At 36.0% G+C, this 144,179-nt stretch overlaps 2 protein-coding genes across 4 annotated transcripts in view; both read right to left on the bottom strand.

The window, feature by feature from the left end:
* Window positions 1–10,106: 10,106 nt before the first annotated feature.
* On the bottom strand, window positions 10,107–76,208 carry LOC124083066 (ankyrin repeat domain-containing protein 26-like). 3 transcript variants are annotated; one of them, XM_046429654.2, is made up of 19 exons: window positions 75,130–76,208; window positions 60,685–60,718; window positions 58,046–58,118; window positions 53,272–53,353; window positions 51,125–51,223; window positions 50,499–50,530; window positions 50,330–50,402; window positions 47,938–48,011; window positions 46,420–46,513; window positions 43,413–43,441; window positions 43,249–43,327; window positions 41,391–41,500; window positions 39,890–39,983; window positions 39,078–39,279; window positions 37,018–37,201; window positions 22,820–23,752; window positions 16,885–17,157; window positions 16,006–16,176; window positions 10,107–11,647 (listed from the first exon to the last, which is right to left on the bottom strand). In XM_046429654.2, the coding sequence occupies exons 1-18, from the start codon at window positions 75,167–75,169 to the stop codon at window positions 16,039–16,041; spliced, it is 2,643 nt and encodes an 880-aa protein (XP_046285610.1). In that variant the 5' UTR covers window positions 75,170–76,208; the 3' UTR covers window positions 10,107–11,647; window positions 16,006–16,038. The 3 variants fall into 3 exon arrangements, with proteins under 3 accessions (XP_046285610.1, XP_046285806.1, XP_046285677.1); XM_046429850.2 differs by having other exon boundaries at window positions 41,391–41,461; window positions 75,130–76,207; XM_046429721.2 differs by having other exon boundaries at window positions 41,391–41,464; window positions 75,130–76,207.
* A 22,983-nt stretch (window positions 76,209–99,191) lies between these two features.
* Window positions 99,192–144,179, bottom strand: part of LOC124093499 (phospholipid-transporting ATPase ABCA3-like) — a 167,521-nt gene continuing 122,533 nt past the window's right edge. Inside the window, exons 21-30 of the mRNA XM_046445959.2 lie at window positions 132,691–132,906; window positions 131,160–131,321; window positions 121,228–121,415; window positions 111,614–111,739; window positions 111,174–111,368; window positions 107,034–107,221; window positions 105,816–105,986; window positions 105,207–105,397; window positions 99,723–99,796; window positions 99,192–99,332 (exon numbers count right to left, since the gene is read on the bottom strand). Coding sequence (XP_046301915.1) covers window positions 99,192–99,332; window positions 99,723–99,796; window positions 105,207–105,397; window positions 105,816–105,986; window positions 107,034–107,221; window positions 111,174–111,368; window positions 111,614–111,739; window positions 121,228–121,415; window positions 131,160–131,321; window positions 132,691–132,906 — 1,652 coding nt within the window. The remainder of the gene's footprint in view (window positions 99,333–99,722; window positions 99,797–105,206; window positions 105,398–105,815; window positions 105,987–107,033; window positions 107,222–111,173; window positions 111,369–111,613; window positions 111,740–121,227; window positions 121,416–131,159; window positions 131,322–132,690; window positions 132,907–144,179) is intronic.

Here is a 144,179-nt window from a genome sequence, read left to right on the forward strand (position 1 = left end):
AATTCCAACTTGCATCATTCTGTGTTTATTAAAAGTGGGACTCTGTCCTCAAGTCACCTCCTGGGAAAGATGTGGGCAGAAAAACAAAAGATGGAGTTCTCACTGTTCCATTATAAGCTCAGGATTTAGATCTTCAATGGCTATTTTTGCTGAAAAAATAATGTGACTTTCCAGTGTTGTGTAGCCTGTGAGTGATGCTTGCAGGCTTTCAGAAACTGTGAGAACATGGGTCGGTTTTCCAGTCCAGCCACATACACACCCCACTGCCTTGGCTAATTGTTCCAGCAACCCCCCTGCTCATTCCACATCTGCAAAGTGGGACTTATGCAGTTTGGGATCCTATAGTGGTATTGGGGATCAAAGAACAGGCTGTGGGGATGAGTGGGAGACCCCCACATAACTGGAAGCCTTGTAAAACCAAGGTATGCCCAGGAGCCATGGGGCTGCACTTTGGGACTGAGAGACATTAGTTTGCAATGTGTGGCCCAATTGGCTTCTGGGGGAATTTCGCAGGAAACCTACTCTGCATTTAGCATGCTTGTTTTGGTGCCAATAAACTCATAGAGAGACAAAGGGGCAAGAAAAATGATAAGGCCGTGGTACACACCCAGACCACATGTGCTTAGCAAGGTTAACTTCTTTACCTGATTCCTTATTAATAAATGGGAAGAATAGGACCCACCTCATGGAATTTTCAGGAAGACTGAGAGATAGGGGTGGACAAAGCATCAAGCCCCGTGTCTGGCACACAGTAAGCTCTGTAAATTTTATCTGTGTTATAGAAGACAATTTAAAATTTTTCTTCCTCCATAGACAGTAACATCCTGATATCTTCTCTTTCTGCTTTTAGAAGAGTAGACTCACCCTGATCATCCCCAACCCAGCTGTAACTGGAGCCACAGAGGTTTCTGAACAAGAATGACTGCAAGATGAACCTGGGAAAGGAAGACAAGGAGAGGAGGCCATGGCTAGGAGGCTCAGGAAAGGCAGTATTTTAATCATCCCCAAGGGCAGGCATGTAAAGGGCCATGAGAGATCACAGTGATGGAGTGCAGGCTCAGGCAAGGCCAGAAGGACCAGGACCAAGAACACAGGACTTGTTGTTATATAATCCACGGCCCACTCTGCTCAGTGCTTTACCCTGGGCCAAGGAGGGCAGCATGACCAAGTTATTGAAGTCTTTTCCACTGAGCGAGCACTGTAAGAGTCACTGCCTTTAACTGACACTTGGCACCACCCATGTGCTCTCTCAGGAAGAGATAGGTTCCAGAAGGAAAGACCATGGCTTTTCCAGGAGTGGGAGATAAAAAAGAGAAAGAGAGGGATGGAGTGAGAAATCTCAAGATGGAAAGACCAGATACTCTCAATTCCCTGTTCAGAAAAGAAACCTGGCCTCTGACCTAAGCACACAGGATAGAATGAAGCAATATTTAATCACAAGACACATTTGAGTGAGGAAATTAGGCAAATAAGAAAAAATCTCCTGACTTTTCTCCCAGAGCCCCCTCCCACCTCCCACCCCCTCTTTTATTTAGCAAGACAATGAGGATACATGAAAAGGTTCCCAGAGGCAGGACACATGTCAAGGCAAATGTGGAGATGAGGACAGTGCAGATTCCCAAATTCAAACAGCCCCTTAGGGCCCGCCCACCCTATTTTTTGCATTACTCATTGGCTGGGAAATGGGAGGGAGGGTTGCTGGGGTCCTAACAGGCAACTCCTGTCAGCTCCTGGCCCTGCAGCTGGCATGCTGGGAGGGGGACGCCCCCTGTGCTGGGGGTGGTGTTCATTCCAGGGCACGGTCAGGCTGGAGTCAGGTCCCTGAACCCCATGACTAGGACTCAGGAAGGAGGACGGGGTGTCCTCAGCTGGGATGTCTGGGGACTCACCTTCCCACAGTCTGTCATGTGTCAGGATGGCAGGGCACCTGATCAATAGGGAATGAATGACCCCCCAAGGAGAAGCCCCCATCTCAAGTCCTCAGAGGGCCCTGTCCTAGTCCCTGAAGAGTTAATAGCCCTAGTGCCAGGATAAATTAGAGAATGGCAGAGTGAAGACAAGTCACCCATCAGGCTGCCCGGGACCCCATGTATGCGTGACCTCAAAAGCATGTTCCTTCCTCTTCCTGTGCCTCAGTTGCCTCACATTCTGAATAGGAAAGTGTGCTCATGGCATTTCCATGGGACCATGAGGTCATCAATGTACAGCAGTTAGCCGAGTCCCTGGAACACAGTGAGGCTTGGTAAACATCAGTGATCTGCGCCATTCCCTAAATGCACAGATGAGGCCCAGAGAGGGCTGGTGGAGCTCCCCAATCACACAGATTAACAGCAGACACAGGACTTGACTGGAGCTTCGGGCTGTCCAGCAGAGATTTAGGGGAAGGATGGGTGGAGGCCAGGACCTGGCCCTGCCCCCCCTCCCCTCTGGGAATGGTGCTTGGCAAGAAGGTAGGAGGAACCTCTGAAGCCACTGCTCCCTAGGGCTGGTGGAAACTGGAGCCAGGGCCTGGCAGGGCCTCCGCAGGGCCTGGGCAGGGGCAGCTGTCCAGAACTGTCTGTCTGTGGAGGGGACAGGGAGGCTGCCACTAGGAGCATGCAGTGTGCCAGTCCCTGGGGCCAGGCCGCCTCAGCCTGCTGGCTCCATCCAGAGCCCGCCCCAAGGGATGCTGGGGGAGGCAGCCAGGATCAGAGCCGAAGGCTGTGCGCCCCCCTCCCTGAGCAACAGGGGACTAAAGGAGGAAGGAGGGGGCCCAGGACGGCTGGGGGAGGGGCCCAAAGAGCTCAAGAAGGCATCCAGTGGGAGGGGACCAGGGGAGAATGCCTGGAAAGGCAAACCCATGTGTGGGGTGGGCCTGGGGGGCGGGGAGAGCAGCGAGGTGCTGTGGCTTGGGGTCCTCAAAACCGCCTCAGAATTAAGTTCAGAGAGGCCTTGGTCCTGGCTCCTGCCCCAGAAGGCCAGTGCTTGCCTCTCCTCATCCCCAACCCTTCAGCCTCTTCCGGAGGCATGACTGGCCCCAGCCCAGGTGTCTCTGAGGAGCATCTCAGACCGTGGCTCTCTGGCTCAGACCTGGAGGGGGGCCCAGCTGGGACCCCGCTGCCCAGCCAGAAGGTGGGTGCAGAGAAATGTAGGGAGACGAGGTCCAGCCAAACCCCAGGCTCAGTGGGACCACAGCCATGCCAGGCCAAGTCAGGTCCTGTCACCAGGGAGAAAGGTTAGAGTAGGCTCTTGTCCCCCCCAGAGGAACCCCTGGGGAGCCTGGGTGCAAAATGAAAGGGAGGCAGACAGGAAATGCCAAAGAGGGCTGCTCCCCAGCTGATGGGGAAGCCAGGCCCCAGACCCCCAGAGGAAGGGACTGGGGATCACAGTTTGATCCAGGGAGACATGGGCTGGTGGTCAGCCTCCACCCCTGGCTGGCCCTGACCCAGTCATCAGCCTGTCTCCCAGCTCCCAGCTCCTCCACCCAGCATGCCCCCCCCAAAAAAAGAAACAACACCCAGGCAACTCGATATGGTCCAGAAACCTCCAGGGTCCCTGGGTTCCAGGAAGCCAGGAGCGGGTGGAGGGCAGAGAATACAGAGGCTCGGTTCAGTGGCCAAGGAGGGAGAAGGGCTGGAGCTCAGAGCCCCTCAACCAGCACAGGTGCCCCACGAAGGGCAGCCTGAGAAAGCAGGCTCGTGAGGGGGCACATACTCACCCGGTTCTTCAGAGATGTCACAGTGAAGATGATGCAGACTTACAGGCCAGGCCCGGGGCCAGAGGGCAGTTTGGGTGGAGGCAGAAAGAGGCCCAGAGGGCAGGGCCCCGATTTGAGTCCCTCAGCAAGGGCACACACCCCCAACAAGCACATCCAAGTTTCCAAGTTGAGCCAGTGGAGCTCCTGAGGCCTGGGGGATGGGATGGGAGGGGACAGAATAAAAGAGAGGACTGTCCACTCCAGGTCCCTAAAAGAGGTAAGCACCTCCCACATGGCAGGACAGAGATGCTGGCCCAGCTGGGCCCAGCGATAGACACTGCTATGTTGCAGCAGCCAAGAAACCAAGAAGCAGGTAAAGCCCAGCCCAGCACCCACTCAAATGTCCCAGGACCTGGCCTCGTCCTTTCAGGTCCTTACAGGCAGGGGCCACAGCCTCCTCTTCTCCTTCCTCCTTTGCAACTCTGGGGAAGGCACTCAGAGCCAGAGGGGACTACACACCTTCCTCAGCAGCCACCTCTCTTCATCCTGCACCAGCTGACATGTCACCTCCTCTGCAATGTCCTCTCCGAGGACCCTGTCTAAGTCAGATAAGCAGAGCAGTCTATCAGCAAGAAATTGCCTCTTGGTGGAACTGTTTACTCTTTACTGGGTTCTCACTGCCAAATACCCCATCCCACCAACTCTCTGCTCCCCCAAGGTAGAGAGACCCCACAACAGCAAAAGGCCTGGGCCGGACTCAGAATATCCCTCAGAGGAAGGAGCCTGTGCATGAATTTGAAATGGCAAACACAGAATGATGACTACCATCTGCCTGCTAACCTATCTTTAATTTCTTGGACATGTGCAAATGCACTCAGAAGGCCCCCATGCCCTGATGCCCAGCCCATCCATGCACGCCTGGACACCCTACAGGAACAACACGGTTCTGGAGTCAGAGAGGCCTATATTCGGATCCTATCTGGTCCTAGCTGTGCCTCAGTTTCCTCATCTGTAAAACGGGGATAATCATGGCCTTACTCATAGATACTGTGAACGCATGTTAATGAATGAATGAAGTGAGTGCCCAGAACTGTCCCTAGGACCTGGAAATTGCATTTATTTGTATTGCCATACATTCCGATGGTCCAGGCTGCAGTCCCTGCCTCCTTTAACCCCGCCCCAAATCTGAGGGCCAATCAGTGCTCATGGACCCCAGAGCTCCCCCAAGGCGCACATCTGGCCAGCGGGGGCATCAGCCCACCCATGACTGGCGCCCAGCTGAGGGTGAGAGGCTATGGCCGCCCCCGCTCAGCGCGGGGCCTGGGACTCCACAGTCCCGGGGGCGCCAGACTCTGAGGAGCGGGCAGCCAGCGGGGTGCGGAAAAATCCGGCCCCACCAGGGCAGCGCAAGCGAGTAGCGGCAGCCTGCGCCTTCCCAGCCAGAGCCCTGCCAGGGCAGCTTTGTGCCCAAATCTGGCCCTGAGTAATTGCGCAGCAGCCTTGGAGCCCTCCGCGCGGGGGCGGCCCGACGCTTTCCCAGGACAGCGGCTTCAAAGAGGACCTGGCTGCCCCCACAAGCCGGGCAGACACATCCCCAGCCCTTGAATATTTCTTAGTAATATATTTTAAAAGCTAATTTTAAAATTTTGTTCATATGTGCACATAAAAGCTCCATGAAGAATAAATATTTCAAAGACAATATTTCTTTGTAGACACAAATTAGCTTATTCCAGGATATTTTGTACTATTCAAATACACAAATTGGTCATATGGATTAATTGATTTCAAAAACAGAAATAAAAGAGGAGAAAATTTTTAAGTAATGTCATTTAGAAATCTGAATTTTTGAAAATTTTACATAGTCACTTGAAAAATGTTGTGTGACACAAGTTGAGATATGCTTACAAAGGAGCAAGAGAGGTACATAAAGTACCTTTAAAGTGATTTGCTACATTAGCAGAAAATTGGATATTGCATGAAGATCATCAAATTAATGACTGTAGACCAATCCACAGCATGGTCATATGTGTAAATAAAGGCACCTTTTTGACTCTTTTATTTTATAGCTGTTAGGCATCAACCTCAGGAACTTTCATGCACACTCATACTAGGCAATCACCCTGCCACTATTCTAGTAATAAACAGATTTGGAATGAGTCCACTCCCATTCATTTACTGTCTATTACAGATTTCAGACATAGCAACAGAAATTTATTGCGTCCCAATTCCTAACATAAATAAAATTATTATTTTCCAAATTTATCTCTTATTCATATCTCATTGTGATTTTAAGATACTGAAGATTTTTTTTACAATATATCAGGTTTTCTAAGTTAAAAAATTATAAGATTAATAATAAATAACTTTTAATCTTTCTTGTGTATATGTCATTTATCTCCTTTCTTTGCTTAAATGTTTCTATTTTCTATTTAAGTATATAAACAGCATTAGCTGGCATGCCTCAGGTTCAAGATTTTAATTGAAAAAATTAAGTGTTTTGCCATCTAAAAATGGTGCTGTCTCCTGATTTGCAGAAGTGGTGCTCATTTCTTTTTCACTTTCAGTGTTGTTTCAATTAGAAGTACTCACCAAGATGCACCTTTATCTGTACTCCTCATTAAAGTGTTGATTAGACATGAGAATAATCTCTTTAACTTATGGATTACTATATCTAGAATGTATTTTTCTTGTTTTATAGATTCTCTTTACAGATGTTCTAATTAGATTTTTCCACTTCCATTCATTTGTACAACTTTTATGCCATTGAGTTTATATTCATGTTTTTTAATATTAATAAAATAAAACACCAAGACTTCCATGATAAAATTCTGCAGTACAAAACATATTGAAGCACCTTAGAATCTAATGATCTGATCCTTAAATTTACCTAGAACTCAGTTATTAACCTATACTGTCTGCTTGCCCACCTAATGGTAGCTTATAGTCCACTTTCTGATATAATTTATCCATTCATATTTGTTACTTACTGAGTTATTTTTATTTGTTTGAAATTTATTTTAAAAATTGTCCTCCTTCTTGATTCTCAAGTGAATTGCTATTAATTACCTGCCATATTCTTTTGTGATTTTGATTAATTTATTCATTGGTATAGGAGATTGAACTTAGTGGTAGTCTTTCACCAAGCTCCATCCCAAACTTTTTCATATAATAATCTGACACAGAGTCTCATTGTTGCTTAGGGCCTTGCTAAATTGTTGCAACTGGCCCTGAATTTGTGCTCTGATTCAGTCTCCCAAGTAAAATCATTTGGAAAAATGTACATGTCAATCTCCTGAACTTTTTGTTTGTTAAATTCTCTTTACTGGACTGTGGTTATTATTCTTTCTCAATACTAGTATTAAAGTTTCGCTTGCCCTATTTTTTCCCTTTATTTAAGGTTGAGAAGCTTGGCACAGTGCCTCATGCCCTTAATCCCAGCATGGTAGAGGTGGGAGGAAGCAGAGCATCCTAAGTTGGAAGCCAGCCTGGGCACTTAGTGTCTCAAAATTAAAAGTGGTCATTTAAAAAGGATGGTGTGTACAGCTCAGTGGTGGAGTACCCCTGGGTTCCATCCCCAGTACTGGGGGTCAGGGAGATTGAGAACCACAAATTTAATGATCATTTGTATTTTCAATTATATATTTGATATTTATCCCTAATATTTAATTTATTGTCATTTATTTTTCATTGTTTAGTATTTCTTAATACTTTTAAAACTGTAGTTTTTGGCATTCTTGTTTCTTAACAGAAACACTAAGAAACCTCATTTTCTAGGCCCCACAGATTTTACAGGATAGCATGGCTCTGTGTTATGGCTTTTCTTGGGGTGCTCCTTGAACTAGTTTGCCTTTGGTTGAGAATTTTAGTTTCAAACTTCTCTCTCCTGGTGGCTGCACATAGGGGAAGATCTTCACCAGCAAGCCCAGTTAAGTATTTAAGGGCTTTGTCACCCTTGCTGTGCATACACTCTCTCCAGACACTTAGCTTTCTAGGAAGAAAGCTGTGGAATTCTATCAAAAGTACATAAACTTTTCTTCCACCTGGTTTCTGCACTGTAGGTTCTTTGATGTTCAATGGTTTTTCCTCTTTCTCAATGTGACTAATTATCAAAATATGCCACCAGTTCTGTGTCACAGTAGACAGAAAACAGTTCTCTAAAAATCCAGAATATTGGAGCTACGTTCTCCTTTCTCTGACACCAAAAGGGGAAAACTGAGAATTGGGCAGTTTCTCCTGATCACACTGGTGTGTCAACTTGGGGGAAAAGCTGATCTGTGAGAAAGGCAAAAGTTTTCCTTTACCATTTAGTGAGGCTGTTCTTGGTTTTGCCCTCTATCTCCAGTTCTTATTAGTTTTACTACAACTATTTGGCTGGGTATTGAGGCTGTTTATATACATTTATGTGTGGTTGTGGGAAAGAGAAATCATTTGTATAGCTGTTTTTGTGGAGTCTAAACTCCCTTCATCCACTTGGGAGTTCTTGTTATTAGAAGTGGAAATGTTCCATTGATGAATGAGTAATTGTAAAATTAAGTGCATGAAATTAAGTGTAGATGTGTTAAAAGTAAAATTCAATGGTAACTTTGGAAAAATTAGTTCTTGGAGTTATGCAGGAAGAGAAAACCACAAGAGTGAGATTCACAAATGAATGGAAGACTTGGGATATGGCTTAGGGTAGAGCATATTCTGGATTAGATCGGAATATCATCAATCAATAAAATAAAAAAATTAAAAACTGATTTTAATTTAGTGTTTGCAGACCCTCCTTTTGAAAGACATTGTATCTAAGTGGAATAATGGAGAATAATCTTTGTTCTTCTTTAACTGTATTTTTCAATTTTTACATAATGATCATATGTAAAACTTTGAACATTTTAAAAATTACATATGTAACACCAAAAATGCTAAAAAAGTATTAAGTAATAAATTCATAAAAATTTAATCTACAGTCATCATGAAAATTTCTTCCTGATTTATTAGATAAACTGAGTATTAATTTTCTCATTCTTAATGATAACACAGGTCTGGGGTTGTTTTTCAGTGCTAGAGAATTTTTCTAGCATGGATGAGGCACTGTTTGTGATACTCAGCACCACATATAAATAAATAAATAAAATAAAGGTCTATCAACAATTAATAATAATACTTTTTAAAAGATAACAGAATAAGTTTCAAGGGCAGATATGCAAAGTACTTATTAATATTGAAATGGTGAATTCAATAACAAAACCTGAGGGCAAATTCAGAAAATATTCTTATTTCATAAACTGAATTGTACAGAAAGTCTGTAGAAGAATGATGTGGTGCATATGAAGTGTGTTGTGCATACAAAAGAAAAAACATACATGCAACTCAAGTTTCACAGCATTAGAGGAACATTGGATCAACAAATCAAGACTAAATCCAGAATGTAGCTTGTTTTGGCAAATAAAGTGTTTCTGTTGTTGTTTATTTGCCACGCTGAGATTTGTCCTCAGGCTTCATATGTGCTATACACGTAATCTATCACTGAGCCTCACCCCCTTTCCCTGAAAATATAGTTTTATTGGAATGCTATTAGGCATTCAATTATTATATATTGCAGATTTTAGGCTATGACCACAGAGAACTTCTGATCCACAAAGCCTGAAGTCTTCATGATGTGCTCCTCTAAAGAAATATTTGCAAATTCCATTGGTATTAATTTTAATATCACCAAATATATTGACATATTGGTGGAACAGCGATCTCTATGTGCAATCTACCAGCAGCATTCAGGTTAATTTGAGAGTCAAATATTTGAGCATTTATCCACTGGTTATGAAAATTAAAATCTAATTATAAACTGAAGAAAAATCTATAGAACTACTACTGAAATACACCATTCAAAAATCAAAATCAAAGATATCATGAATAGCCCAGAAATGCTCAGGAACCATCCCAGATTAAAAAAAAAAAAAAAAAAAAAAAAACAGAAGAAACAAGACCACTGGACACATGAATAATTGATATTAAAATTTCCCAAAATTGGATTTATTTTGGTTCAAAGACAATTGTTAAAATAACTGTCAAATTTTGAATAAGATTTGTAGAGTAGATATTCACAATATAGTTTACTTATTTTGATCATTGCACCATAGTTACAGAGATAATTTCTCATTTTTAGAAAATGTGAGATTTTTTTATTTACAAATAAAAAGACATTGTGTGCATCTTGCAAATGGTTCAGAGATAAAAACTGTTATATATGTAGACTTATCTAGAAATGAAGAATAACATTTGGGGATGTTTCTTATGAATTCCTTTCACTGCTGTCTTAAATCTTCTATAAATCTGAGATTATCAAAATAGAACATTTCTGAAAGAAAAATAAATTTTTAAAATATTAACAAGTAACAGCAAACACAATAAAATAAACCATGAATCTGTATAGGTATAATAAATGAACAAATTTAGTGGTGAATGATACACATTTATATTTATATTAATATTTATAGTCTCAAACTATCTTCACACAAATAATAATTACAAAGTAAAATCCTGCAAATACCACATTAATGACCAATATTAACATCAGCAGTAATGAGGATATTATAGGTCACATGATGTGATTCAAACTGAAAATCATAGAATTGATTTCTGTGGTACTCTTGCCAAAAACATGTAATCTAGCTCCAATCATAAGGAAACCAGAGAATCCATTTTAAGCACATTCTACAAGCTTTCCCCCTGAAAAATTCAAGGTCATGAAGGTTAAGAAAAGACCAAGGAATATTTAATTCAGAAGGCATCTATAAAATAAAACAATTAAGTTCATTTCATGTCTCTGAAGGAAATATTTTTTTTATAAAGAACAATATTAGGCTACTAGAAAAACATGAAAATAATCTGAGGATTAAGTGGTCCAAGGCATTATGATAGAATGTATAAATGCTGATTTGAGAAACAGCATTTGCTTAATGTGTGTGTTTTTTTGTTGTTGTTGTTGTTGTTGTTTTTCTTTATACAATCTTGGAAAATACTAGTGAATTTGCAGGTTCTAATGCAAAGTACTTTTTCCCACTGAAGCATTTTAAAATGAATTGTTAACATATGCCATCTTTCATGATAGGTTTAGTATTTCCTACAAGTCAGAACATGCTAGATAACAATATAACCTTCATAATGAAACTGATACAATTAACAACTATGCTGTTACCTGTTAATATTTGAAAAATATACTCATAATAAATGAATGTTGAATTGTAGTTATCTAGCATGTTCTGACATGTACGAAATACTAAAAATATCATAAATGATAGCATATGTAAGCAATTCAATTTAAAATGCTTCAGCAGACAAAAGTACTTTATATTAGAACCTGTAAATTTACTATTATTTCCCAAGATTGTATAAACAAAGAGAAAAGGAAAAAAAATAAAGATAAAACACTAAGCAAATATTCTTATTAGAAAAATTATTAAGTCAGTGCCTGAAATATAAATTTAAAGATGGCAGTATAATAATTGCAATACATTAATCCATTAGTCAATATAGTAACCAGCATGTAAAAATAATGTTGCCTAATTCTCTGGACCCATATTCAGTGATATAATATAAATAATCCATCATTAATGTGATATTTAGATCTACCAAATTAGTGTTGACTTGGTTGCTGAATTGAGCTTAAATGCTAACATTTAGATAGTCTGAAAACACATCTAATAAAAACTGGTTTGCACTTGCACTTCAAATTTTCTTACAGATATAAATAATTTTCATATTTTGATAATTTCATTATATATATGTTACATCCATTTCAATAAAGTATTTACATCATACATTTCATAAGTAATTTAAATATTATATTAACAGTCTGAAAAACACAATATTAGCTTTCATATTTTTTTTCTTAAAATCTCTGTATATCCTTATGATGTTTCCAAAAGTAAATCTTGTCTTGTCTTATTAGTAATTCTTAAGGCAGAAGCTCCCATGGTCAGGATTCAAATTCTGCAGCAAGTGAAGAGAAAAAGAATTATATTTTTTCTCAAACATTTTATAAGTATAAATCAGTGAAGAATTTTAGAACTTTTCATTGTTTATAAGAAGAAAAAAAGATATGTCCACAATACAAAATCACTATAGAATGCAGTATGCCCATATTTTCATACACAGTTGTCATTATGACTGAGTATCAGAGCTTTGGGTTTTCCACCCCTTATGCATAAATTCGACAACCATATGCTAGGGTATTCTGGCAAGAAGTGGGATGACAACATGGAGATGATAATGGACACCTCTCAACAGTCATATACAATAGCTTCAAAAGCAGACAATCAGGCAATTTCCATACAGAGTCATTGGCATTAGGACAAGGATAAAACAGGATACTACTGGAACACTTAGAAGGGACTTCTGTCCCAAATTTGTGTCAGTGTTTGAGGTCCTTCAATGGAAGTGATACATGAGTTAATACCTGAAGTAAAAGCAGAAATTGAGAGAGAAAGGGAAGAGGTGCATGCAGACACCAAGATGAGAAAGAACACTTGTGGAAACACAGTGGTCCAGTGTCACTAGAATTTAGAGCAAAGTGCCAGTAAAGCAAGTGAGATGAGATAGCCTGAGTAACCTGACAAAAATCCAGTTGTTTAGATATTTTAATTTTTGGCTAAGAAATTTCATACTTTTCTTGAGGCAAATGTAAACTAATGACAGAGTCATGACAGGGTATTTTAAATGTGTGACTGTTACTAAGTCAGTCTGGGCTTTTGGCCATAAACCACAGAAAATGGGTGATGCCATTTTTCCCACAAAAGAATGTCAGTGTATAGACTGACAGTTTCATAGTGGGGCAGAAGTGGGAAAAAAGCAGTTTCACACTTAAGGTCTTTAATTTGTTGATATTCAGAATTGGAAAAAATACATAGCTCTTTAATTGTAATTGATTTCAGAAGTTATGACCAGCAGTTTTTAAACATTTGGCTCATTATAGATGTGCACTTGATGAGTTATGTGGTAAATACTTCCAACTCTTATATAAATATCACCATGTAAAGTGTTCTTTGTATAAAACTCTTCTCTTGCTAATTCCCCAAATAGGGTCTAAAATATATTACTGAACATAGTAAGTATGTTGTAGTGATAACAATAAGGTGGTGTCTAATGCCTTTACACATTTGATGTGAAAACAAATGATTTTGACTGACACAATTCCCATTCCTGTCTTTATGTTCTATTTTTAAAGAAAATTATTTTAAACAAAAATTTTTACTGGTGCATTTGACTATATATAATAGAGGAATTGATTATGACATATTCACAGATGCACATAAAATAATTTGATCACTCTTCCTCTCTAGTAATTTTTTCCTCTCCTTCTCCCTTCACCTTTGAAGGCATTCTGCAGTGATTACGGAGACATATCTTTGAAACGTGATGAAAGAGTTTAAAAAACACTCTTCTATTCAGGCTAGCATGATATGGCAAACTAATGTTCCACAAGGAAATGTAGAACTATTACATTAAGTTTTAAATAAACTAGCTTATGCATAAGTAAAAAAGAAACGTCACTTTCTCCCAGAAATACATTGGAAAAAGAGTTGCCTCCCAAATCCCCTTTGCATTGTGTCTACATTCATACACAATTTATCATTGTTTTGTAAACGGTAAATTATCTCATTTTTTTCTGGTAAGAACTAATAAGAACAACTTATACTTGCATCCTGCATAACAACTAACTTTCATTCTCTTTTTGTAAATAGTCATCCAATTTCATGACTCTGAAGCACTTCAAACCCGATTCTCTCATTTTTTTTCAGAAAGATATTCATGTAAGCTAAGAAACTGAAAAAAACTTATATCAGCTATTAAATTAAATTGTAATTTACATGTTAAAATTATTTCTTTCTGTCATAACTATTTAACTTCAGTATTGTTTTATAAAGCTTAGATTTGTTCTCCTGTGATTTTTTAGGTCAAAATGCCAAATAAAAGAATAAGGTTGAGGCCACATTTAACATAGGTATGCATGGCTTTACTATGTGTTAAGAAGTTCATCAAAACACCATTGAAGCAGGGTGTGATGGCACATGCCTGTAATCACAGTGGCTTAAGAGGCTGAGACAGGACAGTCTTGAGTTCAAAGCGAGCCTCAGCAACCATGAGGCCTAAGCAACTCACTGAGACCCTGTCTCTAAATAAAATATGAATAGGTTTGGGGATATGGCTCAGTGGTCAAGTGTCCCTTAGTACAATCCCTGGTACAAAGAAACAAACAACCAAAAAAATAAATAAATAAAACCATGGAAGCTCTAAACCAAGGTGCAATGAAAGCAAGATGGTATCTTTTATTTGATCATTTTCAAGCAGATATTTCATTATTGTAATAATACCCCTGATAAAAAAATTGTCAAATATTATAGAAATATCTTCAAATTGGTTCAAAAATACCTGGACATTGTTTTTCTTATTAGCTCTTAAAAATATAGCTCATCATTTTTGGACTAATATTTGACTTGCTCAAATGAACTCTTAGTATGAAGGAAATCACCTGGTTGTACTGAAGGGCTCCTGTTATACAATGCAACTCTAACCCTAACCTAACCCTAACCCTAACCCAACCCAAGCCAGGGAGTTGGGGACAGCACTCAGTGTGGAACAGTGAAATGAATCTGATCAAATTTTTTTGTGAATCCATATGAAAATATCACAGTGAATTTCACCTTCATGTATATTCATAATGCATAATTCAAAAAGAAACTTAAAAACTACAAATAAGTATAAGATCAGCAGAGTAGAAGAAAGAGAACACAGGGAGGAAGAAGGGGAGATAAAGTGGAAGTACTGGTCACTGAATTAGAGCACATTATATTTCATGCTTGTTTAATTATTTCAAAATTAACCTCAATATTATTTATGTCTAAATGCACTTTCAAAATTTTCATAAAATAAAAGAATAATTTAAATTTTCCATAAGAGTAAGTGGAGGGATTGTTGCTCAGTGGTAGAGTACTTGCCTACACATGTGAGGCACTGGGTTCAATCCTCAGCACCACATAAAATAAAGAAAATAAAAGTATTGTTCATCTATAACTAAAAAAAAATATTTTAAAAAGAGAGTAGGTAGAAATTCTCCATATGTGGGCACAACACTAAAAGAATCAGAACAGAGACAGTGTATGCAATTATGGGTTTGTAATTTCTCTAAAGAAGTGTACATATTTCTAGGGGGCTTCAAACTTCCAATTAAAGCAATGTTGGTGGAAGAGAGAAATCAGCGATGTATGACTTTGCAAGTAACAATGCTGCCTTCTTGAAAGACTCTCCTTGGAAGATTCTTGAGGATGCCATTAGAAATATTGATATTTTAAAGATAAATATAGCAGATGATATATACCTTAGTTTATTTGACTACCAAAGCCATTTTACTATGTTGAAGTATATTAAATCATCATGGTTTCCTTAAACACATGCAACTAGAAAATTTTAGTAAAGCTAGAAAGATTCATATTTAGTGAACCAGTTCAAGGACTTAAAGAATGTTCCTTGAAGATATTGTCAAGCATTTATTACCATCATATGTATATTCTACCTATTACCTAGATAAATTAAGCATTTGACACTGAGACAATTCAGAGCAACAGCCACTGGTTCAGAACAAGATAGGTGAGTGGGTGATCAAGACAGATTAAAGCTGCTGCCTAGAAAGTTGGCCCATGAATTTGTTACCAGGGCTTCAGGAGACTGCCCATTCATTCTGTCATTCACAGGCCCCAACACTGATCATCAGAATATTTTTAACCACTTTGCAGGTTATACTTCCTATCATCACAAGTATGACAATGTAGAGAGGAAAAACTATATAGAACATTTTGTCTCTAGATATCATGTAAGGATAATATTTAAAAATTAAAATAAAAATCAGTTAATCTGTCAGGTGTCAGAATGTGCCCAGAGTGTATTTATAGCAACACTGGACACTTGAGGTTTCAGTTATAATCTTTCAAAAATTGTGAAACTTGTTCATGTTTCCATGTAGAAGCAGTTTTGTCACAATATAACTATATGAATCACAAAACTTCAAAAAATACTTAACTAAAAGTCTAATAGACCAGATTACATACAGGAGAACACTAAGGGAAGAAAGCTTAATAGTTTACCTTCAGATGTAAAATGCAAAGGTGAGTGAAAGATAAACTTCCTAGACTAATATTTCAAGAGTACATTCATTTCCTAACATTACTTCCACAAATTATAGGGTCTAGTTCGCTTTTGCATGCTACCAATCTCATCAACCTGTCTCAAAGTTATGCAGTAGACACAAATTAAGGAGACTAAGTTGCTCTCTTTCAGTCTAGGTTTTGACATACTTGTGGAATCTGGATTGTTCTATATGGAAGTGCCTATATTCTCTCAGTTGCATTTCTTAGAATTTTCAGTTCAGATTCCAGGTGGCTAATTCTGAGTTCCATCTGAATTTTTATTGAAGTAAAATTAGTCTTTCTGAACGGCTCTGTAATTTCTGGAGATGCTTCTTGTGTCTAAAGAAAATAAAAAGAATATATTTTAAAACTAATTAGAACCCAAATAATTATTATGTAGTTATTTTATTTAGTTCTGAGTCAAAAATTCAGACAGCAATATTAAATGTGAAGAAAAAAATATTAGACTGTAAACTTCTGTCATCAGTATCAATTACATTAAATCTGAACCAATAATAATAACTGAGTTCTTCCTTTCCCCCTTTCCCTCCTCATTCCCTGCCCTCCTCCTCCTCCTTTCTACTGCTGAATGGAACCCAGGGCGTTGCACAGGCTAGGCTATCTACCACTGATCTGTGCTCAAAGTAATGAATCATTCACATGTTAGCACTCAGATCATCCAACAATTTAAAGAATAATAGAATCAATTCAAAATATGAAAGTTGAAAATTTTAATTTAACAATTCAAAAGTATATTTCTGCATCACATTTTTTTCTCCTCATAGTCTTACTTATGCCCACTATTATCAAATATCCAACAGTTATCTGATGAAAATTATTACTCAGATCAAATTAGCTGAAAGGATGATGTAAATTGTGGTATTTGAAGGGGCATCAAATGTCTTCCTTCTCTTAGAAATCTACACAACATCTTTCCTCAAGAGATATAGAATACAACTATAATACGTATATCCAAAATACAGTTTACAATGAAATGAATTAAAGCAAATTGCAGATAAGTAAGATAGCCTGTAAAATCAGAAATACTTGTTTTTGCTTCTCCTCTAAATCCCATCTTGCTCGATGTTCAATGTCACATTCCCACCATACTCCTTGGCCTCGTTCTATTCGAGTGCTCCGTGTGTGCCTTGGAAAGTTTACTACATTTTCTTCCAACTTCTTTTGATTCCTTTCTATTTTTTCAAATGTATCTTGTATACTTTTTATAAAAAACAAGTTCTGCATAAAACAGTCATAGTTTGTTCTCAAATGTAAATGCTTTGAAGATGCATTTTTCATCTTTGTAGTAAGATCATCCATCTGGATGAATAAAAGAAGTATGAAAAAAACAATATGAAAATAAGATACTGAAAATATTCGACACAAACTCAAACAACAAATTTTACATAAATTCAATCGCCAACATAATCTATACCAGCATTATGAAGAGTAGATTAAGTTTCTATAATAAGGTATATTAGCTTTTCAGTTGGTAAGGATTACATATCTATAAATCCCAATTCTGGCTACATAATAAATGTTGAGGAAATCTATATAGAAGATGATTTTTCCCATACTGAATTTACTATTGGATTAAGTGAATTTAATTTTATATTTTGTCACTGAAATATAGTTAGAATAAAAGTCTTAACAGGCCAATCTACTAACAAAAAATATTGATTGATATCAAATAGTAATTTTGTTAAAACAACTATTCTATTCTAGAATAGGTGTGGATATCAGATATTACTCTCACCTTGGGAAAATTTATATCTCAACAAGATAATCACCATGCAAACACTGTTGGTGACAGAAAAGTCAAAGAAAGTGCATGAAAAATAAAAATTCATTTTATGTGATCTCTGAATAAACATGATCAAGTGAATAAAAGCAGACAAGTCAGAAAGTACAGCATGAATAAGACAGAGATATGGTACAATCGGCACAATTCATGAAGACCACAAAGAGGCAGGGTAATAAAAGCATGTCCAAATATTAACTTGTAAATAGATGCCCCCAGTCATGTAGTACTGGAGTTGTCAAGAGGTGGAAGAATTTTATGGTTTAGCAACTGATAACTGGCTAAGTGACATGGTCATAAAACAAAACTCCACTAGACAACAGAAAGAAATAAAATAGTGATGCTTGCTACAACACAGAGGATCCCTGGAAAAAGTATTCTAAGTCAATGAAACTGGTAAAAAACAAAATACCTACTGTTGTATAAATTCACTTGTATGAAATATCCATTACAGAGTAATTTTAGAGTTAGAACTATAAGCCAACTTCCAAACAAGATTTCCAAAAAGCAAAAGTTAATATCAAGAATCAGCAAATGGTGACTGGTAGTTCAGTGGTAGAGTGCTTGCTTAGCATGTGTGCAGCTCTTGGTTTGATCCTCAGCACCACACATGAATAAATAAAGATAATGTGTCCATCTACAAATAAAAATATTTTTTAAAAGCATCAATATGGGGCTGGGGCTGGGGCTGTAGCTCAGTGGTAGAGTGCTTGCCTTCCATGTGTGAGGCATTGTGTTTGATCCTCACCACCACATAAAAATAAAGATATTGTGGTCTATATACAACTATTTTTTTTTAAAAAAAAGATCAATAAATGGGTTGGTATCAAACTAAAAAACTTTTTCACAGCAAAGGAAACCATCACGAATTATGAACAGAGAGCCTTCAAAATGTGAGAAAATCTTTGCCATGTGCACCTCAGACAGAACATTAATCACCAGGATGTACAAATAATTCAAATTTTTTAACACCAAAAGAACACCAACCAATAATCCAATCAATAAATGGGCAAAGGAACTGAAAAGGCACTTCCCAGAACATATGCAAATGGTCAGAAAATATATGAAAAAAAATTCAATTAGAGAAATGCAAATGCCACACTGAGATTCCATCTCACTTGGGTCAGAATGGCAACTGAAAAGAATAAAATAATGATAGATGTTGGTGGCAGTGTGGGGAAAATGTTCACTTACACATTGTTGATGGGACTGCAAATTGGTGCAATCACTCTGGAAAGCAGTATGGAGAGTCCTCAGAAATCTTGGAATGTAACCGCCATTTGACCCACTTATCCCACTCCTTGATTTACACACAAAATCCTTAAAATCATCATACTACAGTGACACAGCCACAACAATGTCTAAAGTGGCTCAAATCACAATATTGAAGCTATGAAACCTTCAATAGATGATCAGATTTTAAAAATGTGTCATGTACACAGGATGGAATATTAATAAGCTGTGAGAAAGAATGAAATTATGGCATTTGCCAGTAAATGGATGGAACTGGAGATTATCATCCTAAGTGAAATAAGCCAATCCTCCAAATCCAAAGGCTGGAAGTTCTCTTTCATAAGTGAATGCTAACACACAGTAAGGAATGTGGTAAAAAAGAATAGAAGTTCATTGAATTAAGACAAAAGGAATGGGAATGAAAATGGAAACAGAAAAGACAGTAGAATAAATCTGAAACAACTTTCCTATATTCACATGTGAATACATGACCAGTGTAACTCCACATTATGTACAAATATAAAAATGTGAAGTTATAATCTATGATGTAAATATTCAAATACAGTCTACTGTCATATATATCTAAAAAGAACAATAAAGAAACAAGGTACTACAGGGACATAGCCACATCAATGTTTATCGCAGCACAATTCACAATAGCTAGCCTGTGGAGCCAACCTAGATGCCCTTCAATGGATGAATGGATAAAAACATGTGGCATATATACTCAATAGAATATTACTCAGCACTAAAAATAATGAGACCATGGCATTTGCAGGGAAATGAATGGCATTAGAGCAGATTATGCTAAGTGAAGTTAACCAATCCCAAGAAAAACAAATGCCGAGTGTCTTCTCTGATATAAGGGGGGTGACTCAAAATGGGGAAGAGAGGAAGAGCATGGGAAGAAGATTACCTCTACATAGGGAAGAGGGGTGGGAGGGAAAAGGAGGGAGAAAGGGAATTGCATGGATGGTGGAAGGAGACCTTCATTGTTATACAAAATACATGTATGAAGATGTGAGAAAAAAAATAATAGTGTTACCTTAGATTAGGTAGAGAGAAGTGATGGGAAGGGAGGGGAAGGCTGGGGAGATAGGAAGGATAGTAGAATAAAACGGACATTATTATTACCATGTGTATATATGTGAATGCATGACCAATGTGATTCTGCAACCTGTATACTCAGAAAAATGAGATATTTTATCCCATGTGATTCAAATGTATGATATGTCAAGGTCATTGTATTGTCATGGGTAACTAATTAAAACAAATTTAAAAATCACATAAAAATAGAGTCTTGCCTAAAGTTAATAAATAAATAAATAAATAAAAGTACTATTGTTCACATTTGTAAATTACTAAAATAATATATTGGTAGTTTTCTAGGACTTTGGATGTGTAGGGATTAGAAAACTGACAGCTAAAAGGTTCCAGGTTTCTTTTCAAGAACATGAAAATGTTCTAAAATTGACTGTGTAAATGGTTACATAACTCTGTTAATGTACTAAGAGACACTGTATTTTACATGTTATATGGGTGAATTCGATGTCAAGTGCATTACATATATCATAAAAATGCCTTTTAAGAGATGTACTGAAAAAAAACTTAGCTAACATTTTTCATTGTCTAGTTTGGATATCAGTCCAGACATAATACAAATATTTATATGTTTCATAATGTATCTAAATAAATAAAAAAATAAAGAAATAGCCTAAGTTTTTCAATAATTAAACTAAAACCTAAAACATATCTGTATTTTGAGAAAAGCATAAAAAATTTGTACACATTTTTAAAGTCAATTTAGTAATTACTTGCAGATTTTGAATAGATGCACAAAAATGAAGTAAAAATAACAATTTTTCCTGAAACATTCTATTAAATAGTACCTCTAATTTAGTTTTCCTTGTTGTACCATGGAAGTAGAGACAGCATGAAAAGCTGCTGGGTTATAGAAAAAAGTCTCAGCTTTCCTCAGACTAGATATTTTAATGAAAGATGCTGATTTTGTAAGAGAAAAATTAAAAAGAAAATTTTGAGTGTAAGAAATAAGTGCAGTATAAAGATCCCCAAATATAATAAAATCAATTATAATGAAAATATAAAGAAAGCTGTTCATTGACATTAGTATCCCAGAATAACTTTTATTACTTAAGCAGGTGTTGATTTACAGATGACATGTTCAATTTTCTACATACTTGACTTGTCATTTGTCTTAGTTTCTTCATTAAATCCTGTCTTTATATTTTAAATTTATGTGAAAATGTGCTAAATCTTCTAGAGAAGCCTCTGATACACGTTGTAGTTTCAGGGTACCAGCTGGCTGTTTTTCAAGATGTCTCGAAACTACCTGATATTTCTGTTAATGATTTTGTTACTCAGCTCACTTTAAAAATTTATTATTATTATTATTATTACTATTATTATTATTACTATTATTATTATTATATAATGATGTTTACTCTGAAAAAATATCACTACATACAACAGTAAGCTGAATTCCCTTAAGAAAATAGAAGATTGTGTACTCCTGCTTAGTCACTATCACATTCCTTACACAACAGGGTGAGCCCTGTATCTCTACATACTGCCCTTGATAAAGTTGCAATGTTTAACAAACTACTGAAATCTCAATCAAAAATGGTTACACAGGTCTCATTGGTAGTGGTGAATTCTACAGAGGTTATTTTCCCTCTCTTATTAGAGACTCAAGTTAATACTCCACATCCTCACATCTTTAAAGCTTTGCTAAAATAATTCCAATATACTTTCACAAAGAATAAAGGAGATGCTAGGTAACCTGGTCTCCACCTCACTGCCTGTCCACATCTCCTAGATTTCTCACTGGTCCTCACACCACTCCTTCTTTACATAAACCCTGCCACCCTCATTAGTCTGGACATGGGGGTTCAGTGCCAAATTAATGAATTTTAGATGGCTACAATTATCTTTGTCACTATATAATAGGAATTAGGCCATGAAATGAAGAAAACTATTAGCAAGTTATCATGAATATGTGCATCAAATTACAGATGAAATCAAGTGTGGTTTTGCTGCAATTCATCACATTAGTCCCAATTTATCATAATGACAAATAGATGCTTTTAAAGAGGTGGACAAGACATGAATGAAAACAAAAAAAATATCAGGACAGTTATTTTCAGATTTATGTTAAACTTAAATGACTAAAAATAAATTTACCAACTAGAAATATACAAAAATATACTGAAGAAAGTCTATTACAAAATACAGCACCTACATTTCAGTTCAACTGTAAAATCTGGAATGAACTGTAAAAGTAACTAATTTATTTGAAACTAGGTATGAGCATTTCCATTATGTGTTTCATTGTGATCTTCAAGTATAGCAACAAGAAGACATTAAAATTGTTATTCAGTAATGGGATGTAGCTCATTGGTAGAACATGTGTTTAGCATGTGCAAACTTTGGGATGAATTAATAGCACCCAAATTAGATATTGTTTCAGCATTATTGAGAACATATTACTAATGTCAGCATATAAACCTACAAAAAAATCTTAACTCAACCTCTTAAATCTTTATAAGAAAAAATTTCTTAAATTGAAGGGTCAGGCCCAAGTTTTAAAAATTTCCTCCTTTTTAAATATTAAAATATATTTTAACTAAGTCTTTTGTGTTTAGTTGACACATGAGTACCTATAGTTATTTTAAAATATGTACACAGTGTGTAAGAATCAGAGCAGGGAAATTGGAATACTCAGCACTTCAAACATAGATTGGTTGTGCTGCAAATGAGGTCTAAGTTATTTTTGATGGACAACAGGTTGTAGTTCTGTGTTGATACAGAAACACATTCATAATATCTACATTTTTATATTCATCAAGATTCAACATTTTGCCATAAGCAGATATCACTTTGAGTATTCCTTTGAAGACTCTTTATAAAGATATCTTGCTTGATACTTACTTCTTCTGCTTTCTCCTTTCCATATTGATCCAGTTGTTCTTTTAAATGATTAGTTTCATTGATTAATTCCAAATATTTGTTTCCCAGCATGAGACCATATCTGTCATTCCGAGCTTGAAGTTTTTTTATAACATCATAAAATTGGGTTTGGACATTAATGATTCCATCCATTTTATTTTCACCTTTGTTCTGATAGTAATGCAACTGGTCTTCATGCAATGTAGTTTCTCTTTGTAGTTTAGATACCTTCTCTTTAGAAGCTTCCTGCTTTCTGAGGTGTTCATTCCTTTTTCTTTCTTCATTTTGATACCTGTGTTCCATCTCCTTCAGTTGGCACTGTCTTTGTTTTAGTTGTCTGTTTACTTGATCTGTAGCCAAAGTCATTACTCTTGTCTGATGCAGCTCGTTTTCTAGGTCACTTGTTTTTACTTCAGACTTTGGAACCTGTTGGGAAGGAATCTCACTACTACCGTTTAGGTTAGATACATCAATATTCTTTTTTTCCTGTGAACTAAAGTCTTTATCTCTGCCTCTCTGGAAAGCAAGTTCTAGATTTCTTTTTGGTGTTGGACTTTCACCTTGATGGGGTGGAGCAGGACCAGATCTGGCAGGGTGAGATTTGACATCTGTTTCTGGTCTTTCTGTGCTTTGTTTTTCACTCTCAGGTGTGAAATTTTGCAATGTATTCTCAACTTTCCAAATACCCAACTGTTCATTGTCCTGAAATATTTCCATAAGTGTTTCCTCATTCAATTTTTGTGTCCATGGAAGACTGGTATTCTTTTCTCTTAAAATTTCAGTATTCTCAAAGCACTTCTTTTCCTGGTTCTGATATTTTACTGTGTCCATTCCCAGTCTCTTCATAGAGACCTCGTCCTTCTTCTTGTGATATTTATGCAATAGCTTGTTCTCTGTCCCATCACTAGGAGAAACCTAAATAAAACCAAGGATACATTTAGCTAGCACTCAATAAAATGATGTTTCATAATTTTCACTGAAATTAAAGAAAAACCTGTTTATTTATATGGTGAAAGGGTTTCAATAAATAGATACCCACAGAAGAAAAATTAGATGTAAACTTCTGAGCTTATAAAAATATAATTTCCCAAGAGTTCAAAAGTTAATTCAAGAAGATGGATCTATGAGAGTAAAAGAAAATTACAACTTAAAGAATGTAAGAACTGCCAGGTTCAGGGGCTCATGCTTGTAATACCAGTGTCTCAGGACACTGAGGCAGGAGGATCACAGGTTCAAAGCCAGTCTTCAGCAATTCAGTGAGACCCTGACTCATTCATAAACAAATAAATAAATAAATGGCTGGGATGCATCTCAGTGGTTGAGCACCCTGGTTCAATTCCTGGTTATAAAAAAAGAAAAAAATTAAAGATTGAAAAAATCTGCATTATACCAGAATGAAAGAATAGATTAAGTGATTAGTTAGTTTGCCAATGTAAAAAATAAATAAATAACTTTGCAGAAGAGAAGCGACAGAGAAAACCCCACACATATAGTTATCTAATACTAGACAAACACACTATAAAACATGCATTGGGGAAAGGATAGGTTCCTCAACCAATTGTGCTGGGAAAACTGAAAACCCATATGTTGTAGGAGAAATTTAACCCCTATTTCTCAAAAACAAACTGGATCAAGGACCTAGATAATAGATAAAAGACCCTAGACCTATTACAAGACTAGACAGGCCCAGCGCTCCATCTTGTCAGTGTAGGAACTGAATTCCTCAAAAAGACACTTAAAGCACAAGAAGTAAAATAAAGAATCAATAAATGGGGTGGTATCTTTACAGCAAAGGAAACCATAAAGAATGTGAGTAGACAGCATATAGAATGGGAGAAAATCTTTGTCACTGACATGTCAGATAGAGCATTAATCTCCAGAATATATAAACAACTCGAAAAATAACTCACAAAAAATAACACAATCAATAAATGAATAAAAAACTGAGCAAGCACTTCAAAGAAAAATATGTACAGTTAACAAGTATATGAAAAACAATGTTCAACATCTTTAGCGATTAGAAAAATGAAAATTAAAACTACACTGAGATATAAAGAATGCAAGTAACAATAAATGTTGGTGAGAATGTGGGGAAAATCTGAAATGGAAATGAGGACAACCACTCCATTCACAATATCCTCAAAAAAAAAAATTCTTGGGAATCAACCTAACAAAAGAGGTGAAAGACTTATACAATGAAAACTACAGAACCCTAAAGAGAGAAATAGAAGAAGATCTTAGAAGATGGAAAAATATACCCTGTTCATGGATAGGCAGAACTAACATCATCAAAATGGCGATATTACCAAAAGTTCTCTATAGGTTTAATGCAATGCCAATCAAAATCCCAATGGCATTTCTTGTAGAAATAGAGAAAGCAATCATGAAACTCATATGGAAAAATAAAAGACCCAGAATCGCAAAAACAATGCTAAGCAGGAAGTGTGAAACAGGCAGTATAGCGATACCAGACTTCAAACTATACTACAGAGCAATAGTAACAAAAACAGCATGGTACTGGTACCAAAACAGGCGGGTGGACCAATGGTACAGAATAGAGGACACAGAAACCAATCCACAAAACTACAACTATCTTATATTTGATAAAGGGGCTAAAAGCATGCAATGGAGGAAGGATAGCATCTTCAACAAATGGTGCTGGGAAAACTGGAAATCCATATGCAACAAAATGAAACTGAATCCCCTTCTCTCGCCATGCACAAAAGTTAATTCAAAATGGATCAAGGAGCTTGATATCAAATCAGAGACACGCCGTCTGATAGAAGAAAAAGTTGGCTACGATCTACATACTGTGGGGTCGGGCTCCAAATTCCTCAATAGGACACCCATAGCACAAAAGTTAATAACTAGAATCAACAAATGGGACTTACTCAAACTAAAAAGTTTTTTCTCAGCAAAAGAAACAATAAGAGAGGTAAATAGGGAGCCTACATCCTGGGAACAAATCTTTACTCCTCACACTTCAGATAGAGCCCTAATATCCAGAGTATACAAAGAACTCAAAAAATTAGACAATAAGAGAACAAATAACCCAATCAACAAATGGGCCAAGGACCTGAACAGACACTTCTCAGAGGAGGACATACAATCAATCAACAAGTACATGAAAAAATGCTCACCATCTCTAGCAGTCAGAGAAATGCAAATCAAAACCACCCTAAGATACCATCTCACTCCAGTAAGATTGGCAGCCATTATGAAGTCAAACAACAACAAGTGCTGGCGAGGATGTGGGGAAAAGGGTACACTTGTACATTGCTGGTGGGACTGCAAATTGGTGCAGCCAATTTGGAAAGCAGTATGGAGATTTCTTGGAAAGCTGGGAATGGAACCACCATTTGACCCAGCTATTCCCCTTCTCGGTCTATTCCCTAAAGACCTAAAAAGAACATGCTACAGGGACACTGCTACATCGATGTTCATAGCAGCACAATTCACAATAGCAAGACTGTGGAACCAACCTAGATGCCCTTCAATAGACAAATGGATAAAAAAAAATGTGGCATTTATACACAATGGAGTATTACTCTGCATTAAAAAATGACAAAACCATAGAATTTGCAGGGAAATGGATGGCATTAGAGCAGATTATGCTAAGTGAAGCTAGCCAATCCCTAAAAAACAAATGCCAAATGTCTTCTTTGATATAAGGAGAGTAACTAAGAACAGAGTAGGGACGAAGAGCATGAGAAGAAGATTAACATTAAACAGGGATGAGAGGTGGGAGGGAAAGGGAGAGAGAAGGGAAATTGCATGGAAATGGAAAGAGACCCTCAGGGTTATACAAAATTACGTACAAGAGGAAGTGAGGGGAAAGGGAAAAATAATGCAAGGGGAAGAAATGAATGACAGTAGAGGGGGTAGAGAGAGAAGAGGGGAGGGGAGGGGAGGGGAGGGGGGATAGTAGAGGATAGGAAAGGCAGCAGAATACAACAGACACTAGTATGGCAATATGTCAATCAATGGATGTGTAACTGATGTGATTATGCAATCTGTATACAGGGTAAAAATGGGAGTTCATAACCCACTTGAATCAAAGTGTGAAAATATGATATATCAAGAACTATGTAATGTTTTGAACAACCAACAATAAAAATTAAAAAAAAAGAATGTGGGGAAAAGATTCACTCATACATTGCACCAAGCAATTTTTCAGGAAAGCAGTATATAGATTTCTCACAAAACCTGGAATGGAACGACCATTTGACCCAGTTATTCTGCTCCTCAGTGTATACTCCAATGATACTATAGTGACACAGCCACATAAATATTTATAGCAGCTCTTCACAAAAGTTAAGCTGTGGAACCAACCTAGATGCCTTTCAACACATGGAAGGATAAAGACAATGTGTCATATATACACAATGGATTCAGCCATGAAGAATGAAATTATGGCATTTGCTGGCAAATGAATGGAACTGGACACTGCCATGCAAAGTGAAATAATCCAGTCCTCCAAATCCAAAGTCTGAATATTCTCCTTAACATGTAGTTGCTAACACACATAAGGGTGGAGGATAAAAGAATAGAAGTTTGTTGGTTAGACAAAAGTGAATAAAGGGCTGAGAGAGGAGGGGAATATAGGAGAATGAATCTGACATTACATTCCTATGTTCACATATGAGTACATGACCAGAAAAACTCTACATAGAAGAAGTTATATGCTATGTATGTGTAATACACCAAAAGAACTCTATTGTAATGTATACCTAAAAACAATAAATAAAAATTAGAATTCACTATTTCTCTGTTGATCCACTTTTAGGATCATATGATCTACCCTTTAAACAGTTAAAAATTCCAAATATTTTATTATGTACCTATCTGTTGGGATGGCTTCAGTGGCAAATAAAAGAACACTTAACTTTAAGAAGAATAAGTTTGCAATCTGACACCTCATGTATTCAACCAGACCATAGTAAGAGCCTTAGCTCTACATCTACTGAGACATACAAAAGTTCTCCAAGGTCTTTTCCTAAAAATATTCCTAGCATATTCTGTTTTCTAACATTTTGTAGCTGGGAATGAGAATTGCATCTATTGATAAATTATAAAGGTAGAAACAGCATTAAACACATGATCTATATCAATGAACAATGTATCACAATTCTGAAAAGGAGCACAAGGCTAAAAACATAGGCAAATTGCATGATTTTTCTCCAAGTATTTTGCCTCTGCTTCTAGTGCTCATCCACAAAGCCAGTTACTTCTGTCCTATGAATGGATAAACACCAAAGAAGGTCTGTGTTTCAAAATACAAATGACAAATAAGGCAAAATGTGTAAGGCTCTACTCAGAAAATCCTGAGATTTCTACTCAGTAGCACTTGTTTCATCTTAGTGAACATTGAAACATGAGTCAATATAAAATAAAGGAAATAAACAGATCTTATGTATTAGGAACAAATACTTACCAGTAATTTATTTCTAAGAACATATTATGGTATGCCATTTTTTCCAAAGGTGTTTTGTACTGAAGATTACTTGAAGCAAAGTGTTTGTTTCTCTTCTTAAAAGTGATAAAATGATTTACAAAACCAGAGTATTTGCTGGCCCCACTTTTCCTCCTTACTTAACAGTGGGAGTAGTAATGCACATTAATACAACAAGAGAGCAAAGTCACTTCTCCAAACTAGAAGATCTACTATTAGAAGCAAGGGTTTTGAGATCATAGAAAAATCAACTATTCCTCTGGAAAATATTAAAAGTCTTTTCTCTTTATAAGGCTACACTGAAAGTCATCATGGGACTGCTGTGGAGAAATACAGTTGAATTAAGAACATTACTTAATTCAATGGGACAAAAATTGCACCCCTCACCTCCAAAATATGCACATTATGGTTATAAATATATGGATTTAAAACCCTCTATACTTTCCCATAATTAATAGATTTACTGTTTAACTATGTTACACACACACACACACACACACACTCAATCATTTGAAAACAGAAGAAAATAATTCAGGAAACATTTCCTTTCTGCACATGTCTATCTCTTTTTGTTTGCAAAGATGTGTTACTGAAATTTCATATTGTAAATTCTGGCATTATGGTCTCATGGAAATCATCTGTAGGTTTCATTTTGTTCTGCTAAAATCTACAAATTTATTTCAGCAAGGTTTTGGCTGTATATCAGCAGGTGACAGAAGTCTAAAAACTTAATTTAAGAGTGGTACCTTCAAGATTAAAAAATAATTCCAAAAGGTAGATTTATTCTTTATGAGTAAATGTCTTACATTTCACTTGCACAAATGACAGATAAATTTGGGTGAGTGAAAACATTTCTTGGGGTGGGGATGTGGCTCAAGTGGTAGCGCGCTCGCCTGGCATGTGTGAGGCCCGGGTTCGATCCTCAGCACCACATACAAACAAAGATGTTGTGTCCGCTGAAAAACTAAAAAATAAATATTAAAATTGTCTCTATCTCTCTATCTTTAAAAAAACTAAAAAATTAGAAAAAAACACATTTCTTAAATGCAGACAGAAATGTAATTGTGAAACACTTTTTTAAAAAATGATTTAAATAGGTGCATAGATATTTAGTTTGTATTTTAACATAAAACACCTAAGTTTGTATTTATGTCCGTGATTAAACTAAACGTCTTCATTCAGAAAACAAATGCTGAAGAGCCGCCCCCTCCCCCTGCACCGGCAAGGTAGAGGGAACTGTAACCACGCACAGAGCAGGCCCAGCGGTCTGCTGAGGGGCAGAGCCACCCCCCATCCCCCGCGCCGGCCAGGTGACCACCGACAGAAAAGGCCCAGTGGCCCGCGGTGGGACAGAGCTTCCAATCACTCCTGCAAGGTAGGCAGGCCTGCGACCCACCGGCAGAAGAGGAGCAGAGGCCTGCTGAGAGGCAGAGCCGCCCCCTCCCCCTGCACCGGCAAGGTAGAGGGAACTGTGACCACGCACAGAGCAGGCCCAGCGGCCTGCTGAGGGGCAGAGCCGCCCCCCACCCCCCGCGCCTGCCAGGTAGGTGGAACTGTGACCACGGACAGAAAAGGCCCAGTGGCCCGCGGCGGGACAGAGCTTCCAATCACTCCTGCAAGGTAGGCGGGCCTGCGACCCACCGGCAGAAGAGGAGCAGCGGCCTGCTGAGAGGCAGAGCCGCCCCCTCCCCCTGCACCGGCAAGGTAGAGGGAACTGTGACCACGCACAGAGCAGGCCCAGCGGCCTGCTGAGGGGCAGAGCCGCCCCCCACCCCCCGCGCCTCCCAGGTAGGTGGAACGGTGACCACCGACAGAAAAGGCCCAGTGGCCCGCGGCGGGACAGAGCTTCCAATCACTCCTGCAAGGTAGGCGGGCCTGCGACCCACCGGCAGAAGAGGAGCAGCGGCCTGCTGAGAGGCTGAGCCGCCCCCTCCCCCTGTGCCGGCAAAGTAGAGGGAACTGTGACCATGCACAGAGCAGGCCCAGCGGCCTGCTGAGGGGCAGAGCCGCCCCACACCCCCCGCGCCTGCCAGGTAGGGGAACTGTGACCACCGACAGAAAAGGCCCAGTGGCCCGCGGCGGGACAGAGCTTCCAATCACTCCTGCAAGGTAGGCGGGCCTGCGACCCACCTGCAGAAGAGGAGCAGCGGCCTGCTGAGAGGCAGAGCCGCCCCCTCCCCCTGCGCCGGCAAGGTAGAGGGAACTGTGACCACCCACAGAACAGGCCCAGCGGCCTGCTGAGGGGCAGAGCCGCCCCCCACCCCCCACGCCTGTCAGGTAGGCGGAACTGTGACCACTGACAGAAAAGGCCCAGTGGCCCGCGGAGTGGCAGAGCTTCCAATCACTCCTGCAAGGTAGGCGGGCCTGTGACCCACCGGCAGAAGAGGAGCAGCGGCCTGCTGAGAGGCAGAGCCGCCCCCTCGCCCCCGCGCCTGCAAGGTAGACGGAACTGTGACCACCATCAGAACAGGCCAGACCTGCAACCGAGAGACAGAACAGGCCCAGTGGCCTGAGGAAGGGTAGAGCCGCCCCCCCCCCCCGCGCCTGCAAGGTAGGCGGACCTGCGACCCACTGGCAGTACAGCCCCAGAGGCCTGCAGAGGGGCAGTGCCGCTGCCTGCGCCTGCAAAGTAGACAGAACTGTGACCACCGACAGAACAAGCCTAGCGGCCCGCAGAGGGACAGAGCCGCCGCCCGCGCCTGCGAGGGAGACTTTGCAACTATACAAGACCAATATAAATATATAGGGGGAAAATTCAATAGCACAACAGTTTCACCAAGTAGAAAGGAACGCGAACAGTATGAAGAGACAAGGAAAGAAAGGACCACAAGCATTGCAGGTCAGCTCAACGTTAGAAGAGGTAATAGCTGCAGCAGATGGAATGTCAGATAAAGAATTCAGGATATACATGCTTCAGATGATCTGGAGTCTCAAGGAAGACATCAGACAGCAAAATCACACAATGAAAGATCACTTCAACAATGAATTACATAAACAAATCCAAGAAGCAAAAGATCAACTATACAGGGAAATAGAGGTTATAAAAAACAAACAAACAGAAATCCTAGAAATGCAGGAAGCAATAAGCCAACTTAAAAACTCAATTGAGAATACTACCAGCAGAGTAGAACACTTAGAAGACAGCACATCAGACAATGAAGATAAAGTATTTCAACTTGAAAAGAACATAGACAGCTCAGCAAGACTGTTAAGAAACCATGAGCAGAACATCCAACAAATATGGGATAACATCAAGAGACCAAATTTAAGAGTCATTGGGATACAGGAAGGGACAGAGTTTCAAACCAAAGGAATGAGCAATCTATTCAATGAAATAATACGAGAAAACTTCCCAGACTTGAAGAATGAGACAGAACCCCAAATCCTAGAAGCCTACAGGACGCCGAATGTGCAAAATCATAAGAGACCCACACCTAGACACATTATAATGAAGATGCCCAACATACAGAATAAGGAGAGAATTTTAAAAGCTACAAGAGAAAGGAAGCAGATCACATTTAGGGGTAAGCCAATCAGGATAACAGCTGATCTTTCAACACAGACTCTGAAAGCTAGAAGATCCTGGAATAACATATTTCAAACACTGAAAGAAAATGGGTTCCAACTAAGAATTGTGTTTCCAGCAAAATTAAGCTTCAGGATGGAAGATGAAATTAAAACCTTCCACGATAAACAAAAGTTAAAAGAAGTTGCAGCTAGAAAACCATCTCTTCAAAACATCCTTGGCAAAACATTACAGGAAGAGGAAATGGAAAATAACAATGAAAACCAACAGTGGGAGGTAGGACACTAAAGGGGGGAAATAATCAAAGAGGAAAACAAACCATGTTTAGTAACATAAATAAACAAATATGGCTGGAAGAACAACTCATATCTCAATAATAACCCTAAATGTTAATGGCTTAAACTCACCAATCAAGAGACACAGGCTAGTAGAATGGATCACAAAACAAGACCCAACAATATGCTGCCTACAGGAGACGCATTTGATAGGAAAAGACATACATAGGCTGAAGGTGAAAGGTTGGGAAAAATCATATCACTCATATGGACTTCGGAAACAAGCAGGAGTATCCATACTCATATCAAATAAAATAGATTTCAAGCCAAAGTTAATCAAAAGGGATAAAGAGGGACACTACATACTGCTCAAGGGAACCATACACCAACAAGACATAACAATCATAAATATATATGCCCCAAACAATGGTGCAGCTATGTTCATCAAACAAACTCTTCTCAAGTTCAAGAGTCTAATAGACCACCATACAATAATCATGGGAGACTTCAACACACCTCTCTCATCACTGGACAGATCTTCCAAACAAAAGTTGAATAAGGAAACTATAGAACTCAATAACACAATTAATAACCTAGACTTAATTGACATATATAGAATATACCACCCAACATCAAGCAGTTACACTTTTTTCTCAGCAGCACATGGATCCTTCTCAAAAATAGATCATATATTATGTCACAGGGAAACTCTTAGACAATATAAAGGAGTAGAGATAATACCATGCATCCTATCTGATCATAATGGAATGGAACTGAAAATCAACGATAAAAGAAGGAAGGGAAAAGAATACATCACTTGGAGAATGAACAATAGGTTACTGAATGATCAATGGGTTATAGAAGACATCAAGGAAGAAATTAAAAAATTCTTAGAGATTAATGAAAACACAGACACAACATATCGGAATCTATGGGACACATTGAAAGCAGTTCTAAGAGGAAAATTCATTGCTTGGAGTTCATTCCTTAAAAAAAGAAAAAACCAACAAATAAATGATCTCATACTTCATCTCAAAATCCTAGAAAAAGAAGAGCAAAACAACAGCAAAAGAAGTAGAAGGCAAGAAATAATTAAAATCAGAGCTGAAATTAATGAAATCGAAACAAAAGAAACAATTGAAAAAATTGACAAAACTAAAAGTTGGTTCTTTGAAAAAATAAACAAAATCGACAGACCCTTAGCCATGCTAGTGAAGAGAAGAAGAGAGAGAACTCAAATTACTAACATACGGGATGAAAGAGGCAATATCACAACAGACACTTCAGAAATACAGAAGATAATCAAAAATGACTTTGAATCCTTATACTCCAATACATTAGAAGATAGTGAAGGCATAGATAAATTTCTTAAGTCATATGATCTGCCCAGATTGAGTCAGGAGGATATAGACAACCTAAACAGACCAATATCAATTGAGGAAATAGAAGAAACCATCAAAAGACTACCAACTAAGAAAAGCCCAGGACCGGATGGGTATACAGCAGAGTTTTACAAAACCTTTAAAGAGGAACTAATACCAATACTTTTCAAGCTACTTCGGGAAATAGAAAAAGAGGGAGAACTTCCAAATTCATTCTACGAGGCCAACATCACCCTGATACCTAAACCAGACAAAGACACTTCAAAGAAAGAAAACTACAGACCAATATCTCTAATGAACCTAGATGCAAAAATCCTCAATAAAATTCTGGCCACTCGGATACAAAAACTTATCAAAAAAATTGTGCACCATGATCAAGTAGGATTCATCCCTGGGATGCAAGGCTGGTTCAATATACGGAAATCAATAAATGTTATTCACCACATCAATAGACTTAAAAATAAGAATCATATGATCATCTCGATAGATGCGGGAAAAAGCATTTGACAAAGTACAGCATCCCTTTATGTACAAAACTCTAGAAAAACTAGGGATAACAGGAACATACCTCAATATTGTAAAAGCAATCTATGCTAAGCCTCAGGCTAGCATCATTCTGAATGGAGAAAAATTGAAGGCATTCCCTCTAAAATCTGGAACAAGACAGGGATGCCCTCTCTCACCACTTCTGTTCAACATAGTTCTCGAAACACTGGCCAGAGCAATTAGACAGACGAAAGAAATTAAAGGCATCAAAATAGGAAAAGAAGAACTTAAATTATCACTATTTGCAGATGACATGATTCTATACCTAGCAGACCCAAAAGGGTCTACAAAGAAACTATTAGAGCTAATAAATGAATTCAGCAAAGTGGCAGGATATAAAATCAACACGCATAAATCAAAGGCATTCGTGTATATCAGCGACAAAGCCTCTGAAATGGAAATGAGGACAACCACTCCATTCACAATATCTTCAAAAAAAATAAAATACTTGGGAATCAACCTAACAAAAGAGGTGAAAGACTTATACAATGAAAACTACAGAACCCTAAAGAGAGAAATAGAAGAAGATCTTAGAAGATGGAAAAATATACCCTGTTCATGGATAGGCAGAACTAACATCATCAAAATGGCGATATTACCAAAAGTTCTCTATAGGTTTAATGCAATGCCAATCAAAATCCCAACGGCATTTCTTGTAGAAATAGAGAAAGCAATCATGAAATTCATATGGAAAAATAAAAGACCCAGAATAGCAAAAACAATGCTAAGCAGGAAGTGTGAATCAGGCGGTATAGCGATACCAGACTTCAAACTATACTACAGAGAAATAGTAACAAAAACAGCATGGTACTGGTACCAAAACAGGCGGGTGGACCAATGGTACAGAATAGAGGACACAGAAACCAATCCACAAAACTACAACTATCTTATATTTGATAAAGGGGCTAAAAGCATGCAATGGAGGAAGGATAGCATCTTCAACAAATGGTGCTGGGAAAACTGGAAATCCATATGCAACAAAATGAAACTGAATCCCTTTCTCTCGCCATGCACAAAAGTGAATTCAAAATGGATCAAGGAGCTTGATATCAAATCAGAGACACGCCGTCTGATAGAAGAAAAAGTTGGCTACGATCTACATACTGTGGGGTCGGGCTCCAAATTCCTCAATAGGACATCCATAGCACAAAAGTTAATAACTAGAATCAACAAATGGGACTTACTCAAACTAAAAAGTTTTTTTCTCAGCAAAAGATACAATAAGAGAGGTAAATAGAGAGCCTACATCCTGGGAACAAATCTTTACTCCTCACACTTCAGATAGAGCCCTAATATCCAGAGTATACAAAGAACTCAAAAAATTAGACAATAAGAGAACAAACAACCCAATCAACAAATGGGCCAAGGACCTGAACAGACACTTCTCAGAGGAGGACATACAATCAATCAACAAGTACATGAAAAAATGCTCACCATCTCTAGCAGTCAGAGAAATGCAAATCAAAACCACCCTAAGATACCATCTCACTCCAGTTAGATTGGCAGCCATTATGAAGTCAAACAACAACAAGTGCTGGCGAGGATGTGGGGAAAAGGGTACACTTGTACATTGCTGGTGGGACTGCAAATTGGTGCAGCCAATTTGGAAAGCAGTATGGAGATTTCTTGGAAAGCTGGGAATGGAGCCACCATTTGACCCAGCTATTCCCCTTCTCGGTCTATTCCCTAAAGACCTAAAAAGAGCATGCTACAGGGACACTGCTACATCGATGTTCATAGCAGCACAATTCACAATAGCTAGACTGTGGAACCAACCTAGATGCCCTTCAATGGATGAATGGATAAAAAAAATGTGGCATTTATACACAATGGAGTATTACTCTGCATTAAAAAATGACAAAATCATAGAATTTACAGGGAAATGGATGACATTAGAGCAGATTATGCTAAGTGAAGCTAGCCAATCCCTAAAAAACAAATGCCAAATGTCTTCTTTGATATAAGGAGAGTAACTAAGAACAGAGTAGGGTCGAAGAGCATAAGAAGAAGATTAACATTAAACAGGGATGAGAGGTGGGAGGGAAAGGGGGAGAGAAGGGAAAATGCATGGAAATGGAAGGAGACCCTCAGAGTTATACAAAAGTACATACAAGAGGAAGTGAGGGGAAGGGGAAAAATAATATAAGGGGGACAAACGAATGTCAGTAGAGGGAGCAGAGAGAGAAGAGGGGAGGGGAGGGGAGGGGAGGGGGGATAGTAGAGGATAGGAAAGGCAGCAGAATACAACAGACATTAGTATGGCAATATGTAAATCAATGGATGTGTAACTGATGTGATTCTGCAATCTGTATATGGGGTAAAAATGGGAGCTCATAACCCACTTGAATCAAATTGTGAAATATGATATATCAAGAACTATGTAATGTTTTGAACAGCCAACAATAAAAAATTAAAAAAAAAATAAAATAAAATTGAACTTATAGTTACTGTAGACCTAAAGCTTCCCATTGGATTGTACAAATATAATCACAGAATATTAAAAATAGGTCTTTCTGTTTCACATTAAAAAAAAAAAAAAGGAAAACAAATGCTGAACAACTACCAGATGCTAAGTTTTGCTGTAACTAGTTTTGTCATAAATATCATCATTTAATTTTAGAGTCAGATAACATTGTGGGTTTTTTTTCTGGTTTGTCAGATCTTTTTTAATTTTTTTTTATTGCCAAATAATTAACATTGTGTTTTAAATCAAAATAGCAGTTCACACCCCACATACCCATGCTTTGGGAAACAGCAGACTGCATATAAATGGAGGTCCTATAAGTCTGTGTTTCCTGGCATTGTGGGAGATGTCTGAAGTGTGTGGAAGTACACACACATGATGACTGCATGTTGGTGAAATTGCCAAACAGCACATTCCTCAGACCACATTGCCATCATTAAGTGAAACATGCCACATACAATAAGTTAAAGGGATTTTATAAATAATTCAAATGAAATACAGTAAAAATTTGAAACTTTACTGAACGTTCATTTACCTGATTAAAATGATTTCTTGCAGTCTCCAATTCTGTATCTACTGTACAAACAGAGATTTCAGCTTGCTTTCTCGCTTGATCCTCTTTTTTAAATTCTGTTTCTTTTTCTTTTAATGAGTTCTTATTTTTTTCATGTAACATATCATCATTTTTTCTCTTCACCTCATCTTCTTTTAAGGTATATCTGAAGTTAATATGGGTGCCTTTTAATTGATTTTTGCCAAAAACCAAAAATATCTTTTTATGTTCTGGCTCTTTGTATGCTGATTTAGTATCTTAATAAAAATTCTATGTTCTCTGAAGCTTTTATAGTTTAACATTTTAAATTTCTCCTTTAATCTTGTGTAAAACATACATAATTGAAAGTCAATAATAAAAAATTGTTTTGTTATTTGATAAGTTTCTATTACTAGCTAATCTTTTAGATACCACAGAAAAGGAATTTAGAAATGATTTGGTAAATTGACAAGTTTAAGGTAATTTTTTTTGCACAATCATAGGTCCTCCCCAGTTAAAAAGATAATTTCATGTCAAATAAGTTTTAAAGACATTGTTTATATACAAACTTATGAATTCAGTAGTAATATCATTTATCTTCATAAAATATGTCAAGTATACCTATAATTGGCTTACAGTGTAACAGCATATTGAGACATTCTTTTTTTCAATATGTGTCTTTTGGGGCTGGGGCTGTAGCACAGTGGTAGAGTGTTTGCCTAGCATGGGTAAGGTGCTGGGTTTGATCCTTAGCACCACATATAAATAAAATAAAGATATAAAAAATATGTATCTTTTGTATTACTATGACCCCGAACTGGGATAAATAATCTCTTACCTGTTATTATACTTTTTATGTTTCTTTTATGGTAACACTCTCAACTTACCTTTTTGATCATTATGTATTTTACAAAAAACTCAAAATCCATTTTTGAACAAGATGGGACCTAATATTTAATCCAATAATGAAGAGTAATGTTCTTCAACAGATGAATGGATAAAAAAAATATGTGTGTGTGTGCACACACACAATGGAATATAAGACATAACAAAAATAAATTTATGTCAACATATAGTCTACTGTCATATATACCTTAAAAACACAAAAAGTATATGTCCTTTCAATATAGAAATATGAACAAAATTTATGAATGAGAATGAATTTGAATAAAAAATAATCTGTTTTCATTTCATTTTTTAATGAATGTTAATATTAGAAGTGTAGCCGAGTGTCTAGCTCAGCACTAGCACATCACACTAGTAACACAAAACCCTGAGTTTGATCCCCCAAATCAGCCTAAAAACTATAAATGTATAATAACATGTTTCAGGGCAGTGAAAAATGCCTCACTGGTGGAAAACAAACTTTCTTGAGAGAAATTTAAAAATCCTGTAATCTTTTTAAAGTTTCCCAACTTTAACCAAATAACTCTATATTGAAATTGTTTTCAAAAGTAAACAGAAATATAGAAAGTTATTTTTTTTCTTTTCTTCTCATCCCCAACTTTGGTACCAGGGATTGAACCCACAGAAGCTAAATCCCTTAGCTACATCCCAAGGTCTTTTTCTTTTTTTCTTTTTTGGAGACAGGGTCTCATTAATTTGCTTAGGACATTGCTGCTATGTTGATGAGGATTATTTTGAACTTTTGATCCTCCTATCTTTGTCTCCCAAGCTGCTGGAATTATAGGCACATGCCATGGTATCTGAGTAGGAAATGATTTTTTTTATAAATGATATTTCTTGAAATATTAATTGTAATAAAAAGTTAAAAATATAAACAAATAACAATCCCAAATTATGCTTGTTAAATAAATAGATTACTAGCAGATGGGGTTCCATAGAGCCATTAAAATTGTGATGGGGAAAAATATGAACTTAGTTTTTAGAAGTAATCACATTTAATAATATGCTATCATATTTGTAAGAATTTTATAATTTATTCATGTTTTCTCCTTTGCAAAGTGCTAATAGATGAGGAAGTAGTTAAAAAAATTGTCCTTCTTATTTTACTGGATTAAAGGAAAAGATTCCACTCCTTCTTTCAATCTAGGATATAATACCTCAAATTGTGGAGTTGTTGTTTCAATTCTATATTTTCTTGCTTAAACTCTGATACCCTCTTTTTTAGCTCATGAATCTCATTTTCCAGTTGTGCATTTTTTTTAACATGTAGTGAACACTGTGTGCAGTGACTTTTTTTGCTTTTTATTATTCTTTGAAGTGATAGAACTGCTTTCTGGGTTTTCGACAGGCTAACAGAATCTGTCAGAAAAAAAGAAGATAGAAATAAAATATGTTACTAATTTAAATATATGAATGCTGTATATTTCACATGCATTATTTATACACTAAAGCAATGAGTGCATAAAACACATGACACAATATGCTGAACTCTGAAGATATAGCAGATGAGATTATACCCCTATTGTTCTTTAGCTTAAAGTCTAATGGAGAAGACAGAAACACAAAAAAAAGATCATTATAATTTTAGACAGATGATATTAGAAAAGAGGTTTGTGATCTAATACATAAATCTGATCTATAGAAAAGATTCCCTGAGGAAAATGAAAATACATTGAGAAATGAACAGAAAGCAGGTAGAATGTGAAGAACATTATTCTTTCCAACATAAAAATTCAAGTTTTCCAACTCCCCTGTGGTCTATACTTGTCTTGTACAGAAACTAAGAGGGACACTCCCACTATAACCTGCTGCTGGATTTTGGTCTTGAGAGAGACAACTCTTTATCTTTCTTGCTTTTTCTTTATTCCCTGTTTACTAGGTTCATTTCTCCCAGTATTAGAATATATCAGCACTCATGTTATAAATCAATATTCTATCCAAAGAACTGTGTAGAATATGTTGTTCTTACCGTGGACATGTCCATCTTCTTTCTCTTTTGCTTTATGATGTTTCTCTCCAGATGAGTGAGAAACACACATCTGTGGATGATCCTCAGAAAATACCTGCAAAATAAAGGACCCCAAAATGAGCTGCATGAAGACTTCACTATCACTCTTTTAGACAACACCCAAATTTTGGTCTTGAAAGCAGCTAACTAACATGTAGATAACTACAGACTGAGCAGTCACACTTTCCATAGGGTGTCTTAGCATTGTGTTCCAGATGAAGCTGAACACTTATCTTCCAATGGCTCCTGATTTGGTAAAAGCAGGGTGGATGTCATAGAAAAGGCATTCCTTGACAACATGCTAACAAAGGTGTATACACCCCAAAAGACGGGAGGAATGATATTCATTGTAACTCATCCGACTTTGCATTCACCATCAAATGTGAGAAGGCTTTCAAGTCTTATTTTAAAGAATTTTGAGGAGTATGTTTCATATTAAATAGGATCACACTGTTTAAACAATAAACTAACAAAGTTTTTGTTTGAAAATATGAGACTTAGGTGTTCAGTTGGGGATTTGACACTGAGATATGGCCCCTGCCCAGGATACACCCCAAAGGGAAAGCTGTAAACCCAAGGACCTACATATGCCAGCCAAATAAAATAAATCTAGATGTGTGCTAAATCTCACACCAGGAATGTTGGCAATGTGAGAAAAAAGATAAGACAGCATCTCTAAATTCCATCATTCCCCCATTAATGCACACAAATACATTTCTTTAATATACTAAGACATTTTGATAAAATTATTCAACATATTGACTGAATTTTCGGCAAGGATGAGAAACAAAATGAAAAGGTCACCACAGAAAAATTGTTTAATACATGTAAGAAGACAGAAATTGGGTCAACATACTTTATACACAACCAGAGATATAAAAAATTGTGCTATATATGTGTAATAAGAATTATAATGCATTCTCCTGTCATTTATTTTTTTAAAAAATCAATAAAAAATAAAGAAATAACAAATAAACATTAACCAGGATGTAAAGTTTATATATATATATATATATATATATATATATATATATATATATATATATATCAACTTGTAGCAAATAACTACTGATTTTCACTAGAATTTTGAGCCTTTGACAACATCACCCTTTCACATGAATGCAGTCAGTGACCATTACCATTCATAACCCAGGTGGTTATTCGTCAGTCTCAAATTTAGTCTCAACTTTATTTTTCAAAATGTTTATGCAAGTGGAAGCACAAGCAACATTTAGAATTGTTTTGCCTCCATTACATAGTAAATTTAGCTATAAGTTGACAGGACTACTAATGCTATTTTCAGATTCTAACCAGTTCAGAGTGGTTTTAGATGTAATTAGCAATATATAATGCCTGGATTCCAAAAGACTATTTAAAAGGTATTTTCATTTGGCCTCCTTTACTTTCCTCAAGAAAGAAAAACAAGAGAAAACAGGAAGAAATGCTTTATATGTTGACATACCTGAGACTGGGTACATTGAGCGTCATCAAAACTTTTGTGCTCTTCCTCTGAAGTCATGTCAAAATGGGTCTCTGCTGATAAATGAATACATTTACTCACATTCCTTAGAACTGCATTAGAAAGAGTGAATATCAATACAAATAGAAAAGGGTAATTGTAACACCAAAACAACTTAATATTCCCAAATATGATTTCCAATTAAGTTTAATATTTGGTGAATAATTACTGGTTTCAACTTTCCACAGTTTTTCTTTTTTCTTTTTCTTTTTTTTTTCCTTAGGAGTGGACCCACAAACTTATGCATTCTTGTCAAATACTCTACCACTTAGTTCTATCCCATGGCCACTTTAATTGGCAACTGGAGTCCTCTGAGTGTACTGAATACAGCCATCCTTCAAGGCTTGGACTTCCAAGTAGTTGTGAATAAAGATGTACCCATTTGCACTCAACAAACATTGAGTTCTCAGGGAGTATTTTTTCTTGATCCAAATCCTCAACACACATCTTATAGAGACATGACAGGATACAAGGTTCAGTGCAAACCATATTGCCAAGATTTGTCTACTCAAGATCAATGAAATTTGCTCAGAAACAAGCTTGAAAATACACATGGAAAGAAGGGCTGATTCTGGGAAAATGTTAGTATAGAGTAAGCTGCATTCTAAGCTGCACTATTGCATGGAGACCAAAGAGTTGGTGAAGAGCTTCTCAGCAAAGTGAGTGAAAGAGGGATTTTATTCAAATCCCTAAAATTTCTGAACACTGAAAAGGTCCAGAGATTCAGTAATCTGTGTACCATAAACAAAAAAAGCCTACAACCTGCATGCAAATATCAGTGCAGATCTGCCTCAGACAAAGGGGGAGAGAGAAGAGGAAGATGTATTCTAAGTTGTACCATGATGTGCCCTGCTAAGGAGAAACCTGAGATCAAAAATATTGCTTAAACTGATCTGACCAAAAGGTGCACTATGCACTGGTGCTTAAAAAGCATGCTCTTCTCTCAATGGGTGATGGGAGTGCTGAAGCCATAGCCATCTTCGGAAAGAGTGCAACAGTGGTTTCTTTGATTCAGTTCCTCTAAACAACACACACACACACACACACACACACGCACATGAGGATCCTGGAAGTGCCTATCAAGGGACCTAGGTTGTGCCTGATGGAAGGTAGAAAAAACTGGTGCAGGCTAGACTATACCCATGTGACTCCGGTGAGAAGGGCAAAGAGGAACCTATGTGTCTGGAAGCTAATGTGACCAGCTGAAGTGTCAGAGAAAATGACCTAAGAAGGCAGAGAAAATGTGCCCCCAGGGATGGTGTTTTTTCTGGCTACTCACCCCTCAAAAAGACAGGTGAGAGGTGAGTAGCCAGAGAGCAGGAGATGGTGAGAGCATGAAATGCTGTAGGCCCACACAGAGAAAAGTATGAAATAGGTCAGGATTTGTCTCAGAATAAAGGGATAGGTAAGGCCTAATGCTAGAGGACAGTTGAGGCAGAGGAAAGGTATAAAGATACAGAATGAGGCTTGGCTCATGTCAGGAAATATTTCTAAGAAATTTCAGAAGGTTGACCTTTCACATTCTAAAGAGATGCTTATGGTGACATTTGCATGGTAGCTAGTTCACGCCAAAGGCTGGAAATAGGGAGAATGTAATAGTATGATATGTAGGGGAAAAAATTCAGAATTGAGGGGATATTCCCAGAAACACAGAGGAGAGATCTTTTTCTGTGACTACTGATGACATTGTGAGGAAAATCCTCCCACCTCTTTGGGAAAACCACCTTACATGTGAGAACACTGGTAGCATTTCAAGTGTTTTAACATTGTGTTCCCTGGAGTGTTGTAATGTAAAACTTACCCAATTTGACTGTCTTTTCTTTCACCTTGCCTGATCCTTTCCGTGGAAGGGCCTCTTTTATTGTGATGGGATCGGTGCGCTTAGAAAGAAGGTAGTACATAAAGAGTGTATTTTTCATTGACTACAAAGTTAATAATTTAGAATAAATATAGAAATTTAATTACCTTTCTGAAATCAGATGAATCCCTAGAGGCTGAAAAACAAAAGGGGTATATAATCAAGCAAAGTTGAAGAGGACAAAACAACTCATACATTACAGATGCCTCCACATACATCTGAGGTCCATGGTTCAGCTGTGCTAAAAATTATGCTATCTCCTGGGTTTCTGTGCTGGCTGGTTTGGCTGACAACAATCATGTGACTAAAATCTGCCAAAGGAATTTTGTGAATAGGTTTTGTGAAACATGCTGTTAATTTCACAAACCTGAGATTATTTGTCCAATGACCATAAATAAAACAGACAAGGAAACATATACCAATGCAAAGATACAGATTGATGGAGAATCCAACAATCCTCTAGTGGAGAAGCAAAGAAGGTTCCTAAGAGATTCAATGGCAAAGGTGAAGTCAAAACAAAAACAAGCCATAGAACCTATCTTACTGAAATACTATTGAAAAGATTTAATCTTTATAATTTTAAGTATGTATATATTTACTGCATTTGTCCTTTCATTTTTGTTTAGTAAGGCCAAAGCTGTGTTCAGATCCCAGGGAAATGTTAGGTTCATTTCTCAACAAAGATATCTGAAGGAGTCAGTTGAAATACATATTTTGACACTGAAAGCTATGACACCTATTGTTTGTTTCTTATATTCAGGTGGGATGCTGGTTCCTCTTGTGCATCCTCTATTCCTGTATTCTCTGGTTTAAACAGATTAGATTTCCATGATCCCCTTGTGTGAGAACAGATAGTTTCCACATCTAAGAAATAAGGTTTAATTGGTTTCAACTTTTGAGACATAAAAATTTAAAGGGAAAGCTGAAATGGAAGAGCACAGCTTTATCTGATAACAATAATATATTATTACACACACAAACACACGCATATATGACAAAGATTTTGGGTATTCAAAGAGTAAACTGTATAAAGAGTTCTGTTTACAAATGAGTTTGGTTTGGTGTGACTTGCCAGTGTTTTAAGGGTATTCATAAAAGGCCAGGCCTATCAAAAAATTATAATTAGCTTTTGAAGGATGAGGATGTAGCTCAGTAATGAAGTGAATTTCTAGAATGCCCATGATCAAAATTTTATTTTCAGGCAAATAGGAAAGAAATACAGAAAGTAATTATGTAAGGAAAAAAGACAGAGAGGGAGGGAAGGGAGTAGAAAGGAAAGAAGGAAGGAAGGAAGGAAGGAAGGAAGGAAGAGAGGAAGGAAGGAAGAGAGGAAAGAAGAGAAAGAGCAGAGCTGTCATTAAAAACCACGAATGATTCTGAAATGTAATTTTGCTCCTCAGAATGACTCAATTTAAACCACAGCAAGCAGTATGTCTGATAGGTATGGAGAAAAGATGGTCATGGCTGGAATCTTTCCCCAACTTACAAGCCCCTCATGATTCAAATGATGGACAAGTTACAATCTCTCACATATTGTGAAAGATAGATATACTGATAGCCCCTGAATTGCATGCTCTCAGTTTCCCCATCATTCCCTCCAAGATTACCCAGCTAACTTATTTTGTTTCTTCCACATTTCTCCTTCCCAGGAACTTTTCAAAAGCAACATCTTGATCTCTGGTCTTGATTCTTTATATTTTCCATTTTGTCTATGAATTATCCCCACTCTTTCTTTTTCTTTTCTTTTTTAGTTGTAGATGGACACAATGTCTTCATTTTATTTATTTATTTATTTATTTATTTATATGTGTTGCTGAGGATAGAACCCAGTGCCTCACGCATGCAAGGCAAGCACTCTACCACTGAGCTACAACCCCAGTCCACCACTCTTTCTTAATTCCCAATTTAAGGATTAGACCTAAGAAATATAAATTCTATACTTCAAGTTCTTATCACTTGCCAAGAGACAAGATCAGAATAAAAACTAGATGTATGCAATAACTTTATTACATTTGATGTTCCAGTGGCTCTGCATTTAGTTTTGCTAAAAGGAAATCCTTTCCTGACCTCTTTACATGGTGGCCGGCAGATAGTGATCATTGGAATCACCTTACATGGAAGAAAACATAGATGTGCAGGCCAGGTAAGTCAGAGTATGCATTTTGAGTATGGATCCCCACAGATGATCTATTAGAGTCTGAGAGTCTGGGTCTGCACTTAGTCTGCTTCTCATTTCCCTGCCTTCAAATGCCTTACAATAATAGAGCCAGTTTTCCACCCAATCATGTTCCCAAACCTGAACGATGAGAAGTCCTTTCTCCTTCATTTACTCACTGTATTCTCTCTGCTTTTCTCAGTGTCTATTCTCCCTTCTCCTTTCCAAATTGTCCAAAGAATATTTTAAAAAACTATGAATTTAGGTATCAGTCCATAACATTTTGTACATTTGTCCACTTCCCATACTTCTGTGTCTGCCATCTGTGCTTCATCCCAGGTAGTGCCAATAATGTCTATGATATAGGTATTTTTATTTTTTATTTGTTTTAATTACAATATTGTTTTATATAAATTTATGACCAGACACATGGATTTTTGAACATTTCACCTAAAAAGAAAAAAACTTTCTTTTTTCATGATCAGTTCTTCACGTGTCAATTCCTTTCTAATGACAACTCAGAAATGAGAAAAAATATTCACACCTTGAGTCATTTGCACAACTGGAAACTCCCATTTTCCTTCCACATTTTGAACAGGTGGTCTTTTTATTCTGGTATGTGACTGAAATTTATCAGCCTTCATGGCTTCTTTTTCCTTCATTTACTCGCTGCACTCACTCTCTCTGCCTTTCCCAGTGTGTATTCACCCTTATCCTCTCTACTTCACAATTTCCAACTTCCCCTATGATCTATGCATGTCTTGTATAGAAACTAAAAGGGACACTCCACTATAACCTGCTGCTGGACATTGGTCTTAAGAGAGACAACTCATTATCTTTCTCACTTTTCATTATTACCTGTTTACTAGGTTCATTTTTCCAAGTATTAGAATAAATCAGCACTCATGTTAGAAATCAATATTCTGTCCAAAGAACTGTGTAGAGTATGTAGTTCTTACCATGGACATGTCCATCTGCTTTCTCTTTTGCTATATAATGTTTCTCTCCAGATGAGTGAGAAATGCACATCTGTGGACCACCCTCAGAAAATACCTGCAAAATAAAGGACCCCAATGAGCTGCATGAAAACTTCAATATCACTCTTTTAGACATCACCCAAATTTTGGTCTTGAAAGCAGTTAACTAAAATGTAGATAAGTACAGTCATATTTTCCACAGGGCAACCTAGAATTTGTGCTTCAGATGAAGCTGAACTCTTGTCTTCCAATGGCTCCTGATTTGGTAAAAGCAGGATGGATATCATAGAAAAGGTATTCCCTGAAAATTTAATAACATAAATGCATGTATTCTAAGAGTGTAAACAACCATATATCACAACCCCACAAGATGAGAATGCATTAAATACTTAATTAAACATTCTTGAGAAATATAATTAATATTATGTTGCATTACATGTTTTAAATAACAGACTTATGAGACTCAGTGTGATAAGAGATTTGGAATTATGTGATGTTGAGCAGAAATAAGACTTTATTGGACTTGCCTCATTTTGGTCATCACAGTCTCACAGGATCTAAAGAGCTTATAGTAAGTGTTTCACTGAGAGAAAATCCAGTTTAATAAAATGACAAAGTAGGGTGAAGAAATGTTTCTATCATACTGTTAGAAAGCAACACACAGGATCTGGGAAGAGTAAACAACATGTTCCTCTGAGAGAGAACTAAAAAGTACACCAATGAAGAGAAAAATGACAGCACAAAAATGTACAGCACTTCCTGACTATTTTTCAGAGCTTGAGTCATATTGGCTCCTGTGTGCATTCTGCATAAAAAAACAGCAGCTATGGAAAAAAGAAAACCTGGAGAGGCACCGTAGGGAGCCTCAGACCAAATGAAACCTAGAATTTTGGCTTTTAGAATAGTAAATGAATTCAAGGATTTCACCAGCCATCCATGGGCTGGGTGTGTGAGCTATGCACATTTGAGTGTATGAGAAAAACTGGTCTGAAATTGCTGTCTGATTAGGATCTGCATGTATGTGTGTCTTTTCACTCTGCCTGTGATACCCACAGAGCACCTGAGATGGATGTGATTTTCCATGTTTATATGTAACTAAAACTGAGCCACTGGGAAGGACCATCTTTTACCATAAATGTACTCAATGACCATCACCACTATATATGTTCATTAATTAAAATGGTTATTGGCAAAACCAACCACTAATTTTAACTTCTTCATCATTTTCAGGGGTTAAAAAAATAGAAACCCAAATAATATTCAGAAAAAATTCTGCCCGAATCACAAGGATAATATTTATCTACATGTTATCCTGAATTTTAATGCTATTTTCAGATTCATAACCAGTTAAATTCTATTAGGTTTCAATATTAAATTATCATATTTAGATTTCAAACCACTGTTATGAAAGGTAATCAAATTTGCCCATATTGACTTTCTTAAAACAAGGAATACAGTAAGAAATCAGAAGTTTTAAAAAATATATCTGAGTGAACACACCTGTGGCTGCTTATTTTTGGTGTCATCAAGACCTTCCTCCTCTTCTTCAGATGATGAGAACCAAAATGGTTCAGCTGAAAAATGTATGTAGATTTACGTAAACAACTTAGAACATTTAGAGAGAATGATAGTCTGCCAAAAATAAAAAGTAATAATAAGCTTGAATTTTAGGTGCTATTACCTCTTTAACTGTTTATTGGTGGGGTATACTTGTGTGTACTCAGTGATTTAACCCTAGAACATTGCAACATTGGCAAGAGCTCTGCCAGAGTTGTATATTTGTTTATTTTTGGAAACTGGGTCTCTCTAAAGTGTTTGTTTTGGCCTGAGACTTGCCATGCTCTTGTCTCAGTCTCCCAATAGCTGTGTTTAGAGGTGATCCACTGTACCCAGCAGAGAATTTTTTTCAGGGAATGTTTTTAGTGGTATAAAACTTCAACAGTCTACCTGAGGAGACACTATGTATCACCAGGTTTAAGAAACAAGAATATCTCAAAGGTATATCCACTCAAGATGAATGAAAATTTGCCAGAATTAAATTTTAAAAACATTATAGAAATGTGGGGATACACACAATTTGGTATTCTCTTCCCCATAACAGTAACTTTTAAAAACAACTATTCATCAGTAGTCATTTCCACAGTGACTTAGACTCTACTGTTATCAATGAACATCTTGCATATGCAATGTTTTTCTACATTACTCTAAAAATGTGTTCTTCTGTAAGACTTAATCTGTTAAGTCCTGCATGATTATCAATCTCCTTGTCATAAACTGCTTTTTACCCCCTTGAGGTATCTCAGCATTTCAGCCACTGTTCAACTGGATATCTACCAGTTGACTTCTAAATTACTCCTTCCCCTGTCTAGCCCTTTGGCTCCTGAACTTGAGAAGACCTCTTTTATATCACCTTAGCATCAACAGTTTATTTGAACTGAGAATTATTATGTTCCCTATGAGAATAGAGTAAAAAGGTGCCAGGAATAATGGCTTTCCTAGAGCTAGGATTCAGCAGAGACTAAAGGAATGAGGTTACCAGTAAGAGGCAGAAAATGGGGAAAGCTTAAAAGGCTGTAGATAGACACAGACTGAAGCATTAAATGGGTCAGTATTTGTCTGAAAATATAGGGATTGGTGAGGAGCCATCAAGATGACAGTAAAATTAAGGGAAAGGAAAAAGTGTTAGGCTGAACGCATGAAAGATTTCTGGGTAATTTTAAAAGCTGGCCTTTTATCTTCTAGAGAGGTTCATAGTCACATTTGTGTTGTAGCTAGATGGCTCCAAATGCTGAAGATAGGATGAGTGTGGAGAGCATATGCATGAGCAGAAATGAATAAGAAGGTGGCAGGAATGCCAAATAGAGAGAAGCAGGCCAGAATGGAAAAAAATGTTCCATGAAAAATAGAGGATATATCATTTTCTGGGACCAGTGTAGAAAGAAGTTCCATTAAGTAATAAAGGACAAAGCTGGGTCTCTGGAATAAGAGGCTCTGTACTGTTACACAAGATTTCAAATGACATGTAGAATAAAACACACCAACTGTTTAAGTTCTTTGGGTTTACCATGTAATATTTGAATTTCTCATTTTTGTATGTTAAGGGACTCATTTTAGTGCTTGGGGGTCAATTTCCTGAATCTTGGATTTACCCAACCTTCCAATGAATAAGAGAAAAAGCTTTGTGGCAGAGCCATTGCTTAGCATGCCAAAGTATCGGTGTTCAGTCCCCACCATTGAAAAGTAAACTAAAAACAAAAGCAAACAAAAAAAAAGAAAGAAAAGCATGAAGAGGGAATATATAAAGTGGTTTGTGTAAGTATTTTTGAATTTACAACTCTGGGTCAATAAAAATCATAAAAGAGTAATTTCCTAAAAATACTCTATTAGTTTTATAGAAAATGAATAATATAAAGAATACACAATAATACTTTGTATGGTTTAATACAGAGATAATCACAACTGATGAAGGAATAGAATCCACAGCTGCATAAAGTACAACACGGGTTCAATGTAATTATTCAATAAAGTGGGTTTATATTAGAATTGAGATTAAATTTTAATTGGGTCTTGTTTCACACACTATACTTAATCTCTGGGTTCAGACACATATTTTTATGTTCATCTCCCAAGATTTGGAAATTATTGGCAGCTATGCAATAAGTTTTTATAAAATTTTGGAGGAAAATAGAGCCTCATAATTCACCTAACAGGTATAAGAATTCCGGGAAATTTAATTTTAAAAATGTCTGAGATAAAGATTTTTTTAGAAATCATTTTGTTGTGATTTTAAAGATATAATTTTAAACTTGTATGCCAATATAGACACTGGAATGTGTATGTATGTGTGTATGTATGTATATGTGTATATATATATATATATATATATTTTTACCTGATTTGCATAACCTTTCTTCTGTTGTCCCCACTGTATTCTTTTGAAGAAAATACCTCCTGTCTAAGATAGGCTGTATGGGTTTGGAAAGTAGATATTAAATACGTGTTGTACATTTTATACTATACACAGTTAATAATTCAAGATAAACATAGAAGTTTATAATTACCTTCACAACAGGATGTGTGAAATTCTGAAGTACTGAAAAGCAAAAGGGATACACAATCCACAAAACATGAATATAACAAAATCACCCACACCTTCCTGCTGAATTGACATGGAGTCAAGTTCCATGGGTTAGCTTTGATAAATAATATTTTAACATTTGGACTTCTGTGTTTGCTGGTTTTTGTTGAGTACAGCAGCATGATTCAAATATATTGAAGAAAAACATCCAATATTAGTTTAATTAAGCATAGAGTTAAGTTTTCAAAAGTGAGATTACATTTCCAATTACCACAAATATAATAGGGAATGCACACATACTAAGTAAAGGTGCGGATTGATTGAGGGAATGGGGATATCTAATCAGAGGAGCAAAGGAGAAACTTTGGGGCATAAATATATAAAATAAAGAAAATAATTTAACAGCAGGTGTGTTTAATGTAGCCTATCACAATCATTTCATTAACTTTATTACAGGTATGTATCCTGTTCCTCCATTTGTCCTACAATATACTAAGTCCAAAGTTGTGATAACCGTCAAGTGGAAAGTATAATTCACTTGCATTGAGGAAAGTTCTGAGAAATGATCAGCTTTGGTATACACTTATTAAAATAATCATTTTTCCATACCCATGGAGGACAGTGGTGTATCTTCTTTTAATATATCCTCTGGTCTGACCCACTCAAAGTTTCTTGATTCATTCATTTGAGAAGACATAGGAACTGTATCTAATAAATAATTTTTAATAAGCATAAAATATTAATATATGGTAATCCAAAGGGGAAAAGTGAATTGAAATGCAAAAGAATTATCAGACATGAATAACCTTTTATATTTCAAATTCATTAGCATATATACAAAAAATAACAGCTTTGGTATTCAACAAATTAACCTAAAGAGTCTGCTGTTTACAAAATGAGCCTTGTTTGATATAACTTCTTAGACTTTCAAAGATTTTCATAAAATATCTGTCATATCAGAATACTAGCTATTTAGAGAAAAGGACTTGGCAGAGTAATTGAGTGCATTCCTAGCATGCCCAAAGCCATGGTTTCATTAAAGAAAAAAACTAATTGTCTTTTAAAATGCCCCATGTTTCTTAAATGCTATGTTTCTGATCTCAAATACTGATATCAATACATCCCTATACTTGGTAGTTATGGCGCAAAGGAATTAAAGTGGCTGGTTGCCCCAATTCTAACAGTTTCCCCTGCTTAAAACCATCTCTGGACCAGTAATTCTCACTTTTGTTTGAAGGCAAACATAGTGAAACCAGCTGAAATGCATTACCTCAGTCTCCTTATTATTACCTTCAAAATTACCTAGCTAATTTTATTCCCTCCTCACTACCCCTCCCTTTGATTTTCAAAAGCTATCTCTAGACCTATAGTCTTGATTCTTTTTGTTGTTGTTGTTTAGATTATTCCCACTACTTTTTCTTCCCAATGCAGTAACTGTATCTTAAAAATACAATTTCTAGGAGCTGGGTTTTGGCTCAGTCTTAGGGTGCTTGTCTAACACATGTGAAGTACTGGGTTTGATCCTCAGCACTATATAAAATAAATAATATAAAGGTATTGTGTCAATTTACAACTTAAAAAATCTTTAAAAAATACAATTTGGGGGCTTGGGTTATGGCTCAGCGGTAGAGTGCTTGCCTTGCATGTGCAAGGCTCTGGGTTCGATCCTCAGTACCACAATAAAAATAAATAAATAAATAAATAAATAAAGTTATTGTGTACAGCTACAAAAAATATTTTAAAAAATACGATTTCTATGTTTCATCCATTTGTTCTTTCCCTTTGCCAACAGACATAATCAAAAACAAAGCAAGATTTATGCTCTAATTTAATATAGTTATGCCATGAACTAAGACACAATGGCTCTTAATTTAGATTTTCTAAAGGGCAATTCATTCAACTGCTCTTGCAAATCAGAATGTAGTCTATGGATCAAGGAGCATTGGAAGCATCTTTGAATGTATTCAGGATGTAGAACCAAAGACCTGCTGAGTCAGAACATACATTTTGTACATGGTCCCCAACATATGATTCAATAAAATTTGAGAGTTCTTATGCATGCTTAATCTTCTACCAATTCCTCTAACTTAACATGCCTATTTGATGTTTCTTTTTGCTTTGTTATTTTGTTATTGGTACTGGGGATTGAACCCATGGGTGTCTAACTACTGAGCAACATCCACATCCCTTTTTATATTTTATTTAGAGAAAGGGTTTTGCTGAATATCTGAGGACCTCATTCAGTTACTGAGCTGGCTTTAAAATAAAAATTATTTCTCCGTCTTCAGCCTCCAGAGCCACTGGGAATATAGGCATGCACCATGTGCCTGGCCATTTATTTCACCTATTTAAAATTCTCCCTATTTTGTACTCTAATTTGTAGATGTATTAGAAGTCATAATCTTTCCAAGGAATGTTTGATCAGGCCATCATCAATGTGCATCTGCTTATTTTTTCTTTTTCTTTCTTTTTTTTTTTGGTTGTTGTTGTCTATAGTCTTTTCTCATTCTTCATTTCCGAATTCTTCTCTCCCCTTTCTTGTGTCCCAAATTTCCTCTAATTTCAGCAGGTCTGGACCTAATAACTCAGCTCCTCTAGGACCACTCCAACTTACCCTGTGGTTGCAACTTGATAAGATACACTATTTCAACTCCCATACTATTTATTATTTTCATTTCTTCCACTATTAAATCATACTAGTGCTCATGTTTTAAATATGCATTATATCCAATGATTTTATAATGACTGGTTCTTACCTTCTGTATGTCCATTTATACCATCTTTTTCTCTTTGATGTGCATCACCAAATGAATGACCAATACTATTCTGAGGAAGAATCTGAGAGATAGTTAAGCAACTAATGAATTATTTGAAGATTGCCTAATCAGTATTCTAAGGAGACACCTAATTTTCCAGATTTGAAATAAATTAGATTAAAAAACTAGAGAAGTACACATTAAAAATTGAAATATTTTATATCACAGTGTTATATATACTCTGCAAATCAGCCAAATATTATATTCATTTGTCTACTAACTCTATAAAACCAGGATAGAAGGACAATAGAGAACTATCAACACAAGGGCTAGGGTTGTGGATCATATATATATGAGATAATGGGGTTCATTGTAACTTATACAGAAATGCATATAACATATTTAGACAAATCTTACTGCCCAGTACATTTTCTATCCCTTCCGATATCCCTCCACTAATCCACCAAAAGCAGTTGTATGAGGACAGTTTATACTAAGGGCTACCTCCATTTGAAAATCTAAGATATTTCAATTTAGAAACCTCATAATGTATCCCAAGGTCTAAGAAAAACGTCAGTAAATGAATTCTAAAACCAATACAAAAAAAGAATTAATTAAAGTCAGAGCCAAAATGATAAAATAGATAATTTTTTAAAAACATAGTAATAATGAAACAAATAGTTTGTTTTTAAAATGGTAAATAAAATTGATAAACCCTTCGCCAAGGGAACTAAAAGAAAAAAGAAGATACAGATGAATAAAGCTAGAAACAAAAAGTGAAATATTAAAACAGATACCACTGAAATCCAGAAGATCTCTAGAGACTATTAGAAAACTTATATTTCAATGAATGGGAAAAATTTAGACTATTTTAAAGAATAAAATTGAAAGATAAATAAACCTAAGTGATATTAATGAAATATGTCATAAAATGTTGAATCAAACAGATAGAGAAAACCATAGCTCAATAACAAGCAATTAGGTTGAAGCAATAATAAAAAGCCTTATGGACCAGAGGTTCAGAGGTGAATACATGGCTAAATTTTATCAGATATTTAAAGAAGAACTGATATTAATCCCCCATTACATTTAAGAGCAAAGGAAAGATGCTTCCAAAGCAATTCTGCAAAGTATTACCCTGACTGGAAAAGTGAATATTGGACAGAACAAGAAAAAACTAGATATCAATATCCTTGAGGAACATAGTATAAAAATTCTCATAAAATCTTTGCAAACCACATTCAACAACACATTACAAAATAGCATACATATCAGGCATAGTGGTGTAGGTCTATACTCTCAGAAAAGCATCAGGTTGTTTGAGGAACACTGTAATTTCAAAGCCAGCCTGGGAAATTTAGTGAGACCTGTTATCAAAGTGAACAATAAAAGGTCCTGGGGATGTGATTCCTTCGTACCATGCTCCTGGTTTGAGACTCTAGTCACATACAAAAAAAAAAAAAAAAACCCATAAAAGCTGATTTTGATCCAGGATGATTCAATACATGCAAATCAATAAAACTAATACATCACACATAGAATCAAGAGCAAAATTACATGATCTTTTAAGAAGCTGCAGGAAAAGCCTTTGACAAATTCAATGGCCCTCATGACAAAGCCCTGAGAGATTACAAATAGGAGAATTTTATTAAAAGATAATAAAGACCAAGTATACCAAATCCAAAGCCAATAGTAAAATGAAGAAGAACATTTTCTCTAAAATCAGGAAATACACAAGGATGTTCATTGCCGCCAATCTCACTAATCACAGTACTTAAAATTTTAGAAAAAGAGAAAGAAATAAAAGGGATTCAAATAAGAAAATTAAAATGTTAAATTATTTCTATATGCAAATGATTTAGTTAGTCCTAATTCTTAGAAGAACATAATATATTATGAAAATTCTACTTTGATGAATGAATTCATCAGAGTAACAGGATATAAAATAAACATATAAAAGTAAACTGTTTGTCTATATACCATAGCAAACCTAGAGAGAATAAAGCAAGAGTAATAGCTCATTCAAATAACTTTAAAAATAGCTAGGAATAACCCTAAACAAGAAAGTGAATGACCTCTTCAAGAAAAATTACACATTGAAGAAAAAAAATAAGAAAACAATAGGAAGTAAAAAGATCTGCTATGTTCATAGAGAAGCAGAATTAATATTCTGAAAATGGGCATAGTACCATAAATGAATTATAGATTCCATGTATTCCCATTCAAATTCAAATGGTATTGTTGCAGAAATGGGGGGAAAATAACTACTTCTAAATTTGTATGGAAGAAAAACAAACAAACAAAGAAATACTTAGACAAAATGATACTGATCATAAGAGAAACAATGGATAAACCACAATGCCCAATTTCAAAATATAAAACAGAGCCATAGTAATAAAAACCATGGTCCTGGTGTAAAGAAAGACCCATAGACCAATGGATAGAAAAGAAGACAGAGAGCAAACCCAGGGGTACAGTCATGTGATACTAGGCAAAGACACCAAAAACATATTTTGGAGAAAAGACAAACAACATTTTAGAAATAGTGTTGGAAAAACTAGATATCCGTATGTAAAAGAAGAAATCTAGATGCCTATTTTCTAACACTGTACAAGAGTTTATTCAGAAAGGACTAAAGACATATGTACCAGACTAGAAGGTTTACAAATACTAGAAGAAAATATATGGAAAACACGTCAGTATGTAGGCAATAACTTCCTGAATAGAGCCCCCTACAGCTCAGAAAATAAGAGCAACAATGGATAAGAGAGGGTGCATCAAACTGAAAAATTCCTGCATAGTAAGTGAAACACAAAAGAGTAAGAAGTGGTAGCCTCCAGAAATGGAGAAAAGCTTTGCCAGCTATTCTTCTGACAGAGGATTAATATCCTAAAAATATTAATGCAAATATCTTAACACCAGAAAAACAAAAACCTTTTCAATAAATGAGCAAATGCACAGCTAGTTCTCAAAATAAGAGATACAAATGGCCAACACTTCAGGGAAAAAAAAAAACCCATAACATCTTTATCAATCGGGAATATGCAAATCAAAACAACATCAAGCTCCCATTTTCCACCATTCAAAAAAGCAATCATCAAGAAGGCAAATAATACTGGGAAGATGAGGAGAAAAATCTCTTACATGTGAATGGCAGGAACATAAATTACTATATCACTATGGAAATTCATATGAAGGCTACTCAAAAACTGAACATAGAACTACTTTATTATTCAAATATACTACTAAGTACTTACTAGAAAATATTAAAGTCAGCTTATTTTAGAGATATACACATGCCCATCTTGCTATGACACTATTAATAATAGGCAAGTTATAGAATCAGGCTAGATGCTAGTTAATAAAAGAATGGATAAAGAAAATGTGGTATATATAAACAAGGAAGATTTCTATGCATAGAGAACAACAAAACTAAGTTAATTTTAGGAAAATGAATAAAACAGGGAAGCATAATGTTAAATAATATAAGCCAGACTCAGGAAACAAGTATCATATATTTCTCTCACATGGAAAACTAGAGGTGGAAATGTTCCACATAAAAATAGATGAATAATAAATTTTATCCATTAGCTCTTCATAACTGAAATAAAATTAAAGTAATTTCAAAACAAAAGATATCGTTTACATTTAACCTTATTTTAGCTTCTCCAGGATATATGCAAATATATTTCCTAACCTGGAATAGTTCATAAAAATAGTAGTGTTTTACAATAAACATTAAAGTAAGTAAATACAGAAACATCTAAAATTTTAAATTTCAAAATTAGACATAGAATTTATATATTTTAAGAAACTATAATGGAAAAACAACAATTCTGAAACTAAAGTATTACCATACAATTATTGAATGTTTCTGCTTCCAGAACTGGTTATTACCTTGCACACACCATTTATTCTTTGATTAGATGAAGAGTAAATTTTTAGAAAATTTCATTACCTTTAGAATTTTTATTGGTTCTTTTCAGTTATACGTCAAAATAGAAGTTATATACTAGAATATAATTATAAAAGCATAGAATATAATTTGTTCTAATTCAGGACCTAGTACTTCCTTCTGTTCTTCTAATCTTTCTGCTATTTACTTATAGTTTTTTTTTTAATTACTGTCACTTTTAGTGGAAAGACTCAAAGTATGGATATGCAAGCCATTTTAATACAAGTATTAAGATACAGATTCTAGATTTCTGGGTTGCCATAATTCCCAATATTACTTTAGTATAAATATGGAGTCACGGAAAGAAATAGAGAATATAGGTCTCCTCAAATGCTATGATACCAAAATATCAAGGGTCCAAGTAAAAAAAGAAAAGTTATGTGCAATGTATATTATATATTCCAAACTAAAGGCACCAGGGAAATTCCACAATTTTATGAAAATTAATTTAGGCATGAGTATTGTAAGTCATGTAAGAATGATTTAGAAACCACAGTAATGAAAACTGATACAAAAAAATCCTTGAATAAATATTATATTTCCTCTACAGTTAGAAAGCTGTTTCTAATGCAATTTTTCTTTCACTATGTATTTCACAGCCCATTGTTACTTCCAGCCCCCATGATCCCCAAGTACTTGAGAGAACAGTGATACAAAAAGCATTTTTTTTAAAAAAATCAACATAATTCTTTAAAATGGATTCTTAGCAAATATTCATACAAAATATAAGAAAAAATATAGCTAAATTTTCAGCATTAACATCTTAAAACACAAAATTCAGAGCAAGAACATGAGGTTTTTTACAAAAGATCACTTTACCTTAATAGGAGCTTCATAGCTGTCCCCAACCATTGCAAACAAGGAATCACCTGAGTGTGATTTTTTGATAGACCTTTAAAGCAAAAATGTATAACAAAAATGGTGAATAGTTTTCTTTTTAAAATAAACTCTGTTTAATTTAAGGTATAACTTATTAAATGGTGTTTCTTGATTGATTAATTAAAATATGACCTCCAATTAAAAAAAATAGCTTGTGTTCACCTCTTTCTGACTCTACTGCTGTGAATCTATAAAATATTCAATATAGATATTAAGGCACTCTTAGTTCCAATTCAGAGCAATAGCCAATACATGAGCAGAAACAGATAATAATTTGTTCTTGCAAATTGCCTGTCTTGAAGGCTGAATTTAAAACCCAATTAATGGCTGACATTTCTTTTTCACCTGAACTGAAACAAACCTCTGGTAACACAAGACAAGATAACAAGAGGCACAGTTCTCTCTCGTGAATATCCAGGAGTCAAATACTAAGCAATGTTGTTCTTCAGCATGGAAATCACCAATAATAATACACTATTTATTCCCTCTACCCACAAATAATGCACAGAGTTCTCTGGAACTTTAAAAATTATTGAAAGTTAAAAAGTGAATATATATGTTATTTAGAATACCTTTGTCAGAAACATTGAAATAAATTATAAAATTGATTTTTCCTGTATAGGTCTCACTTTATTCAGGTCCTCATAAACTAGCAAGCCCTTTAAAACCTTTACAAGCACTCAGACACCCAGGGGGATAGACTGGCAGAAAAGCAGAGTCTTGGTATTTGTACCTCTGTTTCCCTAGCTATTATGTAAATACACTCCTTCCTCTGGGAATCCATTTCCCAGTCACTCATCTGCAAAATTCAGTGGCAATCTCTAAACTTGAAATCTACATCCCTTGAATATTCAGATTCCTGACACAAGGTTAAACTAAATGGAGTCTCGATCATTGGCCTGTCTGAATACCTTTCCAACTACTCAACTGAAGCTTTGTAATAACTTTCCCTGCCAATCACTCCTTTGCCCAGCACTACATGTACACTTTAAGGACATCAGCAATTTGGAAAGAAAGTGAAGGTGAATGAAAACCTGTTTTGTGCCACAGATTCATGTATTCTAACAATTTCCACAGTCTGTTTCACTAGTCTCTAATCCATTCCTGCATCGCAGAGATGAAAACAGGCAAAATACAAGCTATTAAGACTTCCTCTAAATTTTGTATTAATATGCCTTTATAGAGAGCTTTTAATATTCTGTGTCCTTCATTCCTGTTTTGTGCTCATCAAACTAATCATAAACCCTAAGATTTTGGTCTCTTTTTTAAAATGCTTATTCCTACCCAACACAGTGTTGTTACTCTGGGTAAATACTTTTATAGCCCTTTCCTTCACTAGTTAAATTTTGATCCTCTACCACTGTGTTCACTTAAAAATTCTAGTCTTGTCCTCTTTAGTTGGGTTCCTATAGTCAATCTTCAATCTATTATTTAAAAAATCACCTTAAAAATGATAACCAGAAAATGTACTGAGCTCAGAATTAAGAAACTGGAGTTTAAATCTCATTGTTGTCATTGTTTGTACCCAGAAAACTCCCTTTAATATATTTAAGTTTCAGATACATCCTCAAAACTATCATTTGGCTGGCATGTAGAACACATGCTGAAAGACTAGAAGGTTTCTAAAATTCCTTAAAATTCTGAAATTTCTAAACTTTTGATCTGTCAAAAGAAAAAAAATATTCAATTGACAAAATAAAACAGAAACACAAAGAGAACAAAAGAGAAAATACAAATAGAAATTAAATAAAAGGTTATAGTCATAAAAAAGGAAAAAAAGTATAAAAGTAAAAGTCTTCATAAAATTGTTAGGGGTAGTAATTGAAGAGAAACTAACTGGAAAATCAGGAAGTAGAGAAATTAGAATGTCCTCTAAGGATTAATATAAGTAATACAACATTGTCTAAATAATGTTATTCATAACTTTCAGTAAAATAATTTCTCTACAGCACTTGCCTGATCTTCTTGTTTATTAGAAACCATGAGGCCATAGCTCTGTGAGATTTTCCATAAAAGCTTTTGATATATTAAGAAAAAATCCTGATTACTAGTGGAACTGTCAATATCAGGACAAAATCTTGGACTACAACCTGGCTTATCAGGTAAAATATAAATCAGAATTAACACACAACTGCCTTTGACTTTCTAAATTGATGATACACAATTTGAAAGTTAAAATGTGAATATATTTGTTATTTAGAATACATTTGTCAGACACATTGAAATAAATTGTAAAATTTATTTTTCCTGTATATGTCCCACTTGGTATCAACCTGTACAGTGGAACAACACAATGGAGTTGTCAGCCAGGTAAGACTACAGTCTAAACACAGGCCTGAAACTTATTAATTACACAAATATGGGACAAATAGTCAACCTCTATGAATGACAGCTCTTTATTAGTAATTAACAGATTATAATAGCACAGATACTTTCAAAGTGCTTATAAGATAACTTTAGGAAACAAGTGTTAAATGAATGTGGTATCTGTCCCACACTAGAATACTCAACAAATCCTTCTACCTTCACTCTCCACTTAGTTAATAGACATTTTTTATTTAAAATCTATAAATTCATACCTTCTTAATGAGTCATCTTTAGGACTTTCTTTCACTATTAAATAAAACAGTAAAATATATAATTAATCAAAAACAGAAATATAAAATATAAAATTTTATGACTCTGATGTTTTGTTATAAAATGTTCCTCCAGACCCATACTCGGAGAAATTTTTAGAATTAATATTAATTGTATTTATGACAGGTAAGTAATGAATGCATTAACAACTCCTAAGTTTCCCACTTTGTACTTATCAAATGCAAGGAAGAAACAACAGGAATTATAAAAGTTTGATACTTAAAAGTAAATCATTGGTCCCATAATCATAATCCTTATTAAAAGTTGCAAAAATGAAAGAAAACCTTATCATTGTCAAATAAAGTAGCATAAATATATAAGTGTCAAACAAGGGGAGACATGATGGTGAATTAGCAGGAAGTGGATTTTCTCACAGCTCCACCATATGGGACTCAGAGAGTGAGAAAACTGCTTCTCTGTGAGGTGGGAGATAAAAGCATGCCACTGATACTCAATATTGGACAGATACCTTGAAAACTGGGGAATTTGGGGTATATCAGACAAAGATGAGAAACAGAGCTGGAGCTTAGGATCTGATGTGATTGGGGGAAATCAGTACATTAGGACAAAAAAAGACTGAAAAGTGATGCAGACAAGGGGCTAGGGTTGTGGCTCAGTGGTAGAGTGTTTGCCTAGCATGCATGAGGCACTGGTTTCAATCCATGTAAAATAAAATAAAGATACTGTGTCTACCTAAAACTAATTATATATATGAAAAGTGCAGCAGACAGTCTTGGAATGCAGAATGTGGGACCACAGGGTCAAGCTATTCTACTCATTAAACTGTGGCATGAAAGTCACCACCAGTCTGCCTGGAATGTACAGAGAGTTGAAGCTGGAGACATATTTAAACATCTGCACTGCAATGGCACCAACTCAGACTGGGAATTTAGATCCATGTGTTGGGGCTCAGTCCGATATATAAATCTGCAGACACCATCCACAAGACATAAACTGAGCCTAGCAAATCAGGAGAATTTCTGGCATGGACAGTATTTCTCCTGGGGGTAATACTAGTCAGATAGGCCAAAGAGAGTCTGTCCTCCTCTCCTCCCTTGACACAGCTGTGCCCAAGACCAGTGGCAGTTGCTTCAAAATCTCAATGAGCAGGAGTGATGGACCTTGGTGCCTGAGGGCAGACCTAAGGAGGTAAGAAAGAACAGTACCCTGAAAAAACAGAACTGGTAAAGGACTGGCTTCCCTGTCCCATGAATGTAGCCCTGGGGAGAAGAGTAGAGTAAAGTCCTGGGTGTGCATTGATTTATTTATGCCCAGTAACTCCCCATGAAATGAAACACCTGGGGCAAAGACAGGACCTCACTGCCTCCCCTGAGAACATATTGTAGAACCTAGCATGACATATACCCTGGGGGTGGAGCTGAAAGCACCTTTCACAGCTCCCCATACCATCCCATGGAGAATGGAAACTGAGAGATGGAAAGACACTTTGGAAGAGACAGCAAGCACATACTCTCAGTAACAATCCTGTTTTTTTTTTCTTTTTAGTTTTTGTATGTGTACTGATGGATACATGAAGGACATTCATACACTTGTACATATTTGTTTATGCTTTCTCATTTGTACTATTCTGAAACATAGTTATTTTTCCTTACTCTGTTGTTAAGGGTTAAAGTTTTCAATTAGCCTATTTTGGATTGAGTTTGTGTTCTGTTTCAAACCTTTTATTTCTTTTTGTTTCTATTTCTTTTCTCTTACAAACAGTCAAATTCCATTATTCTCACTTTACTCTTTATTTCTTTTACTTGTTTTTCCTTCTTTCTCATAAACAATACATCGTATATCACTTTGCTTCTGCCCTACTCACATCTTGAAACCGCTAATCCTTTTCTATCACCATTGCTTTTTTCTTCATAATGAACTCTATTTTTAATTTCTCCCAGAACTCTTGGTTTATAAAACTCCACACACCACCACTAATGCTAAAGCAACAATTAATACAATTGAAGCTATAGAAAACACCTATTCTTTTATTTTATGAAAGATATAACTCATGATTACTTACTGTCATTACTGATATAAATTGATACAGTTCTGTTTATTGTGCCAACTAACTTTGTGTGAAAATAAAAATTAAGTATGCAATTTAGTTCTATATTTTTTATGGACAGTTGGTTGCAATTATTTGGCTCCCCCCCCCCCAATCTGTGAGCCACAAGATATCTACAGGATCACTAGAAATACACAGAATAGTAGTTCTGTTGCTAGAGATCCATTTTGATACATGAATAGACACACAAACAATATGAACAAGCAAGGGAACAAAGCATCCCAAACAAACCAGAATGACTCAAAATCAGATTCCACAAAAACCACAGTGAAGAAAATATCAGAGAAGGAATTTTGAAAGTTTATATTTCAACTGATCTATGAGATAAAAGATAATGTAAAAAGTAAAATCACAGAGAAGACACAAGAAGTAAAATATCAATAAGGAAATAGAAGTTCTAAAGAAAAATCAATCAGAAATTTTCAAAATTCAGAAATCAATAAACCAAATTAAAAATGCAATGCAAAGCATCACCAATACACTAGATGACTTAAAGGACAAATATTCAGGTAATAAAGAAGTAGTGCATAATCTTGAAAATAAAGTTCATCATGGAGAAAAGATGTTACCAAACCATGAAGAGAATTTTTAAAAATATGTATGGGATAATAAGAAAAGGCCAAATTTAAGATTCACTGTGATAGATGAAGGTATTGAATTTCAAAACAAAAAATGAACAATCTTTTCAATGAAATAACTGAAAATTTCCAAAATCTTAAGAATGAAATGAAAAATCAAACACAGGAGGTATATACAACTCCAAATATATAGAATTACAACACTCCTAGCCACAATAGTATGAAAATGCCTAACACACAGAATAAGTATAGAATTTTACTTATAATAGAATTTTAAAACCTGATAGTGAAAAATGATTGGTCATATTCAGAGGCAAACCGATCCAGATCTCAGCTGATTTTTCAAAGACCCTAAAAGCTAGGAGATCTTGAAATAATATATACTAAGCTCTGAAAGAAAACGGATTCTGCATAGAATACTAAATTATATCAGATTTTAATATGAGATAATAACATCCATAATAAACAAAAGTTAAAAAAATCACAACTAGAAAGCTGGCATTATAAAACACACTCAATAAATATTTTATTAAGAAAAAATAAAATATACAAATAAAAACATACAGAAACTAAAATTAAAAGAATAGTTAATCAAAGTAGAATCTATTTCAACTTGATAACTAGAAATGAACCAAAATAACAGGAAACATAAATCATCTCTCAATAATAACACTGAATGTTAATGGACTCAACTCATCAACACACATACACTGGCAGATTGATTTGGAAAAAAAAGAACCCAACAATAGCCTGTCTCCGAGAGACTCACCTCTTAGACAAATATATACACAGACTAACTGTGAAAGGATGGGAAAAACATATAATTCACATGGATCTTATACACAAGGTGTATCTATTTTCATATCTGATATAATGGACTTTGAGCAAAAGTTCATCAGAACAGATAAAAAATTCCATTTTCAAAGTGCTTAGTAGAGCAATACAACAGAAAGAAATAATAGTGGTAAATATATATGCTCCAAACTATGAAGCATCTAAGTAATCAAAGAGCTCCTTCTCAATATAGAGAATCAAACAGATCACAACACAATAATATTGGAAAATTTAAGATGTGTCTCTCATCACTAGAAAGATCATACCAACAAAAGTTAAATATAGAACTAAAATTACAATAAATAATTTAGACTTAACAGAAATGCACAGAATATTTTACTCATCAATGACTGAATACATTATCTTCTTAGCTGCACAGGGAACATTTTCCAAAATAGACCATATTTTAGTACATAAAGCAACATTTCACAAATACCAAAAATAGAGCTAATACCTTGAACTCTGTCAGATCATAATGGAATAAAACTAGAAATCAACAAGATGAAAATTAAAAAAAAAAAACTAACACTAGGAGACTAAATTCACTATTGAATAATGAACAGATAGATGAAAAAATCAGAGTTTAAATAAAAAAATTAAATGTAAATGAGAATAGTGATACAATATATAAAAACCTTTGGGACACTATGAAGGCAGTTCTAAGAGAAATGTTTATAGCATTGAGCCCATACATTAAAAGAATAGAAAGTTACTGAGTAAAATAATCTAACATTATATCTTAAGGACCTAGAGAAAAACACTAAAATCAGAAAAATAAAGGAAAAAATAAAAATCAAATATGAAATTGATAAAATCAAGATGTAAAAACTGAAAAAGAAATGAATCAAAAATTTTTTAAATGAATAAAATTGATAAATATTAACCAAGCTATCAGAGAAAAACGAAAAGTACCAAAACCTATGGTGAAAATGGAAATATCAGCACAGATACTACTGAAACAGAGCATAAATAGAAGCTATTTTTCAAAATCTATACTCCAATAAGCTAGAAAATCTAAAAGACATCAGTAAATTCCAGGAGACATGAGCTCCCCAAATTTAACCAGAAGTATATAGAAAATTTAAAGAGATCAATTTCAAATAATGAGAATAAAAAAGTCATCAAGACTCTACCAACAAAGAAAAGCCTAGGACCAGATGGATGCTCAGCCAATTTCTACCAAACCTTTAAAGAAGAACCAATACCAATCCTCCTCAAATTATTTCATAAAATTGAAAAAGAGGGAATTCTTCAAATTCATTAAATGAAGCCTATCTCACACTGATACTAAGTCCAGACAAAGATACATCAAGAAAAGAAAAATTCAGACTAATATCCTTGATGAACATAGATGCAAAAATCCTCAATAAAATACTGCTAAATCTCATACAAAAATAGATTTTAAAAAATAGTGCACATAACCAAGTGGGTTTCATCCCAGGAATGCAACACTGATTCAACAAATGGAAATCAATAAATGTAATTCATCACACAAATAGATACAGAGATGAGAACACTTGATTATCAAAATAGATGCAGCATCTATTTTTTACATAATACCCCATCTATTCATGCTTTAAACACTAGAAAAAATAGGAATGAAGGAATCATACCTCAACATTGTAAAAGCTATACATGACACACCCAAGGACAACATAATTATGAAGGGAGAACAACTACAGAATTTCTTCTAAAAACTGCAATGAGACAGGGATGCCCACTTTCACTACTTCTATTAGTACACAATGCAACTCTTAGCAAATACAAAATGTAGAGATAATACTCTGCAATCTATCAGATCATAAATGAATAAAACACCAGAAGACCAAATTCACGACTGAATGATAAATAGAGAGCTGAACAAATCAGGTCCTTTAATCTCTTGCCAGAGCAATTTGGCAAAGGAATGTAATTAAAGGGATATGAATAGGAAAGGAAGGGCTAAAACGAGCACTGTTTGAAGAAAACGTGATTCTATATTAAGAAGATCCCCTCAAAAAAATACTCACTAGAAAGCTTCTAGAACACAAATGAATTCATCAAATTTCAGGATACAAAAGTAACATTCATAAATCAACTGTTTCTATACTCCAATAAAAGATGAGCTAAACAAGAAATTAGGAAAATTATCCTATTCAAAATAGCATAAAAAAACACTTGGGAAACAATCTAACAAAAAAGGTAAAAGACCTCTACAATGAAAATTACAGAACACTCAAGAAATAAATTGAGGAAGGTCCTAGGAATGGAAAGACTTCCCATGTTCTTGGATAGGCAGAATTAATATTGTCAAAATTACCATACTACCAAAAGTGCTATAAAATTTCAATGCAACTCCCTTCCAGAGCCCAAAGAAATGCTCTCCCTTTCAGATCCCACAGAAACAGAAAAAGCAATAATGAAATTTACTTAGATAAACAAGAGACCCAGAATACCCCAAACAATACCTAGCAAGAAAAATGAAGCAGGAGGTATCACAATATCAGACTTCAAATTACACTACAGAGCTATAAAGACAAAACCAGTATGGTATTGGCAACAAAACAGGTAAGACCACCAATGAAACAGAAGACAGAGACAAACCCACATAAATACAATTACCTCATACTAGACAAAAGCACAAATATCATATACTGGTGCAAAGATAGCCTCTTCTACAAATGGTGCTGAGAAAATTTGAAATCCATATGTAGTAGAATTAAATTGAACCCTAATCCTCCCACCATGCACAAAAACTCAACTCAAAGTGGATCAATTACTTAGGTATTAGACCAGAATCCCTGCACCGGATAGAAGAATACATAGGCCCAAAACTCCAACATATCAGCTCAGGAACTGACTTATTAATAAAATCTCTAAAGCAAAAGAAGTTGTTGGTGGGCCTGACCTTGGATCTACATGGAGGAATGCTCATCTTTCTCATTGTGCAGCAGGGATGTCCTAACATACAACACTATGTTTTGGGACAGAGTGTTGTCAGAACACTGGCAAGCACCATTTACCTGCTCCTTTGACAACAAATTACTCCCCAGTTGGTACAAGGCAGTTGCTAGACTCTTGGTGGCAAGACTCCCATAATATTATATGTTGTGTATCCCCTCTGGCCTATCATGACTGCTATATGTAAATTGGAACATAGCCACTATGAAAGCTAGTTTTGCTGCATAATATAGCAGAAGCAATTATCTGCAACTGTCTTTGGAGGGGTTTCTGTATGCCCTCAAGCTCCCAAGAGTAGATGCTGAAAGGGCAGGCCCCTCAACGCAAAGTAAAATCAATTTTCAATAAATGGTGCTCCATCAAACTAAGAAGCTTCTTCACAGCAAAGACAAAAACCCAGAACATGAAAAGTGAGCCAACACAATAGGAAAAAATACCTTTGCCACCTGCACCTCAGAAAATGCATTAACTTCCAGGATAGATAAAATAATAATAATAATAATAATAATAATAATAACAACAACAACAACAACAACAAAAACAGCTTAAAACTAATAATAACCCCATCACCCACCTCCACCCATTTAATAAATGAGCAAAGAAATTCAACAGGCACTTCACAGAAGAAATACAGATGGTCAACAAATGTATGAAAAAAAAAATCTACAGAAATTAGAGAAAAGCAGTAAACAGATCAGGGACAGAAAGCTTACAAAGACATTCCAGTGTAGGAGACAGCAAATATGCTCATCTCTTACTTCCAGCTACTTTTTCTATCTTATGTGTGGTACAAACAAAACTTTACTTCCCCTAGGGACAAAAGTGTTGAAAGATGACAACCTTCAGAGTTTATACACTCTTATCCATACCACATGGTCATAGGGAAATACAGAAAGAAGCACCAGGGAAGTAGCAGCAAGTTGTTATGTAGATATAGCTGATATGATAAAATATTTAAATAGGCTATGAACTCACTCATGCTTTCAGAATGAGCCAAACATTGTCTCTCCATATAGAAGAAATTCTTTCCCACTTCATTAAAACTATAAAACAAAACAAAACAATACAACAACAACAAAAGAATAAGACATTTACTCTGAGAGAATCTACTGGTAGGGCAGAGGAAAGAGCTAAGTGGTAATGTATTGCATAGACTGAAGGAGCTCTGGCTTCAATCCCAACAGTGAAATAAATAATGATGATGATGCTGACAATGATGGTGATGATGATGATGATGATGTGGAGGAGGAGGAGTACAAAGGACTTGTACTGTTAAAATTATATAGAATGAGTTTATATTCACCACTCAAAAGAAGAGGAGTATTTCAATTCATGCATGCTATTCACATTCTAGTCTTATTTCACATGGCAAGGTAGATGTAAAAGACCATTTGATGACAATTTTATAAACTATGACTTTTTTAAAAAATATTTTTTAGTTGTAGTTGGACACAATTTCTTTATTTTATTTATTTTTATGTGGTGCTGAGGATCGAATCCAGTGTTTATCATGTGCTAAGTGAGCACTATACTACTGAGCCACAACCCCAGCCCAAACTATGATTTATTGAGACTTTTAAATTCCATAAAGAAGAGTTTATCTGGTCCCAGGAGAGCAGGATGGTCCATTTAGTACTGTGTTATACAATATGATGTCAATTTTCTCAATCCTCCTCATAAGTGGAAGATGTTTATAGACTTCACACTTCTAAATTTGTATGGAAGAAAAACAAACAAAGAAATACTTAGACAAAGTGATACTGAAAAAAAACAAGGAGAGAAATGAATTACAGTAGATGGGGTAGAGAGAGAAGATGGGAGGGGAGGGGAGGGGGGATAGTAGAGGATATAAAAGGTAGCAGAATACAACAGTTACTAATATGGCATTATGTAAAAATGTGGATGTGTAACCGATGTGATTCTGCAATCTGTATTTCGGGTAAAAATGGGAGTTCATAACCCACTTGAATCTAATGTATGAAATATGATATGTCAAGAGCTTTGTAATAGTTTGAACAACCAATAAAAAAATAAATAAATAAAATAAAATGCATGCTGTGTTTAACCTTTCAAAAAACAAAAACAAAACAAACAAACAAACAAAAAACACAGTGCACCATGATCAAGTGGGGTTCATCCCAGGGACACAAGGTTGGTTCAACCTATGGAAATCAAAACAGGATTCATTAATAGACTTAAAAAACATAACATAATTATCTCAATAGTTGAAGAAAGAGCATTTTACAGAATACAGCATCCATTCATGTTCAAAATGGTAGAAAAAATAGGGATAATACGAATGTAACTGAACATTTTAAAATCTCTATACCAAAAAACCCAAGAGTAACATGATTCCAAATGGAAAAAAATGAAACATTCTTTCTAAAAACTAGAAAAAGACAAGGGTGCCCTCTTTCACCACTTCTATTCAACATATGAATATTGAAATTCTAACCAGAGCAGTTTGGAAAAAGAGATTAAAGGGATATGAATATGAAAAGAAGAGCTCAAAATATCCCTATTTGCTGACAACAACATTTTATATGTAGAAGACACAAAACTACACCACAAAATTTTTAAAACTCATAACCACACTCAGCATAGTAGCAGGATATAGAATTAACACTCATAAATCAATTATGATCCTGTACACAAATTATGCATCAGCTGATGAATCACAATGGATTCAAAACAATTTAAAAAATAAAATAATCAGGAAACAATCTAAGAAGTGAAAGACCTCTATTATGAAAATTACCAAACACTAAAGAAAGAAATTGAAGAAAACCGTAGAAGATGGAATATTTCAAATGTTCATGGATTGGCAGGATTAATGTTACCAAAATTGACATACTACCAAAATGCTATAGTTTTAATGCAACTTCTATTAAAATGTCAATGATATTTCACAAAGAAATAGAAAAAGCAGACATAAAATTCACTTGGAAAAACAAGAAGCCCAGAATATTCCAAACAATCCTTAGTGAAAAAAAGTGAAGGAGACAGCAGACATCACAAGATCCGATCTCAAATTATACTATAGTGCTACGAAAATGGCATGGGATTGGCACCAAAACAGGCAAAATGTCCAATGGAACAGAAAAGACATGACAAAGACAAAAATCACATTCATACTGTCTTGTTAATCTAGACAAAGTCACCAACAACATACATTAAAAGAAAAGACAGCCTCTTAAAAAATGGTACTGAGAAAACTGGAAATATGCATGTGGCAGAATCAAATTGAACCCCTACCCCTATCCCTGCACAAAACTCAACTCAAACTACATCAAGGAACTAGGCATTAAACCAGACATCCTGTACCCACTAGAAGAAAATATAGGCCCAACTTTCCATCATCTTGTCTTAGGAACTGACTTCCTCAACAAGACTTCTAAATTGCAACAAATAAAATCAAAAATCAATAAATGGGAAGGTAACAAAGTAAAAAGCTTTCTCACAGGAAAGAAAATTATCAAGAAAATGAACAGAGAACCTACAAAATGGGAGAAAATCTTTACCACTTGCACCTCAGAACATTAGTCTTCTGGATATATAAAGAATTCAAAACAAACCAGCACAGGAGGCTGAAAGAGGAGGATCGAGAGTTCAAATCCAGCTTCAGCAATAGTGAGGCACTGAGCAACTCTATGTCTAAATAAAATGCAAAACAGAGCTGGGTATGGGGCTCAGTGTTAGAGAACTAGCCTTGCAGGTGTAAGACCCTGTGTTTGATCTTCAGCACTACATAAAAATAAATAAATAAATAATAAACAAGTAAATAAGTAAATTGTGTCCATCTACAACAAAAATAATAAAAATAAAATAAAATAAAACATAGGGCTGGGGATGTGGCTCAGTGGTTGAATGCCCCTGAGTTGAATCCCCACTACTTGTCCCCATAAAAAAAAATCAAAAAACTTCACACACACACACACACACACCCCAGTATAGTTAATATTCTCTTCTAGTGGTCATAGGATGTCAATAAATGTGCAAAGGATCTGAAACTGGTTGTTTACAGAACAAGAAATACAATTGGTGAGCAAATATATTTTTAAAATGCTCAATATCCAACCAGCAGTGTATGAGGGTACCCTTTTCCCACATCCTCACCAGCATTTGTTGTTGTTTGTCTTCATCATGGCTGCCATTCTTACTGAAGTGAGATAGTATCTTAGGGTAGTTTTAATTTGCCTTTCTCTGATTGCTAGAGATGGTGAGCATTTTTTCATATATTTGTTGATTGATTGTATATCCTCTTCTGAGAAGTGTCTGTTCAGGTCCTTGGCCCATTTGTTGATTGGATTATTTGTGTGTGTGTGTGTGTATGTGTGTGTGTTTAGCTTTTTGAGTTCTTTGTATACCCTAGAGATTAGAGCTCTATCTGATGTTGAGGGGTAAAAATTTGTTCCCAGGATGTAGGCTCCCTATTCACCTCACATATTATTTCTCTTGCTGAGAAAAAAAAAACTTTTTAGTTTGAATTCATACAATTTGTTAATTCTTGGTTTTAACTCTTGTGCTATAGGCATCTTATTAAGGAAGTTGGGGCCTAGCTCCACATGAGGAAGATTAGGGCCTACTTTTTCTTCCATTAGATGCAGAGTCTCTGGTTTAATTCCTAGACCCTTGATCTATTTTGAGTTAACTTTTGTGCATGGTGAGAGATAGGGATTCAATTTCATTTTGTTGCATATGGATTTCCAGTTTTCCCAACACCATTTGTTGAGGATGCTATATTTTCTCCAGTGCATGCTTTCAGTACCTTTGTCTAATATAAGGTAGTTGTAGTTTTGTGGGTTAGTCTCTGTGTCCTCTATCCTGTACCATTGGTCCACCAGCCTGTTTTGGTGCCAGTACCATGCTGTTTTTGTTACTATTACTCTGTAGTATAGTTTAAGATCTGGTATAGTGATACCATCTGTTTCACTCTTCCTGCTTAGAATTTCTTTTGCTATTCTGGGTCTCTTATATTTCCAGATGAATTTCATAATTGCTTTTTCTATTTCTGTGAGGAATGTCATTGGGATTTTGATCAGAATTGAACTGCTGGTGAGATTGTAAATTGGTGCAGCCAATTTGGAAAGCAGTATGGAGATTCCTTGGAAAACTGGGAATGTAACCACCATTTGACCCAGCTATTCCTCTTCTAGGACTATACCCAAAAGACCTAAAAACAGCATACTACAGGGACTCAGCCACATCAATGTTTATAGTAGCACAATTCACAATAACTAGACTGTAGAGCCAACCTAGATGCCCTTCAATGGATGAATGGATAAAAATATGTGGCATATATACACAATGGAATATTACTCAGAACTAAAAAATAATAAGATCATGGCATTTGCAGGGAAAAGGATGGCATTAGAGCAGATTATGCTAAGTGAATTTAGCCAGTCCCCAAAAAACAAATGCCAAACCTCTTCTCTGATATAAGGGGGGTGACTCAAAATGGGGAAGAGAGGAAAAGCATGAGAAGAAGATTACCTATACACAGGGAAGAGGGGTGGGAGGGAAAGGGAGGGAGAAAGGGAATTGCACGGATGGTGGAAGAAGAGCCTCATTGTTATACAAACTACATGTATGAAGATGTGAGAAAAAAAATGAATAGTGCTACCTTAGATTAAGAAGAGAGAAGTGATGGGAGGGGAGAGGAGAGGTTGGAAATATAGGAAGGATAGTAGAATGGAATAGACATTATTATTATTGGTGTGTATATGTGAATGCATGATCAATGTGAATCTACAACCTGTATATTCAGAAAAATGAGATATTGTATCTCATGTGGCTCAAATGTATGATATGTCAAGGTCATTGTAATGTCATGTGTAACTAACTGAAACAAATAAAAATAAAAAACAAATTGTAGTGAAAAATAGTATATGTAAAATGGCATAAATTGACATAAACATACTTTATATTCAGAGGTAAAATTGTGCTTTATATGTGTAATAAGGATTGTAGTGCATTCCACTGTTGTCATGCACTTAAAAAATTATAAGATCAATAAAAAGTAGAAAAAACACAAAAATGCTAAATTTCTCTAGAAATTAGAAAATGCAAATTAAAACTACATTGATATTCCATTCTTGGTTCAGTCAAAATAGGAATTATCAAGAATACAAGTAACAATAAATGCTGGAGAGAATGTGAGAAAAAAGTTACACTCATACTTTGCTAGTGAGACTGCAAATTGGTGCAAGTACTCTGGAAAACAGTATGGAGATTCCTCTGAAAATTTGGAATGGAAACACCATTCAACCAGTTATCACCCCAGTTGAATCTTGATTTTATTTGTTGCAATTTAGAAGTCTTGTTGAGGAAATAAGTTCCTAAGTTGACATGATGGAGAGTTGGGCATATATATATATATATATATATATATATATATATATATATCTCCAAGGGACTTTAAATCAATATACTACAGTGACACAGCCACATCAATGTCTACAGCAGCCCAATTCACAATAGTTAAGCTATAGAAACAACCTAGGTGAGCTTCAACAGATGAAAGGTTAAAGAAAACGGGGTACATATACACAATGGAGTATTTCTTATCCATAAAGAAGAATAAAATTTATGTCACTTGCTGGTAAATGGATGGAACTTGAGACTACTAAGTGAAATAAGCCAATACCAAAAAACCCAAAGGCCAAAAGTTCTCTCTGATCCTAAATAGAATCAGATGTAGCCCATGTATGTAAAAAATACACTCTACTGTCATACATATCTAAAAAAATAAAATAAAACCTGGTGCTGAAAAAAAAATAAAAATAAGAACAGCGATAAAAAGCTTTAACCTAACACACACATTTAGTAATGGAAAGAGATGACTAAAATTCAGTGGTCTGGACACACTAAAGCAAGACTAGAAATAAATGAAGAAACTCTTACAGAATTATGAAATATCACATTCAGACAATATCAACAACAATCAAAATAATTGTAAACAAATTACAAAACCACTAGACAGAATTCATAGACTACTTTTATGAATCACTGGTACACATAATGGAGAAGAGGTACAGGCTACAGGCAATGAAAGCTTTTTCAGTGAATAAAATAAACTATTTCTTATATCTTGTGAAAGTTATGGACATCCAGGTATAAGATTTTAGAATACCAAATGGACATGGCCCGAAAAGAACTTCTCCAAATCATAGTCTATAAAATTACCAAAGGTACACTGAAATCTATAATAAGGGCCAAAGCAATTATAAACACATCAGAAAAATATTAGATTTCTGAGTAGAAATTTTAAGGCCCAGGAAATGGTATATTTCAAACCCCAAATAAAAATGTTAAAAAAGAAACAAAGACAATAATTGTAAAATGGATGGAAAGGATGGTCATCGTGTTAAGGTGAAAAAATCAGAAACAAAACCCCAATTATCACATTCTCTCCCTAACATGTGGAATCTGGGAAGAAAATAAGAATGACTAGAAAATGATGGAGGGAACATTAAGGAAGAGGGAAGGTAACTGGGGATGAAAAAGGGAGTAGAGGGGAAAATGGAAGTAAGGAGAGTGGTCAGGATTCAAGTATTGTATATGTGTGTATATAAATATCACTGTGAAATTCACTAATGTAGGCACTCAATAGGAGCTGATATTAACAGTTGACAGGAACACCTGGTTTTACAACAAGTCCAATCTGCTATCATGTGACCATACACGAAACAGAATGTATAATTTAAAAATATTCTTACTTCTGCAAAGACATAAAATTTCAGGGTCAAAATTAATGTAAAATTTTTTCAGACAATATCATTTAGATGATAAATTTCTTATAGTTAATTATTAAGATATCCTGGATTCTATATGAGCAAGAAAGATATAAAAAATATGAATGGAATTTGAACATTTAAATTTTTCCACTCTTCTTTTTTGATCAAACATTCTTACTCTTATTTACACAGGGCATGAACACCAAGAGTAACTCATTTTTTAAGTCTTACCTGGATTGAAATTTACTGATGTTCTAGATTGTGCTTTCATGTATTGAAGAATTAAATTCCTGTTTCTATATTTGAAAAAAGTAATAAAATTGGTATTTTAACACTCATATGAAAACACTGACCAAATATAATTCAATACTTAATAATGTTTTAGATCTAGTATCAGAACTTTTTCATATGCTCTCCTAATCTGTATGCCCTATAAACATTTTGTTAACTTGAAAATTATTTGTACAATGTTTGTTTTTTTCTGTTTTGTGAGATGGTATTTCATGATGATGGTCAGGCTGATCTTAAATACCTGGGCTCAAGCAATTGTCCTGCCTCAGGCTCTTAAGTAGCTGGGGTAAATGCATGTGTTACTGCACCCATAGCTTGAAGTTAAAGAAGAAAAAAGATGAAATGATCATTAATTGAGAACAGGACAGGTAAATATATTAACTAGTGTAGCTTGAACTCAGAAAATGCCCTGTCTCTGTAAAAAATAGGTTCTTGTTCTTGCACAACTTCTTTCTCTTAGGCTTAAGGCCTTTTAAAAAATAAGGGTTGTATCACTTTAGTTCACCAGGTTGTTATGGAGATTTACTAAGATAATATTGAAACATGTTAAGCAAAATAGTAAAATAATGGCATACTTAACTACTTACAATCTCAGCTAGAACTAATGTGCATTTTTCATAGGTTCTAATATTCAAAAGTTAAAATTATTTTAAAAAATGCTTGAGTCCTAATTTTCATGATCAATTGGGCTCTTCTTTGTGCTTTATAACTCAAAGCAAATCAACAATTAATTTATAACTATTTATAAATATCTCCTTAAATTAGATAATTTAATCATCCCCTTCTGTGAGACTAATCAATAATAACAAAGGCAAGAAATTAACAAATGCCAAAAACTTGGACTACTACTATTTCTTCTCTACCTAGTTGAACAGAATCAGCAGATAAGTGTAGCTACATTTCCATGTTGATCTCCAACTGACTTGGAACACAAAATTTTCTTTAACACAATGGATACTGAGGAGTCATGATGGGGCTTAGTTCTCTTAGATTCAATGAATCTGCTTAATCTATTCCTTTTGAGGCAGACCTTAATAAATGCTGAAAACTTTAGGCAGTGATTCCAACAGCTTGGAAATTTCCATTGCTTGGGAAAACTACTAGAAGTGCCAATCTAAATTGGCACTCACCATGGAAAACAGTGATGTGGAACCCCCTGCAGTCAAAGGAAATCTATTTCAAGGGATGGAGGGATTTGGGGCACAGATCTGTTAGCCAAGATGACAGAAAACTCTGATCTCTTCCAGAGATTACTTGAAGCTTTACTTGAAATTTTCTAATAGATTTGAATGATTTTAATTTTATGACAGAAAAGACAAAGTCCTAAAAGGATAATGCACCAGAAAGGGCAAGGCTAATATGGGGATTCCACATAAGGTTCCTAAAAGGGGGACAGGGTCAGAGTGCTTAGTATTTGTTGGCCAAAGCTAGAGGCCAAGCTGTCAAAGCAGAGTGCTTCTGCTTGGAAACAACTGTTGAATAAAAAAGCATAAGTGCATGAGAACTAAAAAGAGTGTTGAGTCTAAGTGTGGGTTACCATGAAGACTCAGGGGTTGGATCAGTCAGGATATTTTGAAATAAAAGCTCTTCACTACCAGACTGCAGGGCCAGGTCTGGCAGAAACACCACAGCAACAGAACTGACAGAGACAAAGGAACAATTTAAAAATCTATTTATTCCCCTCCATCTGACTACAGAATTATCTTCCTTACACTTCAAGGATATCATTAGGTCCTTGATAAATTAAAGGGGGATGGTAAAATAGCTAACTTCAGCTAAACAGGGAATTTCAAGACCCAAATAGCAAATTATAAAATCATAGGTGTGATACTATCTGTCCCTGTGAGGAGGGGTTATGCTTGAAATGAATTGGATAATGCTGGAAACCCTAAGGATAAGGATAAAGGTTTACAAAGTCCTAAGATATTAGCTAGTGGTATATCTCAGTGGTAGGAAAATTTCCCAGCATGCATGAGAAAAAAAAGAAAGGAGAGGGGAAGAGAGAGGAGAGAACAAACCTTGAAGGTGACTCATGCACACATCACTACTTATTTTTTTAAAAATAACTAATCCATTTTAATTATGTATATATGACAGTAGAGTGAAATTTGATTCATTGGACACAACTGCAACAACTTTCATTTCTGATTTTACAGGATGTACCATTGCATCATGTATGCAGTCATACCTGTACCAAGGTAATAATGTCTATCTCACTCCACCATCTTTCTTGCCTCCATTACCCCTCCATCCTTCTCTTTGCCCAATCAAAATATCATCACTGCTTCTTGGCAAGTTGATAAAAAAGCAAATAATCAAAAATAAAAATAGGCCAAGGACATTCTGAAAGACAATTCACAGCAACATAAAATATGCATGGCTAGTATGTGTGAGAAAGATATGAAACCTCATTATTAAGTAGGAAAATGCAAATTAAGGCCAAAGTTACATATTACACCTACTTGAGTAAGATATATGGTAACAACAGCAGTTGAATACTTCCATACCTTATGAGCTATAATTGTATTTCTGGGTATAGATATCCAAGAGAAACTCTAATACACATGTAGAAGCACACTAGAAGACATTACTAAGAAAATTTTGACACATTAGAAGAACCCCAAACTGGAAAAATCTTAGATACTTTGATTAAGGTTAAGTTATAGCTATATTTAACAACATCAATGAATGAATATTAGAAATTTCTGGCTACGTTTAAAAGTGACTACATAAAGGTACCTATTTTTTAAGAGTTCAAAAATAAGAAAAAACTATATATTAATTGGAAATAGATATAAAAAAGCTAAGAAGGGGAAAATATAATTTATCATCAGTACCTAGATATGAACTAACAAAACATAAACAGAAACTGTGGTTATAAAACTATAGTTATAGCACATCGATAAACTAGAAAAGAATGAACAAATCAAACCCCAAATTAGTAGATCAGAGGAGACAAAGGTAAGGTTGCAAAACATTCAAATGATCAATACAACAAAACCTGTTTTTTTGAAAAGATACCGACAAAAGTTTTTGCTAGACTAAGAAGAGACAAGACAAAATTAGTGATGAAAAATGAGAAATTAACAATTGATACCATTAAAATACAAAGGATCATGAAGAAGTGTATGCGAACAAATTGGAAAATATAGAAGAAATGGATAAGTTACGAGACATATTCAACATATCAAGACTGAAATAAGCTATATATGCTAAACCCAAGGTCTACATCATTCTAAATTGAGAAAAACTGAAAGCATTCCCTTTAAAAATTGGAACAAGACAGGGATGCCCTCTTTCACCACTCCTATTCAAAATAGTCCTTGAAACCCTAGGCAGAGCAATCAAACAAAAGAAAGAAATTAAAGAGATACGAATAGGAAAAGAAGTTACAAAGAATACAAGTAATGCTAAATGTTGGTGAGGATGTGGGGAGAAAGGTACTCTTATACATTGTTGGTGGGACTGCAAATGGTGCAACCACTCTGGAAAGAAGAATGGAGATTCCTCAGAAAACTTGGAATGGAACCACTATTTGATCCAGCTATCCCACCCAAAGGATTTTTTAAAAAATATTTTTTTAGTTGTAGTTGGACACAATGCCTTTATTTTATTTATTTTTATGGGGTGCTAAGGATTGAACCCAGGGCCTTGCAAATGCTGGACAAGTGTTCTACCACTGAGCCACAACCCCAGCCCTGCACCCAAAGGATTTAAAATCAGTATACTACAGAGACGCTGTCACATCCACGTTTATAGCAAGTGAACTCACAACAGCCAAGCTATGGAAACAACCTAGGTTTCCTTCAATGGATGAATGGCTAAAAAAAAATGCTATATATACACTATAAAATATTACTTAGCATAAAGAAGAATGAAATTATGGCATTTGTGGGTAAATGGATGGTACTAGAGAATATCATGCTAAGAGAAATAAGCCAATCCCCAAAATCTAAAGGCCAAATGTTTTCACTGATTTGTGGATATTAACCCATGACAAGCGGGGTTGGGGATGGGAAGAACAGAAGTCCATTGGAGTAGACAAAGGGAAACAAAGGGAAAGGAAGAGAAGGGGAACAGGAAAGACAGTAGAATTAACTGGACATAATCTTTTTAGCCTTGTACTTGTATATACGACCAGGGTAACTTGGCATCATGAACAACCATAAGAGCGGAATCATAAACAGAAAGGTATATATTATGCCAAAGTACATTCTACTGTCACACTGTCATGACAACACATGATGGTCCGGCAGGGGGAGAGCGCCACCCTCAGGTAGGGAACTGCCACTCTGCGAATTGAGGATGATTTGTATGGGCTTAGGGTGAGGGGCAGGGGTGTAGGTGTGTGCATTGTAGCATGCCAAGGCTGGCAGAGAGGTTGCTGGTTCCCTGGGTTGCACAATTCATAAATGAATTGGGTACTCTGCCTATGGATAACTTAAAAAAAAAAGAAAATCTAAACAGACCACTAAGTTAAAAAAGAGAGAGATTAAATATCAGTAAGAAGTCTCTCATCAAAGGAAAGTTTCACTGTTGAATCCTACCAAACATTTAAAGATTTCTTATGTTTTAAAGAAATTGAAGAGAATTCTTTCAAATTCATTTTATGAGGCCATCATTTCTGACACAAAAAAGCAGATAAAGGCTACAGGAAGAAAAAAAAACCTGTAGGCCATATTCCTATAAACATGCATGCAAAAATCTTCAACAGAATCCAACAGCAATTTTAAAAAATCACATATCATGATCAAGTGGGAATTATTAAAGGGCTGGTTTAACATACCCAAAGCAAACACACAGTATGTCACATCAACAGAATGAAGGACAAATAAATTCAGAAAAAGCATCTGATAAAGTTCAATGTCCCTTCATGATTAAAATTTTCAAGATATGAGTCACAAGAAATATACCACCTCTCAGTAAAAGTCAGATATAACAAGCCCACAGCTAACAATATACTCAATGGGGAAAAGTTTTTCCTCTAAGATCTGGAACAAGACAAGGATGCCTACTTTATCACTCTATTCCATGTAGTACTGTAAGTTCTAGCCAGAGTCAGTCAGACAAGAGAAGGAAATAAAGAACGTCAGCATCCAATTTGAAAAAGGAGGAAGTCTAATTGTTCCTGTTTGCTGATGAATATATGATATAGATGTGTACATATATAGATAAATAGGTAGGTAATACGTATAATCAATATATAACCCAAGACATTCTATGCTCATGGATTGGAAGACTTAACAGACAAAAATGTTCATACTGGGCTGGAGTTGTAGCTCAGAGGTAGAGGGCTTGCCTAGCATGTGGGAGACACTGGGTTTGAATCTCAGCATCACATATAAATAAATAAATAAAATAAAGGTCTATCAACAGCTAAAATATATTAAAAATGTTCATACTACCCAACATGATCCAAGTATTCAATGTGCAGTCCCTTTCAAAATATAAAAACAGCCAGGTTTGGTGGCACATGCCTGTAATACCAGTGGCTCAGGAGGCTAAGATGGGAGGATTGCAAGTTCAAGGCCACCCTCAACAACTTAGTGAGTCCCTGTCTCAAAAAATAAAAAGATCTGGGGATGTGGCTTGGTAGTTAAGTGCCCTTGGGTTCAATTCCCAATATCCAACAACAACAACAACAAAACTCAAATGATTTTTTTTGTCCTAAAATTTATATGGAATTGTGAGAGACATGAATAGCTAAAACAAACTGAAAAGGAAGAACAAAGTAAGATGACTCAAATTTCCTGATTGCAAAACTACACTAATCAAAATGTATGGTACTGGCATAAAGACAAACATATAAACAAATGGAATAAAATAAAGATCCTAGAAATAAACTGTGACTGCATTTTATGTCAAAGATATACAAATGGCCAATAAGTACATGAAAAAGGTGCTCAAATCACTAGTCATTAAGGAAATGCAAATAAAAATCACAATAAGATACCACTTCACACCTATTAGGTGGTTATTATAACAAAAATAAATACCAGAAACAAACTGTTAGCAAGGATTTAAGAGAAATTGGAACTCTTAAGCATTGTTTAAGCATGTAAAACAGTATGACAGTTCCTCAAAAACTAAGTGATTCAGCATATGAAATCATACTATGTGATTCAGGAATGTCACTTCTATGTATATTCCCCAAAGAACTGAAAGCAGGGATTTGAACAGATATTTGCACACCCATATTCTTTATATCACTATTATTCATAATGCCCAAAAAGTAGAAACAAATGTTCACTAATAGATAAACTGACAGAATGTGATACACACATGCAGGGAAATATTAAGCTTTAAAAAGGAATTAAATTCTGATTATAAGCCACAATATAAATGAAATAAACCAGTAACAAATGGACAAACAATTCCACTTACTTGAAGTACCCAGAATAGTCAAACTCAGAGAGACTTTTGTTTTCTAACAAAACAGTGACTACAGGGGGTTTAGGAGATAGGGAATGAGGAGGACAAAGTTCTGGAGAGGGTGAAGTTTGCACAACAATATGAATGTACTTAAGGCCACCACCCTGTACATTTGAAAAATTTTAAATGTGTATCACAAAAAAGGAAATGTCAGTAAGGAGGAAAGTTACTTTTACTTTGAAACTATACTTTTAATTTATGACTTACCATCTCTGAAGCAATGTACCATATTTGTGAAGATAAGAAAGATAAACTAAGACAGTATAATCTAGTGGGGAACACAGAAAACTTCAACAGAATTAGGAGGGAGAAGACAAAAAATATCTATTAGTAATACTCCCCAATTTTGTCACTTAAATCCACATGGATATTCCATTATCATCTTGAAACTAACATGACTTCTATAGAAAAAAAAAATTTAGAAATCCCACATAGTAGTAATACATTTGTCTCTCCCTCTGCCCCTCCACTAGAATAACAATTCCATGAGATCATGCTTGTTTTCCTTATCTTTGAAAGACCGTCTTAATCCCTGAATTCCTTGTATCTCCCAGAACACAGCAGATGCTCAATAAATAAAATCAATTCAAGTCACTGAAGGTAGGGTATGCCAAACTACTAGAAGAAAAGTATGAGGACCTCGGGACCTTGAGAAGGTGGCTTTTTCTGCTAACTTCCTTTAGGCAGGTTAAGGCTCAAATTTGCCTTCCTTCATTGGTTAGAAGTGATTGCTCAGGAGCTTTGAAGATTTTTAACAGAGTACCCAGTCAATTGTTAACGTTCCATGCTTTGACCAGGCCCACTGCTTCATTTTCAAGAAATCTGCAGACATTCCATCTTCTATCATTTTGTTGCAACATTCACTCTCTCACTCCAATAACTTCAGGCAAATTCAAAGCAGTATCTCCTTAGGAAAAATACTGAATCCATGACCCAGTCTCTGCAGAATCATATAGGCCCTTGGCTAATCATACCAAAACTTCTGCTCTGTTAAGTAAGTCAGTTGATTGGTGAAGCAATTCGATTTCAATAGGAATTGCCAGCTCTGGTAATTACATCTTCATTATAACCCTGTGAACCTTTTAAGTTAAGGCTTTCTCACCTCAAGTGGTAAGGGGTCCTCGCTGTGTACAAAGTCATGGTCAAACACAATAGCAGCCATCACATGATCAGAGTCCTTATCATATTTAATGTATTCTTCAAAGTCTTTCTCTGAAGTAAAACCATGAACTATAAGAAGACAAAAATCCAAGCAGTAAGCTTTTTTTAAACATATTTATTTTTTAGTTGTAGGTTGACACAATATCTTTATTTTTATGTGGTGCTGAGGATCGAATTGAGGGCACCTCACTCATGCTAGGCGAGCACTCTACCATTGAGCCACAACCCCAGCCCCCAAGCAGTAAGCTTTTAATAAAAAGACAATGAAATTCATTGCTCTGAGGGAATGAGGCATATCAAATGACTTTATAGAGATAAGAATTTATTAAGAAATTTGTTAAGTCTAACAAGGGATGGTTTTGTAATTCTTAGTTTGATTAAAATTATGAGGACCAAGAATAAAGTAAACTTACATATATAAATAACTGAATTGTCATGAAGAATGTTTATAACTCCTTACTTTTCAACTTATTGTTCAAAGTTTGCTGTACCATTTCAATAAGATTGTTCACTGCTTCATTGTTAGAAGGGACATAAACTAGTTCCCAATTTCTTTGTTTGTTGGTATTAAGGAAGTAAGAAGGCAGAGTATTTATGGATTGTCTTGCAAACACAAGCTTATCCATATGCTTTGTCGAAACAGAATTACGTAGTATCAAAAGAATAACGGTGAAAAGCAGTTCCAAAAAAAATTCCATGATGAGAAGAATCCATTGTCGTTTCTGAAAAATATGAAAGACTTAAATTCTAGTGTTTTACTTCAAGTTTTTATGCTTTCCCTCCCTATTCCACAACTAATGGTCCCCAAACTAAAAAGTAATTATCAGTACCCTCTTGTTAAATGTTATCTACGAGCTTCTTATTTACTTATCCCCTACTCTGATCATGTATTTCCCCTAAGATGCTTTCTGTTGCCCAGAGAGGAAATATTTGAAAATTCCTTGGCTGTGGCAGAAGATGGTATTAAGAGACTTCTTGGCATTGGTATGATGTATCTGTTCTTTAGCCCATTTTGCCCAACCTTTCAAAATTTGTGGAAGATGAATCTTGTCTAATCAGACTTCTGACTATCCAGCTTACATTCCCACTCAATATTTATGTCCTCCTGAAACTCATATTAAAATGTCTGCCCTGAACTTCCTCCTTCTTTGTGGTATCCTTACTTTAAACAACATGGATTTCTGAGATTCCAACTACATATTCCAACCACCTGATCTAACAGTTCCCTAACTCTGTGGTTTATTTTTGATGATCCACAAAAAATAATATAATTAAAAAATTTTAATTATATTATTTAATATAATTAAATAATTATTTAATTATTTATCAAGTCCCTTCCACAGTTTTCAGAAAGGTATACTCATTTTTAAAGTAAAATTCTTCCAAACAAGAAGTGTAAACCGCCTGAATTTCACTGCCATTCTTCTATTTGGAGAGGAAATTTGTCACTAGTAAAGATTAAAGAAGAGAAACAGAATACCTAACAAAATGTTAATTTGCTCAAATATCACAAATTCCTTACTCTTTATTTTTATACTCATTCTTTAGTGCACGTATTCTTACATGTGAAATTAGCACCTAGAAAGAATATAATTTTTTGCAAAGAAAAATAGCTAAAAAAGGCCACTGTCTCCCGTTTTCCATGTCCAAGGGCAGAAAAGAATCAGGCACAAAGTTTATTCAACAAATAACAAAATCAGATTTATTCTTCTAGCTGGGAGACCGAGGGCAAGAGGATCACAAGTTGCCAGCCTGGGCAATGTAGTAGGCCCTATCTCAAAAATAAAAATATAAAATGGTGGTAGTCACTGGCTTCACTTCCTGGTGCTACAAAACAAAATCTGATTTTATTCTCATGAAAGGCAACATCATCGGAAATATAATCTTCTCAAATGTTGTAGAAAGTTCATTGGTTACGCATTAAAGAAGAAACTGAAAATTCCCAATGATCCAATGTTATATAAAGTTATAATTCTGGCTCAAATAAACCACAAGGAATGCTTACCTCTACAACAGTAGCTGGAAACATTCTGAGGGATGGTAAATTTCTAGTTCCTATAGCAGGACTAACCAAAACAGGTCTGCTTTGGATGTTCAAGACTGGCCTAACATAAATTACTTCCTCTTACCACCTTATTTATTCTCTTGATACCATTTACCAACCAACTAACCTCTAAGTGTTCTGCTTGTTTATTATTATCATTAATAAAACGTAAGCCATGAGACCAATGCTGTTTTCTGTCTAGTTCTTCACTGTATTATCTGTGTTTAGCAGTGTCTGGCAGATAACATGTGTGCAGAAAAATTTTTTTAAAAGAACAAGTGTGACACTCTCATGACACACATTTTTATACCATTTTTCTACTACTGGACATAACTTTTATGTATGGCACATCTAACTTTTTCTGCCATTGCTAAGGTGATATTAGAGTTTTTTACAATCACATTTTACAGTCCACTAGAACATTTCAAATGTTTTTAGACCCCCTCTTCTGTTAGAAATTGACTTTTAAAAAGTCTTGCATTATGGTGTTTTAATTTCAGGCAGCAGATTTTGAACCCCTAGTTAGGGAGGATATTTTTGTATCTCTAGCATCAAGCACAGTGCCTTGAAGAGAGAACATGTTCAAAAATCTGTTGAGTTGCTCAAGGCAAAGATTTGAGTATACCTACTATTTAATGTGGGGGTTCTGGTAGTGAAGTAAGAAGATAGAAACTTTTAGAGCTATTGTGACTACTGTTATCGGGGATTTTCCAGGGTAGTCCTAGTTTATAGCTTTTGTTCTGATATTTAACAATGTCAGTTTAAGTAACAGAGGCTTACTAATAAGACTGTGGGCCAAAGCTGCTAAGATAGACAAATGCTGATGAAATCTTCCCAAATTCCCTTCCTCAACTCCCTCAATTCTGTGTAAGGTTCCCACCACATTCAGATTCATTTAGTTGTTTTCAGTCCTCCATTCCCACAGACTGCCACTAAATTTTGCCATTTTTTCCTCCCACAAAAGTATGCTCTACCTATGCTACTGGTACTTCAACTTCATCCATGGTAATAATAATATCCTGAAAACATACCTGCAATTATGGCAAAAGTTACATAATAAGTTAGGCCAGATATGTTCTTCCAGAACGTTTTATTCTCGCACGCGTCATGATCTCTGCCAGACAAATCAGACTGATTTGAGAGAGGTAAAGTTCTGATAGCAAAATGTGATCATGTGAGCCTGGAAGCTAGTGGAGGCAACATCCTCCCATGGAAAAGACTGGAAGCTAGTGGAGGCAACATCCTCCCATGGAAGAAAAGACGAAATGTAACAGGAGAAATGAAGCTGACATGTGGAGAGCACTTGGAAAAAGCTGATTCTGCTACTCTGCAGTTTAGACATTTAACCTTCCGTTTGCTCACTTTTTAAATCAACTTAAGAAATCAGTTTCAGTAAGGTGACTCAAATGAACGTTCTGTAACACTTTCGAAGACATTCAGTCCAGAGCTATTAAAATTTGTAAAACAGAAACACTTGAGTTTTCAAAAGCATCCAATAAACTGGGGAAAACTAACCACTGTGGGATTCCTTAAGGTCTTGAGGCACTTTAAGATTCCATTTTAAACCTGTTTAAAGCCAAACGACTTATTTTGTAATTATGCACAGGTAAACTGGGATTTAAAAATTAAAACGCCGCAGGAGGCTCTTCTGCACACATTAAATCATACCATATTCTTCCAATCAATTCAGACCTGTCCTGGCTAAAGGAGAAAATACCATTTCAAACGCATCCTCAGCATTTCAGAAGCCGACCTAAGCGGGCCAGTCCTCAAGTCACTTAGGACGTGTGGCCCTGAGCAACGCGGGGCCCAGGGCAGGAGGACGCCGGGGCGGCGGCTGCAGGGACGAAGCCCGCGGCTACTCACCGGACTGCGCGGTCTCCGCGACGACGACCGCCACCGCCGCCGCGTCCACAAAGCCGTTCGCTCCTCCTGGGGTCCCACAACCGCCACTTACCCGCACCCGCGCGTGACTCGCCCGCCTCAGGGCCACGGCCCAACAGCGATACCGGCCCAAGACGCCTCCCTCGGCGCATGCGACGCCTCAGAACGCGGCGGGCGTCCGGAAATCCCCGTCACGGCGCCCCTCAGCCCGCGCCCCCCGCGCGCCCGGCTCCTCGGCCCCGGCCCCACCAGGCCACGCTCCCGCGTGCGGCCGCCCACCTTCTCGGCCCTCCAACGTTGTCCCTCCCGTCAGTCCTCCCACGCCCGCCACGTTCCTCTTTTCCCCTCCCGGTCGCCTGCGCCCCCGCGCTTCAACGGCGACCCCACGTGCGCCTTGTCCTCTCTACCCCCACCGCCGCGTGCGTCCTGCCCCACAGTCCTTCAACGGGTGTCCTCGGGCCCCAAACCCCGTGTGTCCTGCCCTTCTGTCCTCCCACGTACGCCGCCCCGCCCCCTTGGTTCCGCGACCTCAAGAGCGCCACTCCCCTCGGTGCGCTTGGCCACTTCGGGCTCCCTCCCTGGTCCTTTTAGTTCTCCAACAACTGTCCCCCGAGGAGGGCCTCCTCCGCCCGGCCCCCACTCATCCCGCTCTGTCACCACGAGCGCACACACCCGGTGCCAGAGTCCTACCCTCAGGCTGCCCGTGCCTCGCTAAGCCTAGCCCCTCAGGCTTGGTCACCTCTGCAACAGCCTGGCGCCCTGTCCAGCGAGCAAGCGCCCAGCGCCCGAGCTTTCCCGCAGCGACCCGGCTCCTTCCTGTCCGCTGTTCCCCTTCCACCAACTCTTGCTGATCAGGCCACTTGGAAGTGCTGCTCAAAGCCTGGCAACCCACCCCTCTGATTTTGTGTTCTTAGGTTTTTTTTTGTTAAATTTGTTAATTTTTGTTAAATTTGTTAAATCTCCATATACTTTAGAGAATTTTTTTTGTTCCCCTCACCCCTAGATTAAGTCTTTCGTTTCTGGGTTTAGGAGGATGTGGTGCCTCCCTTCTCTAAATGAATATAACATCAAGAGGCAAGGGGCATCAGTGGGTGAGCGGTAATGAAAGATTTCAAGAAGTGTCTGGTGGTTGGGAAGCAGATGGAAGGGTCTTGGTAAAGGAACGTTTTTAGACAGTTTTTAAAAAACTTTCCCTGAAATACACCTTTTTGGGTGTAGTTTTGACAAGCATATTCAAGTTATTATCACAATCAAGACATAGATGAGATGAATGATCAACAGAGCCTAGCAATTACTGATTTTTTGGACCAGAATGCTTTGCAAATGGAATCAATAACTGTTTTAGTCCAGCTTATTTCACTAAGCGTAGTCCCTTGAGAGTCATCTGTTTTATGGAGTGTGTCAATTGTCTTTTATCAATGCGTAGTAATTCCAATGTCTGGATTTATGTGCTGGTTCTTTAATCCATTAGAAAGTTGAAGGATGTTTAGGTTGCTTTGTTTTTGGCAATGTTCTTTAAACATGTTGTGGTGTGCAGGGGCTCAGACCCATGAAACAGAATCAGGATACTGGCAGGTGGAATTGGGATAGTAGACATCCCTTATTCAGAGGTGGCAGTAGCCTCCAGCTTTAGCTTTAGCTCCCAGCCAGTTGCATTTTTTGCCCCAGTCTTTTCCATAGGCCCTTTTTATATGTAGGCCAAACAAAGAAGGCACATTGCCAACAGGTTACATAAATGGGTGCATACTCACAAGCAAAATGGTTATGACCTTGAATACATGCAATGAATCAGAGTGTTTCTGACCATGACTACACTCTGACTATAACATAGCCAATTCATGGCCTTGGTGAAGAGGGAGCCTAACATATAGCCATTTTGGGCCTGCCCCCAAACATGAACATTTAGGTTTTTGTGTGAACTTAAAATTTTGTTTTGAGTTAAAATTTAAGAATGGAACTGGTGAATGTAGGTAAGTGTATGTTTACAAACACTATTGAACTGTTTTCCAAAATGGCTGAGAATGTTGTCAAAATTATTGTTCTGCATCAACAACAACACTTGGTATTCTCATTCTTTCTAGTAGATGTGTAATGATAGCTGTGTTTTTGATGTGCATTTTTTTCTCAGTGACTATTGATGAACATGTGATTATATGCCATCTGTATATTTTCTTCAGTGAAGTACCTGTTTGAATATTTTGCCCATTTCTAATTTTATTGTATTTTGACAATACAAAGTTCTTTATATATTTTGGATATGATTACTTTGTTTGCTATATGATTTGCAAATATTTTCACTGTCTTTACTGTGTTTTGAGAGCATAACATTTAGTTTTAAAAAAATTTCCTCCACATTTTTTATTGGTACATTATAGGTGTACATATTGATGGGTTTGTTGTTACATATTTATACACACAATATAACAATACAATTTGGCAAGTATGACTCCCCAGCACTTTCACCCTCAATATTTAGTTTTAACTAAGTCCACTTAGTTTTCTTTATGGCTTATGGTTAGAATACTATTCAACCATAAAAGGATATAATTCTGTCATTTGTGGCAAAGTTTATCCTGTCTTGTGCAAATGCTATAAAAGCCTCCAAACTCTCTTTGACAGTTTTCTCTTCTTTCCATAAAGCCTTCCATTTCCATTATATGTAAAACTTTTAATCATCAAATAAATTTGTATGTCTTTTCTTCTATCATATTGTCTGTTGGTTTATTTCTCAGACTCAGCCCGAGAATCTGAGAGGTAGAGAAGTATTTTCCTACCCTAAATTACAATATGGATGAAATTTGAAGACATTCTGTTAAGTGAAATAAGCCAATCACAAAGATAAATGCTCTATGATTCTACTTGCATGAGGTTCTTAGAGTAGTCACACTATTATAGACAGAAAGTGGAATGCTGGTTGCCAGGGGTTGGGGTGAGAGGGGAAAGAGGAGTCATTGTTTAAGAGTTTCAGTTTTACAAGATGAAAAATTCCAGAAATTGGATGTACTGAATTGTACATCTAAAACAGTTAAAACTGGTAAATTTTACATATTTTATTCATATTTTTTAAAGAAGAAAAAAAATTTAGTTTTAAGGAAGATAGAATGGCTTTTAAAAATCCATTAAGTTTATAAACTAAACATAAAGAGATAAATAAGCACAAGACAAAGAAAAGTTTCAAGGAGTGTCAATTTTAGAAGGTAATTACATGGGGAAACTCATGATAGAGAAGAGCTGGTTGGTAAGATAAGGTCATGTAATCTCTTTCTCCATGGCCATCTTGTCTCTCTCCAGTGATAAAGTTAATAATATTACCTGCCTGGTATAAGATTATAAGGGGGGACACTGTTATAAGAGGAGTTTTGATGTGTTTTCATGCAGATAGGGGAACATGAGAGAGTGTAGGTTATGGTTGGATTGTCTGTTGGAATTCTCTCCAAAAACAAGGTCCAAAAAGAAACCTGTGAGCTGGGAATTGTAGGGTTTACAAGGCAGACAGTAGGATATGTTTCAGGCATCATCCAACTGTATTTTCTGATTGATGTGAATCGTACTCAGGAAACATCAAGAATTGTAAATAACACTTTCATGGTGTACCTGGTACACTCTCAGGATTGTATTATTGTATGAAATCCAGGCATTAACTTGCTTCCCTTAAGAAAATACTGGCTTGCTCCTTTACACATTTATAAAAATGCCACCTCGACTTCAGAAGGCATTCAAATCAGGATCCTATGGCCAACGTGGTTCAGCATGGTAGAACTTCCTCTTTGCAGGCCAGGATGGAATCTGTGTAGTCACTAAAACATCCTACTTCACTTGATTACTACATCAAGCCAAGTGGAAAGGCAGACCCAAATGGTTCATAGGATCTGTTTGGCTAGTTGGACCTGGTAATGTGTGGGTGGGATAGTTGAGCTCAAATACTGCAGGTTAGCTTTATTCTGCTGCTTAGAATTATGCTGATATTAACCTTAAAATTGTATTTGACAAATTAATTTTGTAATCTCAGATTAATCAGAATGGGGTTGATGGAGTGGCAAAACAATGTAGAAATTAGGGGTGGATATTATGGAACAACAATTCATGGGTCTCTTGCATTTTTGCAAGGATTGTGAAAAGTACTCACTGTCTTTTTGTTTTACACTATTTTTACAAGGATCACTATACAACAAATGACCTTTTTTTCTTCTATTTTTAATTGGTGTATTATAGATGTACATAATGGTGGGATTGTTATTACATATTTCTACATGTACAAAATATAAAAATATAATGTGTTGGGGGGGCTGGGGTTGTGGCTCAGTGGCAGAGCGCTTGCCTAGCATGTGTGAGGCCCTGGGTTCGATACTCAGCACCACATACAAATAAATGAACAAATTAAAGGTCCATCAACATCTAAAAATTAAAAAAAAAAGATGTGGCTAATTCCCCAGTACTTCCTTTTCCTTTCCCTCCTCCTCCTTCTTGTCCCTTCCCTCTATTCTACTGAACTCCTTTCCATTTTTTTATGAGACACCACCTGTATTGTTCTTTGCCTTTTTTTCCTCTAGTTTCCATGTATGAGTAAAAAAATGACCCTTGACCTTCTGAGTATGGCTTATTTTGCTTAACATAATGATCTCAAATTCCATCCATTTTTCTGCAAATGACGTAATTTTGCTTTTCATTATGGCTGAATAAAACTCTGCTTTGTGCATATGCCACATTTTCTTCATCAATTCATTCACTGACAGACACCTAGGCTAGTTCCATTATTTGGCTATTGTGAATTGTGCTGCCATAACATGAGTCTGAATATATTATTATAGTATGATGACTTTAATTCTTTAATCAGCATTAATTAAAACTAAATTAATTTAATTAATAAATGCTGAAGAGCACTGTAGCTGGGTCATCTGGTGGGACCATTCCTAGTCTTTTGAGAAAACTTCATACTGATTTCCAGAGTGGTTGTACTAATTTACAATCCTTCCAATAGTGTAAATATGTCCTTTTTCTCCACATCCTCTCCAGCTTTTATTGTTTGTATTCTCAATGGCTGCCATTTTGACTGGAGTGAGATAAAATCTCAGGATAGTAGTGATTTGCATTTCCCAAATTGTTAGTATTAAACATTTTTGCCATACATTTAAACATTTTTTCATACCTTTTTTGCCATATATTTCTGCTTTTGAGAAATGCCCATTTAGTTAATTGGCCATTTATTATTTGTGTTCCTTATTTATTTGGTGCTAAGTTTTTTGAGTTTTTTTTATATATTCTGGATATTAATCCTCTGTCAGGAGAATAGCTAGCAAAGATTTTTCTCCCTTTCTATAGGTTCTCTTTTCATATACTAAATTTTTTCCTTTGCTGTGCAGAAGCTTTCTAATTTGATGCCATCCCATTAACTTTTGGCATTATATCTTGAACTTTAGGGGTTCTTCTTAGAAAGTCTTTGCCTGTATGTTGGAGGGTTGACCCTACCTTTTCTTCTAGGAGTGCATAGTTTCGTCTAATTCCTAGGTCTTTGATCCATTTTGAGTTGATCTTTGTGCAGGGTGAGAGACACGAAGTCTAGTCTCATTCTTCTATATATAAAGTAAATAGTTTCCCCAGCATCATTTGTTAAAAATGCTGTCTTTTCTCCAATGTATGTTTTTGACACCTGTGTCAAGGATTAGATTACTGCAGATGTGTGGGTTTCTCTCTGTGTTTTCTATTCTGCATCACTCCTCTCTGTATCTGTTTTTATGTCAGTGCCAATCAATTTTTGTTACTACATCTCTTTGCCTCCAGAATTGCTTTTTTGGTTTAAAATTGCTTTGATTATTCTGGATCTTTTATTTTTCCAAAGGAATTTCAGGATTGTTTTTCTAGATCTGTGAAGAATGTCATTGGTATTTTGATGGGTATTGCATTGAATCTGTATATTACTTTTGGTAGTATTGCTATTTCATCAATATTAATTATGTCTATCCATGAACATGGAAGGTCTTTCTGTCTTCTTGTGCCTTCTTTGATATCCTTCTTCAATGTTCTATAGTTTTTGTTGTAGAAGTCCTCACCTCCTTGATTTATTCCTACATTTAAAAATATTTATTCTTAAGTTTTAGGTGGACACAATATCTTTATTTTACATTTATGTGGTGCTGAGGATCAAACCCAATACCTTGTGCATGCTAGATGAACACTCTACCACTGAGCCACAACCCCAGCCCCTATTCCTACATTTTTTAAAAAAACTATCAAAATTGTTTCTCTGAATTATTTCTCAGCAGAATCATTATTGGTATATAGGAAAGCTATTGACTTTGTAACCTACTACTTTGCTGAATTTGTTTGTTAGATCTAGCAGTCTTCGTGGAGCTTTGGATCTTCTAAGTATAGGAGCATATCACCTGCAAATAGTGACAGTTTCACTTCTTCTTTTCCTATTTTTATACCTTTTATTTCCTTCTCTTGCCTGATTGCTCTAGGTAGAATTTCTAATACTGTATTAAACTGGAGAGTTCACATGATTGTCTTGTTCCAGATTTTAAAGGAAATGCTTTCAGTTTTTCCCCATTCACTATGATGTTGGTTTTGAGTTTTTGTATACTGCCTGTATGATGTTATATCCCTAGTATGTGTATATGTTTTATCATTAACAGGTGCTGAATTTTGGCAAAGGCTTTCTCTGCATCTGAGATGACTACGTGATTTTTGTCTGTAATTGTATTTATGTGATGAATTAGTTATTGATTTATGTATGTCAAGCCATCCTTGTATCCCTGGAATAAAACCAAGTCAATCATTATGTACAATCTTCTTAATATGTTGCTGAATATGATTTACTAATATTTTATTAAGGATTTTAGCATCAAAGTTCATTAGGGATATTGGTCTGTAGTTTTCTTTCTAGATGTGCCCTTACCTGGTTTGGGTGTATGATACTGGCTTCATTAAAAAAATTGGAAATATTCCATCTCTATTTCATGGAATAATGTGAGGAGCATTGGCATTAATTCTTCTTTAAATGTCTGATAGAATTCAGCTGAGTATCCATCTGGTCCTGGGCTTTTCTTTGTTGGAAGGCTTTTTATTACTGCTTCTATCTTATTATCTGTGTAGGTTTTTCTGTGTGCTCTTGATTAAATTTTGGCAGTTTGGATGTGTCTATAAATGTATCCATTTATTCTAGGTTTTCCAATTTATTGGAGTATAGTTTTCAAAGTAATGTCCATTGATCCTCTGGATTTCTGTGATTTCTCCTTTTTCATCTCTAATTTTATTAATAAAATTAGGGTCTTCTCTCATTCTCTTGGTTAGTTTGGCTAAGGATTTAAAAATCTTGTTTATATTTTCAAAGAACCAACTCTTTATTTCACTTATCTTTTTTTCCCTTAATTTCTCTGATCTTATTTCCCTGTATGAGTTTTGGAATTGGTTTATTATTTTTCAAGGGCCTTGAGATGAATTATTAGGTTGTTTATTAAGCACTCATAAACTTTTATGTCGCCTTCAGAGTGTCTCAGAAGTTCTGGTATTCTGTATCACTATTCTCAATTAATTTTGGAGAAGGGGAGTTGCATGGAAGATGGAAGGAAAACCTCATTGTTATACAGAATACATATATGATGTTGTGATGAGAAAAAAGAAAAAAAGTGTGTCACATTAGATTGGATAGAGAGAAAGGATGGGAGAGGAGGGGAGGGGAGGAGTAGGGGGGATATCTCCTGGCTTTTAGAGTTTGTATTAAGAAATGAGAAGTAGTTCTGATTGGCTTGCCTTAAAATGTGACCTGTAGACTTTTAAATTACTATGCTTGTTCTGTATGTTAGGCATTTAAATTATACTGTGTTGTGGAGAGGTTCTTTTTTGATCTTGTATATTTGGGGCTCTGAATGCTTCCTGTATCTTGAAATCCATCAGTTAGAAGTCCATCAGTTATTTCCCTGAAAAGGTTATCCATGTCATTAGCCTGCACTTCACAACTCTCCTCAATTCCAGTGATTCTTAAATTTGGTCCCTTTATGTCCCAGATTTTGTATATATTCTGGTCATGGTTAGTTGTTTTATTTTAAGACTGTCTGCATGGTCAAGGTTGGTCATGTTTTTTCCCACCTCTGAGACTTTGTCTTCCAGCTCTGAGATTGTGTTTGGCATGTACTATTCTATTAGAGAAACTTTCACTGAACAGTTTGATTTACTGTGTCTTTCATTTGCAATATTTCTGTTTGGTTCTTTTTAATATCTCTATCTCCTTTTCTCATTCATATTCTGTGTGTGCTTCCTCAATTCAGTTGTTTTTCTGTGTTCCCTTGGAACTCATTGATTGTTTTTACAATCTTTCTTTTGATTTCATTATCTGATGTTTCATCTACTTCAATATCCTTTAGAGTTATTAGTTGCTGGTCAATTATGAGCTTTAGGGGATGCTGTGTTACCTTATTTTTATATATTTCTTGTATTCTTGGGTTGGGTTCTATGCATCTGTTGGGATGTATTTCTCCATATGAGCCATTTTTAGGGGATGGTCCTCTCTTGCCAAAGTGTAGGTGTAGTATCCACAGACTTTGTGTTATATTGCTTATGCTATAGGAGTGGATATCAATGATTGGGAACTGAAGGTCCACCCCTACCCATTCCTACTTGGGGCCTGGTTGTTAATTTGGGTTTTTGTCTCTTCTTTGTCTTAAAGTATAGCTGATTTTGAGTGTGGTTTGTTTGGGTGTGGATCAGGATGTACTTTCATTTGGCTGAGTTTAGTTCAGAAGCAGTGTCTCTAACCTGGGAACTTGTAGTATCCTTGTAGATTCTTCAGCACCTCATAGAAAAGGGGGACACAAACAATTGCAAAAAATACAGGGTGCCTACTATAACATCCACAACAATAGTTACCACACACAAAAAGGTATGGTGTGGTCAGCAACTGCCAACAGCAAAAAATAAATAAATAAATAAATAAAAATAAAAATAAAAAAATAAAAAAAATAAAAATAAAGAAAAGAAAGAAAGAAATAACTGTGAAGTAGATCTGGCATTGAAGTAAACTGCAGGTGTTAACTATGTCATCCACAGAAGTAATAAAATGAATTGTGGGGCAGGAATTATATAAACCAAACATTTCTAAAAGATGATAAAAATACAGTTTGATGAGAAAAAAGAAAATGTGATAAGAAAGTAGAAAGGTTTAGAATGTTCAATATGTGAACAGGGAGGATGCAGGGGAGATGCAGTAAGTGATGGTTATGAAGGAGAGTAAAAATCGGATAAAAAAGTAAAGAAAGGAAGAGAATTGAGCTGTTAGTGGGAGAAGAAAGAAGAAAGAAACAAGAGAATCAAACAAAAATAAAACAACAAAATCAAATTGAAAAACCTAACCCTCAAAAGACATGGCAAAGAAGAAAATAACTCCACTTAAAAAATGCCAAAAATGAGAAAAAGAAATATATATCTCATATATATATCTACCATATATGTACTATATATATATATATATGTGTGTGTGTGTGTGTGTGTGTGTGTGTGTGTGTATCCACAAACCAGTTGACATCGTAAGAAATATTTTTAATGAAAAAATTTGTATCATCCCCATTGAGGTGGTCAAAATAGTACAAGTACAGAGCAAGGGCTGTATTTGTACTATTTTATGCTACTCCCTCTTTTTTATTTTTTAATTAATTTTATTTATATATGACAGCAGAATGCATTACAATTCTTATTACACATATAGAGCACAATTATTCATATCTCTGGTTGCATACAAATTATATTCACACCAACTCGTGTCTTCATACATGTACTTTGGATACTAATTTCCATCACATTCCACCATCATTTCTAACCTCATGCCCCTCCCTTACCCTCTCACCCCTTTGCCCTATCTAGAGTTGATCTATTCCTCCCATGCTCCCCCTCCCAACCCCACTATGAATCAGCCTCCTTATATCAGAGAAAACATTCAGCATTTGTTTTTTTGGGATTGGCTAACTTCACTTAGCATTATCCTCTAACTCCTTCCATTTACCTGCAAATGCCATGATTTTATTGATGAGTAATATTCCATCATGTATATATATCACATTTTTTTATCCATTCATCTACTGAAGGGCATCTAGGTTGGTTCCACAGTTTAGCTATTGTGAATTGTGCTGCTATAAACATTGATGTGGCTGTGTCCCTGTAGTATGCTCTTTTTAAATCTTTTGGGTATAAATTGAGGAGTGGGATAGCTGGGTCAAATGGTGGTTCTATTCCCAGTTTTCCTAGAAATCTCCATACTGCTTTCCATATTGGCTGCAACAATTTGCAGTCCTACCAGCAGTGTATGAGTGTACCTTTTCCCCCATTTCCTTGCTGACACTTATTGTATTTTTAATAGCTGCCGTTTCTCACTGGAGTGAGATGAAATCTTAGAGTGGTTTTGATTTTCATTTCTCTAATTGCTAGAGACGATGAACATTTTTTCATATATTTGTTGATTGATTGTATATCCTCTTCTGAGAAGTGTCTGTTCAGGTCCTTGGCCCATTTATTGATTGGGTTAATTTTTTTGGTGTCTAGCTTTTTGAGTTCTTTGTATACCCTAGTGATTAGTGTTCTATCTGATGTGTGAGGGGTAAAGATTTGCTTCCAAGATGTAGGCTCTCTATCCACCTCACAGATTGTTTCTTTTGCTGAGAAGAAACTTTTTAGCTTGAGTCCATCCCATTTATTGATTCTTGATTTTAATTCTTGCGCCAAAGAAGTCTTATTAAGGAAGTTGGGGCCTAATCGCACATGATGGAGATTAGGGCCTACTTTTTCTTCTTTTAGACACAGGATCTCTGGTTTTATTCCTTAGTCCTTGATCCATTTTGGAGTTTTGTGAGCCCCTTCTCTTTTTATGCTGCCAGTTAGAGCAGTTGGAATAGTCAAAGACTGAAGCTGGCTAAAATAGCTCTAAGCATCCACTCTCACCAGTATAAGATGGAGTGGGAAGTACTGTCAAGTAGTGTTTTGCACAGTCCAGAAAGATGCACACCCAGGGTGGGGCGGTTTCATTGTTCTATGAGGGGAGTACTGGCTGCTGGAGCTTAGGTCTAATCAGGCCTTGGGGGCATAGTTGGGTGTTATGTGCTCTGGAGAAATTAGATCAACACATGCCTACGGCCAGGTAGATTCCAGTCTCTGCTGGAGTCTAGATCTCCCGAGCCTCACAAGAATTCTACTGGTGGGGTGGGGGAAGCAATCTTCCATACTACTGGCTATGAACATATCCTTCTCCGATTTAATCTCCATGGGTGTATTCACACCTGACTATTGAGATTCCCAGCCCTCTTTATCTGGTCACGTGAGGTGTCATACTCAAAGAGAAAGATGTCATAGGCTCCCCTTCATTTTTTGACTTTAATCTCCCTGGGTACAATCTTCTTTGTGTATCTTTCACACACGTTCTGCTAGGTACACCCTAGGCCATGTCAGGGTCTTGCTGGGACAATACGGCAATGTTTGCTATAATTTCTTGGGTTCCACCACAGCAAGCTACAGCATGACTTCCTCAAGATGACTCCCACCTAGGCTCTCTGTTTGCAAGTTGAGAAATACAGAATACTTTTCAAACACCAGTTTGCTGTGCAGCCTCTTTATCAGCTAAGTTGAGGCTGCTTTTCTAATGTACAGTGTTTTTTTTTTCCCCACGTCAAATCTTCCCATTGTCTTTCTTTGACAGTGTTATCCCTCCCCTCTGTGCTGAACCAGTGCCACTGCTGTAACCTGCTTGGCTCCAATGTTCTTTGTCCAGGGCACCCACATTTCTGAGTCTCTAAGATATTCTGACTGTCCAGTATTGAATTTTAGTAAAATCCCTTTTTCTCACTTCATTAAGAAGCATCACTCCAGCTGCTTGAATCCTGAGCCACAGAGCAACTGGAAATGTAGCCTTCCTCTAATCTGCCATCTTGAACCTCCCCATATCCCATCACATGGTCTTTGAAGAGAGACAGCATTTCCTTCTGGACCAGAGGGAAAGTTTACCTAATGTTCAGTATAATGATAATGTTTTCTTCCAGAGCAAAGGTCAGGTGTGTTTACTTACTGATCATTATCAAAAAATTTGAGTTCCATAAGCTTGATTCCTCTCCTGCAATATAACAGGCATCACTTCACTCTCTTTATGCTACTGTGTGAGAATTAGGGATTGAGGAACTGGCACAATTTATGATACTCTAGTGCATTTGCTGTGAGTAAAAATGTCCTCTAACTTTGACCCAGGATACTGATGTGTTCTGCCAGCACCTATAACACTACAACAAGCTATCTTGTTATGTTGGAAGTAGGGTAAAATCTCAGATCCTTCACAGTTCTTGACAATAGGCTGCTCGCCTTAATCTCCAGATCTCCAGGCTACATACTTTCTTCCTTAGGGATTCAATTTGTACATGCATGAAACAGTGAGAGACAGCACACAAGCAAAATGCATAAATATGTATTATGTTGTAGGCAGCAGTCTAAGAAAAAGGGTCACTGGAATGGAATCTCATGTCAGGTTTATTGACTGAGTACTTTCCTTTTTATCAATATTAGCAAAGGTCAAGAAGATTTGTTCCAGTGTTATCTGACTGATGGAATAGTCTTCTAAATTGAATAGCACTTTGGCTTTCTCCAAAATACTAAACACCTTTAATAGAAAAAAAATGATGGAGTTACCATTGCAATATTCTCAGATAAACCATTTCCCCACACTACATTTCCCAGTTCTTGCCAGGTTTATGCTTAGGGACACAAACATACCAAAAGGGGGAGTCAGAAAGTAGAAGGAAAAGCTGGTTGAAAAATAGAGGAAAGGAGACAATTCTCCATTCCCATTCTCTTGATGGATATGGAGTAACAACAGAATTTAGGATCAGAATCTCAATAAATTAAAAACATAGCACCCTTTGAAAATTAACTTGAAAGTTTCTGCTCTTCTGCTGATGTTAGATTCCCTTTTGACATGCTTATAACTCAATGCTTTCTATTAGTCCTCTATTAACACACAATGTTAGAAGGGTATAATTTCTACAATCACCTTTCCCCAGCAAATTTCCTTGCTTGGAATGAAGTAACCAATAATCCCTTGATACTCCTGGTTTTGAACGTTACCTAAGAAGGGAAAGATTTTGACAGGTGAGTTTTGAAAAGAAACCCAGTATTTGGCAGAATTTTGAAAAATTCCTTAAGTAATTTCCACCCCAACACTCAAGGATACAGATTATGCAGTTAATACAAAAATACAATTGCTGGTGGGACTGCAGATTGGTGCAGCCAATTTGGAAAGCAGTATGGAGATTTCTTGGAAAGCTAGGAATGGAGCCACCATTTGACCCAGCTATTCCCCTTCTTGGTCTATTCCCTAAAGACCTAAAAAGAGCATGCTACAGGGACACTGCTACATCGATGTTCATAGCAGCACAGTTCACAATAGCAAGACTGTGGAACCAACCTAGATGCCCTTCAATAGACGAATGGATAAAAAAAATGTGGCATTTATACACAATGGAGTATTACTCTGCATTAAAAAATGACAAAATCATAGAATTTACAGGGAAATGGATGGCATTAGAGCAGATTATGCTAAGTGAAGCTAGCCAATCCCTAAAAAACAAATGCCAAATGTCTTCTTTGATATAAGGAAAGTAACTAAGAACAGAGTAGGGACGAAGAACAGGAGAAGAAGATTAACATTTAACAGGGATGAGAGGTGGGAGGGAAAGGGAGAGAGAAGGGAAATTGCACGGTAATGGAAGGAGACCCTCAGGGTTATACAGTGGAGGGGGTAGAGAGAGAGGAGGGGAGGGGAGGGAAGAGGTGGGGAGGGGGGAGGGTGGATGATGGGAAAGGCAGCGGAGCACAACAGACACTAGTATGGCAATTTGTAAATCAATGGATGTGTAACTGATGTGAATCTGCAATCTGTGTATGGGGTGAAGGTGGGAGTTCATAACCCACTTGAATCAAAGTGTGGAATATGATATGTCAAGAAATTTGTAATGTTTTGAACAACCCACAATAAAAAATTAAAAAAAAAATACATAATTCAAAGCCTATTAGTCTTATATATGAACATGTGAACTATTTCAATAGATTTACTTCCTTATGAAATATATTTTTATTGCCTATAGTTTATTAAAATTGCAAAAGTCAGGAAAATAAATTTTAGGTATAAACTATTAATAGTTCATATAGTCATTTTGCAAAATCTGAGACTAATGTTCTATAGGACTTTGTTTTAAAAATGTAATCTTGAAACTATGCTTGTAAAATTTAGATGTTGTTTCTTCTACTAGTTGTGTCTGTGTGTAGGAGAGGTATACTATCTCTAGTATTTCCATAAGTAGGCAAAGTTCATTTTAAAGGAAAGATAAAATTTATATATATAAACACAGATCTATAGGCATTGGTTGCAGAAATTATATATTACAGCTTTAGAAATCATGGTATCAATATTGTAGCCACTCCCTATTAACAGATGTATTACATTTATTATCATGTACTTGGAGATTATTGCAAAGGATATTGAGATTAAAATATTTTAAAGAAATAATCTCTATGTCATTTACAATAGTAATTATTTTGTAACGAATACACACATAGTCTCCATGAGTAATTTAAAAATTTAAGCCTTTTTATTGTGAAATAAATCAAATGTGCACATAACTTAGTGATTCACAAAAAAATCAAATGTAACTGACACCCAACATTCTAGATGTCAACTATGTGTTTATACCAGAAAGTGTATTACTTAAAGACAATGGCTCTCCTGGTTTTTATGGTAAGCGTCTCTTTGATATTCTTTATAGTATTATCGCTGAAGTATGAAACACTAAATACTATAGTTTGATTTTTGACTTCTCTGTTCTTTACATGAATGGAATTGTACAGCATGTATTTTTTTATCTGGTTCTTCTCACTCATCTATATTGTCCTCTATAGCTAAACTTCATTTTCATTACTTCATATTTCAGTATATAACAGCACCACTACTGTTGATGGATGGACATGTGGTATGGTATCCAGCCTCTGTAATGGCTTCAAATAATCCTTGCATCTCAATAGTCATACCCTGTCTAGTTTTCTTCTACAGTGCATAGGACTAACCTGTGTAGACAACAGGTTATCACAGAAATAACAGATGTGGTATCTTAGACTAGTTCATAAAAGACATTGTACTTTCCATCATGCTTTCTTTAGGATCATTTGATGTATGGGAATCTAGCTACCATATATGAGCACACTCAAGAAGTCCTATAGAGAGGTGCACATGATAAGATACAGTCTGTATTAGTCAGCTTTTCCTTGTTGTGACCAAAATACCAGAAAAGAACAACTTAAAGGAGGAATGGCAAAGGAAAGCTGCTTAGTTTAGATAGCCAGGAAGGGGGAGAGGAAATGGAGGGTAGGAGAGGAAATGGAGGAGGGGGGAGGGGGGGGAGAGAGAGATATGTGTGTGTTAGGGACAAGATAGAATCCCTGAGAGCATGAGAGAGAGAGAGAGAGAGAGAGAGAGAGAGAGAGAGAGAGAGAGAGAGAGAGATAGTTAGTTTGTGTGTGTGTGTGTATATATATGATGGAATATTTGTCAGTAATAACAAAGAATGAAACTATGGCATTTGCTGATAAATGGATGGAACTGGAGAATATCATGCTAAGAGAAATAGGCCAATCCCCAAAATGCAAAGGCCAAATTTTCTCATTTGTGGGTGCTAACCCACAACAAGGGAGGTAGGGGAGAAGAAATCTATTTAGATTTGATGATGAAATAAAAACCTTCCATGATTAACGAATTTAAAAGAACTTACAGCTAGAAAACCTGCACTACAGAACATCCTCAGCAAAATATTCCATGAAGAGGAAATGAAAAATAACAATGAAAATCAGCAGAGGGTGGTATTACACTAAAGGAAAATCTAATCAGAGGAGAAACTAAGAAATGTTAAATACCAAAATAAACAAAAAATGGCTGGGAATACAAATCATGTCTCAATAATAACCCTGAATGTTAATGGCCTAAACTCACAAATCAAACATAGGCTAGCATATTGGATCAAAAAAAAAAAGACCCAACAATATGCTGCCTCCAAGAGACTCATCTCATAGGAAAAGACATCCACAGATTGAAGGTGAAGGGTTGGGAAAAATCATACCACTCACATGGACTGTGGAAACAAGCATGGGTTTCCATCCTCATATCAAATAAAGTAGATTACAAGCTAAAGTTGATCAAAAGGCATAAAGAAGAACATTTCATACTGCTCAAGGGAACCATACACTAACAAGACATAACAATTATAAATATATATGCCCCAAACAATGGAGCGTCTATTTCATCAAACAAATTCTTCTCAAGTTCAAGAGTCAAACTGACCACAACACAATAATTTTGGATGACACACCTCCTTCACCATTGGATAGATATTCCAAACAAAAGCCCCCCCAAAAAACCTATAGAACTCAATAATACAATCAGTAACTTAGACTTAACTGACAAATATAGAATATTTCAACCTTCATTGAGTGAATACACTTTCTTCTCAGCCACATGGATCCTTCTCTAAAATAGACCATATATTATGCCGCAAGCAACTCTTAGCAAATACAAAAAAGTAGAGATACTCCCCTGAATTTTATTAGATCATAATGGAATAAAATTAGAAATCAATGATAAAATAAAAAATAAAAACTACTCCAACACCTGGAGACTAAATAATATGCTACTGAATGAACAACGGGTAGCAAAAGTCATCAAGGAGTAGATTAAAAAATTCTTAGAAGTAAATGAGAACATTGATATAACATATAAAAATCTCTAGGACACCATGAAGGCAGTACTAAGAGGAAAGTTCATTGGATGGAGTTCATTCCTTAAAAGAAGAAAAAGTCAACAAATAAATGACCTAACAGTACATCTCAAAGCCCTAGAAAAAGAAGAACAAATCAACACCAAAGCAGTTGAAGATATGAAATAATTAAAAACAGAGCTGAAATCAATGAGATTGAAACAAAAGAAACAATTGAAAAAATTGACAGAACAAAAAGTTGGTTCTTTGAAAAACTAAATAAAATGAATAAACCCTTAACCATGATAACAAAGAGAAGGAGAGATAAAACTCAAATTACTAACATCTGAGATGAAAAAGGAAATGTCACAACAGATACTACAGAAATACAGAAGATAACTAGAAATTATTTTGAAAACTTGTACTCCAATAAGATAGAAAATATAAAAAGCATGGACAAATTTCTAGAGTCATATGATTCACCCAAACTGAATCAGGATGATATACACAAGTTAAACAGATCAATTTCAAATGATGAAATAGAAGACACCATAAGAAGCCTACCAACCAAGAAAAGCCCAGGACCAGATGGATACATAGCCAAGTTCTACAAGACCTTCAAATAAGTACTAATACCAATACTCCTCAAATTATTTCATGAAATAGAAAAAGAGGGAGCACTTCCAAATTCATTTTATGAGGCCAATATCACCCTGACTCCAAAACCAGACAATGACACATCAAAGAAAGAAAACTTCAGATCCAATATCTCTAACTAACATAGATACAAAAATTATCAATAAAATTCTGGCAAATCAAATAGAAAAACACATCAAAAACATAGTATACCATGATCCAGTGGGGTTCATCTCAGTGATGCAAGTTTGGTTCAACATAGGGAAATCAATAAATGTAATTCATCACATCATAGACTTAAAAATCATATGATCATCTCAAAATATGCATAAAAAGTATTTGACAAAATACAGCACCCATTCATGTTCAAAACACTAGAAAAACTAGGAATGACAGGAACATATCTCAACATCCTAAAACCTATCTTTGCTAAGCCCCAGGCCAACATCATTTTAAATGGAGAAAAAATGAAATCATTCCCTCTAAAAACCAACCCTAACACAAATAATTACAGTTATCTTTTATTAAACAAAGGCACCAGAAACATACATAGAAGAAAAGATAGCCTCTTCAACAAATGGTTCTGGGAAAACTGGAAATCCATATGCAACAAAATTAAATTAAATCCCTATTGAGAGCAATATGCACAAAGCTCAACTCAAAGTGAATCAAGAACTTAAAAATTAAACCAGAGACCCTATGTCTAACAGAATAAATATAAATATAAATCTTTCTTCCTTCTAAGTTGTTTATTTCAGGTATTTTGTCACAGTGATGAAAAGCTCCTAACACAGAGGGAAACCTGAATGAATAATCACGGATACATAATACAGACCTATCTTTAGATGATTTAACTCTAATACATATGAACAGTTTCAGCTTTATTGATTGATTCCATCAAAAATTGGGGTACAAGTCCCTAATGTTTTGTGAAAACTTCTTACTACAATCAGGGATAAGAAAAAATCATTCAAAAGAAGCTTAATGTAAATGCTCAATAAACATCAATAACACAGTGACAACAATAATTATTGAGGACATGTAACAGAAAAACAAATAAAGACAACACAATCATCATGGATTAGAACTACATAGATTACCTGGGAAAGTTTTCTCAACGAATTTTTTAAACTCTTTAACTTTATCTTCATCCTTAGAAATATTAATTTTTGCTGTTAGAGTGTGTATATTTCCAAACTTATTTCTGACGTGCCGAGGGCTGCCTAGGCATATGAACATCCCCTTTACCATTATGGCCAGTCTAGAACAGAGGGCCTCACATTCTTCCATGCTAGGACGACAAAGAGATATGGATGAAGAAATCCCTTGCAGGGGACAAATTCTATATTTCAAACAGACTCAGGCTTGGAAGGCTTGGAATTCTGCAGAAGCTTTGGTTCTGCAGATGATCACCCCCCTAAGGTCATATTTGGAAGAGGATAACTTAAAAAACAAAGTAGTTGATGGATAAATCCACAATAGGAACAGCTTCCTAACTTCTGTTTTCCTTTACTTCTTCTTTCCAGGACTCTACTGAGTCTTCTTGGCTGAACTCTAGAGCACACTCAGCCACTAACCAGCAGTCCCTCCCCTATAGTTCATATGCTTAGATAAGTCCACTAACTCACCAGTCCTGGCTCAAACTAATTCCATCTTATGCACAATGCAACCTTTTCTAAGTTCCAACCAAGACTCCAAATGGTTCATACCTGTGAGAAGTTATGATGATAGCTTTACCAGTTTTACAGATCCATGTAACTGTGTCCCAGAGCAGGTGTCGTGTTACTGGGTCCATGCCAGTGGATGGCTCATCCAGTAAGACAACCGAGGACTTTCCCATTAGGGCAATAGCAGTGCTCAGCCTACGTTTGTTTCCTCCACTTCATGGTCAAAGAAGGTGATGGACATATGGAAGAGAAGGAAAAATATAAGGGCATTCATGTCAGTAACTCATAGGACAGATTATACATCTAGAACACAGATTTAATAAGACTAACAAAGCATCAGGCTCAAGTCCAAGTGTATGTTTGTGTGTGTATATATGTATTTTTTTTGAAAAATATGTTCAGTTATTGTCCACTGTATCAACAGTAAGTTTGCAAAAGGGTTCACAATTTAAAAAAAAATTTTTAATACGAAAAATGCTCCAGGACCTTGGCTAGTTTATTTTATTAGTGCAGTTTAAAATTCAGATAGTACAATATTCATCATTTGATTTGTGGCACAATTGGCTTTTTAAATTGGGAATCAAAATTGTAAATGAACCTCATTTACGTAAGAAATATAAATCCATACAAAAAAGTTGAATATTCTTATGTGTGTATCTTTTAAATTTTTAGTTGTAATGGACACAATACCTTTATTTATTTATATGCTGGGGATCGAACTCAGTGCCTCATGGATGCTAGGTAAGCACTCTGCCACTGAGTCACAACTCCAGCCCCTGTGTGTATTTTTTTAAAAAAGTAATTTTAGTTGTAGATGGACATGAGATCTTTATTTTATTTATTTTTATGTGGGCTGAGAATTGAACCCCGTGCCTCACATGTGCTAGGCAAGCATCCTACCACTGAGCCACAAAACCAGCCCCTTCATGCAATTTGAAATTACATTTGTTGTAATTTGTCTCAGCATCATTATTGGTAAGATATTTTTATTTTGGGGAGACAAAAAACCATAGACAGATAGGAATAAATGTGCTCTTTTTTTTGAAGGCAAAGGTTACAGTTCATGTCCACAAAGGGTTAACCTCACGTAAGTGGGATCTGCTGTATTCCTGATATCGAAGCCCTAACAAGACATTAGGTTATTTCACAGTCAATGCCCTTTTGTGTCAGAGGGGTGTAAGTTGAGTTTTCAGACATTCCTTCTAAAATGTAGAAGCAGAGGATAGGTAGCTTATTAAGTGTAATAGCATAAAGTCTCACCTGTATGTGTAGACAACGTTGTCAGCAAGTGGTTCCAGGTGCACTGAACATAAAAAGGCTTCTACATACTTGTAAATTACTGACTCTGGGACCCCCCAAAGCCTGGCATACATGATCAGCAATTCCCGACCTGTCATGTGGTTCAGCACAGAATCAGACTGAGGACCATAGCCAATTCTTGACCTAATCTGAATCAAGCAATGGATCCATGTCAACTATTCCATGAACATACAATTCATGTGACTAAAATACACTACTCACAATACTAAAAGGGTTTGATACCCTAGAACTCCCATAAGGATGACTACTATGTGCCCAAGGTAAATTTTCATTTGTTAGATGAAGTTGCCTATTTGAATAGGAAATAGCTATTCTTATACATTAAAGTAATATATAAGATTTCACTTCCAGTAATATCTAAGTAACTTCTTTCAGACCAAGTAATTATAAATCATGCTTGGTTTGGATATGAGGTATCCACCCAAAAAAGTCATGTGTTAATGCAGGAAGTAAATGATTAGATTAGATTATTAGAGCTGTAACCTAATCAGTAGATCAATCCATTTGATGGATTAATAATTTGAATGACTTACTACTGGGTGGTAACTATAGGTACCTGGGACATGGTTGGAGGAAGTGAGTGACTGGGGGATTATATATATATTTTGTCCCTGGATCCTTGTGCTTTCTCTCTGCTTACTGTCATGAGCTGAGCAGCTTTCTTTCACCATGACATTCTGCCTCACCTCAGGTCCAGAACAATGGAGTTGGCCAACAAAAGAATGAAACCTCTGAAGCCATGAGCCCAAGTAAACTTTTCCTCTTCTAACCTGTTCTTGTCCAGTATTTTGGTTACAGCAATGAAAAGCTCATTAATACAGTATGTATGCGAATAAATATTATATTTAAAGTATACAGTTATATGTATTTATATTTAGCCAAGTTAATGCTAAGAGAATTGGGCTGAGCTATTAGCTTATGACTAACATGGAATAGATAAAGTTTATAATTTAGCCACACTAAATGCTTGTTGAATACTTAAAACTCTTTGAAGAACTGTAGCAAAATGAAAAAATACATTATTCACAAGGTCCTGTGAATTCACAAGGTCAACATTAACTCACAAATTAAATGAGCAAACATCATCCATGCTTCAGAGAAAACAGAATAACGAGGACTGATCCCAAACTATGCAAGTTTCTAGAATAAGCAGAAATGACTTTTGAAGAAACTCTTATAACTATGTTCAATGAAGTAAAGGAAATGAGTAAAATGCTTGTAATAGGAAAAAATAGGCCAACAATGCACAAATAGAACTTATCATAAAGAATGATATGGAATGAATGGGGGTATAGTTCAGTAGAATGCTTAGCATGTGTGAAGCCCTGGGTTTGATTCCCAGCCAAACACACACATACACCCCCTCCCCCAGTAAAAAACCAAATGGAAATTTCTAATGGAAAACTGCAATATGGAATGAAAACACTGGATAGGATTAATATCAGAGTAGAGGTGAGAGAATAACCCTGTAAACTTGATAGGATTTCACCACGAAAAGAAATGATTAATGGGAAATAGTCACAAAGTAATATTGACTCTATTCCAAGCAAATAATATTTAAATCCTTAATGGAACTGATAAATTTCTAGTTACATAGAAATCAATAAATTCAATCTCAGGGACAAAAAGTAGAAAACTAAGCCAGGCACAGTTGCACATGCCTTTAATCCTAGAGACTCTGGAGGCTGAGGCAGGAGGATTTCAAGTTCAAAACCAGTGTCGGCAACTTAGTGAGGCCATAAGCAGCTTAGCAAAACCCTGTCTCAAAAAAATAAATAAATAAATAAAAAGGGCTGGGGATCTGGATCAGTGGTTAAGCATCTCAGTACAAACAAACAAACAACAGCAAATAACATTAAAATATTCCCAATTTCCATAGAAGAAACAACATTGTCGATACACTCAAAATAATATAAAATTGAACAAAAGCAAAGCACCAGTTCCAGATAATTTTATAAGGGGTATAAAAATTTTTAAAGAGAAAAGGATGATGACATTTGAATGTTGGTATCATGAAAAAATTAAGGAAAGCTTTCCCAGAAAAATAAGAAAACAGAAAAAAAATCCAAACCTAAAAGCAAGGAGTTCTGAAGAATGATAGAAATTCTTTAAGATTGGCGGTGGTGGGGGAGACTACACAGAAATACAGAAGATTCCTGAAAATAGTATATATCCATGAGCAAATGGGAGCTTATTCCAGGGTATAACAATGGATTAATATTAGAAAATTTACACAAATTTTCCTCCTATTAGTAGATATAAGGAGAAAAATCATATCTCTTCCATAGGTGATAAAAGATCTTTTGACAAAATTTAATAACCATTTTTCTTTCAAACAGTCAAAAATGAAAATAAATAGCTAATTTCTTTTTTTATTACTTTAAAAGCATTTTTTAGTTGTAGATGGACACAATATCTTTATTTATTTTTATGTGGTGCAAGGCAAACGCTCTGCCACCAAGCTACAACCCCAGCCCTAAATGGCTAATTTCTTAACATGAAATATATTTAGGACACATAAACTGTGCTAGGCTGAATATATAGTCTCATAGACTATAAACAACAATTATAGCAATTTCTAAACTGTGTAGAACAAGATATGAACATGGCCACTCTATGACTGTGTCGGAAATGAGACAGGAAAAAGGATATTCTGCAATTGCAAAAATAGCCAAACAACTCTTTCCAGACTAACATGAGTGACTGCTGCTTTTATTTTTCCAGTGACATCTCTTATATGATCCAGTGATAAGAAAAGAGAAACTATGCTCAAATGCCATTTTTATAAACCTGTCAGACTAGGAAAATTTCAACAGACAGGTCACATAGGGAAACAGGCAACTCAAACACTGCTGGCATAGTGCACATTTATATAATCATATATGGAAAGCAAGTTGGCAAGAAGATTACACATAGCATACTACCTTATGTGTAACAAAAGGGAAAATTTATACAGTTGACTGTATATGCATAAATATTGTAGAATAATAAAATGGTTACTTTTTCATGTGGGCTTAGGAAGAAATGAGTCCAACAAAGGTTGGAAGGAGACTGATAACTTTTTTACTTTTATACCTTTTTACATTCTTTTGATTTGTGCCCCCTAGTGTTTTAAAATTCTTTTTACTGTACTTTTCTACTTATGTAAATATGTTCTAGTTGCTAAAAGTTACAATTTGTTTTCCTCCAAATCTGGTGCATGCTCATTATTTCCCCATCCTCATTTGTCTATTTGTCATCCCACTGATTCAGTGATGTCCAGATGACACTTTTTAGGTCTTTATGTGTAGGATCTTAAGTTCATTACTTTCTTAAAATTTTCTTGCCTTACCTGGCTTCAATGATAAAAACCATCCAGATTTTCCTCCTAACTCCCTCTTCTTCCTGAGTTTTCTCCAATTGTCCTTCCTCTCCATATATCTTAGAATTGTTGACAATTCTCAGGATTAAGTCCGTATCTTTCTTCTATTATACACACTCCTGATATATTATCTCATCTACTTTCAATTTAAATCTCATAAAAACTTTGATGAATTCCAAATTCATATCAATTTACTATCACATGTTCCAACTGTCTGTTCTACAGTCTCCCATATGGATGTGGCATAGGCACATTAAAGTCAATATATTCTCCAAACACACTCATCTTCTGTGTTTGCTAATTTGGTGAATGGACTTTCATGTATTCGATAGCTCAAGATAGAAACCTTTTTTTTTTTTAATAACCCAGATGATCCTGTCAATTCTACTCTCATGCTATCTTTCACAACATATTTTTCTAATTGCTGTTTTGTTTCAGATCCTAATGTCAGCAGATTAAATGCCATTACTGATCTTCTTGTTTCCAATCGACCTAATTATGGATATTTAAATTTTGCTCCAGCCAGAACTCTTGCCTTTCCTCAAACTCAATGTTATCATGCCTATCACTGTCTTTAGACAGTGTTACTGTTCACTGTTACTTTTGAGAAAAGAGAATTTATAGACCAGTGCTCTCAGTTTCCATTCCATGTCCCCCACCTACTTTCCTGATTCCCTCCACTTTCCAGCCATTAAGTGAGTGATGAAGAAGAGAAATACCTTTCTGATATTTTCAGTGACACTATTGCCATCAATTAAAACAACTCCAGAGGTGATGGTCTCCTCTCCAGTTATCATTTTGAATATAGTGGTTTTCCCAGCTCCATTCAATCCAAGCAATCCAAAGCACTCTGACTTTTTGACTACAAGGGAGATATTTCTTATAGCTCGTACAACTGGACACTTATAATAAATCTGAGAAAATTAAAAAAAATGTACTGAGGCATTCATTATGGGTCAACCAAAACCATAACTCAGATCTATGGATTGCTACCTGTAGACATTTTTGTTTCATAAGAACTCTTCTTCTTTCAGTCCTCTATGTTACCAAACTATACATAGATCCCAAAGAACTATAATTAATTAGTATTACCACCAGTAAATTCTTGGCAGGGAAAATGTGTAAACCTCAGGGCAATGCTGACCATTGATGACATTACCTTGGTAACTTTGTTAAGCAGCACTGGGTTAGTCTGAAAGGTGCAAAGCAGTTCCAGGACTTTGTTTTTTTCTTTTATTACAGCTTCATCCTCTTGTTCCTTGGTTCCTTGGTTAGGTACTACAGCCTGTATTTTTAAGACAAGGATTATATTTATGGATACTCCTTAGATAACTGGTTTAAATTTAGCAGCTTTAAGAAAACTAATTTGAGATGTCAGAAAAGGTTTGAATAATTTCTAAGGGCCTTCCTATCACAAATATATCCTTTATTTGCTTCATTTTGGAAACGGTCATGCAGGATTTTGTATAGCTATGAATAAGCCATATATTCTTGCCAATAATATGAATACTTCATGGAAAAAAGAAGCCACAGTATTATTGTCTGGTGTGATTTGTTGCAATTAAATATACATTCAAGATCCCAAAAGGGGAGAGATTGACCTTTATTTTGAGGAATTGCTTCTTTTTTTAAAAATTTGTTATATATGACAGCAGAATGCATTACAATTCATATTACACATCTGACTAATTCATATAAAAATCAGCCAGAAGCTTTGCAAAAGACGTGTAGGAATGAAACAATATTCTCTATTCTATGAAGAGTCATTTTTACTGTTTGGGCAAAATTTTGTGGTTTGAATTGCAAATTTTTGTGTAAAGTGTTCTTTTCCAATCAGATGTGTCTCCTGGAGGCAGCATATTGTTGGATTTGTTTTTTTAATCCATGTTACCAGCCTATGTTGCTTTATTGGAGAGTTTAGGCCATTAACTATTGATAGATGGTTTGTACTTCCAGCCATGTTTGATTATTTATCTTTTTTTTTTAAATTTAGTTTGTTTCTCCATGATTAGCTTTCCCCCCACCCTCTGTCTTTACTGAGGCACTTCCCACTGATGATTTTGGTTATTGTTTTTCATTTCTTCCTCATGTAGTGTTTTGCTCAAGATGCTTTGCAATGCTGGTTTTCTGGCTGCAAATTCTTTTAACTTTTGTTTATCATGAAAGATTTTTATTTCGTTGTCGTACCTGAAGCTTAATTTTGCTGGATACAAAATTCTTGGTTGGCCTCCATTGTCTTTCAGAGTTTGAAATACGTTGTTCCAGGATCTTCTCGCTTTCAGCGTCTGTGATGAAAAATCCGTTGTTAACCTTATTGGTTTACCCCTGAATGTAATCTGCCTCCTTTCTCTTGTAGCTTTTAATATTTTCTCTTTGTTCTGTATATTGGATATCTTCATAACAATGTGTCTTGGCATTGGTCTACTGTGATTTTGTATGGTCGGTGTCCTGTATGCATCTACAATTTGTATATCCGTTTCCTTTTTTATTTCTGGAAAGTTTTCTATAATTATTTCATTCAGCAGGTTGCTCATTCCCTTGGTTTGAACCTCTATACCTTCCTCTATCCCGTTGACTCTTAAGTTTGGTTTTTTTATGTTATCCCATATCTCTTGGATGTTTTTCTCGTGATTTTTTTACCAGCCTTTCTGAGTTGGCTAGACTCTTTTCAAGATGATATATTTTGTCTTCATTATCTGACGTTCTGGCTTCTACTTGCTCCACTCTGTTAGTGATACTCTCATTTTAGTTTTTAATTTGGTTTATAGTTTCCTTCATTTCTAGAATTATTGTTGGATTTTTTTATAATCTCTATCTCCTGATAAAGATGCTTAATTTCTTCTTTTATCTGTTTATGTAATTCATTTTCAATGTGTTCTTTCACTGTTTGAATTTGCTGTCTCATATCCTCTTTAAGGTTCCATTCCATCTGTCTAAGGTAATCCTTGAGTTCTTTATTTGACCATTTTTCTGATGCCTCTAGGTCCTCCTGAATATTTAGGCTGTCCTGCATTGTTTGTACTCCTTTTCTTCCTTGCTTTTTCATGCTGCTCATGTTACTTCTTGTTCTGTTTGACTGATGAGTTACTGTTTACTCCTATAAATTTATTTGATGCTTGGGAGGAAAGGTATTAGAAGGGAAGGGAAGAAGTCACTAAAGAGAATGAGAGTAAGCAGGTAGAATTCAAGGAAGGGGGAATAAGGAAATTGAAAAGAAATGAAAAGACAAAAGAAAAAAATAGAAAATAAAAAAAAGTTTTAAAAAAAATTAAAATTAAAAAAATAATAAAAAAATTTAAAAAAATTTAAAAAACAAAAAAATGAAAATGAAAAAAAAAAACCAAATTAAAAAAAAATTAATAAATGCAGTCTTAGAGTTTGATTAACTTCTCTTCCAGTAGGTGGAGCTGTTCCCATCGGGCCAAGCTTCTCTTCTCAATACGCGGGAACCAATCACTGTGCAGCAGCCCCTCCTCCCAGACTGGGCGGGTCTCCAATCCTGAGTGCCTAGGGCCTTCTCTTGTGTCTAGTCACTTCTCCACTTATCCTCAAGCCAGGCCCCGCTCACCGGTGACGCTCACCACAATACTGGCTACACGCCAGGTCTGCTGCTCTTGGTAGTCCTATATTCATGAACGACTGGGCATACTCTCCCTGTTTGCCATTCCCTCAGACCCTAAGTTTGTAGAGCTTCGGGCTGAGAACCCTCAGCGAATTTTGCTTGCCCTCCGGTAGCCACGCCCCCGGTAGCTGGTGCAAGAGACCTCAGTTGTCAGCACTGGTGGGAGTGGTAGCCGGGAGTTCCGCGCCGCGGGTCCTGTGCCACTCCTGATTCCCTCGGTCTGGCTATCGCGCTCATGGGAGAGCTGGGAGGGGCCCTTAAGGTTTCCCCGGTGTGGAGAGGGAAGGCTAGGGGGTTACACACCTGTCGCCGTCGGTTTCAATGGAGTTATCTCCTCCGCCGCATTCAGTTCTCTGCCATGGTGGTATCCCATGCAAATGGCGACAGTTCGTTCCCTTTGCTGGGTGACCAATGCAACGGGTGGGTCCTGACTGGCTCTCCCAAGCCCCATTTCAATCCTGTGGCCACTGCCTATGAAGGCTCGGTTGGCATTAACCTCCGTATGTTCAGAAGGGCTGACCAGTTGTTTCAGCGGGATCGTTTAGTGCTGAGTCACAGCAGTTTGTCTGCGAGAAGCAGGCGAACGGAAGCTTGAATTCAGCCGATCCGGGCTCGGTGTGTGTTCTGAGAGGCCCAGACTGTTCGCCCCAGATCCACGTCAGCTCAGCATTGCCTAGTGATCCTGAGCAAACTGCATTTAGACGGTTTACGACTCCCTATGCCCGCGCAGCTGAAGAGGTCAGAGACTTGATCTCTCTGCGCCCGCCGCCATGTTCAATAGACCTCTAAAGTGTTCTTTTAAGAGTACTGATTAAGGAGAAATGGAGCAGGAGAATATGTTCAGTTCAGTAAACATGCTAACCAAAGGAGTGAAAAGATAGCCCCCAATCAAGTTTCTAATTTCAAAATCAGTTATATAGGAGAGGTGATAATGGGAATTTGTGCTTTGTTTTCAATCTTTTATTGAAATAGGATGATTCAGTTACTTTAGTTCTTCTTGAGTTTTTGTAGTTGTGCCTTTTTAGGAAGTATTTAATTTCATCAAAAGTGTCAAACTTAAGAGTGGCTTTTATTAGCTGTTATTAGCTTTTAGTTACACATGACATCCTCTCATTTGTTCAGATATTGCTAAGACATGTCTTTTTTTTTTCTTTTCATGATTACTCTGGCAGAGGCTTATCAATTGTAATAAAAACTTTCAATGAATTAGCCTTTGGTTATTTTCACTAATTTTTCTTCTTTTTTGTTTGGAGTTTTATTTATTTCTTGTTTATTTACTTCTTGCTCTGAATGTATTTTACTCTTTTTCTCCGAAGTTTATTGGGGTTAGCTTCAATTATTGATTTGAGAACTTTCTTCATTTCTAACATAAGCATTTAATGGCATAAATTTCCATTAAAACACTGCTTAAGGTACATGATACACATTTTGATATTTCCTATTCCTATTTTCATTTCAGTTTGGAAAACTTTTAAATGTCCTATGTGACTTTTTTTCCCTCCAGGGCTAGGGATCCAAGGCCTTGCCGGTGCCAGGCAAGTGCTCTACCACTGAGCTACATCCCCAGCCCATGACTTTCTCTTTGAAGAGTTATAGAGAAGAGTGTTGATTAACTGCCCAGTGTTTGAAGATATTTCTACTATTGATTTTAGTTTAATAATGACTAGAAAAATATTCTGTGTTATTTCAATTTTCTTGTTAATGATTTCTTTTGGTGAATATTGATGTGCACTGCTCTTCTGGGTGATGTGCCCCAATTAAATATAGTTAGTTGATGGTGTTTTACTGATTTTTCTGTCTTATGTTCTATGGATTACTGATGGAATAATTACCAACTCCTCCCTGAGGAGGGAGAGCTAATTATTTTTTCTGGTTGGGTTTTTCTTGGTACTTTCTACTTATACATAAAGGTGGTACATTTATATATGCACATAACATAATTTTGTTAAATTTGTTCCATGTTTCCCCTTTACCATTATTCCTCCCTCCCTCTCAATCTTCTTATACTCTACTGATATTCCACACATCTTTATGATATTCAATTCCCTTCTCCACCTCCTTCTTTCCCTTATTTTGCTACAACTTCTACATATGAGAGAAACCATTCAACCCTTGACCTTCGGTGTCTGGCTTATTTCACTTTGCATGATATTCTCTAGTTCCATCCACTTCATTTACTGGCAAATAGCATTATTTCATTCTTTAAATTTTTTAAAAAATTTGTTATTACTAATTACACATGACAATAAAATGTATTTTGATATAAATATATGGAGTATAACTTCTCATTCTTCTGGTTGTACATAATATCAAATTATTTTGGTCATGTAACCATATATGCACATAGGAAAGTAATGTCCCATTCATTCTATATCTTTCCTATTCCCATTTCCCTCCCTTTCTTTCATTCCCTTTGTCTAATCCAAAATACTTCTATTCTTCCCTATCCTCCCTTTTTTTGGTGTGAGTTAGCATCTTCATTATCAGAGAGAACATTCTGCCTTTGGTTTTTTGGGGATTGGTTTATTTTACTTAGCATGATATCATTCATTTACTGGAAAATTCCATAATTTCATTCTTCTTTATGGCTGATATATATATATATATATATCTCACATTTTCTTTATCCATTCATCTGTTGAAGGATATGTAAGTTGGTTCCATAGTTTAGCTATTGTGATAATTGGGTCAAATGGTGGTTCCATTCTGAGTTTTCAGAGGAATCTCCATACTGCTTTCCAGAGTGGTTGCACAAATTTGCAGTCCCACCAGTAATGTATGAATGTACTTCTTTCCCCACATCTTTGCCAACATTTATTGTTACTTGTATTCTTTTTCTTTTTTTTGTACTGGGGATTGAACCCAGGGACACTTAACCACTCAGCCATATCCCCAGCCCTTTTTTGTATTTTATTTAGAGACAGGGTCTCACTGATTTGCTTAAGGTCCTGCTAATTTGCTGAGGCTGGTCTTGAATTTGGGATTCTCCTGACTGAACCTCCCAAACTGCTGGGATTATAGGCATGCACTATCACGGCCAGCTGTATTGTATTCTTAATAATTTATAATTCTTAATAACTTGTATTCTTAAAAAATACCATTCTGACTGGAGTGTGATGAAATCTCAGTGTAGTTTTAATTTGCATTTCTCTAAGTGCTAGAGATAGTGAACATTTTTTTCATTTTTTGTTGACTCTATTTCTTCTTCTCTGAAGTGCTTGTTCAGTTCCTGCTCATTTATTGATTGGGTTATTTGTTTTTTTGAGTTCTTTATATATCCTGGAGATTAATGCTCTATTTTTAGGTGCAGGTAACAAAGATTTCTTTTCCTATTCTGTAGGCTTTCCCTTCACTTTCTTGATTGTTTCCTTTGCTGAGAAAAACATTTTGATTCCACCCATTTATTTTTTATTTTTAAAATTTGTTTTAATTAGATACACATGAAAGTACAATGATCTTGACATATCATACATTTGAATCAGATGGGGTATAATTTCTCATTTTCTGAGTGTACAGGTTGCAGAATCACATTGGTCACGCAGTCACGTATACACATTTTTTTCTGCTGTCCTTCCTTTCCCCCATTCTCCTTCCCTCCCCCCTTCCACCCATTTTTTGATTCTTCATTTTACTTCTTGTTAAGGAAGTTGGTTCCTCAGCCAACATGATATAGATTTGGGCCTACTTTTTCTTTTATTAGACACAGTGTCTCTGGTGTAATGCCTAAGCCCTTGATCCACTTTGAATTTTGTGCAAATTGAGAGATAGGGGCTTAATTTCATTTTACTACATATGGGTTTCCAGTTTTCCCAGCCTCATTTCCATTATTTCATCACTAAGTAAAACTCCATTGTGTATATATACTACATTTTCTTTATTAATTCATGCATTGACAGGCATCTGGGCTGATTCCATAATTTGGCTACTATGAATTGTGTTTTAAAAACAATGAAGTGGCTATACCACCACGCTATGCTGATTTTAGTTCTTTTGGCTAAATACCGATGAGTGGGATAGCTGGGTTATATGGTGGTTACATTTCTATAGTTTTTTGAGAAATCTCCATACTCCTTTCCAGAGTGGTTTTACTAATTTTCAGTCCCACCAACAGTGTATTATAGTACCTTTTTCCTCACATCCTCACCAGCATTTATTTGTGTTCTTGATAATTGCCATTCTGACTATGGTGAGATGAAATTTAGTTTTGATTTGTATTTCCCTAATTGCTAGAGATGTTGAACATTTTTTTCATGTATTTGTTGGCCATTTGTATTTCTTCTTTTGACAAGTTTCTGTTTAGTTCTTTTGCTCATTGTTGTCTGGTTTTTTTTTTTTTTGAGTTCTTCATATATTAATTCCCTGTCAGAGAAGCAGCTGCAAAAAGTTGGGAGAGCTAATTCTTAACAGAGATTAGTAGGCCACTTTGGTAGACTCATACAGGAGGATTTGGGATTTGAGATTTCTGGATCAACTTAGATATTCCTATCCCATGTATCAGGGTTCCATTCTTTTTCAACAACAGCTATAATCTGGCAAGAAGACCTGCCTTGGTTGAGAGTTGGACTTTCATGGAGTTTATCTAATCTGAAAGTTAGGCTTTGATCCTCTTACTCAATTTTCTCTGCCCTTCCATTTCAAGAAATGAAAGTCTTATTATATACTACTAAATAGATCCTTTCTCTTTCACACTTGACTTTCAATGTGGTTCCCTGGGAACCAATACTAGTAGAAGAGAGAGAAAGGAATCAGGAGTAGGCAGCGGAAGAAGTCAAGCTTTGATGCAGGTCAGATGGCACTGACAGTAGACCCCATGGAAGCTCTGAATTAATGCAGCTGGCACAAAGATGACCAAATATTTTATACTTGCATCAGTAAGTGGATGTGTACTATTGAAGAAGAGGTGTCACCTTGAGGCTCTCTGCAGCTGAAATCATCCATGAAAAGTGTGATGGCTAAAAGCAGATCAAAGTTAGTACTCTTGGAAGCTAGGCAGCAGCTCATTCATTGAAGGGGGATCTGGACAGTGCATTCAATCCCTTTACTTTCTCAGACATATCTAGCTTCCATCAGTGAATATGTTCACTCCTAGGATAAAGTGCCAAGAACTCCTTTTGAAACAAATGAAGAATCTGTACAGAGATTTTAATTAAAGATTAGATTGGCAATAGGGCAAGTAAAAAGGAGTAAAGACAAGTCCCAGATTATTCTGTTAAGCAAATATATAGATGATGGTGTTATTTACTGAGAGAGAGAACACTGAATGTATTTGAGCAGTGGAGGAAGTGAAAAATGAAGATGTTAATAAGCAGTAACAGTGCTCCCACTGAAACCAAATTTTTTTGAGTATTTTCATGTGCTGTTTACTGTGCATTTTACAGATATTTCATCTTTTTCACTGAATGAAGTCTATTTTTGTCTCATTTGTAATAAAAACATTGGGCTAAAGTTTCCAAAATTTGATGAAAAACATTACTTTATTCATCCAAGAATTTATATGAATTCCAAATTTACACAAAAGATCTACATTAGTCATATAAAAGTAAAACTATTCAAAATCAAGGGCAAAGAAAAATTTTGAAAGTGCTTGGAGAAAAATGACTCCTCATAGGCAAGGATACCATGAAATTAGCTTTTCATAGTATAGAAACAATGGAGTCTAAAAGTTAGTGGTACTAAGAGATTTATCAACCAAGAACTCTATATCAATATTTTCACTTTTTATGGTTGATGAACTCTATTTTCTCATTTTGAAATGTATGGAAAACATATTGGAGTTTCAGCTTAAAGAGCCTAAGAAATTTAGTTTACTTGGAGTTTAGGATTCCAAGACTAACCAGACTAGTTCATTAGATTTTTCCACATAAAATTTCAGGCCTTGATCTAAATATTTCTCCTCCTCCTCCTCCTCCTCCTCCTCCTCCTCCTCCTCCTCCTCCTCCTCTTCTTCTTCTTCTCTCTCTCTCTCTCTCTCTCTCTCTCTCTCTCTCTCTCTCTCTCTCTCTCTCTCTCTCTCACACACACACACACACACACCACAGAATATTCCTCGGTCTGGCCCTGTTCTTTTAACATTTTGAAATTGTTGTTCAGGAGCAATGACAAGTATAAGAAGCCAAATATTCTCATAATATTCTCATGAAATCTCTCTACATTATACTCCCTTTTTTCCATAATGGAAGTGGGATTTGGCCCAGAGATTATTATTCAATTTAAGAAAACTTAATGAAGGAAAAAATCTGGAGATAACACTCCCCTGTTCAATCCTAGTCATTAGTAAAAACCCCTTCCTCTTTTCTGTTGAAGAAAAAATTAAAATTTCTTTTTGTTGGTATTTTTCGGACCATGCATCTTCTCACTATAGTAGTAAAACTTGTAACATTAGATAGAACAGGACTTTTGGTCAGTTTGTAGTTTAGGTAATAACAAACAACACATAACATGCAACTAAACTCTGGGTAAAAGCTAGCATATTATTCAGAATTCAAGGTGGTAGAAGAGGTCATTATGGCTTTAAGGTATTCTGCTTTCTAAAATATTAGGGATATGAAGACTATTAGAAGTTTATGGCCAAGACCCAGAACCATCTTGGAATAACATCTAGAGATGAATGAGAAGTTACAAAGAGACATGTGTATTGAAAACCAATGGCTGATTTCCTCCAGAGATACTCAAGAATACAGCAATAAATATTCAATAATTGAATGAATGGGTCACTAGCATGACTTGGAAAAATCCTGGTCAAAATCCTGAGGTTGTGTAAAATTAAGAGTAATACCTAAAGCAATAATTAATATTTTTAAAAATAATTTGACTGATGGAGGTTATGAAGCCTAACAATCTTACTCAGTTTTAAATAAGTTGATTCTATAGTCACAACCACATACATATAAAAGATAGTGCATGAATAAGACAATAATTTCTGTCAAAGTTGATACATGATGAATAACTTATTTCCTTGAAGGTAAAGGATTCAGTTTAGTAATTTAAAACTCAAACTAAGATAAGAGGCTTACAATTCTAATGAATTCCATATAATTAAACGATATTTTCTTTATGAGATAATTGAGATAGGTATACATAATTTCATACATTCTGGCCTATGTTGAACTTTTTTGTGTGTGTTGTATTTAAAGTCCACGTTAGTTACTCACCGTCTTCAATCTTGTGAATACACTGAAGAAATTAAAAATAATGTTATGAAAAACAAAGTTCTTCAGGCTCCAGAATGCAGTCTCCAGAGAAAAAAGCAAGAGGAGGAAAACTAAACCCATGATAGCCAGTGTAATCAGAAACTTTGCAATCCCGTGTTCTCCAAAACTATAGATACTGTTCTGAATAACTGAGGATGATAAAAAAGATAGCCTTACTTTAAAAACTAATATGAAGTCTAAGATGATGCCAAACAGTAGAAAATAATTTATAAGTTAGATGAAGTAAATTATAAAATATGGAAAATAAGTAATTATTTTGATATCTTGCTTAATCCTCCTTGAGATTTATAATTTTTATAAAATTACTTTTGTCATTTATTTTCCCTCTAGTTTTTAAAAATCGGTTTTTGATATAGGACAATCTTACCACATATTCAAGGAATTTCAAAGGCTGGGCCTTTGTGAACAGAATGCTTACTAAATGAAGCATACAAAATAATGATATTTATAATATGTATAACCACTACTGTAGGCCACACAGAATATCCTTAAAGACTTTCAGAAAGAACATTTTTAAACAAAGTTGACTAGGTAAGTTTTAACATATAGTCTAAAATGTAAGTGGGCTATGACTGATTGATTTTAACCTTGCTATAGAGAAAGTTAGCTAAAGTAAAGAGCTGAATTTTGGATATGAGGATAGAAGACATCTCTGAGATATGAAGATAATTATTCAATTTTTATAAGAATTATATTTTGTTTGATTTGTACCAGTTCATGGATATGTATTTTAGTAAAATATATAAAAAATTAACCTTTCTGTGTTTCTGTGTTTCTGAGTGCATTCACAATGTTGTGCAACCATCACCACTGTATCCATCTAGAATATTTTCATCATTCCAATAGAAAAGCTAGTGTCTATTAAACAATCACCATTATCCTCTTTCCCTAGGTTGGTTCAACAGCTTGGCTATTGTGAATTGTGCTGTTATAAACATTGATGTGGTTGTATCTACAACCACATGTTACTGTATGCTGATTTATTATTGTATTTATTATTGTTTTTGTATGTTGATTTTTAGATCTTTTAGATATATACCAAAGAATGGCATAGTGGTCTTTGATCCACTTTGAGTTGACTTTTGTGCAGATTGAGTCATATGATGGATCCATTCCTAGTTTTTTAAGGAATCTCTATATTGCTTTCCAAAGTGGTTGCACTAATTTATAGTCCCACCAACCATATATGATTCTACCTTTCCCCCTACATCCTTGCCAACACTTATTAATATACTATCGATAATTTCCACTCTGCAGCAAGATGCTATCTCAATGTACTTTTGATTTGCATTTACCTAATTGCTAAAGATGTTGAACATTTTTTTCATATACTTGTTTTAAGAAGTATCTGTTTAGTTATTTTGCCCATTTATTAATTGGGTTATTTATGTTTTGGTGTAAAGTTTATTGATTTCTTTACATATACTGGGTATTAATGCCCTATCTGAGAAGCAAAGATCTTCTCCCATTTTCTAGGCTCTCTCTCCATGCTCTAAACTGTGGAGAACTTTTTGATTTGATGCAATCCCAATTATTGATTCTTGGTTTTATTAATTGTGCTTTAGGAGTCTTGGTAAGCAAGTCATTTCCTGTGCAGACATACTGGAGTGTTGGGCCTACACTTTTCTTCTAGCAGTTACAGATTTTCTGGTCTAATTCCTAGGTCTTTGATCCACTTTGAGTTGACTTTTGTGCAGATTTGAGTTTTTTTTGTTTTTTTTTGTTTTGGCCTGCTGCAATCTGCTGTTGAACACCTCTAGTGATTTTTGCCCCCTATAGTGGGAATCAAATCCAGGGCTTTGTGCATGCTAAGTAAATGCTATACCACCAAATCTAATGAGCTTTTCATTTCTTTTTTTGTATACTTCCATGCTAGAATTTCTATTTGGTCCCTTTTAATAATTTATATATCTTTATTGGACTCTATATTTGGTGAGATGCCATTCTTTCCTCTTTTATTTTTTGGCTAAGGTTTCACAAAACTGTTCAAGGACAGTTGATTTAAAGTCTCCAAGTAGAAAGTCCAGTATCTCGAGTTCCTCTGGGTCAGTTTCTGTTAGTTTCTTTTTATCCTGTGAAGAGTCATGCTGTCTTGCTTTTGTGTATTCCACAGAAGTTTTTTTGTTGTTGTTGTTGAAAACTGGACATTTTGAATTAAAGTATGGCAATTTTAAAAAATCAAATTTTCTCCTATCTCTTGGTTTTATTGTTGCATGGTGTAAGTTATATTTGTATGTTTAATAATTCCCACAAAATGTCATGTTTTGTCACTGAAAACCATACTAGTAATTGACAACTATTGATTTGACAACAATATCCTCATGCTTGAAAAAACAAGGAGGAAAATATCCTTTCTTTTCAAATTGGTTGAGTTGGGGCATTCCTTCAATACTTAGGTAGAACATGTACAACTCTGATTTAGCCTTTAATTTTTGCTTAAACAGAGCATAAATATTCAACAGCATTGAATCTGGGGTCTTCTGAATTCCCCATTTTAAGTTTCTGCTTAACACATTGCTTACTATGCTCCACCCCCACCACATGTCTTTTTCACCAGCCTATTTCTTTCTAAACTTTTTTGTCTTCCTGATTCTTGCCTATCTATTGCCTCTTGCCCTAGTTGGCCACAGTTAACAAAGGTGCCCAGGAAGCTTCTCTATCCCTCAAGTTCTAAGAGATCTCTATATATGGCAACCCCTGGGTTTCTTTCTTGGGAATATAATTTGCTCTAATTCAGTGCCCAGTTGAGAACAGAGTGTGTATTGCCCCTCTGAAGCCAGTGAGCATATCAAGAATGAAGGCCACAATCCCTACAGCTACTGCTGGGGATTGAATAAGTTAAAATTCCATAATGTGATCTTACCAAAATTTAATGGCTTCTTTCTTCATTAAACTTTCCTCTGGGTTTTTCAAGTTTTTCATTGGGTTCCAGTTCCAAAATTTTGATTCTGACAATTGTCATCACCTTAACCTTTGTTTCAGTGAAGGGAGATATCCTTGAAGATGCCTACTCTATCTATTTTTGGTCTCAAATTACTTCAGTATATCAACTTGTTGATTTTCATTCAGTGATCTTGTCAAGCATCCTAAATATTTTAATAATTTATCTGTAGATTTAAAAAAATCATTTTGTGTTACTTTTAAGCTTTATTAATGTTGTTTAAGGTCTGTGGAGCATACTCTAAAATTCTTTATTATGCTTCTAAGATTTATTCATATTGTTTCCTTCAGCTGAAGTTTATACATTTTCATTTCCCTGTGATAGTCATCCTGTGGGAAAAAATCTTTATGTCATTTATCTGTTCTATGTATCTGTAAGTAAATGGTCTTATACCATTTATATTTTTTATAATTATAAAAATTGCTGAAAAAATATTTATCAAGGTTTATATCTTGGAGTGGAGATATTGTTATCTACATGTAAAAATTTTTCCCATATTTCTTACTGGTACATTATAGTTCTATATGACGATGGGATTTGTTGTTACATACATTCACATATATGTAACACATATGTTAAGTATGTGTATATAATATAACTATATAATTTAACCAATATCCATCCCCAGCACTCCCCCCCCTATCTCCTACCCCTTGGTCCCTCTCCTCTACTGATCTCCCTTTGATTTTTAGGAGATCCACCCCACTACCTTTATTTCCCTTTTTCTTCTCTAGTTTCTTCATGAAAGAGAAAATATATGGACCTTGACCTTCTGAGTTTGATTTATTTTGCTTAACATGATGGTCTCTAGTTTTGTCCATTTTCCTGCAAATGTCATAATTTCATTTCTCTATGGCTGAATAAAATTCATATATATATATATATATATATATATATATATATATATATATATATATAATATTTTCCTTATGCATTCGTTCACTGATGGATACCTAGCTGGTTCCATAGTTTATCTATTGTGAATTGTGATGCTATGAACATGAATATTCATGTATCACTAAAGTAAGAAGACTTTAATTCTTCAGGATAAATACCGAGGAACGGTATAGCTGGATCATATGATGGTTCCATGCCTAGTCTTTTGAGGAGCCTCCATACTGATTTCCATAGGGGTTGTACTAATTTATGGTCCCCACAGTGTAGAAATGTTCCTGTTTCTCCACATCCTCTCCAGCATTAATTATTGTCTGTATTCTTGATAATTGTCATTCTGACTGGTGTGAGATGGAATCTCATTGTAATTTTGGTTTTCATTTCCCTAATTGCTAACAATATTGAACATTTTGTCATGTATTTGTTGGTCATTTGTATTTTGCATGTCAAATTTTGTTAATGTCAAATTATTTTCTGAAGTAGCAGAGTAAATTACATCCACTAACAGAGTATAAATATTTCCATTGTCTCACATCTATATACTTGCATGTTAACCATTTCATTATTATCCAATCCAAATTTTCATTTCCTTGAAGAAAAATGAAGTTTATCAAAACTCCTTACAGACAATAGGGTATTTTCAGATCTTAAAAAAATTGTTCTAATTAGTTATATATGGCAGTAGAATGCACTTTGATACATCATACATAAATGGAGTATAACTTCTCATTCTTCTGGTTGTACATGATGTACAATCACACTAGTCATGTAGTCATATATGCACATGAGGTGATTAATGTCCGATTCATTCTACTATCTTTCCTACTACTATAACCCCTCCCTTTAATTCATTCTCCTCTGCCTAATCTAAGGTAACTCTATCTTTCCCTAGGCCCACCCCCCAGTGTGAATTGGCATCTGTATATCAGAGAAAACATTTGGCCTTTGGTTTTTTGGGATTGGTTTATTTCACTTAATATTCTTTCACTTAATATTCTTCAGCTCCATCCACCTGCAGGCAAATGCCATAATTTTATTCTTCTTTGAGACTCAGTAATATTCCATTGTGTATATATACTACATTTTCTTTATCCATTCATCTATTAAAGGACACTGAGGTTGGTTCCATAGGTTAGCTATTGTGAATAGAGCTACTATTAACATTGATGTGGCTGTGTATCTATACTATGCTGATTTTAAGTCCTTTGGATATAAAATGATGAGTGGGATAGCTGGGTCAAATAGTGGTTCCATTCCAAGTTTTCTAAGGAATTTCCATACAGATTTCCATACTGGTTGCACCAATTTGCAGTCCCACCAGCAATGTATGAGTGTCCCTTTCTCTGCACATCCTCATCAACATTTATTGTTGCTTGTATTCTTGATAGTTGCCATTCTGAATAGATATGAAATCTCAGTGTAGTTTTACTTTGCATTTCTCTATTTGCTAGAGATGTTGAACGATTTTTCATATATTTGTTGATCAATTGTATTTTTTCTTCTGTGAATTGTCTGTTCAGTTCCTTAGCTCACTTATTAATTGGGTTATTATTATTATTTTTTGATGTTAAGTTTTCTGAGTTCTTTATATATCCTGGAGATTAATGCTCTGTCTGAGGTGGCAAAGATTTTTCTCCTATTCGGTAGGCTCTCTCTTCACATTATTGTTTGTTGAGAAGCAGCTTTTTAGTTTGAATCCATCCCATTTATTGATTCTTGATCTTACTTCTTATGCTTTAGGAGTCTTGTTAAGGAAGTCAGATCCTAAGCCAACATGGTGAAGATTTGGGCCTAGTTTTTCTTCTGTTAGACGCAGGGTCTCCATTCTAGTGCCTAAGTCTTGGATCCACTTTGACTTGAGTTTCTTGCAAGGTGAGAGACAGAAGTTTAACTTTGTTTCCTATGGATTTCCAGTTTTCCCAGCCCCATTTGTTGACTAGGCTATCTTTTCACCAATGAATGTTTTTGGTGCCTTTGTCAAGTATGAGATAACTGTATTTATATGGGTTTGTCTCTGGGTCTTCTATCCTGTACCATTGGTCTACGTGTCTGCTTTGGTGCCAATACCATTATGTTTTTGTTTACTATGCCTCTGTGGTATAGTTTAAGGTCTGGTATAGTGATGCCACCTGCTTCATTCTTCCTGCTAAGGATTGTTTTAGCTATTTTGAGTCTCTTATTTTTCCAGATGAATTTCATGACTGCTTTTTCTATTTCTATGAGGAACATCATTTGGGTTTTGATCAGAATTGCATTAAATCTGTATAGTGCTTTTGGAAGTACGGTCATTTTGATAAAATTAATTCTGCCTATCGAAAAGCAAGGGAGATGTTTCCATCTTCTAAGGTCTTCTTTCACTTCTTTAGGGTTCTATATTTTCATTGTATAGATCTTTCACCTCTTTTGTTGATTCCCAAGTATTTTTTTCTTTTTGAGGCTATTTTAAATGGGGTAGTTTTCCTTGTTTCCCTTTCTGAGGATTTGTCCTTGATATACAGAAATGCTGTCAATTTATGAGAACTGATTTTATATCCTTCTACTTTGCTGAATTTATTTACTAGTTTTAGAAGCTTTCTAGTGGAACTTTCTGGGTCTTCTATATATAAAATTATATCATCAGCAAATACTGCTAATTTGAGTTCTTCTTTCCCCATGCATATCCCTTTAATTTCTTTTGTCTAATTGCTCTGGCCAGTGTTTCAAGAACTATGTTAAATAGAAGTGGTAAAAGAGAGCATCCCTATCTTGTTCTCTAGAGAGAATGCCTTCAGTTTTTTTTTCCATTTAAAATGATGTTGGCCTTGGGCTTAGTGTAGATAGCCTTAATGATGTTGAGATATGTTCCTGTTATCCCTAGTTTTTCTAGTGTTTTGAACATGAAGGGGTGCTGTATTTTATCAAATGCTTTTTCTGTGTCTATTGAAATGATCATATGATTCTTATTTTAAGTCTATTGATGTGATAAATTACATTTATTGATTTCCATATGTTGAACCAACCTTACTTCTCTGGGGTGAATCCCACTTGATCGTGATGCATGATCTTTTTGATATGTGTTTGTATTAGATTTGCAAAAATTTTATTGAGAATTTTTTGCATCTATGTTCATTAGATATTGGTCTGAAGGGTTTTTTGGATTTATCTTTGCCTGGTTTTGGAATCAGAGTGATACTGGCCTCATAGAATGAGTTTTAAGTGCTCCCTCTTTTTCTATTTTCTGAAATAAATCACAGATTATTGGTGTTATTTCTTCTTTAAAGGTCTTGTAGAACTCAGCTGTGTATCCATCCGGTCCTGGGCTTTTCTTGGTTGATAGGCTTCCAGTGGTGTCTTCTATTTCATCATTTGATATTGGTCTGTTTAACTTGTGTATATCATCCTGATTCAATTTGGGCAAATCATGACTCTAGAAATCTGTCGATGCCTTTGATATTTTCTATTTTATTGGAGTAAAAGCTTTTACTCCAATAAAATAGAAAATATCAAATATCAAAATATCAAATATCTTATTTATTTCTGTAGTGTCTGTCGTGATCTTACCTTTTTCATCATGTTAGTAGTTTGAGTTTTCTCTCTCTTGCTCTTCATTAGCATAGCTAAAGGTATGCCAATTTTATTTATTTTTTTAAAGAACCAACTTTTTGTTCTGTCAATTTTTCAATTGTTTCTTTTATTATAATTTCACTGATTTCAGCTCTAATTTTAATTAAGTCGTGTCTTCTACTAATTTTGGTGTTGATTTTTTCTTCTTTTTCAAGGGATTTGAAATGTAATGTTAGGTCATTTATTTGTTGACTTTTTCTTCTTATAAGGAATGAACTCCATCCAATGAACTTTCCTCTTAGTACTGCTTTCATGTGTCCCAGAAATTTTGATATGTTGTGTCCATGTTTTCATTTACCTCTAAGAATTTATAAATCTTCTCCCTGATGTCATTTACAACTCATTGTTCACTCAGTAGCATACTACTTAGTCTCCAGGTATTGGAGTAATTTGTATTTTTTATTTTGTCATTGATTTCTAATTTCATTCCATTATGATCTGATAGAATTCAGGCTGGTAACTGTACTTTTTTGAAAATGATAAGAGTTTCTTTGTGGCATATTATAAGGTCTATTTTAGAGAAGGATCCATGTTCTGCTGAGAAGAAAGTGTATTCTCTCATTGAAGGATAAAATATTCTATATATGTCAGTTAAGTCTAAGTTATTGACTGTATTATTGAGATCTATAGTTTCTTTGTTCAACTTTTGTTTTGAATATCTATCCACTGGTGAGAATAGTGTGTTAAAGTCACCCAAGATTATTGTGTTGTGGTCAATTTGACCCTTGAATTTGAGAATTTGTTTGATGAACATAGATGCTCCATTATTTGGGACATATATATTTATAACTGTTATGTCTTTTTGGTGTATGGCTTCCTTGAGCAGTATGAAATGACTTTCTTTATGACTTTTGATCAACTTTAGCTCGAAGTCTACTTTATTTGATATAAGAATGGAAATCCCTGCTTGCTTCTGCTTCTGCAGAACGTATATTATTGGATTCTTGGGTTGAGTGTGATAATAAATTAAACAAGCAGAGGGGATTGTTTTTAGGTAATGAAAATATTCTAACCCTGGGATGTCATGATTGCACAACATTACATAGTTATCAAAAATACTAAATAGAACTATATCCAAAAGACCTAAAAAGAGCATTCTACAGGGACACAGCCACATCAATGCTTATAGCAGCACAATTCACAATAGCTAGACTGTGGAACCAACCTAGATGCCCTTCAATAGATGAATGGATAAAAAAATGTAGCATTTATACACAATGGAATATTACTCAGCACAAAAAATAACAAAATCAGGCATTTGCAGGGAAATGGATGGCATTAGAGCAGATTATGCTAAGTGAAGTTAGCCAATCCCTAAAAAACAAATGCCAGATGTCTTCTCTGATATAAGGGGGGTGACTCAAAATGGGATAGGGAGGAAGAGCATGAGAAGAAGATTACCACTAAATAGGGAAGAGAGGTGGGACAGAAAAGGAGAGAGAAAGGAATTTGCACGGAAGATGGAAGGAGACCCTCATCGTTATACAGAATACATGTATGATGTTGTGAGGAGAAAAAAAAAAGAAGTGTGTCACATTAGATTGGGTAGAGAGATGTGATGGGAGCGGAAGGGAGGGAAAGAGGGGATGGGAAGGGCAGAAGAATAAAATAGACATTATTATTACTGTATGTATATGGATGACTGTATGACCAATGTGATTCTGCAACCTGTACAATCAGAAAAATGAGAAATTATACCCCATTTGATTCAAATGTATGAATTGTCAAGATCACTATACTGTCATGTGTAACTAATAAAAATAAATAAATAAAAAATACTAAATAGAGTTAAAACTTGTTTATAGTCTATAAATAATAATTAATAGAACTGTTTTTAAAAAGCAGAAATACAAATTTACATATCAAGTAGGCAAACTAAAATGTGACATAAATTTTGCTATTCAGAAACTTGACCCAAATAATTATATTTCAAACTTACTCATAAAATCAGACTAAAATATAAGAAAAACTTAATAGAATCCTTATTTTTTCTTGATTTTGATCTGGTTGTAAAGTTATCTTTATTTGTGAGATACTCAAAACTTACCATACCAGAGAACTTAATATTCTTTTTAAGTGAAGTGTTCTTATTTATCAAACACAAATAGTAACAACTAACTTGCAGAATTCAAAGTAATATGCATAATGCTATTTGCACATAGTAGGTAACTAGTTAATAATAACCCATTATCAATTTTGTGGTAAATTCATGAAATTTCTTTTGGATTTTATTTTGATGCCTCATCCCTTCCTATCCTCCATCCCTAGTCTGTGAAAATAATTTTGATAAAGAAATACTCTCAAAATAGCAAGCCTGACTATCTCCATTGGAGGAAGGAGAGGTTTCACAATTCTTCAATAATTTGAGCTTAAGTGAAGATGGCTGGAATAGAATAAGTTGTGTTTAGGGACCTGTGGAGCCTCAGATACTCACATGATTTATTGCAATCCAGATAGATGCTTTTAAATTTCTTGGCACAAAGTTTTTTCACTTCATAGTCATCAAAATATCTGCTGATACTCATTGCAAAATTGTAACTAGGAAGCACCATTAATACATTACTTATGATACTTTTGAAGAAAGATAGCTCATTCTCTGTAATTAAAAAGATTAGCTTCAATTATAAGAAAGTAATAAATCCCCTCAAAACAACTTCTCCCAAGTGATTAATCCACTCAATCTCAGACAAACATCAAACTAGATGATCCTTGGCTAATAATTAGTTGCTAAATTTGTCCACCTTGATAGCCTGTGGTATAGATTTGTCAATTACAGCTTTCAAGAGAAGACATTCTTCAACATTGTAAAAATGTTGCCCTACAAAGGAACTGAACAAGTACTTCACAGAAGAAGAAAAACAAATGGTCAAAAAAAAAAATATATATATATAAATGTTCAACATCTCCAGCAATTAGAAAAATGCAAATTAAAACTACACTGAGATTTTATTTCATTCCAGTCAGAATGGCAATTATCAGGAATACAAGTAATAATAAATTCTGGCAAGGATGTGAGGAGAAAGGTACCCTCATACATTGTTGGTGGGACTGCAAATTGGTGCACTGCTATGGAAAGCAGTATGGAGATGGTTTAGAAAACTTGAAACGGAACCACCATTTGACCTAAACCACCATTTATACCCACTCCTCGGTTTGAATGCAAATGACTTAAAATCAGCATATAACAGTAATGCAGTCACATCAATGTTAAGAGCAGCTCAATTCACAATACCCAAGCTATGGAAACAACTTAGGTGTTCTTCAATGGATGAATGGATAAAGAAAATGTGGTATGTATACACATTGGAATATTACTCAGCCTTAAAGAATGAAAGTATGACATTTGCTGGTAAATGGATGGAACTGGTGAATATCATAGTAAGTGAAATAAGCCAATCCCCCAAAATCAAAGGCTGAACATTCTCTATGATATGTGGCCGCTAACCCACAACAAGGGAGGCTATCAAGGGGGAAGAATAGAGCCCATGGATTAGAAAAAGGGGAATGAAGGGAAGGGAGGGGGGATGGGAATAGGAAAGAAAATAGAATTAATTAGACATAATTTTCCTCATCTTGAATTTGAACACAACCAGGGTAACTCCACATCATGTATAATCACAAGAACAGAATCCTAAATAAAATAAGTTATACTCCATGTATGTATAATATGCCAAAATATACTCCACTGTTATGTATAACTAAAAAGAATTAAAAAACACTTAAAAAGGAGTGTTGCCCTAGGGTCTTTCTTCTTTGCGTGTAGGTCTGATTTTGTTATCTCTTCCTCCTTTTCTCTTCCCTATTCCTCTATTTCTTAGCTCTCACATACATACTTAATATTTTCTGATTTCCAAAAAGTGTTAAATTTTCAGATTTAGTGCTCAGAAGTTTTATTCTCTTATATTTCATCCTCACTTATTTAACATATTTCCTCAAGAAAGGAAAATATTGTGTGAAATTCTTACCATAAAACTGTAGTACACTCTGAACAATGATACTGCAAATAATTGAAATGTAATTAAAGAGAGTAAGCTTGATGGAGGCAGCAGTCCCACTAGAAAACAGGAAGCTTCCAAGATACATGAGAGGAACAATACACCAGCCGTATAGCATAAAGATCAACATTGTGTCCAGAAAGTTGAAATTCACAATAAATGCATCCACTTCACAGTATTTGAATACTCCCTGGATCATAGAATATAGAGGTAAAAGCAAGGTAAATGATACTGGGCAGTCAGTCAGGTCAGAACACTTAGAGAACAGCCATCTTACTGTCTTCACTAGATGATAGGTCTAATGATTACTATTTATTTTTCCATTTTTAAAAAAAGCTTTAGAAAATGAGCCTGAAGAGAATTATTTCTACAACAGAGAATATTCCAATGAGCATAATGACTATCCCTTTCTGTTTTTTTCTCTTTGGAACATTTTTACTTCCCCTCTCCCTGCCCATGATCAAAGCCAATGTAGTTATGTCTGCATTAAACCAAAGTAAACTTTCCTAGAAGGAAAAAAGACCCAGGAAGTAGACTATTTCTCTGAAGATTTCCTGCAGCATTACCTCCCACATTAGACTGTCTCTTAGTTTGTATCCATCTCAACAATCAGGGCTCTCCTTCTTTAATTATATGATTGAATCAGATTGGTGTAAAGTGGCACTTTTATAGATATACCAAAGGAACAAAATAAACAATACAAAATATAGCTAAATACACATTGTTAGTTAATATACAGCAAAGCAATTTGTATTTTAAATCAGTATAAAAGAGCCATTATTTAAAACAGATATTAGAACAATGGGTTAGATATTTAGGTTGAAACCTGCTCCCCCATCATTACTTTGTTCTTGCTTAAAAATAAGTTCAGGAAGGAGGGGAAAATTGCAAATTGTGACTTTAGTAAAAAATAACTTGTGCTGAAGCAATGATTTGTAAAAGGAAAGCTCTCTGAAGACTTTCTAGAACTGAGATGTACAATACTAGTTTGTAATACTGATTCAGCTGTCTAACCCCTTTGTGAGGCTGGAAATTTTTTTTAAAAAAATGCATTATATGCTTTGATAAATTTCAAGTACCAGTTTTCAAAATTATGTCTAAAAATAGTCATCTCTATGAGCTTATTATCATTTTATGTACACCTGATTATTTGTTGCCTTATTTATCAATAAATATGCCCTCAATAATGTGGTTAGGCTTGTATAACTTTAAAAAAATAAATATAGTAGGATCCACTTTGACATAACTATACAAGCATGGAATATATCTTATTCTAATTCAGACCCCAGTACCTCTCTTTCCCCTTCCCTTTCCCCACATCCTGCTCTCTTCCCTCTATTGACCTATCTACCATTTACTCATATAATAATAATTATTATAATAATTTATTATGAATATAAATAACACATCATAACTAATTATTATAAATAAAATTTATATTATTTATGATTATTATAAATAATACTTATTATTTTAAATTAATATTATGGATGTACAATGGCATTCATTGTGGTGTTTTCATATATGTACATAGGAAAGTTATGTCAGATTAATTCCACTGTCTTTCCTTTTCCTATCCCCCCTCCCTTCCCTTCACTCCCCTTTGTCTAATCCACTGAACTTCTATTCTCCTCATCCCCTCATTGTGGGTTAGCTTCCACATATCAAATATTCAACCTTTGGGGTTCTTTTTCTGGATTGGCTTATTTCACTTAGCATGATGGTCTCCAGATCCATCCATTTACTGGAAAATGTCTAAGTCATTCTTCTTTATGGCTGAGTAATAATTTGATATCAATACATCTTTATCCATTCATCTGTTGAAGGGCATCTAGGTTGTCTCCATAGTTTAGTTATTGTGAATTATGTTGCTATAAACATTGATAGGGCTGTATCTCTGCAGTATGCTGATTTTAGCTCCTTTGGATATATACCAAGGAGTGGGATTACTGGGTTAAATGGAATCTCCATACTGCTTTCCAGAGTGGTTACACCTATTTGCAGTCTCACTAGCAACCAATGAATATATCTCTTCCTACATCCTTGTCAACATTTATTGTTACTTGTATTCTTCATAATTGCCATTCTGACTGGAGTGAGATAAAAATCTTAATGTTGTTTAATTTGCATTTCTGTAATTGCTAGAGATGTTAAACATTTTTCATATATTTGGTTACCATTTGTATTTCTTCTTCTGTGAAGTGTTTGTTCAGTTCTTTTGCCCATTTATTGACTGGATTAGTTGTGACTTTTTTTGGTGTTAAGAGTTCTTTATATATCCTGAAGATTAATGCTCTATCTGAGGTGCAAGTCGCCAAGATTTTCTCCCATTTTGTTTTTTTTTTTAAATTTTTTATTGTTGGCTGTTCAAAACATTACATAGTTCTTGATATATCATATTTCACAATTTGATTCAAGTGGGTTATGAGCTCCCATTTTTACCCCATATACAGATTGCAGAATCACATCAGTTACACATCCATTGATTTACATATTGCCATACTAGTGTCTGTTGTGTTCTGCTGCCTTTCCTATCCTCTACTATCCCCCCTCCCCTCCCTTCCCCTCCCCTCCCCTCTTCTCTCTCTGCTCCCTCTACTGACATTCGTTTGTCCCCCTTATATTATTTTTCCCCTTCCCCTCACTTCCTCTTGTATGTACTTTTGTATAACTCTGAGGGTCTCCTTCCATTTCCATGCATTTTCCCTTCTCTCTCCCTTTCCCTCCCACCTCTCATCCCTGTTTAATGTTAATCTTCTTTTCATGCTCTTCGACCCTACTCTGGTCTTAGTTACTCTCCTTATATCAAAGAAGACATTTGGCATTTGTTTTTTAGGGATTGGCTAGCTTCACTTAGCATAATCTGCTCTAATGCCATCCATTTCCCTGCAAATTCTATGATTTTGTCATTTTTTAATGCAGAGTAATACTCCATTGTGTATAAATGCCACATTTTTTTTATCCATTCATCCATTGAAGGGCATCTAGGTTGGTTCCACAGTCTTGCTATTGTGAATTGTGCTGCTATGAACATCGATGTAGCAGTGTCCCTGTAGCATGCTCTTTTTAGGTCTTTAGGGAATAGACCGAGAAGGGGAATAGCTGGGTCAAATGCTGGCTCCATTCCCAGCTTTCCAAGAAATCTCCATACTGCTTTCCAAATTGGCTGCACCAATTTGCAGTCCCACCAGCAATGTACAAGTGTACCCTTTTCCCCACATCCTCGCCAGCACTTGTTGTTGTTTGACTTCATAATGGCTGCCAATCTAACTGGAGTGAGATGGTATCTTAGGGTGGTTTTGATTTGCATTTCTCTGACTGCTAGAGATGGTGAGCATTTTTTCATGTACTTGTTGATTGATTGTATGTCCTCCTCTGAGAAATGTCTGTTCAGGTCCTTGGCCCATTTGTTGATTGGGTTGTTTGTTCTCTTATTGTCTAATTTTTTGAGTTCTTTGTATACTCTGGATATTAGGGCTCTATCTGAAGTGTGAGGAGTAAAGATTTGTTCCCAGGATGTAGGCTCTCTATTTACCTCTCTTATTGTATCTTTTGCTGAGAAAAAACTTTTTAGTTTGAGTAAGTCCCATTTGTTGATTCTAGTTATTAACTTTTGTGCTATGGGTGTCCTATTGAGGAATTTGGAGCCCGACCCCACAGTATGTAGATCGTAGCCAACTTTTTCTTCTATCAGATGGCGTGTCTCTGATTTGATATCAAGCTCCTTGATCCATTTTGAATTAACTTTTGTGCATGGCGAGAGAAAGGGATTCAGTTTCATTTTGTTGCATATGGATTTCCAGTTTTCCCAGCACCATTTGTTGAAGATGCTATCCTTCCTCCATTGCATGCTTTTAGCCCCTTTATCAAATATAAGATAGTTGTAGTTTTGTGGATTGGTTTCTGTGTCCTCTATTCTGTACCATTGGTCCACCCGCCTGTTTTGGTACCAGTACCATGCTGTTTTTGTTACTATTTCTCTGTAGTATAGTTTGAAGTCTGGTATCGCTATACCGCCTGATTCACACTTCCTGCTTAGCATTGTTTTTGCTATTCTGGGTCTTTTGTTTTTCCATATGAATTTCATGATTGCTTTCTCTGTTTCTACAAGAAATGCCGTTGGGATTTTGATTGGCATTGTATTAAACCTATAGAGAACTTTTGGTAATATCGCCATTTTGATGATGTTAGTTCTGCCTATCCATGAACAGGGTATATTTTTCCATCTTCTAAGATCTTCTTCTATTTCTCTCTTTAGGGTTCTGTAGTTTTCATTGTATAAGTCTTTCACCTCTTTTGTTAGGTTGATTCCCAAGTATTTTATTTTTTTTGAAGATATTGTGAATGGAGTGGTTGTCCTCATTTCCATTTCAGAGGCTTTGTCGCTGATATACACAAATGCCTTTGATTTATGCGTGTTGATTTTATATCCTGCCACTTTGCTGAATTCATTTATTAGCTCTAATAGTTTCTTTGTAGACCCTTTTGGGTCTGCTAGGTATAGAATCATGTCATCTGCAAATAGTGATAATTTAAGTTCTTCTTTTCCTATTTTGATGCCTTTAATTTCTTTCGTCTGTCTAATTGCTCTGGCCAGTGTTTCGAGAACTATGTTGAACAGAAGTGGTGAGAGAGGGCATCCCTGTCTTGTTCCAGATTTTAGAGGGAATGCCTTCAATTTTTCTCCATTCAGAATGATGCTAGCCTGAGGCTTAGCATAGATTGCTTTTACAATATTGAGGTATGTTCCTGTTATCCCTAGTTTTTCTAGAGTTTTGAACATAAAGGGATGCTGTACTTTGTCGAATGCTTTTTCCGCATCTATCGAGATGATCATATGATTCTTATTTTTAAGTCTATTGATGTGGTGAATAACATTTATTGATTTCCGTATATTGAACCAGCCTTGCATCCCAGGGATGAATCCTACTTGATCATGGTGCACAATTTTTTTGATAAGTTTTTGTATCCGAGTGGCCAGAATTTTATTGAGGATTTTTGCATCTGGTTCATTAGAGATATTGGTCTGTAGTTTTCTTTCTTTGAAGTGTCTTTGTCTGGTTTAGGTATCAGGGTGATGTTGGCCTCGTAGAATGAATTTGGAAGTTCTCCCTCTTTTTCTATTTCCCGAAGTAGCTTGAAAAGTATTGGTATTAGTTCCTCTTTAAAGGTTTTGTAAAACTCTGCTGTATACCCATCCGGTCCTGGGCTTTTCTTAGTTGGTAGTCTTTTGATGGTTTCTTCTATTTCCTCAATTGATATTGGTCTGTTTAGGTTGTCTATATCCTCCTGACTCAATCTGGGCAGATCATATGACTTAAGAAATTTATCTATGCCTTCACTATCTTCTAATTTATTGGAGTATAAGGATTCAAAATAATTTTTGATTATCTTCTGTATTTCTGAAGTGTCTGTTGTGATATTGCCTCTTTCATCCTGTATGTTAGTAATTTGAGTTCTCTCTCTTCTTCTCTTCGCTAGCATGGCTAAGGGTCTGTCGATTTTGTTTATTTTTTCAAAGAACCAACTTTTAGTTTTGTCAATTTTTTCAATTGTTTCTTTTGTTTCGATTTCATTAATTTCAGCTCTGATTTTAATTATTTCTTGCCTTCTACTTCTTTTGCTGTTGTTTTGCTCTTCTTTTTCTAGGATTTTGAGATGAAGTATGAGATCATTTATTTGTTGGTTTTTTCTTTTTTTAAGGAATGAACTCCAAGCAATGAATTTTCCTCTTAGAACTGCTTTCAGTGTGTCCCATAGATTCCGATATGTTGTGTCTGTGTTTTCATTAATCTCTAAGAATTTTTTAATTTCTTCCTTGATGTCTTCTATAACCCATTGATCGTTCAGTAACCTATTGTTCATTCTCCAAGTGATGTATTCTTTTCCCTTCCTTCTTTTATCGTTGATTTTCAGTTCCATTCCATTATGATCAGATAGGATGCATGGTATTATCTCTACTCCTTTATATTGTCTAAGAGTTTCCCTGTGACATAATATATGATCTATTTTTGAGAAGGATCCATGTGCTGCTGAGAAAAAAGTGTAACTGCTTGATGTTGGGTGGTATATTCTATATATGTCAATTAAGTCTAGGTTATTAATTGTGTTATTGAGTTCTATAGTTTCCTTATTCAACTTTTGTTTGGAAGATCTGTCCAGTGATGACAGAGGTGTGTTGAAGTCTCCCATGATTATTGTATGGTGGTCTATTAGACTCTTGAACTTGAGAAGAGTTTGTTTGATGAACATAGCTGCACCATTGTTTGGGGCATATATATTTATGATTGTTATGTCTTGTTGGTGTATGGTTCCCTTGAGCAGTATGTAGTGTCCCTCTTTATCCCTTTTGATTAACTTTGGCTTGAAATCTATTTTATTTGATATGACTATGGATACTCCTGCTTGTTTCCGAAGTCCATATGAGTGATATGATTTTTCCCAACCTTTCACCTTCAGCCTATGTATGTCTTTTCCTATCAAATGCGTCTCCTGTAGGCAGCATATTGTTGGGTCTTGTTTTGTGATCCATTCTACTAGCCTGTGTCTCTTGATTGGTGAGTTTAAGCCATTAACATTTAGGGTTATTATTGAGATATGGGTTGTTATTCCAGCCATATTTGTTTATTTATGTTACTAAACATGGTTTGTTTTCCTCTTTGATTATTTTCCCCCCTTTAGTGTCCTACCTCCCACTGTTGGTTTTCATTGTTATTTTCCATTTCCTCTTCCTGTAAAGTTTTGCCAAGGATGTTTTGAAGAGATGGTTTTCTAGCTGCAAATTCTTTTAACTTTTGTTTATCGTGGAAGGTTTTAATTTCATCTTCCATCCTGAAGCTTAATTTTGCTGGAAACACAATTCTTGGTTGGAACCCATTTTCTTTCAGTGTTTGAAATATGTTATTCCAGGATCTTCTAGCTTTCAGAGTCTGTGTTGAAAGATCAGCTGTTATCCTGATTGGCTTACCCCTAAATGTGATCTGCTTCCTTTCTCTTGTAGCTTTTAAAATTCTCTCCTTATTCTGTATGTTGGGCATCTTCATTATAATGTGTCTAGGTGTGGGTCTCTTATGATTTTGCACATTCGGCGTCCTGTAGGCTTCTAGGATTTGGGGTTCTGTCTCATTCTTCAAGTCTGGGAAGTTTTCTTGTATTATTTCATTGAATAGATTGCTCATTCCTTTGGTTTGAAACTCTGTCCCTTCCTGTATCCCAATGACTCTTAAATTTGGTCTCTTGATGTTATCCCATATTTCTTGGATGTTCTGCTCATGGTTTCTTAACAGTCTTGCTGAGCTGTCTATGTTCTTTTCAAGTTGAAATACTTTATCTTCATTGTCTGATGTGCTGTCTTCTAAGTGTTCTACTCTGCTGGTAGTATTCTCAATTGAGTTTTTAAGTTGGCTTATTGCTTCCTGCATTTCTAGGATTTCTGTTTGTTTGTTTTTTATAACCTCTATTTCCCTGTATAGTTGATCTTTTGCTTCTTGGATTTGTTTATGTAATTCATTGTTGAAGTGATCTTTCATTGTCTGATTTTGCTGTCTGATGTCTTCCTTGAGACTCCAGATCATCTGAAGCATGTATATCCTGAATTCTCTATCTGACATTCCATCTGCTGCAGCTATTACCTCTTCTAACGTTGAGTTGACCTGCAATGCTTGTGGTCCTTTCTTTCCTTGTCTCTTCATACTGTTCGCGTTCCTTTCTACTTGGTGAAACTGTTGTGCTATTGAATTTTCCCCCTATATATTTATATTGGTCTTGTATAGTTGCAAAGTCTCCCTCGCAGGCGCGGGTGGCGGCTCTGTCCCTCTGCGGGCCGCTAGGCTTGTTCTGTCCGTGGTCGTAGTTCTGTCTACTTTGCAGGCACAGGCAGTGGCACTGCCCCTCTGCAGGCCTCTGGGGCTGTACTGCCAGTGGGTCGCAGGTGCGCCTACCTTGCAGGTGCGAGGGGGTGCACGGCTCTACCCTTCCTCAGGCCACTGGGCCTGTTCTGTCTCTTGGTTGCAGGTCTGGCCTGTTCTGATGGTGGTCACAGTTCCGTCTACCTTGCAGGCGCTTGGGGGAGGGGGCGGCTCTGCCTCTCAGCAGGCCGCTGCTCCTCTTCTGCCGGTGGGTCGCAGGCCCGCCTACCTTGCAGGAGTGATTGGAAGCTCTGCCACTCCGCGGGCCACTGGGCCTTTTCTGTCAGTGGTCACAGTTCCGCCTACCTGACAGGCGCGGGGGGTGGGGGGTGGCTCTGCCCCTCAGCAGGCCGCTGGGCCTGTTCTGTGGGTGGTCACAGTTCCCTCTACCTTGCCGGCGCAGGGGGAGGGGGCGGCTCTGCCTCTCAGCAGGCCGCTGCTCCTCTTCTGCAGGTGGGTCGCAGGCCCGCCTACCTTGCAGGAGTGATTGGAAGCTCTGTCCCGCCGCGGGCCACTGGGCCTTTTCTGTCGGTGGTCACAGTTCCCCTACCTGGCAGGCGCGGGGGGTGGGGGGCGGCTCTGCCCCTCAGCAGGCCGCTGGGCCTGCTCTGTGCATGGTCACAGTTCCCTCTACTTTGCCGGCAAAGGGGGAGGGGGCGGCTCAGCCTCTCAGCAGGCCGCTGCTCCTCTTCTGCAGGTGGGTCGCAGGCCCGCCTACCTTGCAGGAGTGATTGGAAGCTCTGTCCCGCCGCGGGCCACTGGGCCTTTTCTGTCGGTGGTCACAGTTCCCCTACCTGGCAGGCGCGGGGGGTGGGGGGCGGCTCTGCCCCTCAGCAGGCCGCTGGGCCTGCTCTGTGCGTGGTCACAGTTCCCTCTACTTTGCCGGCGCAGGGGGAGGGGGTGGCTCAGCCTCTCAGCAGGACACTGCTCCTCTTCTGCTGGTGGGTCGCAGGCCCGCCTACCTTGCAGGAGTGATTGGAAGCTCTGTCCCACCGCGGGCCACTGGGCCTTTTCTGTCGGTGGTCACCTGGCAGGCGCGGGCGGTGGGGGGTGGCTCTGCCCCTCAGCAGGCCGCTGGGCCTGCTCTGTGCGTGGTCACAGTTCCCTCTACCTTGCCGGTGCAGGGGGAGGGGGCGGCTCTGCCTCTCAGCAGGTCGCTGCTCCTCTTCTGCCAGTGGGTCGCAGGCCCGCCTACCTTGCAGGAGTGATTGGAAGCTCTGTCCCGCCGCGTGCCACTGGGCCTTTTCTGTCTGTGGTCACGGTTCCTTTTCTCCCATTTTGTAGGCTCGCTCTTCACATTCTTGTTTTCTTTGCTGAGAAAAATATGGATAACATTGTTTATTGAATCTTGACTTTATTTCTTCTGCTTTAGGAATTTTGTTAAGGAAGTCAATTCCTGAGCTGAGGCGTTGGAGTGTTGGAGTGTTTTCTTCCAGTATGTTCAGGGTTTCTGGTCTAATTTCTGGGTTTTTGATAAACTTTGAGTTTTGTGCAGGGCAAGAGATAGGGGTTAAATTTCATTCTACTATATATGGATTTCCAGTTTTCCCAGCACCATTTCTTGAAGAGTCTATCTTTTCTCCCATCTATGTTTTTGGCACCTTTGTCTAATGCAAGATAACTGTAATTTTGTGGGTTAGTCTCTGTGTCCTCTATTCTGTACTATTGGTCTACCAGTCTGCTTTGGTGCCAATACCATGCTGTTTTTGTTACTACTGCTCTGTAGTATAATTTAAGGGCTGGTGATGCCTCCTGATTTGCTTTTCTCAACAAGGATTGTTTTGAGTATTCTGGGCCTCTTATTTTTCCAAATGAGTTTCAAGACAACTTTTTCCATTTCAACAATGTCATTGGAATTTTGATGAGAATTGCATTGAATCTGTATAGTGCTTTTGGAAGTATGGCCACTTGACAATTAATTCTGCATATCCAAGAACATGGGAGGTCTTTCTATCTTCTATGGTCTCCTTCAATTTCTTTAGTGTTCTGTAGTTTTCATTGTAGAGGTTCTTCACCTCTTTTGTTAGATTGATTCCCAAGTTTTGTTTTTTTAGGCTATTGTGAATAGGATTTTCCTAATTTCTCTTTTAGCAGATTTATCATTTAAGTATAGGTGTTAATTTTATATCCTGCTACTTTACTGAATTCATTTATGAGTTATAGAAGTTTTCTAGTGGAGTTTTTGTCTTCTAAATATAGAATCATATCATTGACAAATAGGGATCATTTTAGTCCTTTTTTCCTATTTGGATCCATTTTATTTCCTTCTTTTGCTTAATTACTCTGGCTAGAGTTTCAAGGACTATGGTGAATATAAGTGGCATCCCTGTCTTGCTTCTGTTTTTAGTGGGAATGTTTTCAGTTTTTCTCCATTCGAAATAATTTTGGCTTTGGGTTTGTTGCATATAATTTTACAATGTTGAGTGATGTTTCTCTATCCCCATTTTTCTAGTGTTTTAAACATGAATAGAACCTGTATCTTGTCAAAGCTTTTTTGTATCTATTAAGATAATCATGTTATTCCTGTCTTTAAATCTATTTATGTGATTAATTACATTTATGTCTTTAAATCTATTTATGTGATTATTCAACATTTCTGAATGTTGAACCAAACTTGCATCCCTAGGGTGAAACCCACTTGATCATGGTGCACTATCTTTTTTAATGTTTTTTTTTTTTTTTTCAATTTGAATGTATTTTTAAAAGAACTTTTGCATTTATATTCATCAGGATATTGGTCTGACGTTTTCTTTCCTTCATGTGTCTTTGCCTGCTTTGTATCAGGGTGATACTGACTCCATAGAATGAGGGGTATTGGTGTAAGTTCTTCTTTGAAAGTCTTTTAGAACTCAGCTGAGAATCCACCTGGTTCTGGGATTTTCACTGTTGGTAGGCTTTTGATAGCTTCTTCAATTTCATTACTTTTTAAATTTTGTATATCCTCCTGTTTCAATTGGGTATGTCATAGGTCTTTAGAAATTTGTTGATGTCTTTGAGATTTTCTAGGTTATTGGAATATAAATTTTCAAAATAGTTTCTGATAATCATCTATATTTCAGCAGCATCTGTGGGGATATTTCCTTTGTCATTAACAGATTTTAAAACTTCACATTTCTCCCCTCTTTTGCTTAGCTTGGCTACGAGCTCATCAGTTTTGTTTTTAAAATTTATTTATTTATTCCATTTTGTTATATATGATAGCAGAATGCATTTCAATTCATAGTATACATATAGAGTACAGATTTTCATGTCTCTGGTTGTACACTAAGTAGAGTCACACTATTCATGTCTTCATATATGTACTTGGGGTAATGATGCCCATCTCATTCCACTGACTGACCTAACCCCTGCCCCCTCCCTTTTCCTCCCTCCCCTTTGACCTATCTAAAGTTCTTCCAATCCTCCCATGCTTCCCCCCATCCCCATTATGGATTGGCATCCTCATATCAGAGAAAATATTTGGCATTTGTTTTTTTTTGGGGGGGGGGGATTGGCTTACTTCATTTAGCATAATATTCTCCAACTCCATCCATTTACCTGCAAATGCCATGA

Source organism: Marmota monax, unplaced genomic scaffold (genome assembly GCF_021218885.2).
Source record: "Marmota monax isolate L192 unplaced genomic scaffold, Marmota_monax_Labrador192_F-V1.1 WCK01_AAM20220418_F8-fsc00035, whole genome shotgun sequence".
NCBI lineage: Eukaryota > Metazoa > Chordata > Mammalia > Rodentia > Sciuridae > Marmota > Marmota monax.

Bases quoted from the DNA above. Each gene is read 5' to 3' on its own strand.
- LOC124083066 (XM_046429654.2), bottom strand. From the start codon at position 75,169: ATGAAAGCACAATCTAGAACATCAGTAAATTTCAATCCAG. The intron at 48,012-50,329 runs GTAAAAATATAT...TACATTTTTCAG, and splicing joins AGAAAGGTTATGCAAATCAG to CTGAACCATTTTGGTTCTCA. The intron at 46,514-47,937 runs GTGTGTTCACTC...TTTATTTTGCAG, and splicing joins CCAAAAATAAGCAGCCACAG to GTATTTTCTGAGGGTGGTCC.